Source organism: Pinus tabuliformis, chromosome 9 (assembly GCF_031772625.1).
Source record: "Pinus tabuliformis cultivar Carrire ecotype Pingquan chromosome 9, CPIR1, whole genome shotgun sequence".
Classification (NCBI taxonomy): Eukaryota; Viridiplantae; Streptophyta; class Pinopsida; order Pinales; family Pinaceae; genus Pinus; species Pinus tabuliformis.
The window spans coordinates 935,188,093-935,332,271 of NC_142307.1; the positions used below are offsets into that span (position 1 = coordinate 935,188,093).

At 37.9% G+C, this 144,179-nt stretch overlaps 1 protein-coding gene and 1 pseudogene across 1 annotated transcript; one reads left to right on the forward strand and one right to left on the reverse strand.

Moving 5' to 3' along the window:
- Window positions 1–43,162: 43,162 nt before the first annotated feature.
- LOC149151828 (putative receptor-like protein kinase At4g39110) lies at window positions 43,163–44,033 on the forward strand. Its single transcript, XM_089443287.1, has 2 exons — window positions 43,163–43,365; window positions 43,652–44,033. Exons 1-2 carry the CDS (start codon window positions 43,163–43,165, stop codon window positions 44,031–44,033), a joined length of 585 nt encoding a protein of 194 aa, XP_089299413.1.
- Window positions 44,034–50,537: 6,504 nt separating this feature from the next.
- Window positions 50,538–115,637, reverse strand: LOC149151829 (uncharacterized; annotated as a pseudogene).
- Window positions 115,638–144,179: the final 28,542 nt, after the last annotated feature.

A 144,179-nucleotide genomic window follows, 5' to 3' on the forward strand; every position in this document is an offset into this window, starting at 1 on the left:
ATTATTATTATAAATACCACCTAATATTTCAACCAAAAACATGTAAAATCATATTAGTTTCCAAAATACAACTAAAATATGTAAAAGTGAAAATAAAATATTATATCTATTTTTTGAACATTGGAAAATTTAACACTTTTAAAAATTTAAACATTAATTTTGTTTTACAATACCCCTCCCAACCACAAACTTTTCACAGTGCAGGAAAATGACATCCCAACAAACTTTTCATAATGCCCGCGGGAAAATGACATCCCAACAAACTTTTCATAATGCCCGAAAATGACATCTGAGAGAATTGTGAATTATGGTTTTACTACTAGTAGAACCAATATCCAAAGCCACCATCAAATATTCAGTGCATTGATGGCCACAGACCCAATATCGAATGCTACAATCAAATCTTCAATCCATTGTGGCAGATGCAATATCGAATGCCACCATCGAATCTCGAATCTTCATGGGACAGAAGTGATTATGTGGAGGATACTGAGGGGATTTGTTCATATTGTACTTTATCATCTGGACCTAGCTAGCCATATATCTCCATCTCAGGTGTCTCTCTTCTCCACAGCATGGCTGCAGGTAAACATTTTTCACCTTTTTTCTATGCTACCATCCGAGTCAAACTACCATCGGAATAGGCAATTACAACGAACCCTGTGTAGAGGAGCACGATTTTTGGCCTCAGAAATCGGTGATGGAGTTCGGTCCAAGAACGATACGGGCATGTTTGTTGTATGCAGTTTGATCCAAAGTTCAGGTCACGTGATCAACTCCAAGAGAGTCTCAGTTCTATCGGCCAACTTACAGAGACTATGTTTAGTGCCAAATAACTAAACTTCCAGAGCTCTGTAGAGAAATAAGGCAGCTCTGCAGGGTTTTCCAGAGCTAGGAACCATTATCATTCAAAAACTTGGAGACATATATTCTTGTTGTCATTGGAAATATCCATCTTCCTGAAGCAGCTTTCCTCTTCTCGATATATTCAAAACCTGGTGAGTCATTCCCAGCTTTAAGTTCATCTTTAAAAGCATGAGACTACCATTCTAGTACATATTAGAGTTTGATTTATACTATAAAAACTATCCCATTATCACTTCAATACATGAAGCCACAGATAAATACCAAAGATCACTTTTATACATTCCATTTGGAGCCAAATCTGACACTCCAAATTATTTTTCTATGCAAACCAAATCCAAAAAGCTGAAATTTCCATCACATTGTGATCCCATATGGGTTTAATCCTCCTCTCTCTGATAAAATCCTCAAGCTTGTTGAATCCATTGCTAGCCTCTTCCTAGAAGAGTGAAAGTAGATCAACCCCTACCTTTGGGATAAGTTAAGGGTGCTTTGCATTCAAATTTTGTTAGTGGAGGTTGCTACAGTGATCCCTTAGGCGAGTCTAGCCTTTGGTGTAGCGGAAGCTGAGGAAACACATGATAGGATTTCCCTTTTGGTTGGGCTCTGTTACTCTTCATTTGGAAGGGCCTTCATGCCATTCCCAAGCTTTCCAAAAATGATATGGAAGATTTTCTATCGATGATAAGTGCATGCTAATTAGACAAACAAACATACATACATACATACATACATACATACATACATACATACATACATACATACATACATACATACATACATACATACATACATACATACATACATACATACATATATATATATATATATATAGTGCTCCATTGCAGGTGTCAACTGATAATGTTCTCTCATGTAGAAAAAATATTTATAGCCTTCATCAACTAAATTTGCATGGTTTCATGCAGATAAAACACTAAGGTCACATGATTCAGGTTCATCCCATAATGGTTCATTTTTTCAAAGAGTTTTAGTGACTCCTTTCCCTAGTCATGCATTATGTATCCTACAATCATTGCATTTCATGAGATTATATTTCATTGAGGCATTTTCTCAAATAATTAAACTTACTTATGAATGCACCCACATTTTCCATACATTTCTATCAAGGAATGCACCCCCATGACATCAAACATGAATCCATTTCTACTTATTTTATCATGGATCTCTGTACCTTGTTCCAAAGCTTCTAAATTGACACATACTAGAAGAATACTAATAAATGTTTTTGAGTCTGGCTTCATACCTCCCGATTGTGTTTGTTGTGTTATCGTTCTGTGATTTTGAATATCAGCAAGACAAAAGTCACAAAAGATACATCAAACCACTTATGATTCTAGGACCTAGCCTTCCTAGGCTCAGGGAGGGCTCTTTCTATATATTTATGATTTATCTTTAATTTCAATGTTTTAATGTGTTAGGCTAGATATAAAAATAAAGAGATTTGTAACTTGGTTGCTTGGTTGTTTGTTTGTTTGGTTGGGATAGGTCATTATAGAATATTTTCCATTGGGCTATGGAGTCAAAGGCGGGTGGTAACATCAATTTTCTAGAGCATTTGCAAGGCAAGCTAACTGTCTTTACTGGATCTAAAAGTAGAGTGAGAAATGAAATGATAGAAAAGTGATATCAGTCAGGATTAAAAAGAAGTTAAGTATTTTTTAATCATACTTCAGAGGAAAACATTTAGATTGTAAACACAGATAGTAGTAAGGTGCTCCAACAGCATATCTTAAACTATAATTTCTGCTTTACAATAAGAATCAAAGATGCATGAATTGATAAATAGAGATACATTCAACATAGAAAGAAAGACATCACCAGGTCAAAATAGGTCAAGTATCTTGCAAACGGTCTTTTTATTGATGCTCCAGCTCGAAATTACAATGCTCCAAAGAAAATATAGTTCAAAATAACTAGGGTCCAACCCCTAATACTCCCAATACATGGAGTATTTAAACAAAAACTACAACGATTTGCCTTGTACACTTGGAAATCTATTATTTATTACAATGAAAGGAAAAATGACTAATGTAACCACGAAGTGGCCACGCTAAGAAAATTGGGACAGGTGGTCCTCTTTTTTAGGGATGTTGTTTCCTAAAAAATTAATTTTGACTATAGAGGTTCTACTGATGTGGCTGGTGCTAACTCAGGTCTGTGCTGTCACTCTAGTCATCCTTGTCTCGTTCCTCCTAATAGTCACATAGCTCACTCCACGCTTCATCATCTGGAACTTTGATTTTAGTTAATCTTCTGTATATTTCATTAGCCTCAGTGTACTTAGAAAATGTTGGCTTAACTAGAAATACATGCTTAAGTTCATGCTCAATGTAAACTAAATTGTTGATAGCTTCCAATAATGCCTTTCCTGTTATGCTGCCTTTGATGTTGGACAGATTTGCAGCATCTGTGGCTATGCCCTGGAGTCTCTTAGCATAATCTCCTTTGTCCATGAGTTTGTCATTTATAAAAAATAGAGAGGGGAGACATTTCTGATGTAAAGGTTGCATTCTTTTAAAGAACTTGTTTACTATCAGCTCCAAGACTTGACATTTTTCTTCTAGTTGCACATTTAGGCTCTTCTTGGTCAACACCTTCTTGACTTGTAGTATAGTCTCTGTTCTATCTGCCACTCCCAACTCTTCCATCTCATACTTGTTTCTTGCATTCAAAAACTTGATTATCCTGTTAGCTGTAGTTGGCATGTCTCCCAACTCTACATTAGTAGTTGAAATGGCTTCTTTAGCCTTCTCCACTAATTCTTTCTACTCAAAGATAATTTTGACACTAGGCCAAATTTCATTCATACCACCGATTATATTGTGCCAAATAATTTCCTTAACTCTCCCTAGAGTGTTTCCAATAGATGATTCTTTCTCTAATTTTTGTAGTGCCTCAATTAATGCTTTTGCCCTTTGCATTTCCACCAAGTGATTTCTTTTAGCTCTTTTGATTTGGTCTTGCAACACACTAACTTGGGTTTCCAATATTTTAATCTCCTCAGTTTGCAGATTCATGCCTTCCACTGATCTAACCAACTAATATGTATTGCTTCCTACTCCTCTGACTGTACTTGAGGGAGTAGTTATGGGAATGGTTGTTATGGGAAGGGCCTCCATTGTTGTGTTGACCATCTGTGTTGCCTTTTCTTTCCCTTGCACCATCTTATCCATCTTTGTTTCCATTTATTTGATCTAGATAGACTGCTCTACTATTAATTTCATCATATCAGCCTTCAACTTCTATGTTTCTTCTATTTCCTTGGTCAATGGGTCATGTATAGCATGCATCTTTAGTTGCCGCTTTAGGGCTGCAATATCTAACTCTTTTTTCTTTATTACTTCTTCAGATGATTTTATATTTGAGGGATCATACCCAATCTTCAATACTAAGTCTTCCAAAGACTTGATTTTATTTTCCTTTGACTGTGATGAAATCCTTTCCATCTTCAACTGGGATTGAGCATTTGATAGTGCCACCTGCATTTTAAACAAATTCATAGAAGTGCTTGTTAGAGTAGATGAAATCATTTCCCCTGTTTGTTTGTGCATTTCTAGCTGATCTATTGGATGGACATTTTTGGCATCAAACTCAAAAGAAGTTTTCTTGTAGTCTACTGGAGTTTTAGGCTCTGCTGTCTGTGCCTCCAAAAATGCCATATGCATTTTTCCCTTTTCTGAATCAAAGGCAGAAAGAAGTCTTCCTTGTGTAGTTGCACTCTGCTTCCAAAACTGAGCATAGGTGTTCTTTTTCAATATTTCATTTCTTATTTTGATCTCTCTAAATGTATTAAAGACTATCTCTTCTTTTTCTTCAGTCACCTTTGAAGATGAGGACACTTGAAGTGACTACTGCCTTTCTGAAATTGGAGTGGTAGGAAAATATTGCCCTCCAGCTAGGGATGAATCTGGAATATCAATTATGTTGATTGTTGTTTGCTATGGTGATCCTTTGTCTATGTCCATGTGCTTTCTGGACTTTTTCCTATATTTCAACTTGAATCCCCTGATAGAAGTATCAGTTTCTGGAGACTGATCTTCTCTATTCCTTTTCCCTATTATTCCCTGCTCTTGTTCTTTTCCTTTTTCTATTCTATCTTCTGTGGTATGATTTTCCTACTGTCATGGAGTTTGTATGCTGGAAGAAGAGATCACTTTTTCCTCGACCTACTGCAATATATCAGGCATCCACTCAATCTAGTTCATGTATTTTTCAATCTCAAGCATTTTAGTGTGGATATAGGTTGTTGACTTGTTTTCTACCCTCTTTCTAGAAATGATACCCCATGGATCATAAGACCATGTGAAGCTATGGGTAAAGTTCATTTCTTTCAATATTTTATCTACCTCCTCCCCTGCTACTCTGTTGTTACAAATGAAGGGACCAATATGAGATTTGATCCTGAATTAGGACCTTTTCTTAGCTAATACAAAATGCAGTTCATCTGCATTAATCATTTGTCTAATGTATTCCAGTGCCAAGATCCTCATGGGGAGGAACTTTGGTAGCTTGTATGGGGCCAACTCATAGCCATACACTCTTATTTCAGTGTAATTTTGGTACAAGTACCAATCACCTATTCTAGCTTGGTCTGATAGCTTCATAATTCTCCTTATTTCTTCATTAATCCAAGGTTCTGCAGTCCCATTGAGGAGGCTCATTGTTGGGTGAACAAACATCTCCAAAAATGTCTTGTAGCTAAAATGTTTTGGTTCTTTCATCACCAATGTTGTCCAGAATATCATTGATTGGGGTTCACCTTCTTCATTCATTTTTCTCACTGAAAACTGAAACCTGTTTGCCTGAAAATACACAAACATATATACCAACACTGAGGAATAATGAAACACTTCATCTGTGAAGAAATTGACAAGCTGCTCATGGATGGCATATGCTAAAAATTGGCTGAAGTTAGAAAGGATAGTGGGCTTGGATTCTATTGAGAGGATAGACAACAAAGCTATGATAGCTTCATCCATCCATTGATCTAAATAATAGCCAAGTAAATAGGAAAGAACAATGACAATGTGTTTAGTTCTATTAGGGAAAACATAGGAGGAACAAGGGGGATTCTTGCTTGGCATAGGTGTGTTCTCAGTCATGAAAAGTTCTAATGTCCTGGATCTCTTAGAAAAATCAATCTTTTGATACATTTCAGTGAGGAACTCATGAGAAAAGGGAGTAGTTCCTTCAATAATCGAGGCCTGCATCATCTAGATGATGGAATTGGCATCAATTGTAAACAAAATATGTCATGTTGGGGCCATCACTTCCCTTTTTTGTGGGTTATAACATGAATGACATTTCCTGACCAGTTTTGGGCAATTGTGTGTTTTAGGATAAATATAAAAAGGTAGATTAGTGTCCTAGAGGCCTATGCCATCCATTTCCTCTACAAATTTGTCCTGCCACCAGCTATATATGTCAAACAAATCAAATTTTGATAGTGTTTCATGTATTTTAAAATCTCTGTCAGCCAATGGTAGGTGATCTAAATCCAATGGTGGGTGAACCATTGGATTAAAGACTTCTTGTTCCTTCTTCTTCGGTGCCATGGCTGTCTTCTCTGAAACTGATCTCTGTAAGCGGTCCTATCTTGAATCTGAAATAGAAAGGGGATGAGAAGAAAAGGGAATTCAGTGAGGGGGAAAGAAAAAGGGATTAATCAGAAGTGGGATTCAAGAATGGGAAATTGTGACTATTGCAGGAAAATAAGTTATCCTACACAGTACTATTGTTCTTTATCTGCACTGCGCGCTCTCTGTGTATGGTTGAATAGGAAGACTGTTGGAAATAATACTGAGAGAGGGGGGGGGTCAATTATTATTAGCAAATCAATTTTCTTTTCATGCTCAATTTTATATACGCTACTTCAATGAAGGTAACCTGTGTGTGCACGCAGCTATGTTTAAAGAAACAAGCGTATACCTAGTAAACTCATGATTTATTTAATTATCATATGTTGATCTTTAATCTGAGCATTAGGACTTTAAACATTAAACAGTAACCATGTGTAGTTAATAACAGAAAGAACCATCACGCATAGGCAACACACATGAACACCAAGATGCAAGTTGGAAACCCAATGTGGGTAAAAACCACCTGCTGCTATCGTTTGTGTCTTCTTTCAATAATAAGAAAAATTGTTTACAATAGTATACTGGCATAGACTTATACCAGTACGCAGGCTTCTACCTATAGAAGGCTACCACCTTCTCTCGTTCTCTAGCTTCTACTGGAAGGGAGCTACAACTCCGTTGCTCTTGTACTGGCTGATATGTTTACCAGTACGTAGGTGCTGGCCTATTGAAGGCTACAACCTTCTCACTTCCTCTAGGGACCGCGTTTCATAAATTTTCATATTGGATACTTTTGGAACACAACATCAAAATCTGAAGGCAACGTTTCATCCAATTTTCATACTGGACCCATCAACAACATTGAAGCACAAATCAATCACTACTGCAATACAACCATCAACTACACCTGCATTATCAATCTCTAGAACACTGCATCATCATTCAGAATCTGTTGTAACCTCAAAACCAAACTTTAGAGTGTATACGCTATTTGGAAGAATCCAACCTGTGTGTATACACAATTTCCCTGAAGCAAACCAGCGTGTATATCTGCAAACATTTTGCTGCACTTCTAGACTTCAGACATAATTACACATTGAGGATAAAACATGTGTTGGTGATCAGATCTAGCCCATCCATTATCAGATCACATAATGATAAGTCATTATGATCCTGACCCATCATTAGATTTCATCCATCAACACTGAAGCTAATCTCAATCAACCAATCTGAATATGCAGAGTACTATCACCAGAAAAACAGTCACCAAAACACAATGAAAAACCCAGATCTCTGTATCAATAGCCAGAACCAAATGCAACTTCAAAAATCATGGTTCACAAAGTATATGCTACTTCGATGTGTTGAACTTGCGTGTATACACACTTTTACCAAGGTCAACCAACATATACATCTGTAAATATTCATTCATAATTTTGCAACTATTCCAGACTTCAGTTATAACCAGATCATAATATTTACAGATCAACACATGCATCAGTATATAGATCTAGAATAAACATGATCAAACCATATAAATATTATTCATTCCAAGCCTCAAGATCGCTATCCATCATTAGATCTTATCCTCCATCAAGCGCTAAGGTTCATCCTTGGTTCAGATCCAGCTATGCACCATAACCCAATAACCTATATACTAGATCTTGCTCTTCATTAGATATACAATACTTGAGTGCCTTTGCCTAATGATCTTCTCCTCCTTTTATAGTCTTAGGCCTTACTCAATACCATGGTCCAAAACCACTTAGAATCAATACCTTGGACCAAATACCTGGGGTCAACATGTCAGACAAGATACCTTGGACCAATACCATGGATCACAATACCATGGACCAAATAGCACGGACCAAAACCAAGTTTTCCAACATGTATGCTCCTTTCCTTTCATGAAAGTGCGTGTATATGCATACTCGCCTTTTGGTCTGCGAACCCGCGTGTATACATGGTTTGGTCAAGGGGAACCTATGTATACCCTTCTTTCTTCATTCTGTGTAGCCTGAACTGTAAATCATCACATCTATAAATGCTATTTTTATGCATTCTGTCACATCTGATATGTCTTCTATAGATTCATCTAGTTATCATATACAAGAGAGTTGTTTTGCTACAAGTGGGTTGCCATCAAGTACAACACATACATCGTAATGCCAACAATCTCCCCCTTTAGCCATGGTTGGTGTTGATTACTGCAATATGTAGAAACTATTAGAGATAACAAGAAACACCAAAATACTCTCCCCCTTTGACATCAAGGGCAAAGGGCAGACTAGGATATTCTCCCCCTTTGATATCAAGGGCATAGGGTTGAATTTTCTGATTAAACTCCCCCTTTGTTCATGCTGAGATGCATTGTATCATCCATGCTCCCCCTGAGCACATGCTGAATTCTCTGATATGCTGAAGTGTACTGTCCATGCTCCCCTTGACTGTAAGCAAGTTCTGTAGAAAGATTTTCTACAAGAAGAACATGACTCTATACATCATACATGACTTTCCTATCACCAAAGACTCATACATACATCCATCTCCCAACCAAGTGGGGATATACCAAGATTGACTCATCCACCCAACCAAATGGGCATATACCAAAAGTTTATACATGATAATAAAAACATTACATCATCGATCCCATGCACAGTGGGAATAGGTCGTTTCATGACCTTGACATTAAAAATATATACATGACATAGAGACCAATTATCTAAAAAAAAACCATGATAGTCTTCAAAAACTATCATACATCATGTATGATATGCTCCATACGCATTTGTCAACAGCATCCAGACCAACAACCTGTATATGTCCATCATTAGTTCCCTGTGACAAAGAATGTCTGCATATAGATATCAACTCATCTTCTTGATCTCATCAAGATCAACTTACTTTGTTTTCATAACCTTAAGCAAATGTCATATCTCCAAGCGGTAGCACCAAGTCATTCACATCATATCATATGTATGTGAAAATACCATAGTCATCATCCATGATCATAACATCATTATCAAGAATCATGTATCATCACTAGAGATCATCCCACATCTGATATACATCAACCATGATAATCAACATATGTGAGTATCAACCTATCATCATAAGGTAAGAACTCATCATCATTAAGTGATTAAGTAAGCCATGTCTTCGAATAGCTATGTCTACACCATTCTCTTGGCCAACCAACAATATGCAACTTAAGTAATTATCTATGTATCCATCATACTGTATATCCATCAAAGAGATATCAATATGTATCTATCAAGTCATGATCTTATGGTCATTTGTCAAGATTTCTTGATATCATCAATAGCAACAATCCTCAACCATGTGAGAACCAAGAACCATAGGAATCCTGTATCATAACTGTACCATATGATCTTTAGAAGGCATGATGACAGCAACATGAAAGAAATGAGTGGCTCATCATTAAATAATGAAGATGTGTACTCAATATTTGTACTTCTCCTTGTCCTTATGAGGATCATCATGTAAGAAATATATATGACTATATGCATGATCAACGAATCATCCACAACCATCCATGGATCTGATCTGAAACCCAACTATGTGACACCCAAGTATCATATGAGATTTTATTATCATAAACATCATCATCATTGAAGGTACCAAAGAATTCTAAACATAATGCCAACAATGCTTTATTAGAAGCATAGCATGTTCTCCCCCTGAACCTGTTCCATACGTTCACTATTAGATCTAATCATGCACATATCAACAAGAAGTATCAAGGCATCATCAACAATCAGATATACATCAAGTTGACTTGTGAGGATCAAAAACAAAATCTTATGAGTATCAATATATTTCCACACATTATCAGCAGATTGTAACCATCATCAAACAGAGAAATAATTGACTGAACCATATCAGATCCTTTTTCCTGAGTCTGTCCCACAGCTTTTCCTCAAACTAACATATACGCGATTGTGCAGTGTCTAACTCGCATATATACACGACATATCTTCATGAAACTTGCGTATGAGATTTAGAACACTGAAGTTTCACACTTTCAGCTCCCTCTAAGTCTATAATGTCTGTACATTGTGCTGTGCCACATCTTTCTAACTGTACATCCTTCTTCTTCCATATCTTTGAGTGTGATGATGTTTTCTCCTTTCAATATGGTGCCCGTACTTTGTTCCTGCATTCCTTATCTATATGTCCAAGCTTGTTACATGCATAACATCTCATATATTTCATATTCCTTGTATAGCAGTCAATGGATTTGTGACCAAACATATTGCAAGCAAAACAATATCCCTTAAAGTACTTGGAATATGATGATCTTTCTGTGTTGCGGTCTTGAACCATTCTACTTCTGCATCTGGCTGCAACATGTCCAAAATTATGACATACATAACATTCAACATTATTCATTTGAGAAAATAAGTGACTATCACTTCCATAGTTAGGAGTAATAGATTTTTTCTTAAGAATTTCTTTCCTTGGTTGTTGATGGGATCGACCTCTCATCTCCTTGTTGAGCAATTCATATTTTGTATTAGAGTTCCTTGTCTTACTAGATTCACATTCAACATATTCATGAAAACCAAGACCAGTTTTGGTAGCAGGAGACCATTGACTACTAAGAATATCATCCAAGATCTTAGTACTATCTTGAAATCATAAGAGCTTATCCTTTTCTTCTAATTTATCTTTTAGAACGTTTACCTCAACCTGATGTTGCTCTTTCTTTTCAAGATACTGCTTCTTCATGATTCCTTCAGATTTTCTTCTTTCTTCCATCTGATGTCTTAATTCAAGAACTTCGTTTTCTTGTTTTTCAAGAGCTTGGAGTAGTTCTTTATTTTGCTTATTTTATTCTTCAAGATCTTGTTTTAGCGAGAGGATCTTAGCTTCAAGACTTTCATAGTAACTGGATCTATCTCTAAGTTTCTTGATTGTTGTGCTCCTTTCATTTACTTCATTTCTTAATGATGTCACTTCATCCTGTAGCTTTTGACATTGATCTTCCTTTTCCTTGAATTGCTTCGTTGACTTGTTTCCTTCCTCTAGTTGAGCTTTTAGTTTGGTAGCTTCTTCTTTGAAGGCACATTCCCTTTGGCTAATAGATCTTGTTGATCTCTAATTTTTTCCTTAAGCCTTTTAAATTCTACCTCTATTTGATAGCTTTCTTCCTCACCCATGAGAGAAAATTCATTTGTTTCACTATCACTTTCATCATCTTCAAATGGATGGAGAAATGTATCACCAGAATTCATACCTGATAGTTCTTTTCTTGTTCATCTTCATTCTTAGGTGATTCTAAATCTGAAGAGTTGCTTCCACATATTCCCCAATCAATTCTCCCACCGTCATAATTCCTTTGACATGTCTTCTTCTTCTGAGGCTCTTTATTGTTTAGCTTCTTTCCCATTTTTCTGCGGATCTCCTTCAAGCGATCAAGCTTCTACCAAAGTACCTGCTCTGATTCCAATTGATGGAAATAATACTGAGGGGGGGGGGGGGGGGGGGTGAATCAGTATTAGAAAATCAATAATATTTTTCTTTTCATACTCAATTTTATATACGCTACTTCAATGAAGGTAACCTGTGTGTGCAGGTAGCTGTGTTTAAAGAAACAAGCGTATACCCAGTAAACTCATGATTCAGTTAATTATCATATGTTGATATTTAATCTGAGCATCAAGGCTTTAAACATTAAACAATAACCATGTGTAGTTAATAACAGAAAGAACCATCACACATAAGCAACACACATGAACACCAAGATGTAAGGTGGAAACCCAATGTGGGTAAAAACCACCTGTTGCTGTCATCTCTGTCTTCTTTTAATAATAAGAAAAACTATTTACAATATTGTATTGGCGCAGACTTATACCAGTACACAGGCTTCTACCTGTAGAAGGCTACCACCTTCTCTCATTCTCTAGCTTCTACTGGAAGGGAGCTACAACCCCCCTTGCTCTTGTACTAGCTGATATGTTTACCAGTACGTAGGTGCCGACCTACTGAAGGCTACAACCTTCTCACTTCCTCCAGGGACCGCGTTTCATAAATTTTCATACTGGATACTCCTGGAACACAACATCAAAATCTGAAGGCCACGTTTCATCCAATTTTCATACTGGACCCATCAACAACATTGAAGCACAAATCAATCACTACTGCAATACAACCATCAACTACACCTGCATCATCAATCTCCATAACACTACATCATCATTCAGAATCTGCTGTAACCTCAAAACCAAACTTCAGAGTGTATACGCTATTTGGAAGAATCCAACCTGTGTGTATATGCAGTTTCCCTGAAGAAAACCAGCGTGTATATCTGCAAACATTTTGCTACACTTTTAGACATCAGACATAATTACACATTGAGGATAAAACGTGTTGGTGATCAGATCTAGCCCATCCATTATCAGATCACATAATGGTAAGTCATTATGATCTTGACCCATCATTAGATTTCATCCATCAACACTGAAGCTAATCTCAATCAACCAATTTGAATATGCAGAGTACTGTCACCAAAAAAACAGTCACCAAAACACAATGAAAAACCCAGATCTTTGTATCAATAGCTAGAACCAAATGCAACTTCAAAAATCATGGTTCACAAAGTATATGCTACTTCGATGTGTTGAACCTACATGTATACGCGCTTTTACCAAGGTCAACCAGTGTATACATCTGTAAATATTCATTCATAATTTTGCAACTATTCCAGACTTCAGTTATAACTAGATCATAATATTTACAAATCAACACATGCATCAGTATACAGATCTAGAATAAACATGATCAAACCATATAAATATTATTCATTCCAAGCCTTAAGATCCCGATCCATCATTAGATCTTATCCTCCATCAAGTGCTAAGGTTCATCCTTGGTTCAGATCCAGCTATGCACCATAACCTAAAAACTTGTATACTAGATCTTGCTCTTTATTAGATATAAAATACTTGAGTACCTTTTCCTAATGATCTTCTCCTCCTTCTATAGTCTTAGGCCTTACTCAATACCATGGTCCAAAACCACTTAGAATCAATACCATGGACCAAATACCTGGGGTCAACACGTCGGACAAGATACCTTGGACCAATACCATGGATCACAATACAATGGACCAAATACCACGGACCAAAACCAAGTTTTCCAACATGTATGTGCCTTTCCTTTCGTGAAAGTGCGTTTATACACATACTCACCTTTTGGTCTGCGAACCTGCGTGTATACATGGTTTGGTCAAGGGTAACCTATGTATACCCTTATTTCTTCATTCTGTGTAGCTTGATCTGTAAATAATCACATCTATAAATGTTATTTTTATGCATTCTGTCACATCTGATATGTCTTCTGTAGATTCAACTAGTTATCATATACAAGAGAGTTGTTCTGCTACAAGTGGGTTGCCATCAAGTGCAACACATACATCATAATGCCAACAAAGATGCCTGCAAGTGAAGATAGCAATTACATTTTGAAATTAGCGTGAACTAGTGGTTTTATGACTTTGGAATGATGCCGTTGGGTTGGTTTGAATTGCCACAGGCCCATTGGCTAATGGTCCAACCCATTGATTGCTCAATAGTGGGAAAGGAGATGATTGGGCAGATAGGATGGGTTGGCGTCGTGAGGTGGCAGAAGTATCCAATGGTCATATTGGTGAGCGGTTCTATTAGTTGTCGTAAACAAATTTTTGGGGGGCCTGCGGAGTGGTAGGTGGTATGTGAGGGGGGTGTGAACTTGTGAGGAAGCGACACGTAAGAGGGTGGAAAATGCTCACTTCGGACCCCCCTCGAGATTAACATTCGGAGGGTGAGGGGGGGCCGGAAAGGGATGAGGGTCATCGGATCAGATGGAGTGTGTGGGGATGGAGTGATAGATGATGGGTAGATTAGATATGACTTCATGGATGAATACATCATGTGGTAGGGAATAAATGAGGGGCACAGACTATAGGTTAAGAGGGTATGGGGTAAGGTTTGGAGAAATAATATTGGAAAGTAACATAAGACCTTTCCTTTGCTTTTGATTTTTTCTCCCTACCTTAGGACAACATTAGAATATGTCTTTCAACCTTTTTAAAAAGGTTTTTTTTTTATGTCTTTTCTCTTTCCTTGAATTTTCTTCAATCTACCTACCCTTATTCTCTAATCTAGCATTTTCTTTCTCATTTTCTTGTGCAGGGTGTACTTGGACTAGCAAACCCTTTCCTTTTTATCTCTTTTTATTTCTTCTAAATTATAACCTACTCTATCACTTATTTCTCCCTTGGTCCAGATTAAATAGTTGAACCAATTTTATTTCTACCTAGCTACTGATTTGCCAAGATTAAACTGTTTGGCAGATCTTTATTTTCTAACCTATCAACAGAAATTGAAATTTGTTCAATCATGCTTAGACTGTATGATTTGAACAAATTTTTGGGGTTTTTTTTTTCTTCTTTTTGTTTTCTTTTGTTCTTTTTCTTCTTTTTTCATATACCCTCTTTTCATTTATTGTCTTTTCTTTCTTTTTTTGTGAAATCAATTGAATATTGAAATCTATGAACAACTTGAAACCTGCAAATTGTGAAATGCTCAATCACCTTGAGATCCTATAAATTATAGGACCCTAACATGTTGAAAAAGCTCCAAGGATTCTACACCATAACCATTCTATGGAAATCCTGTTGTTAATGCATTATATGAGACTACATTCACATCAGGCATTTCCTTAAAGAGTTCCAGGGCTTCCTAAACAAGTCCATTCTGTGTATAACCTGTAATCATTGCATTTCATGACATGAGGTCTCTATGATGCATTTTTCCAAATAATTACCATGACTTGCCTATCATACATATCAAAAAGTGCAGTCATCACCACAACATTAAAATTGAAATCCACTTTGAATTATTTCTTGATGGATTTCCATACCCTGCTCCAAGCCAGCACAAGCTGGAAGAAGACTAACAATTTTTTTTGAATTAGCTCTTATGCCCATCAATTTCATTTCAAAAAATAGCTTTAGGGCTTCATTACAATTCCCATTATGTGTAAATCTTGCAATCATGGCATTCCATGAGACCACATTCCGTTAAGGCATTTCCTTAAAGAACTTTAGGGATTCATCAATGAGTCGATTATGTGCATATCCTACAAGCATGGTTGTTTGTGAGACAACATTTTGTTGATGCATTTTGTTAAATAATTCACGTGCCTTCCATATACTACCACATTTTGCATACATGTATCTGAGGGGATTTGCTACAACCACATCATACAGAAACCCATTTCTAATTATTTCTTAATAGATCTCCACACCTAGTTCTAGGGCTTCCATGTTACTGCAAGATGGAAGAATGTTGGCAAAGGAAAAGGTCTCTGGCATTTTTCAATGCCATTAAGGTTGTCTCGGCCCCTGATGGGTTGATACCAACGAGGTTTCTTTCTATTCAATCTCTTGTGGATGGCTATGCACTCTATGGCATAGCTCTGGAGACAGTCTATATAATTAATATGGGAGGAACTAAGATCGATTCTAGGAATGATACTTTGTGAAGAGTTTGGGAGACTGTTCAGAAGTATTTGAAGATAAAATCTACTGCTAAGAGTGCTTCTATTAATCCCAACTTTATCAAATACAATGTTGTTGTTAGTGACGTTATTTATCCTAACATGGTCTATGCAACAACACAGGAAATGGTTGTGAGTGCATCCAGTATTTTAAACCCAAAATTTCATCATTTCTTGGACTTTTAGTGTGGACTCTATTCTCACATATTTTGTTTGGATGCATTTCTATGATATTGGTAGCTGAGCTATATATTTATTGATTTTCAGTGCCTATATCAATGGCCAATCTGCATTACTGGACTTTGATATGTCTAACAAGGCAAGGGGGTTGGATGTGTATTTCTATCGAGACATTGTTGCCAACACTTCAGTTGGGGTGACGCTGGTCTAGATCCAAGTTGGGTCGATAAGTCCTCTATATGATAATACCAATGTTAATGCTATACTAAATGGCTTGGAAATATTGAAGATATGAAGTCCTGTTGGAAGTCTCGACGAGCCCTATCCTGTTCATGGAAATAGTCCTCTAAACTCCAAAGGAAAAAATGGGAAGATGGGACCTATTATTGGATTAATTGTTGGAGCTTTTGCTGCACTGAGACAACTAGAAATAGGGTCTTACATGTATATCTACTCAAAATCAAAGTGAAAGAACTCCCCTCCAACATGATTGCCTCTTCCTTTGCATGGTGGGAATTCAGAAGCTATGGCCAACAAAATTTCCAAAAGTTCCCACAAGAGTGGTATTGGTAGTTATGTTTCTTCTGCACCTTCAAGTATGGTCCAGTTCTTCACATTTGTAGAGATACAATAATCCGCCAACAACTTTGATGAAAATTTTATACTTGGCATGAGAACTTTTTGTGAAGCTTATAAAGGTGAACTAGAAGATGGGACAATTTTTTGCTAAGGGATTTTGTCAAACATATCACTTGCAATTTATATGCTTCCCCATTTCACATACATGCTTACAAAGGCATTCCATACAAACATATTCATCTCAAAACCACTCCCTTGATTCGTTCATGAATCTCCATCCCCTGTTCTAGAGTTGCCAAAGTGGCACACATGAAGAGCCGTATAAAATCCTTTGGATTCTAGCCCAATACCATTATGTTGTATCTTTTCATAGTTTTAGAGCCTCAAGAGCATGTCAATTATGTGCATATCAAGCAGTGATAGTGTTCCATCAAACCACGTTTTGTAAAACAATTACCATGCCTTCTCTATAGTTCCACATTTCACATGCATGTCTATGAGGACACTTTCCACAAATCCATACAACTAAAATCTACTTATAATTATCTTCAAACCACCTTCTAAAGCTTTCAATTTGGCACCCAATTAGAGAAATTAAATGCACCTTTTTCATTTTAATTATGTTTTGGAGTTATGTTTTATGCTAGTTATCAAAGTTTTATCTTAGTCATAAGGTATATGATATTAAGTTGTAGTTGGTGGACTTGGTCAATGGTGGTTAGAGGTAGCTGGTGAATTTTTAGGCCCTATAGTTCAATGAATGGTGTGGTATTTTTTGTGATCTGACAATAGTCCAAGAGGTCTTAAAATCCCATACTTTAGTTCCTCCATAGAATCATATATCTTGGAAAATAATGGACTTCTACAGCTAGCTCTGATTTTCTCCCCTTCATTGCCAAGGAAGGTATTAATTTTGCATCATTTGTTGGAAATAATATTGAGAGGGGTGGGTGAATTAGTATTAGCAAGTCAATAATTTTCATTTCCATAATCAGATTCATATACGCTACTTCAGTTAATGGAACTAACGTGTATACGCAACTGTGTTTAAGGCAACTAGCATATATCCTGCAGACTTATGATTTAGTTAATTCATCATATGTTGATCTTTAATCAGTGCATCAGAACCATATAAACAGTAACCAGGTGCAGTAAAAACAGAACAGACAATCATACACAAGAACACAAGATATAAGCTGGAAACCCAATGTGGGTGAAAACCACCTGCTGCAGTCGTCTCTATCTTCTTTTAAATTAGAAAATTCTTTTTACAATTTTTGTACTGGTGCAGTCTTGTACCAGTATGCAGGCTTCTACCTGTAGAAGGCTACAACCTTCTCTTTTCTTCCAGGGACCACGCTTCATAAATTTTTAGACTGGATCCATCAATAACATCAATCAAACATCAAATATATATTCATTAACCAATCTCCTTTGCACCAATCACAACTGAATCAATCAATCACTTTTCAAAATGCTGTAACCAAAATACAGTAACCAGAGCATAGTAACTAGAACTCAGAACACTGCAACAGAAAACAGAAGCAGCTAAAACATATTTTATGAGGTATATGCTACTTCAATGTGTCGAACCTACGTCCATACGCTATTTTCCCAAGGCTAACCTACGTACAGATATGCAAATCAAATTTAAGATGTATATGCTATTTTGATATGCAAAACTAGTGTGTATACATGCCTTTTCTAAAGTGAACCTATGTACAGATCTGTAAATGATGATTTAAACTTTACAACAATTTCAGACTTCAGTTATACCCAGATCATCATATTTACAGACTACAACATGCGCTAGTTATTCAGATAAATGATCAAAAACCACATAAAGATACTTCACTTCAAGCCTTAAGATCATGACCCATCATTAGATCTTATCCTTCATCAAGCGCTAAGTTTCATCCTTGGTTCAGATCTAGCTATGCACCATAACCCAATAACTTGTATGCTAGATCTTGCTCTTCATCAGATATTCAATACTTGAGTGCCTTTGCCTAATGAACTTCTCCTCCTTTTATAGTCTTAGGCCTTACTCAATACCATGGACCAAAACCACTTAGGACCAATACCTTGGACCAAATACCTGGGGTCAACACTCTGGACCAGATACCTTGGACCAATACCATGGATCAAAATACAATGGACCAATACCATGGATCGAAATACCATGGACCAAATACCACCGACCAAAACTTAGTTTTCCATCATGTACGCGCCTTTCCTTCTGTGAAAGTGCATGTGTATGCTATACGCTCATTTTGGTCTGCTAAACCGCGTGTACACGTGGCTTGGGCAATGGGGAACCTACATATACCTTTCATTCTTCATTCTGTGAGTCTGAACTGTGATCTGTCATCAGAGTGAGTTGCCATCAAGGACAAAACCTATGTCATAGTGCCAAATCTATGTCATAATGCCAACAATCTCCCCTTTTAGACTTGATGGCAACCCAAGTCACTCTCCCCCTTTTTCATCAAGGGCAATGGGTTATGCTCCCCTTGAGTTCATGCAGATTTCTCTGATATGCTGAAGTGTGTTGATTGAGCTCCATGCTCCCCCTGAATATTTGCAAAAAGATGTTCTAAAAGAAGAACATGACTCTATACATACATCATAAATGACCTTCCTATCACCAATGACTCATACATACATCCATCTCCCAACCAAGTGGGGATATACCAATTGTTTATACATGTCAAAACATGAACATTACATCATCCATCCCATGCATAGTGGGGTAACAAAATAGGTCGTTTCATGACCTTGACATTAAAAAAAATATACATGACATAGAGACCAAATATCTGAAACAAGACCATGATAGTCATCAGCAACTATCATCAGCAGCATCTATTAATCAGCATCTAGACCAACAACCATGATCTCCCTCTGACCCTGTTCCACCTGAATAAAAAACAACTATGACTTTATACCAAGATCTTCTAAGATAATGCCAACAATTCATTATTAGAAGTATATGCTCCCCCTGAACCTATGCCAAATGATCACTGTCAGACCCATATCAAACTCCTTTTATTCTGAGTCTGGCCCACTGCTTTTCTTCAAACCAACATATACACGACTGTATCTACAGAAACCTGCATATGTACACAGCTACGCTTCATGAAACTCACGTATAACCACTTTTCTCTGAAACAGATAAGTTTTAACAGTAGGATGATGCATCAAATACTCCTAGCTTCTATCTGAGATATTCAAATGTCTCTCTGGGCAGTGGTCTAGTGAATATATCAGCAACCTGTTCTTTGGAGGGAACATACTCCAATTTGACGTTTTGTTCAAGCACTTGTTCATGTAGAAAATGATATTTGATGGGTATGTGCTTGGTCTTGCAATGCATGACTGGATTCTTTGAAATACTGATGGCACTTGTATTGTCACATAGAATGGAGATGGGTGGAGTACATGTGATCTGAATGTCTTGCAATGTTTGAATTTGTTAAGCCAGGCAGTAACTCCACAAAACAAAAACTGATTCGTCTATCTATTCCATCAGGTAGGTTTGTTATATACATGAGGGAGAGACTGTTCAGTTCATCTCCCGATGATTGTTCATATTTCTCATTTATTTATTTACATATATTTACCCAATCACAAGGATTAGGTGTCAACCTTCCCCCCCTTAATCTGAAAGGATGTTGGTGAGTCCAAGCATCATTTTGAATCGTTCAAGCTTTTCTCTTCCAAGCGCTTTGGTGAAGATGTCTGCGATTTGCTCATCTGTGGAACAATGACGGAGATGGATTGTTTTGGCCTCAACATGATGTCGAATCAGATGATATTTAGTATTGATGTGCTTCGTTCGATCATGGAACTTTGGGTTCTTGGCCAACTTTATTGCAGAGGTATTGTCAATCATGAGTGGAGTTGATTGTACTTGTTTTACCTGCAAATCTTCAAGAATTTTCCTGAGCCACACAATTTCTTTTGTTGCTTCAGCTGCTGCCATGTATTCTGCTTCTGTTGTGGAATCTTCTGGAACTGATTGTTTGCGTGATCTCCAGGAGACAACTCCTGATCCAAGACTCATAGCATATCCTGAAGTTGATACTCCAGTTTCCTTGTCTCCATCGAAGTCTGAATCAGAGTATCCAATCAAGCTGAAGTCGTCTACCTGTGTATACTTGATTCCAAAGTCTTGAGTTCCCTTCAAGTACCTTAGAACCTTTTTTGTAGCAGACCAATGTCCCTCACAAGGCTTTTGCATAAACCTGGAGAGGATTCCAATAGCAAACGAAATGTCTGGTCTGGTAGTAGTTAGGTAGTTGAGACTCCCTACAAGATGTCTATACTTTGTTGCATCCTCAAATTCTTTTCCTTCAATAGATGTGAGCTTTAAGTTTTGTTCCATTGGAGTAGTAAGAGGATTTCACTTTTTCATGCCAAACCTGTTCAAAAAATCTCCAATGTATTTTTTTTGAGAAAGAAATATGGACTTTGGATGTTGGGTTACTTCAATGCCAAGATAGTAATGAACATAGCCCAAATCAGTCATTTCAAAACTTTTCCCCAATTCCTTCTTTATGGATGCAATGTAGCTTTCATTGCTCCCTGCCATCAAAAGATCATCTACATATACCACAAGATATACAACTGTTTTTCCAACTTTCTTGACAAATAGAGTTGCATCATCAAGATCAAAATGTTTGAAATTGAGTTTCAGAAGATGCTCAGTTAGTTTTTCATACCAGGCTCGCGGTGCTTGTTTGAGGCCATACAAGGACTTCACAAGTTTGCATGCTTTATGTTCATGTCCTTTCATAGCAAATCCTTCAGGTTGGGACAAAAAAACATTCTCTTTTAGATCTCCATTCAAGAAAGCAGTTTTTACATCCATTTGATGGACTTTCCAACTGTTCTGAGCTGCTAGTGCAAAGAGTGTTCGGATGGTAGCCCATTTTGCTGCGGGGGAAAAGTATCCTCATAATCAACCCCTTCCTTATATGTAAAACCTTTTGCCATAAGCCTAGCTTTGTGCTTGTCAAGTGAGCCATTAGCTTTATACTTGTTCTTGTAGACCCACTTGCAGCCAATTGGTTTGGTTCCAAATGGAGGATCAACCAGCTTCCAAGTGTCTTTCTTTATGAGGGCATCATACTCCTTTTGCATAAGTTCTTTCCATTCATCATGAGAAGCGGCTTCTTTGAAGGAAGTTGGTTCAAAATCTGTAGACAAGTTCAATTCACAATCATAAGAAACATCCATATCAACAGGTGAATTAGAGTCATCTACATCAACTCCATTTTGCTGGTTTCAATTACTGGTTCTTGTATTTCCAACTTCATCAGGATGAACACTTTCACGTGTATTTGTCAGCCACTTTGGGGGACCTTTCTGAGATGGTCCAGGCTGCTCCGTTGATTGAGTTGGGACTAAATCAAGATTGAGTCTCCCAATTCTATCAATTAGATCACTTAAAGCATCATCCGTTGTTGTAGTTTCATGCGAGGGAGAGTGTTCTTCAGAAGAAGATTCCACATGTTGATCTAGTATAGGAATCCCCCCTTCAAGATGTGGAATCTGATTATCAAATTCTTGAAATGATTTTGTTTTTGCGAATCTATCCAAGCAATCAAGTTGTCACTCAACAACATTGTCAGTTTTGGATGATTCAAGAAAAACTACATCTCCAGATACAAAAAACATCTTATTTACTTCATCATAGAGACGGTATGCTTTGGAGGTGTTTGAATATCCCAGGAAGATACACTTACGACTTCTAGCACCAAGTTTTTTTCTATGTACCTTTGGTATCAAAGCATAACAGGTGGAACCAAAGAACCTGAGATGTTTTACTGAAGGAACATGTCCATACCAAATTTCATAAGGGGTCTTGTTTCTTATAGCATTAGATGGACATCTATTCTTTATATATGTAGCACATAGAATAGCATCAGCCCAAAACATTATCTTTACATTTTTGAAGAAAAGCATGGATCGTACCATATTTAAGATTGTCCTATTCATTCTTTCAGCTACACCATTCTGTTGGGGATTATAAGGCACAGTTATTCGATGTTTGATCCCATGTTGGCAAAGATAGTTTTCAAATTCATTTGATGTGTATTCTTTTCCATTATCAGTGCGAATAGACCCAATATGAGATTGTGCATCATTTTCAATCCATTTATGAAAATTCTTGAATGTTTGAAAAGCATCGGATTTGTTCTTCAATAAATAAACCCAACACACTTTGGTGTAGTCATCAATAAATGTCATGATATATTTATTTCCATTTGCAGAAGGAATAGGCATTGGACCACATAAATCTGAATGAATGAGTTCAAGTTTCCTATGTGCTCTTGAATGTGAATCATGAAAAGACTGTTTGCTATGCTTTCCTAGAATGCAAGCATCACATTGCTTAAGTTTCCTAGGAATTGTAGGCAAACCAACAACACCATTTTTCTTCAATGAGCGGAGACTGTCATAGTTCAAATGTCCAAATCTAGCATGCCATAATAAAATTGATGGAAGTGTACCTTCTTCATGATGAGAATTGTATGAGAAATGTTGTGCATGAGCAAATGTTCCTTGCAGTTTGAGAAGCCTTTCTTATTCTATTCCCCTCATGACAATTGAGTGGTCAGATGCTTTTCTTACCTCAAGCTTGCCATCAAACATATGAATGGAGTCACCTTGCTGGTGGATGTGGACCAAGGACAACAAGTTTCTCTTGAGCTGTGGGAGATATAGAACATGATCTAGAAGAACGTCTGGAAGACCAGGCAGTTTAAGCCTGATTGTGCCAAGCACTGATGGCTTGATTTTTGATTGATCTGCAAAATATACTGCTCCATCAACATTGTCAGTGAAATCTTCAAAAAAATCTTTTCTATGAGTCATGTGGTAGGTTGCTCCTAAATTAAGCAACCAATCATTTTTCCAAGAATTAAGTGAAGCATTAAATAGATCTTCATTACTCCAATGTTACATTGTGCCACAACATAGTGAGCGGATTCAGGTGCTTTACCTTTGTTTGTGTCATCAGTTTTATCTTTCTGTTGGTTTCTTTTCTGCTCAATTTTGTCCCATGCTAGCTTGCATGTAGAGGCATCATGTGATCCATTTCTTTTGCAGTGAATGCAGTGAAAATCTGCCTTTTCTCCTTGAGAATGTCTGCCCCCCCTACCTCTGAAATATCTTCCTCTTCCTCTTCATCCACCTCTTCCTCTTGTATAATCTTGAGCAGGATGCTTTTCTTTATGAACAAGGCACACAACCTATTTAGAAGATTCAGGGGATGTCTTCTTTCCAAAATCTTTCTCTCTTTCAGCAAACTTTTTCACAAGAGAGTCAAAGGTTATATCTTTGAGATTTCCATTTGCTTGCAATGACTCAAGATAATTGGAGTAAGTAGGATAAAGTGCCTTGAGAAAAGTGATAAGAGGAATATCCAATTCAACTTTAGTGGATTTAATATCATGCATTATAGATTTTACTTCAGATGCAAGAGAAAGAGGATCATTATTTTGCAGTTCAAAGTGAAGAGTTTAATCATGAGTTGGACAACTTCAAGTGTAGAATGTGAGTCATAGAGTTCTTTCAGATTTTGTAAGGCTTCAAAGGTAGTTGAATATGAAGAAATATGGTGACTCACCTCTTCATTTATAGATGTTGCGATTAATGAATAAGCTTTGTTGTTCTTGTTTTCCCAAATGACAAGCTCTTTGTCTGAGGTAGGCTGCACTAGGTCATTGTCGCCTTCTCCGACACACACTCCTTTCCACAACTCATTGAAAATGAGGGTGTGTTTTATCATCCGAGACCATTCAGGATAGTTCTCCTTGCTAGTGAGAACTATTCCAACCATGGATATGATTGAATGCATTCTGTAAAAAAATTATTTCTACTGATAGAAAAATACTTCTGCTAGTAAAAAAATCTGTGTACTGTAAAAAAATACTTCTTCTAGCAATGAGAAAAACTATATTTTATCCATATAGAATATCACCATTTGTATTTTCAACCTTATTTCGTATGATATATCAAGCATCCATGCCTTTGACAAAAAGGAACCGCTCACTGCACCATTATCAATATATTGTATTCCTTAAATCCAGAATGAAAAATAAGGAAAACATCTTCACAGTCTCAACATTTAGCACACAAAGATAAACTATTACTCCTTTAACCTTAATGCCTCTGCGCTGATACAATCATAAAAAACTGTGGTGAAAATTACAGAAATATGGCCAAAACAAAGCGCGTGTCCCGTCCATACCCACGCATAGCCATGTTGTCTCCCCACCTGTTGCCAACCAACAAATCACACAGCGTATTCCGCAAAATTAATATTATTCAACCAAAAGGGCGCAGAGGATTATTGATAGGCACAACTCTCAACATTTCATAAAAATATGAACCAATTTTTTTTGTTTAGGAGTTCAATACGTAGGAGCGGCAGAAAATACGGAGGCTTTCAAGCAATAACCTATCAAGCATCTCCCCTTTGACCTCAAATCACACCATTTCCACAGGCCCTCATTGAAAAACTATATGCGTATTAACAATAACTGTAACATCATTCAACGGAGCAGTGTACCTTTCCATCGGAGCAACGTATTTTTCCACTGGAGCAACGTTCTTCATGTGACAGTGTTCTTTTCCTTCAACGTTCAACGGAGCAGTATTTTTTTCCATCGGAGTAACGTTCTTCAATGTGACAGTGAACCTTGAAGAAAAGTGGCATCGAAGGACAGGTATGTCTTTGCCACAATCGAGGGGATAAGGAGATAAACTTGAAACTAAGACTTGAAACCTGTGCAGTTGAAGCTCAACAGATTTCCCAAAAATGGCACCAGAGGGGATAGCGAGTAATCAGAATAGGTTCATGTGAGAGGCACAGGTTTTGCTACATTGCATGTCCACCAGAAGAAGCAATTCATTCAATGGAGGCGGTAGGTGCAATCAGATGGATATGGGAAGCTGTATAAATGCCCTCTTTACAGGAGACAAAGAAAAAATACACCATTTCAAAAAATTTAACGCACAGGACAGTGCTTATTTTATGTCAGCACAACGCCCTTTTTGTTGAAACGTTTATGGACAGTCAGACATGATGGACAACGCTGGATAGTGGAGCAGTATGGATAGTATGGGCAGTATGGATAGTGGGGCAGCTACCATGTCAGGAGCAACTAATTTTATGGAGGAGCTGCTCAGCTATATGGAGAGAAGACAGGGAGTTACAAGGGACACAAAGACTAAAAAGAGCTGTCTCTGATACCATGTCAAGCCAGGCAGTAACTCCACAAAAAAAATTGATTCGTCTATCTATTCCATCAGGTAGGTCTATTATATACATGAGGGAGAGACTGTTCAGTTCATCTCCCGATGACTGTTCATATTTCTCATTTATTTATTTACATATATTTACCCAATCACATGGATTAGGTGTCAACAACATCATCCAAAGGAGTTGTGTGCAGCAAGATGCAACAACCACGTATTCTTCTTCAACTGTAGATAATGCAATTGAACTTTGTTTCTTGCTGAACCAAGATACTAATCTGGAACCCATATAGAATGCACCACCACTAGTGCTTTTTCTATCATCAATGCTTCCTACCCAATCTGCATCTGTATATGCATGAAGTGTAAGATCTGTATCTCTAGGATACCATAAACCAAAATTCTGTGTTCCTTGAAGATATTTGAAAATCTCTCTAACTGCCTGAAGGTGTGATTCCTTTGGATTTTCTTGGAATCTTCCAACTATTCCCACTGCATGCATGATGTCTGGTAGAGTACCTGTTAGATAAAGTAGACTGCCAATCATGGATGTGTAGGTTGGTTGATGTACTGCTGCTAATTCATCATTTGATCTGAGACTGCATCCTGTTATCATTGGGGTACATACTAGTCTTGAATCTTCCATGCCGTATTTTTTCAAGATCTTCTTGAGATATTTGGTTTGTGACAAAAAAATACCATCTTTATTCTATTGAACTTGTAGACTGAGAAAATATGTAAGCTCACCAAGTAGGGACATTTTGAATTCTTGCTGCATTACCGAAGAAATTTTTTGACTCATGGCTTCTTCATTGCTACCAAAAATGGTATCATCAATAAACACAACAAGTATTAACAATTTATTATTGTTAATCTTTGTATATAGATTGCTATAAGCTGATCCTTTTGAAAAACCCCTTTGATGGAGGTATTTGTCAAGACGATAATACCAGGCCCTTAGAGCTTGTTTTAGACCATAGAGAGCCTTTCTAAGTCTGCATACAAGTTTTGCATCATTTCCAAGAATGAATCCATTTGGCTGCACAATATATACTTCTTCTTCTAAGTCTCCATTAAGAAAGGCAGATTTTACATCCATTTGGTATACTTTGAATTTCTGAAAACTAGAAAGAGCAAGGAACATTCTTATGGCTTCAAGTCTAGCAATAGGTTCAAAAGTTTCTTCAAAATCTATACCTTCTTGTTGAGCATATCCTTTACAAACAAGTCTGGCCTTGTTTCTAATAACTTCTCCATTTTCATTCAGATTGTTTTTGAATATCTATTTGGTTCCTATGATATTCTTATCATGAGGTCTAGGAAATAATTCCAATGTATTATTCTTTTCAATTTTCTCAAGTTCTTCATTCATGGCCTTGACCCAACATTCATCTTTGCATTCTTCATTTACATTTTGAGGTTCGATGGAGGAAAGCAATGCTAGATAGCTTGAAGCTTCTGTAATAGTTCTTCTTATCTGCACACCTGCCTCTTTCTGTCCCAAAATTTGAGTCTCTGAATGATTTTTCTAAACATACTTGGATGGAGTCTTTTCTTTTGCCATTATTTGTTCTTCTGGTGCTTCATTGGTTTCTTCTTCAGAATTAGTCTGATTTGATGTGTGAGGATAATCCTCATCTTCTCCACAATATTTGGTTTTTACCTGCTTTTGATTTTTGCATGTTTCATCAACCATAACATCAATACTTTCAATAATTTTTCCAAGCCTTTTATTATAAAACTTATATCCTTTACTTCGGGAAGAGTAACTAAGGAGAATGCCTTCATCTGCTCTAGGTTCAAACTTGCCAAGTTTTCATCAGTCCTTTTAATGTAACATTTGATTCCAAAAACTTTGAAGTATTTTATAGTAGGAGTCTTACCATACCAAAGTTCATGTGGAGTTTGAGTGTTGTTTAACCTAACATTTGCTTGGTTGAGAATGGTGACCGCAGTGAATGCAACTTCACCCCAGAAGGTTGTAGGAGTTCCGGACTCATCTAGCATAGCACGAGCCATTTGTTGAACAGTTCTATTCATCCTTTCTACCACTCCATTTTGCTGAGGAGTCCTTGTAGTGGAGAATTTCCTTTTTATTCCATGTTCTTCACAAAAGACAAAGAATTCATCTGAGGTAAATTACCCTCCTCGAATAGATATGAGGCATTTGATTTTGCGATCTGAATAATTTTCAACCAAGGCTTTGAAGGATTTGAAATTTTCAAATGCTTCATCTTTATGCTTTAGAAGCCCTATCCAACACATTCTGGAAAAATCATCAATGAACAATATAAAGTATTCCTCTCCATGAGGTGACTTTTTCCTTGATGGTCCACATAAATTAGTATGAACAAGTTCAAGAGGCTTACTAGCTGATCCTTCCTTTTCAGGGAAGTATGCTCTGGTTTGCTTACCAAATTGACATGATTTGCATATTGTATTTTCTGGAATGCTGATATCAAGAAGATCATGAACAACCTGGAATCTGCATGCTTTTCTTATTTTAGAGAATCTTAGATGCCCCAATCTTCTGTGCCATTGCCAGTGTTCATCATTTTTTCTTAGATAGCACTGTTGTTGTCCTCCCTTGAGTATGTATAAGTTGTTTGGAGTTCTTATACCTTTGATCACGGTTTCTCCTATATCAAGCTCACGAACAGCACATCCATTTGATCGAAATACTACCTCGTTTCCTTGATCACACATTTGACTGACACTCAATAGGTTATGCTTTAGACCATCAACATACATAACATTCCTAGATTTAACTTTTTCTTTTAAGAGAAAAAAACCTTTAATTTTTATGACAGCAGGAGTGTCATTTCCAAAAGAGACCTTCCTTTCCTTTTCTAAGGCATTATATGACTGAAGTTTTTCTTTATCACCTATCATGTGTTTCGAGCATCCACTGTCGATGTACCACTAATTTTCTTGTACTTCTACATACAAGGCTATACCACATCTTTTTGTTTGTGGTTCTTTCTTTCTCCATATTTTGGGATTTAATGAAGTTTGCTCCTTTTGATATGTTTGCTGAAATTTTCTCCTGCATTCAGATTCTTCATGACCAAAGTTGTTGCAGATAGAGCATTCTATTTCATTTTCAAGAAGAGAAAAGTTATTGTAGGTCCATTTCATGATCCCCGTCACATTCCTTTGATTTCGTGCTTCTCTAGTCATGATGGTCTTGTAAGCAACACATTGAGCAGCTTTGTGTCCAAAGTTATGACATGAAAAACATTGGCCATTAAAGAAGTTCCTGCGATTATCAAATCTACTAAACTGGTGTTTGTAGTTGCTATTGATATTCATTCTTGAAATAGATTGAGTATTATTTACCTGAGGTTGGTTGTAGCTTTTGTTCATCCTTGAAGTAAATTGAGCCTAATTTACCTGGTGATTTGCTTTATGCCTTTGTTGTCGATTGTCAAACTGTTCATTGCTCTTTGAAACATCAAGAAAGATTTTAGTGGAGGTTGATGGCTTCTGTGCTTAGGATGCTTCTTCAGTATATCCAAGACCTATATTTATCAGAGGAGAACGTTGCACTTTGATAATTTCATTTTAGGTTCCTGATCCTTTAGCAAATATAAGATTGAGAGCTTTTGTTTTCTCAATATCCTTTCTTAGACCCACAATTTCACATTCTAGTTTTTCATTGTGTTTTTCTCTTTCAACAAGTTGGAATGTGAGAGTATCTATAATCATATTCTTTTCTTCTAAAAAGATTTTGAGTTTAGAGATTTCTTCATAAAGGTAATCTTCATCTAAAGCATCCAGGAAAACATCATCTTCAAAATCCATCAGAAGTCTATAGTCATTACTATTTTCATCTTCATCACTATTTGATAAACCATCACTATCTTCATGCGAATATTAGCTCTTCTTACTTATACTTTGTTTTCTATTCCATTTTGTTGATTCCTTACCTTTATCAAGCTTATCTTTATGAGGACATTTGGTAGCATAATGACGGAATCTTCCACAAGCAAAACATTTGAAGGGTAGTTTACCTCTGAATCTTCCAAAACCCCGTTGAAGGTTCTTGACAAAGTTTGATTCTTCATCTCCTTCTGAAATATGTCCTGATTCATTGAGTTATTCTCTTCCTGAAGCTTTGAATGTGACTTCTCTCATATCTGATGGACCTTCTTTTCTCATTTCGAAAGCAGTTAAGATTCCATGCAGCTGTGTCATAGTATTAGTTTAAAGATCCTGCTTTTCTTCTATGGCAGATACTTTTGATTCAAACTTAGTAGACAAGGATCTTAAAACCTTTTCAACTAAAGTAACTTATTTTATCTCTTCACCAAAGTTCTTCATGCAATTAACAATCTCATCTATACGTAAGAAGTAACTAGCTATATTTTCATCATTATGCATTTTGAGAGTTTCATATTAAATTCTGAGAGTTTGTAGTTTTGCACGTTTTACTTGATTGTCTCCTTCATAGCTTAGAATGATCTTGTCCCATATTTCTTTGGCAGCTTTGAGCTGCATAACTTTGAAAAATTCTGATTGTGATGGACTTCCCAATAATGTATTGACAGCCTTGGCATTGGTTTCATATTGCTTTTTATCTGCCGTATTTGTAGGAATTGTTGATGGAAATGTATATCCTCCTTCCACAAATTCCCAGACATCTATTCCAAGAGATTGAAGATAGGTTTTGGTTCTTACCTTCCAATAAACGAAGTTTCTCCAATCAAAGATTGGTGGTCTAATGGATCCCTCTCTTTCGTAGTTGCTCATGATGAGAGATCTTCCTTCAAGCGATCAAGCTTCTTCTGAAGGACCTGCTCTGATACCAATTCTTGGAAATAATACTGAGAGGGGGGGTGAATCAGTATTAGCAAGTCAATAATTTTTCATTTCCATAATCAGATTCATATACACTACTTCAGTTAATGGAACTCACGTGTATACGCAACTGTGTTTAAGGTAACTAGCGTATATCCTACAGACTTATGATTCAGTTAATTCATCATATGTTGATCTTTAATCAGTGCATCAAAACCATATAGACAGTAACCAGGTGCAGTAAAAACAGAACAGATAATCACATGCAAGAACACAAGATATAAGGTGGAAACCCAATGTGGGTGAAAACCACCTGCTGCAGTCGTCTCTATCTTCTTTTAAACTAGAAACTTCTTTTTCCAATTTTTGTACTGGTGCAGTCTTATACCAGTACGTAGGCTTCTACCTACAGAAGGCTACAACCTTCTCTCATTCTCCAGCTTCTCCTGGAAGGGAGCTACAACCCCCTAGCTCTTGTACTAGTTGATCTATGTACTAGTATGTAGGTGCCGGCCTATAGAAGGCTACAACCTTCTCTTTTCTTCCAGGGACCACGTTTCATAAATTTTTAGACTAGATCCATCAATAACATCAATCAAATATATCTGCATCAACCAATATCCTTTGCACCAATCACAACTGAATCAATCAATCACTTTTCAAAATGCTGTAACTAGAATATAGTAACTAGAGCACAATAACCAGAACTCAGAACACTGCAACAGCAAATAGAAGTAGCTAAAACATATTTTATGAGGTATACGCTACTTCAATGTGTCAAACCTGTGTGCATACACTCTTTTCTCAAGGCTAGCCTACGTACAGATCTACAAATCAAATTTAAAATGTATACGATGTTTTGATATGAAAAACCAGCGTGTATATGCGCCTTTTCTAAAGTGAACCTTCGTACAGATCTTTAAATGATGTTTTAAACTTTACAACAATTTCCGACTTCAGTTATACCCAGATCATCATATTTACAGACTATAACATGCACCAGTTATTCAGATAAATGATCAAAAACCACATAAAGATACTTCACTTCAAGCCTTAAGATCATGACCCATCATTAGATCTTATCCTTCATCAAGCGCTAAGGTTCATCCTTGGTTTAGATCTAGCTATGCACCATAACCCAATAACCTGTATGCTAGATCTTGCTCTTCATCAGATATTCAATACTTGAGTGCCTTTGCCTAATGAACTTCTCCTCCTTTTATAGTCTTAGGCCTTACTCAATACCATGGACCAAAACCACTTAGGACCAATACCTTGGACCAAATACCTAGGGTCAACACTCCAGACCATATACCTTGGACCAATACCATGGATCAAAATACCATGGACCAAATACCACGGACCAAAACTTAGTTTTCCATCATGTACACGCCTTTCCTTCTGTGAAAGTGCATGTGTACGTTATACGCTCATTTTGGTCTACTAAACTGCGTGTACACACGGCTTGGTCAATGGGGAACCTGCATATACCTTTCTTTCTTCATTCTGTGAGTCTGAACTATGATCTATCATCAGAGTGAGTTGCCATCAAGGACAACACCTATGTCATAGTGCCAAATCTATGTCTTAATGCCAACATCATTGACATTAACTTTTGTTGCAAGAATTGGAGTCTTCATGCCTTCACCAATTTTGCAGAGTTTGTTGCTAGTTTTCTCAAACAAGAAGAATGAACGAATATGTTTTTCCTATCAATGCAATCTACACCAATATGAAAAACATTCTTTCACAAAATCCTATCTCTAGTTAATAAAAATTTACCATTTTGAGATGCTTCTATATCATCAAAAGCTGTTACCATGGTAACGTATTATGGTAGCAATCCTAGGATATCTACATAAGAATCTCTGCAAAAAAATGTACTTGTAGTGAATAGATGAAGGGATTTTATACAGACATTGATGCTAGTGCCACCATTGCATTCAAATCTAGCAATGCTGACTGCATGGTGCATGCTAATGTACATTGTGGAATGATATTAAGAGGACTTGTGCATGAAGTCCTATGTTCCTATTTAGTATTGTTACACACTACTACTAAATGAACAAGTCCTTAACTTTCACTGTCGTACTACAAATAGTTGCAACAACGCATAAACAAATGACTCTACTAGTTCCAAATTTCTGGTCACAATTTGTAGATCCCTTCTTTGACTTCTTAACATTAATTGTATGAATTATTATCTTTTCAATAGGCATGGATTTAGTTTTAGCTCCATTCAAGCCAAAATTATAGTTCTAGAGTATTTCTTTTGTATTAGTGATTGAAATATGTCGCTTAACAACATCATTTCCAATGTCCAATATAATAATCCTTGATTATTCAACAGAAACCTCTTCTCCATCCTTACCATTCAAAAATTCTGGAGAAGCATTGAGAAGACAATTTAAATTTTTTAGAGCACATGAGCTATGAACTAGGGTGTTGCCTTCATGTTTACAATTCTCATGATGACCTATATGTTCCTCATCACCTACTAATTCCACTTCTGTAGAATTTTCAAGTTCATAGCATCTCTTTTGAGCTTCTTTGTAAAGCATTTTCAAATTCTAGAGCAGTTGACTTGTGAACTAGGGTGTTCAACTCATTTTTACAGTCCTAAACAACACCTACATGCTCCTCATAACCTCAATATTTCCTTTCAGTATAATATTCTAAGTTCTTAGAGTCATATCTGCTGATCTTCTTCATAATGTTGAATATATTTTGAGAAACCTTGTAGAGTAGATTATTTAATATCAGATTTAGATAAGCCTAATAATTCATTGATGAGGGCTAATAAGTAGTCTTCCTCTCCTATTATAATTTCTTTGTATCTAGAAAAGCTACCATTCACGGCGTGCACCTATGAGCCAAGAATGGTTCGAATTTTCTCAGGTGGCAAGTAAGCAACATAAATTCTCTTTGGATATTGATTAGGTAGAAAATATCCCCATTAATGAGTATTTTAATTCTATCATCAATCTAGCACAAATTTTCTCCTTCTGCAAGAATTGCGGTGGAAGGATTGCCACTAAATAGACTAGAAACAAAGTTGTTATCTGATTGCATTCCATTTGATTTCTCTTGTCTTTTATGAAAGGTTATCTAGTCCATTGGACTATTTGTAGTTGTAGAAGAACTAGGAGATAATGAACAAGGAAAAATCATTATCAAGTAAGTAGAAAGGAGAATGCACCATTATCGAGCGTTTAGTGAGCAAGCACAAACATGCGAGATGGCTCCTACATGTTGGCATTATGACACAGGTTTGGTGCTATGACACAGGTGTTGTCCTTGATGGCAGCTCACTCAGATGATAGATCATAGTTCAGGCTCTTAGAATGAAGGAAAATAGATATGCGAAGCTTCCCCTTGACTAAGCCACGTATACACGCGAGTTAGTAGTCCAGAAGACGCATATGTGTATACACACACTTTCACGTAAGGAAAAGCACGTACATGTTGGAAAACTTGGTTTTGGTCTGTGGCATTTGGTCCCTAGTATTTTGACCCGTGGTGTTGATCCAAGGTATCCTGACTGAAGTGTTGACCCCAGGTATTTGGTCCAAGGTATTGCTTCTAAGTGGTTTTGGACCATAGTATTGAGTAAGGCCTAAGACTATAAAAGGAGGAGGAGATCATTAGGCAAAAGCACTCAAGCATTGAATATCTAATGAAGAGTAAGATCTAGAATATTGGTGATTGGGTTATGGTGCATAGCTGGATCTGAATCAAGGAGGAACCTAGGCGCTAGAAGAAGGATAAGTTCTATTGATGGGTCAAGATTTTAAGGCTTGAAGAGAAGTATCTTTGTGTGATTTTGATCTTTTATATTTGGCGCACGCCTTGATCTGTAAATCTGATGATCTGGGTATAATTGATGTCTGAATAGTTGAAAAGGGTAAATCATCTTTTACAGATCTATATGCAGGTTTAGTATAGCAAAGTCGCGTATCCATGCTAGTTCGGCAATTTAAAATGGCGTATACGTAGGTTTGCCTTCATATAGCAGCGTATGCACGTAGGTTCTACATATTGAAGTAGCGTACGTCTCATAAAATATGTTTTAGCTACTTCTGTTTACTGTTGTAGTGTTCTAGGTTCTGGTTGGGTTCTAGTACTATCTCTGTATTCTAGTTACAAAATTCAGAGAAGTGATTGTTTTGATTCAGTTTTGGTTAGTGCAAGGGAGATTGATTGATGCAGATATATTTTGATGTTTGATTGATGCTATTGATGGATCTAGTCTGAAAATTTATGAAACGTGGTTCGTGGAAGAAAAGAGAAGGTTGTAGCCTTCTATAGGTCAGCACCTACGTACTAGTACATCAGCTAGTACAAGAGCTAAGGGGGTTGTAGCTCCCTTCCAGGAGAAGCTAGAGAACGAGAGAAGGTTGTAGCCTTCTATAGGTAGAAGCCTGTGTACTAGTATAAGACTACACCAGTATAGAAATATTGTAAAAAGAAGTTTCTTATTAAAAGAAGATAGAGACAAATTGCAGTAGGTGGTTTTCACCCACATTGGGTTTCCACCTTATATCTTGTGTTCTTGTGTGTGATTGTTTGCTCTGTTTTTTACTGTACCTGTTACTGCTTATATGGTTCTGATACACAGATTAAATATCAACTGACTAAATTATAAGTTTACAAGGTGTACGTTGGATAGTTGCGTATATACGCAAGTTTCATTAACCGAAGTAGCGTATATAAATCTGTTTATGGAAATGAAATATTATTAAATTGATAATACTGATTCACCCCCCCCTCAGTATTACTTCCAACAATTGGTATCAGAGCCAAGTCCTTCAGAAGAAGCTTGATCACTTGAAGGAAGATCTATCATCATGAGCAACTACGAAAAAGAGGCATCCATCAGGGCACCAATTTTTGATGGGAGCAACTTCGTCTATTGGAAGGTAAGAACCATAATCTATCTTCAATCTCTTGGAACAGAATTTTGGGATATCATGGAAGGAGGATACACATTTCCATTAGCAACTCCTACAAATACAGCAGGTAGAAAGCAGTATGAAACAAATGTAAAGGTTGTCAATACTCTATTGGGGAGTCTATCACAATCAGAATTCGTCAAGGTTATGCATCTCACAACCACCAAAGAAATATGGGACAAGATCATTCTAAGCTATGAAGGAGAGGATCAGGAAAAACGTGAAAAACTACAATCTCTTGGAATTCAATATGAAACTCTCAGAATGCAAAATGATGAAAGTGTACCTAATTATTTCCTACATATAGGTGAGATTGTTAATTGCATGAAAAACTTGGGTGAAGAGATAAAAGAAGTTACTTTAGTTGAAAAGGTTCTAAGATCTTTGTCTTCTAAGTTTGAATCAAAAGTTTCTGCCATAGAAGAAAAGCAGAATCTTTAGAGTATTACTATGTCACAGCTGCATAGAATCCTAACTGCTTTCGAAATGAGAAAAAGGGGTCCATCAGATATGAGAGAAGCCACATTCAAAGCTTCAAGAAAAGGAGAACTCAATGAGTCAAGACATACGTCAGAAGGAGAGGAAGAATCAAACTTTGTCAAGAACCTTCAACAGGGTTTTGGAAGATTCAGAGGTAAACTACCTTTCAAATGTTTTGCTTATGGAAGAGTAGGTCATTATGCTGCCAAATGTCCTCACAAAGATAAGCTTGATAAAGGTAAGAAATCAGAAAAATGGAATAGAAAACAAAGTGTAAATAAGAAGAGCTACTATATGCATGAAGATAGTGATGGTTTATCAAATAGTGATGAAGATGAAAATAGTAATGATTATAGACTTCTGATGGCTTTTGAAGATGATGATTTCTTGGATGCTTTAGATGAAGATGGTCTCTATGAAGAAATTTCTAAACTTAAAATTTGTTTAGAAGAAAAGAGTATGATTATAGATACTCTTATATTCCAACTTACTGAAAGGGAAAAACACAATGAAAAGTTAGAATGTGAAATTGTGGGTCTAAGAAAATAAATTGAGAAAACAAAAGCTCTCAACCTTAAGTTTGCTAAAGGATCAGAAACTTTAGATGAAATTATAAAAGTGTGGCGTTCTCCTCTGATAAAGACAAGTCTTGGATATAGTAAAGAACCATCTCAAGCACAGAAGCCATCAACCTCCAAAAGCTATCTTGATGCAGCAAGGAGAAATGAATAGGTTGACAATCATCAGCAGAGGCTTAAAGCAGATCACCAGGTAAATCGAGTTCAATCTACTTCAAGGATGAACATAATCTATAACCAACCACAGGTAAATCATTCTCAATTTGCTTCAAGAATGAATTTCAATGGAAACTACAATCATTAGGTCAGTATATTTGATAATCGCAGGAATTTCTTTAATGGTCAATGTTTTTCATGTCATAACTTTGGACACAAAGCTGCTCAATGTGTTGCTTACAAAACCATCATGACTAGAGAAGCACGAAATCAAAGGAATGTGACTGGGATCATAAAAAGGACCTACAATAACTTTTCTGTTCTTGACAATGAAATAGAATGCTCTATCTGTAACAACTTCGGTCATGAAGACTCTAAATGCAGGAGTAAATTTCGACAAACATCTCAGAAGGAGCAAGATTCATTGGGTCCCAAAACTTGGAAAAATAAAGAACCACAAATCAAAAGATGTGGTATAGCCTTATATGTAGAAGGATAAGAAAATCAATGGTACATCAACATTGGATGCTCGAAACACATGACAGGTGATAAAGAAAATCTTCAGCCATATAGTGCCTTAGAAGAGGAAAGGAAGGTCTCATTTGGAAAAGACACCCCTGCAGTCATAAAAGGTAAAGTCTCTGTTCTCTTAAAAGAAAAGGTCAAAGCTGGGAATGTTATGTATGTTGATGGTTTAAAGCATAATCCATTGAGTGTTAGTCAAATGTGTGATCAAGGAAATGAGGTAGTATTTCGATCAAATGGATGTGTTGTTCGTGAGCTTGATACAAGAGAAACAATGATCAAAGGCATAAGAACTCCAAATAATTTATACATACTCAAGGGAGAAAATCAACAATGTTATCTAAGAAAAAATGATGAACACTGGCTATGGCATAGAAGATTGGGGCATCTAAGCTTCCCTCAGATAAGGAAAGAAAGCAAATTCCAGGCTGTAAGCGATCTTCCTGACATCAGAATTCTAGAAAATACAATATGCAAATAATGTCAATTTGGTAAGCAAACTAGAACACATTTCCCGGAGAAAGAAGGATCAGCTAGTAAGTCGGTTGAACTTGTCCATACTGATTTATGTGGTCCATCAAGGAAAAACTCACCTCGTGGAGAAGAATAATTTATATTGTTCATTGAAGACTTTTCTAGAATGTGCTAGATAGGACTTCTAAAGCATAAAGATGAAGCATTTGAAAAGTTCAAAGCCTTCAAAGCTTTGGTTGAAAATGAATCAGATCACAAAATCAAATGTCTCAGATCTAATCAAGGAGGGAAATTTACCTCGGATGAATTCTTTGACTTCTGTGAAGAACATGTAATAAGAAGGGAATTCTCTACCACAAGGACTCCTCAGAAAAATGGAGTGGTAGAAAGGATGAATAGAACCATTCAACAAATGGCTCATGTTATGCTAGATGAGTCTGGAACTCCTGCAACCTTCTAGGGTGAAGCTACATTTGCTGCCATCACTATTCTCAACAAAATGAATGTTCGGGTAAAAAACACTCAAACTCCTCATGAACTTTGGTATGGTAAGACTCCTACTGTAAAATACTTCAAAGTTTTTGGAAGAAAATGTTATATCAAAAGGACTGATGAAAAACTTGGCAAGTTTGAATCTAGAGCAGATGAAGGCATTCTCCTTGGTTACTCTTCCCGGAGTAAAGCATACACGTGTTATAATAAAAGACTAGGAAAAATTGTTGAGAGTATTGTTGTTGTGGTTGATGAAGGAGGCGAAAATCCAAAGCAGGTAAAAATTGAAGAGTGGGAAGATGATGAGGATTATCCTTCCACATCAAATCAGACTAATTCTGAAGAAGAAGTAATCAATAAAGCACCATAAGAGTAGATAAAAGTAGAAGAAAAGACTCCATATAGATATGTTTAGAAAAATCATCCAGAGACTCAAATTTTGGGACAGAAAGAGGCAGGTGTGCATACAAGAAGAACTATTACAGAAGCTTCAAGATATCTAGAATTTCTCTCTTCCATAGAACTGCAAAATGTACATGAAGCATGCTAAGATGAATGCTGGGTCAAGGCCATGAATGAAGAGCTTGAGAAAATTGAAAAGAATAATACTTGGGAATTAGTTCCTAGACCTCATGATAAGAATGTCATAGGAACCAAATGGATATTCAAAAACAAGCTGAATGAAAATGGAGAAGTTATTAGAAACAAGGCCAGACTTGTTTGTAAAGGGTATGCTCAACAAAAAGGTATAGAATTTGAAGAAACTTTTGCACCTGTTGCTAGACTTGAAGCCATAAGAATGTTCCTTTCTCTTTCTAGCTTTTAGAAGTTCAAAGTATATCAAATGGATGTGAAATTTGCCTTTCTTAATGGAGACCTAGAAGAAGAAGTATATATTGAGCAACCAGATGGATTCATCCTTGGAAATGATCCAAAACTTGTATGCAGACTCAGAAAGGCTCTCTATGGTCTAAAATAATCTCCAAGGGCCTGGTATTATCGTCTTGACAAATACCTTCATCAACAAGGGTTTTCAAAAGGATCGGCTGATAGCAATATATATATATATATATATATATATAAAAGTTGACAATGATAAATTGCTAATACTTGTTGTGTATGTTGATGATATCATTTTTGGGAGTAATGAAGAAGCCACGAGTCAAAACTTTGCTTTGGTAATGCAAAAAGAATTTGAAATGTCCCTTCTTGGTGAGCTCACATATTTTCTTTGTTTACAAGTTCAACAAAATAAAGATGGTATTTTTCTATCACAAACCAAGTACCTCAAGCAGATCTTGAAGAAATATGGAATGGAAGATTCTAAACCAGTATGTATCCCTATGGTAATAGGATACAACCTCAGTGCAAATGATGAATCAACAATAGTACATCAATCAACCTACAGATCCATGATTGGTAGTCTGCTCTATCTAACAGGTACCCAACCGGAAATCATGCATGCAGTGGGAATAGTTGGAAGTTTCCAAGAAAATCCAAAGGAATGACACCTGCAGGCAGTCAAAAGGATCTTCAAATATATTCAAGGAACTCATAATTTTGGCTTATGGTATCCTAGGGACACAGATCTTACACTTCATGCATACATAGATGTAGATTGGGCAGGAAGCATGGATGATAGAAAAAGCACTAGTGGTGGTGCATTCTATATGGGTTCCAGATTAGTGTCTTGGTTCAACAAGAAACAAAGTTCAATTGCATTATCTACAGCTGAAGCAGAATATGTGGCTGCTGCATCTTGGTACACACAACTCCTTTGGATGATGTAAACATTGTAAGATATTCAGATCACATGTACTCCACCCATCTCCATTCTATGTGATAATACAAGTGCAATCAATATTTCAAGAATCCAGTCATGCATTCCAAGACCAAGCACATACCTATCAAATATAATTTTCTCCAGGAACAAGTGCTTGAACAAAAGGTCAAATTGGAGTATGTTCCCTCCAAGGAACAAGTTGCTGATATATTCACAAAACCACTGCCTTGAGAGACATTTGAATACCTCAGACAGGAGTTGGGAGTAGTTGATGCATCATCTTGCTATTGACACTTATCTGTTTCAGATAAAAGTGGTTGTACGCGAGTTTCATGAAGCGTATCCACGTACATATGCCGGTTTCTATGGATACAGCCGTGTATATGTTGGTTTGAAGAATATTAGTGGGCCAAACTCAAGATGAAAAGAGTCTGATATGGGTCTGACAGTGATCATCTGGCACAGGTTTAGGGGGAGCATATACTTCTAATAATGCATTGTTGGCATTATCTTAGAAGATCTTGGTATAATTTCATAGTTGTTTTTGATTCAGGTGGAACAGGTGCAGAGGGAGATCATGGTTGCTGGTCTAGATGGTGATTGACAGATGCTGCTGATGATAGTTGTTGATGACTATCATAGTCTTGTTTTAGATATTTCGTCTCTATGTCATGTATATATTTTATTATCAAGGTCATGTAACGACCTATTTTGTTTCCCCACTATGCCTAGGATGGATGATGTAAGGTTCTTGGTGTATCCCCACTTGGTTGGGTGGATGAGTCAATATTGGTATATCCCCACTTAGTTGCAAGATGGATATATGTATGAGCCTTTGGTGATAGGAAGGTCATTTATGATGTATAGAGTCATGTTATTCTTATAGAACATCTTTTTGCAGACCTTGGCTTCATTCAGGGGGAGCATGAATAGTACACTTCAGCATATCCAAAAAGTTCAATATGTACTCAGTGGGAGCATAACCCTTTGCCCTCGATGACAAAGGGGGAGAATGACTTTGAGTGACTTGGGGTTTCCATCAAGTCCAAAGGGGGAGATTGTTGGAATTGTGACATAGGTGTTGTCCTTGATGGCAACTCACTCAAATGAGAGATCACAGTTCAGGCTCTCAGAATGAAGGAAAAGAGATATACGCAGGTTCCCCTTGACCAATCCATGTATACACGTGGGTTAGTAGTCCAGAAGACGCATATGCATATACACGCACTTTCACGCAAGGAAAAGCACGTACATGTTGGAAAACTTGGTTTTGGTCTGTGGTATTTGGTCCCTAGTATTTTGACCCATGGTATTGATCCAAGGTATCCTGACCGAAGTGTTGACCCCAGGTATTTGGTCCAAGGTATTGCTTCTAAGTGGTTTTGGACCATGGTATTGAGTAAGGCCTAAGACTATAAAAGGAGGAGGAGATCATTAGGCAAAAGCACTCAAGCATTGAATATCTAATGAAGAGTAAGATCTAGAATACTAGTGATTGGGTTATGGTGCATAGCTGGATCTGAATCAAGGAGGAACCTGAGCTCTAGAAGAAGGATAATTTATATTGATGGGTCAAGATATTAAAGCTTGAAGAGAAGTATCTTTGTATGATTTTGATCTTTTATATTTGGTGCATGTCTTGATTTGTAAATCTAATGATCTAGGCATAACTGATGTCTGAATAGTTGAAAAGGGTAAATCATCTTTTACAGATTTGTATGCAGGTTCAGTATAGCAAAGGTGCGTATACACGCTGGATCGGAAATTCAAAACAGTGTATACACAGGTTTGCCTTCATATAGTAGCATATGCACGTAGGTTCTACATATTGAAGTAGCGTATGTCTCATAAAATATGTTTTAGCTACTTCTGTTTACTGTTGTAGTGTTTTGGGTTCTGGTACTGTTACTGTATTCTGGTTATAGCATTTAGAGAAGTGATTGTTTTGATTCAGTTTTGGTTAGTGCAAGGGAGATTGATCGATGCAGATATATTTGATGTTTGATTGATGCTATTGATGGACCCAGTCTGAAAATTTATGGAACGTGGTCCCTAGAAGAAAAGAGAAGGTTGTAGCCTTCTGTAGGTCTGCACCTACGTACTAGTACATCAGCTAGTACAAGAGCTAAGGGGATTGTATCTCCCTTCCAGGAGAAGCTGGAGAACGAGAGAAGGTTGTAGCCTTTTGTAGGTAGAAGCCTGCATACTGGTATAAGACTACACCAGTACAGAAATATTGTAAAAGAAGTTTCTTATTAAAAGAAGATAGAGATGAATTGTAGTAGGTGGTTTACACCCACATTGGGTTTCCACCTTATATCTTGTGTTCTTGTGTGTGATTGTCTACTCTGTTTTTTACTGTACCTGTTATATGTGGTTTGGATACACAGATTAAAGATCAATTGACTAAATTATAAGTTTACAAGGTGTACGCTGGTTGCTCTAAACATAGTTGCGTATATACGCAAGTTTCATTAACCGAAGTAGCGTATATAAATTTGTTTATGGAAATAAAATATTATTAAATTGATAATACTAATTCACCTCCCCTCTCAGTATTATTTCCAACACTACATTGGTTATGGTAGTCTGGAAGACTTGTCACTTGCACACATGCTTCCTTAAAGAACTTTAGGGCTTCATCAATGAGTCAATTATGTGCATATCCTGCAAGCATGGTTGTTTGTGAGACAACATTTTGTTGATGCATTTTGTTAAACAATTCACGTTCCTTCCATATACTTCCACATTTTGCATACATGTCTCTGAGGGAATTTGCTACAACCACATCATATAGAAACCCATTTCTAATTATTTCTTCATGGATCTCCACACCTAGTTCTAGGGCTTCCATGTTACTACAAGATGGAAGAATGTTGGCAAAGGAAAAAGTCTCTGGCATTTGTCAATGCCATTGAGGTTGTCTTGGCCCCTGATGGGTTGATACCAACGAGGGTTCTGTCTATTCAACCTCTTGTGGATGGCTATGCACTCTATGGCATAGCTCTGGAGACAGTTTATATGATTAATATGGGAGGAACTAAGATCGATTCTAGGAATGATACTTTGTGAAGAGTTTGGGAGACTGTTCAGAAGTATTTGAAGATAAAAACTACTACTAAGAGTGCTTCTATTAATCCCAGCTTTATCAAATACAATTCTCTTGTTAGTGATGTTATTTATGCTAACATGGTCTATGCAACAACACAGGAAATGGTTGTGAGTGCATCCAGTACTGTAAACCCAAAATTTCAACATTTCTTGGACTTTTAGTGTGGACTCTATTCTCACATATTTTGTTCGGATGCATTTTTGTGATATTGGTAGCTAAGCTATATATCTATTGATTTTCAGTGCCTATATCAATGGACAATCTGCATTAGCGGACTTTGATATGTCTAGCAAGGAAAGGGGGTTGGATGTGTCTTTCTATCGAGACTTTGTTGCCAACACTTCAGTTGGGGCGAAGCTGGTCCAGATCCAAGTTGGGTCGACAAGTCCTCTATATGATAATACCAATGTTAATGCTATACTAAATGGGTTGGAAATAATGAAGATAAGCAGTCCTACTGGAAGTCTGGATGAGCCCTATCATGTTCATGGCAATAGTCCTATGAACTCCAAAGGAAAAAATGGGAAGATGGGACCTATTATTGGATCAATTGTTGGAGATTTTGCTGCATTGAGACTACTAGCAATAGGGTATTTCATGTATATCCACCCAAAATTGAAGTGAAAGAACTCCCCTCCAACCTGGTTGCCTCTTCCTTTGCATGGTGGGAATTCAAAAACTATGGCCAGTAAAGTTTCCCCAAGTTCCTACAAGAGTGGTACTAGTAGCTATGTTTTGTCTGCTCCAAGTATGGGCCAGTCCTTTACATTTGTAGAGATACAATAATCCACCAACAACTTTGATGAAAATTTTAGACTCAGCATGAGAAGTTTTTGTGAAGTTTATAAAGGTGAACTAGAAGATGGGACACTGTTTTTCTAAGGGATTTTTTCAAACATATCACTTGCAATTTTTATGCTTCCCCATTTCACATACATGCTTACAAAGGCATTCCATACAAACATATTCATCTCAAAACTACTCCCTTGATTCATTCATGAATCTCCATGCCTTGTTCTAGAGTTGCCAAAGTGGCACACATGAAGAACCGTATAAAATATTTTGGATTCTATTCCAATATCTTTATGTTGTATCTTTTCAGAGTTTCAGGGCCTCAAGAGCATATCAATTATGTGGATATCAAGCAAATGATAGTGTTCCATCAGACCACATTTTGTAAAACAATTACCATGCCTTCTCTATAGTTCCACATTTCACATGCATGTCTATGAGGACATTTTCCACAAAGCCATCTAGCTAAAATCTACCTATAATTATCTTCACACCACCTTCTAAATATTTCAATTTGGCACACAATGAGAGCAATAAAATGCACCTTTTTCATTTTAATTATGTTTTGGAGTTACGTATTATGCTAGTTATCAAAGTTTTATCTTAGTCATAGGGTATATGATATTAAGTTGTAGTTGGTGGACTTGGTCAATGGTGGTTAGAGGTAGCTGGTGAATTTTCAGGCCCTAGTTCAATGAATGGTGTGGTCTCTTTTGTGATCCGACAATAGTCCAAGAGGTCTTAAAATCCCATACTTTAGTTCCTCCATAGAATCATCTATCTTGGAAAATAATGGACTGCTACAACCTGCTCTATTTTTCTCCCCTTCATTGCCAAGGAAGGTATTAATTTTGCATCATTGACATTAACTTTTGTTGCAAGACTTGGAGTCTTCATGCCTTCACCAATTTTGTAGAGTTTGTTGCTAGTTTTCTCGAACAAGAAGAATGAACGAATATGTTTTTCCTATCAATGCAATCTACACCAATATGGAAAACATTCTTTCACAAAATCCTATCTCTACTTAATAAAAATGTATTGTTTTGAGATGCTTCTATACCATCAAAAATTGTTACCATGATCATGTATTATTGTAGAAATCCTTGAATAGGAGATCTACATAAGAATCTATGCAAAAAATTGTACTTGCAGTGAATAGATGAAGGACTTTTATATAGACATTGATGCTAGTGCTACCATTGCATTCGAACCTAGTAATGCTGACTGCATGGTCCATTGATGGTCGTACTACAAATAGTTGCAACAAGGCATGAACAAATGACTCTACGAGTACCAAATTTTTGGTCACAACTTGTAGATCCCTTCTTTGACTTCTTAATATTAATTGTATGAATTATTATCTTTTCACTAGGAAATGACTTTTTAGCTCCATTCAAGCCAAAATTACAGTTCTAGAGTATTGATTTTGTATTAGTGATTGAAAGATTTCGCTTAACAAAATCATTTCCAATGTGCAATACAATAATCCTTGATTATTCAACAGAATCCTCTTCTCCATCCTTACCATTAAAAAATTCTGAAAAAGCATTGAGAAAACACTTTCAACTTTTTATAGCACACGATCTGTGAACTAGGGTGTTGAATTCATCTTTGCAATTCTCAAGATGACCTACATGTTCCTCATCACCTACCAATTCCACTTTTGCAGAATTTTCAAGTTCATAGCATCTCTTATGAGTTTCTTTGTAAAGCATTGTCAAATTCTAGAGCATTTGACTTGTGAACTAGGGTGTTCAACTCATTTTTACAGTCCTAAACAATAGCTACATGTTCCTCATAACTTGAATATTTCCTTTATGTATAATATTCTAAGTTCTTAGAGTCATATCTTTTGATCTTCTTCATAATGCTAAATATATTTTAAGAAACTTTGTTGAGTATATTCTTTAATATAAGATTTAGATAAGCCTAATAATTCATTGATGAGGGCTAATAAGCAGTCTTCCTCTCCTATTATAATTTCTTTGCATCTAGAAAAGATATCATTGATGGTGTGCACCTATGAGCCAAGAATGGTTTGAAGGTTCTCAGGTGGCAAGTAAGCAACATCCATTCTCCTTGGATACTAATTAGGTAGACAATGGCCCCATTAACGAGTATTTTAATTCTATCATCAATCTAGCACCAATTTTCTCCTTCTGCAAGAATTGTGGCGGAAGGATTGCCACTAAATAGACTAGAAACAAAGTTTTTATCTGACTGCATTCCATTTGATTTATTTGTATTTTATGAAAGGTTATCTGGTCCATTGGGCTATTTGTAGTTGTATAAGAACTTGGAGATGATGAACAAGGAAAATTCATTATCAAGTAAGTTGAAAGGAGAATGCACCATTATTGAGCATTTGGTGAGCAAGCGCAAGCATGCCAGATGGCTCCTACATTGGTTATGATAGTCTGGAAGACTTGTCACTTGCACACCTGCTTCCATTTCTATTGAAACTAGAACACTAATTGGGTCCCAGATATCCAATAGCAAGGGCACACTTCTCGTTGGTTAGTATTCATTCCCCCCTCTACCTCCCCTTTCTCTCTATAATTCTACTTGTAGGGATTTGATTTTCACAAGGAAATTAAGGCATGATTTCTCAAAAAGCCTAGCTTGTATTTGACATGTGTTTGAATAGTGAAGATAATGAAAAAATATTTTATTCAATATGACATCTTATTGTAAATCGAGTCTGTCACTAGGCTCACATGGTTCAAATGTTATTGTTTTGTCAGCATCATGGGAAATTTATGTCTATCTTGCATACCAGAGGACTTGGAAATGTTTTAACCATATTCTTGGGGAAACTTATGAAATGGTCAATCATGGAGGGATAACATTTATCACAGAGTAGGTGTTTGGGGCTTTATTTGTTCTCAAAGGTGTTAGTTATCTAGAAAAGACTTCTAGGTTGGTCTGGATGATTAGGTATCTCTTGATGTAGTATACAATTCTCTTTTTTTCAAATCTCATTGCTTCCTAGAATTTGTTAATTCAAGAGATACAAATTTTCTTCTGGTTAAATAGGCTAGCCACCATCCTCCAATGGGCCTAGCCTATGCAGAAAACATACATTTTTCATACATTCTGTCCTCAAGTAAAAACAAAGTTTCTTGGAAACTTTGTGGTATTTATCCACCTGGAAGGTCACTTCTCAGAAATATTTTTCTCTCTTTTCTGATTAGATAATCATCCTTTCAGATATATGTATCATGCATGTTTGTAAATTGGTTGTTTCTGTTGACTAGCAGTGGTATTTCTTTTGTTTAATTTTAATTTTTAATTTTTATTCTGTAATGCATTTCTTGGGAAAATCCATTGGCTACTTCCCCCCATTCTGAGGATGATGCCTAGGGTAAGCCAGATTCTATAAAAGCTTGGAGCTTTGTTGTGTCACTTAGGAGAAGAGAACCTAGGTGGGAAGTATAACCTTCTACCATGCAACCACTTGGGCTAGACCCAATCTACAATTGGAAGTGGTATTTTTCTTTATTTTTGGTTATTAATAAATACAATACCTTGGTTCTAGCTTTATTTTCCATTTTTGTATTCAGCTACGAAATTGTCCTTGAGGTTGTTGCTTGGATGAAATTCAAAAATGGTATTTTTTTTTAAAAAGTTCTAAAAGTCTTGGAAATACATGATAGAGTTATTAAGTCCACTAAGCCTATTTCTTTGCAAAGAACTTTATAGATTTTCTTGAGTATGGCTTGAATTGTCTGAAGGATAGCATAACCATATAGAAGGATAATTTTCATGTATACAAGCTTGAGTTTGATTATATTATTCAAGGCATAGTCAGTTACAAGAAATGCTCTATGTACTTCTCTTGATCTCAAGTTCCATCATTCTAGAATATCTCTTGTCATTTGCAAATCATATAAGAGGACTTGTTTGACCAATGAAAAAGTCAAACCAACATTTCTTTGTTTCACTGCAATATTAAAAAGGTGATATTCTCATGAAAATTGATATTTGCAATCTCTTTTAGTTATAAAAAATGCATGAGTTGTATTTTCAAGCCAACTATTTTGTTCTAGAAGGGAAAAATTTAATCATAAGTTGAGTTTCTCTCTGCAATGTTAACTATAATGACATTCATTTAAAAACAGAATCATAATATTGCTTTAGATTGGAGATAACCTCCAAAGGGCTATGCAGCACTCCAAGAGGCCATTTAATGGATAACTTTTGCATTACACTTTGGAGGCAATGAATATCTTATCTGAATTGACTTGGAAAATTGGTGTTTGTTTGCAACCTGTGATTTTTATGGTGATAGAACTTGCTAATTTGTGTATGCATGGGTTTTTCAGGATGTTTGGTGCTAAAGAAATCTAGAGAGGTTCTAGATTTGGTGCTACCTCCATCTAAAGTTCATAACCTAATTTTTGGACGAACTTGGATTGATTGACCAGGTGAGATGGTGTTACAAATTTGACTATAGGAGATAAAGTGTTGCTGTACTTTCAACCTTGTGGTTGGTTTGGGCATGAAAATCGATCCTCTTTATTTTTCACTTTCTTTATCTATAAAGAATTGAAAGTAAGAAGCGATGTTTAATATTTTCTACATATTGGTGTTGTCCTATTGCAATGGTATTTACTATTTATTGATTATGCAAAAGGTATTCCAAGTCTATAATACTTCTAGAGCTCTGTACATTTGTTAGTCTTGATATGATATTATTGAATCTACTTAGTTATCAAAGGACTTGTTGGGAAGATACCTACTTGTTGTAATCTATATTTAGTATTTATTTTTCAGAGCCTAGGTGGGAACATAAGTATTTTCCATGCTAAAATTATCTTTCCTATCATAATATATAAGTTTTGGGGATTTGGAACATGCCCTAATATTATCTTTATTATCTTTCTTATCCTACACTTAGTTTCAGGGATTTGGAACATGCCCTAACACGCATGGACACCTAATAAGTGTAATAAGTGTGGAGCTATGTTTGAACCTAAAGTCAGACGAGGTAAAAACAATATCAAATTCACACCCTAAAATGAGGCATATGTTACAATGGCCCAGTGCTAGAGGCCTCCACAAATAAACACTATGACTACAACATAAAATGGAAACAAATATTATGTTACAAGTTGTACATATGAGATGCTCATTCTCAATGGACTAGATCACAAACCACCTCTTCAATCAACTCATTGAAGATTAAACTATCAACTTCAATGCCCACTATTTCAATATCATCCTGCATTCTCGCCATGTCAATTCTATTGAGATCCTTTGCTACAAGGTTCTCAAATGTACACTGAAATTCTGATTGTAGGTAAAGATAATAGGAAATTTTCCTCCATGTCTCTTCCAACAGCTTCTTACCAACAGGCATGTGACAAACATTCTTTTTTTATTGTCTCACCCATGGAGTGACATTAATGAATGGAGCTAGCATTTCCAACAACACTTCATTTATGCAGCAAAAAAGGAGACATTTTTCTAATTTTCTCTCATGAATTCCACTTTCATAGATGGAACATAAGTGGCTCAGTTCAGTATCAAGTTCCTTTGTTTAAAATTACATGTCATCATTGTAACATTCTTCTATTTTCTCATATAGAGAGGGGTCCAATGGATGAGTTGACGAGTACCATTGTGCAAAAATCATGTCAGCATTCCCAAAGAAACCACTAGCCACGAGTACTTTGTGAGGTACAACAAATCAACACCTCTCTCTTGGACATGAAATCTCATTTAATAGCACAAATCCTATATCTACATTCTTATTTATAGAAACTGGAAATCCTAACAAAGGTGAACCTTTAGTCTCAGATTGTAAGTTGCATTGCTTTTCATCATCAATGTTAGTTTTTTCAGTATTGAGGTCCTCCAACTCTAATATTTGCCGCAATAAAACATCTCTAGATGCATGACTTGGTTTTCTAGGGCCATGAAACTTGAGAAGGTCAAGGCATAAATGCAATTCTAAAAAATAACATGCAAATAAAAAATATTGTGTCAATTCAAAAAACATTATGCCCATATCGAAAAAGAATAGCAGATGAACATGTGATCTAAACTAATTGGACCCCTAAATCTCAACCCCTGATTGTGAAGAGCAGCATCCTCAACCACCGAACTTCATATTTGAACTTATTTCTTTGAAACCCCTGTGGCTAGGAGTTTCTTCTTTGATAGGAAAGTCCATATCTGATACTGGACTTGGACATCCACCTTTTGTTTTGGTTTTTTCTGAGTCACATGATTCATTTAATTCATTTCCAGGAACTTCATCTATTGCACAACAAGATGGAACACCCAACAACTCTCTAGGTAAAATTTCCTAGAATACATATACCAGTCAGATCATTCAAGAAAATAAGCCTGATAGTTCAAGTGGAAATCATAAAATGCATAGACAATGTGTAGAGTCAAATAGAACAATGGAATGCTTCTTACACCTATCATGCAGTCAACACCAATACCAGACAATGTTTCATTCTCTATTGTTGTAGGGACCAAAATTGATGCTTCAAGAACACATTCTTCAAATCCTTTCTCATCTACAGGTGAGACTTTATGTATGTTGCATGTGCTCTGCAATTGTTCTGTTGCCATGTTTGGAACATCTCTTGATTGTGGAGGAGTTTTCTACTGTGATACAACTGAGAGATTAGATAATATCTCCTTGAGAATTCTTGATTCAAAATGATCTTTGGGCACTAAATCATATCCCTTATCCAAGTGAATTTCAAGATAATTGTTTGATTGCAAGGTACACAAAGAATCCATTTTCTTGTTGCTTGACCTCCACTTTCTCAGCAGAAATCTACCTTTCAAATTTAAAACTTTAGCTTTAAACCTAGATATTTTTCTCCTATATTTTATTTATTCCATAGGTAGGGTGTCACCTCGTATGTCACAGTCAATTCCATTTTCAGTTGCCCTGTTATCACAAGAAGCATTACCATTCTTCCCAACACTACCCCTCTCAAAACTTGTGGCAGATACTGGAAGAGACTGGGATCTCAGCAGGCTACTAGGTGAAATATCTGTTTTATTATCCATATTTTTGTTGTCTAATTATATCCATCCCACTCTACATGCATGTCCCATCTACTAGGCCTTTTAATCTTGCTACTTGGTTCATGCATATCACAAAAGAATTCATAACATTCCTCATCACTCACGTTAGCTCTATTATTTTGTTGGTATCTTTTTTACCGATACACTTGTTTATTTTCATCAAGAAAAGCAAGGAGTTTCCCTAAGGAATCTTGAATTTGTTTGTTGTGTTGCTTCTCTTCATGCCCTTGAGCAGCTCTCGACCTTTTTGAAATTGTCTTCGCAACTGCTTTGTTTCCATATTTAGGTGAATCAGAAGGTTTGCAAGGGGAAGATGACAAGGATGAGCCTAACTTGGTTTTGTAATCCCATGAAGATTTGGTACTAGAGGTGGAAGATTCCAGGGAAGTATTAATGCACACATATGGAGAAGTATCTGTCAACCTGTTTGGTGAACAATTTTTTTTTCAGAAAAACCCATCAGAGTTGGAACTTAAACCAAACTAGATGAATCGTTTTTCATATCTCTCGTCGCATTTTCATTGCCTTTACTTGTAATCTGTCAGGCGATTTTCCTTGGATGCTTAGGAACATCAGGAATTTCATCCAAGACAACTTCTTTATTAATCCTTGACTCATCTTTTCTCTTCTCCACAAAACCCATTTTAAGCCATGACTCCTTGAAGAAAATCTTGAGTGTTATCCCTCACTTCTTCTGGATACCTGAATCCAATTTGAGATCTGGGGAGCAGCTTGGTGATGGACTGGGACTAAAATTTTTGACACCTTTCTAGAGTAGGCTTTGAGACAACTATCCTTGTTGGTACAAAGCCTATGGTACAAAACTTTGCATTTTTCAAAGCCTATGTTGTCACCGTGTTTGTTGCATTTTCTTTTGTGACTATTTTGTGATATATTATCATTTGATCAAGGTCAATCTTTTTCTCATGTTAGATATGTGACATGGTTACAATTATCTCAATGTGACTGTGGTTGTCCCAAAGCTAGACAAGGCTTCATTTTAGGCAAATCCCAAGTGTTTAACTTTAGTATTCCTCCTATCTGTTAACAGATGTTCAGTATTTTTTATTGATTCATTTCAGCATTGGGTATTGCATGGAATTATTTACTTGTAGGGGTGGTTTATCCTTCATGTTTCCTTTTGCAAAAATCAATCTTTAATTTTATGTGAACAATGAATTTGAAGACATTTTTTATGTGGATCAGTGTATCACATCTCTCAAAGGAAAGTTTCAGATAGTAAAGAATATTCCTTCAAAGATGAAGGCAAAGGGAGAAGATGGGAGGCAAAGGCAGAAGATGGGGCAGTCTTCACCATGCCTCCTGTGAGCTGGTCAAACATGTCCTATTACCTGCATCAGGTTGTGTATCAAAGAATATCATTTAATACTTTGGGCTTTGCACAAAAGGATACTAACAAAGTTTCCTACTATGATACAAATCATTCCCCTTATAAGAAAGCACAAAGTTTTGCATTTGAATAATACATATGCACATATGGCAAATAATAGCCTGCCACTTGAGGTTTAAAAGCTATGTTTTCATGTGAATTACAACACTCTTCTTTTCACTTCAAAAATTGTTGAATTGGGTCAATTTGTTTTTAAAATATTGCAACAACATGGTCCTTTTGTGGCTCTTTATCTTTGTTATGAAATGGATATATTGGTTTTTTCTGGTTGCACTCTTGGCTGTACCGATGAATAAGTTGAGGAACTGTTGGAGGGAAATGTTCCCCTAGGGATTTTTGGGTTGAAACCCTAGCAGACTGAAAGTTATCTATTCAAAGAAACACACATTCACACAGCCATTATGCTATTATAAGCAAATTCTATTGTAAAGGGGATGTACCTTAGGTCCTACGTTTGAGAAGGCCCTTAGGGTCCAAACCCTTCTTTGAGTTCCCTTCTTCTCTTTTGTCATGCAAAACAACCAATTCCAAAGAACACAGCAGTGTATGGACAAAACCTTATAAATAAACCATATTCATGTTATAAATAAAGGTAGTTAGTTATGAAATCCAAACAACCATTTACATATGAATTCTAAACATGAATATCATAAACATAAAGAAGATTCATATCAGGAACCAAGACATGTGTTTCTTTTATTATAGACAAATAAAGTACATAAAAAGGAATAATTTCACCTGAGTCACCTTCAGCAGGCTCCAAGCAAAGCTTCCTTCCAGATCCATTCCAGCCTCAAGCCTTTAACAAACTCCTTCCATGACTCACTCCATGATGTCATAAATGGTGGATGAACATCAACACACAAGGAAACAAGGGTTTCCTGTACAAATGGGGGGAGTGCAGAAGGCACAAGGGACTTCAGACCTGGTCAGGGGAAAAATCTCAGCATAATAACCTTTCTCTCTCTTCTCTCCTCTCCCTTAGGCCTTCCCTTTGAGGTCTTTTTATACCTCACCCAAAGTAGTTTTTTAGTTGGAAGTTGGTTGGGAACAATTGGGCCATGGGCACTAACAGGTGATCAGCATGTAAAACTCGTGATATCCACCCGAAAATAAGGAGTTTTATATTTTTTAAAGTGTTTTAATACATATACAAGGGTTGGGTATACACAGACCCACGTATACACGTGTTTAACTCAGGGCAATGTCGCGTATAAGGGATAAAACACTGTTTTTTAAATTTTAGGACCAGGTCTGGAAGGAGGGGTTGCCCTAGGCCATGAGTGCAGCATCACAACCCATAAGAGTGAGATTTGGAGCTATAATAGATGCCCCCTAATATATGAGGTCAGAAGGGGTACATGATGGCCGAAATGTATTATGAAAGTACATGGAAAGGAAATCTGTCAAAAACTGAGGAGGACTTCACCAGAATTCAGCCTGTCAAGCCACCAAAGGAGATCAGAAAGAAACAATGTCTCAGGCGAGCACACCCATGCTCAGAAAAAGTAAAGCATGTCCGCATATCAAGTACAAGCGGATCCACTAAGTATACAAGTATAAATGACTGGAAAATACATAATGGATCACCTGATCACGATGAACAAGTACATGTCTGAATATCACATATAAGACTGTCAATGATGCTGAAAGATGCAACGGATCACTGATATCAAAGACTGATCCCAAAAGGTACCAACTGAACATGATGGAATAGGATGGTACTACACTGCAAACTCAGGTGCCAGCATATAGAATGTCTCCATGAATGACTACAACATATAAGGTGGAGTGGTATCAACTAGCAGCAACAAAAGCAACTGTCAAGTGAACCAATGAATGCTGATACAACCTGAGGTCTTCACCGACCGCTGTGGTACATTTCTACACCATGGGAATAAATGATCTGAAGTCGACCATGTGAGAAATCATTTGATTACCGGTCATTGATGTATACCGTTAACAAACGCAAGACTACTCACCGATAATGATAATGAGTGTCAAGGTACCCAGTACAATCTAACATGTGTGAATAGATGAGCTGGAGTCGAACACCAGTAAGAATCTATCGATCAGGAGACAATGATGGTTTCGCACTGTCGATAGCGAAGGATCTGCCACTAATGACTGCAAACCCCAAGGTACTGCCAAATGGACTCTAGATCTTTGCCCCAGAGCAATGAGTCAGAGTCGATAGGGAAAGATCCGCTAGAAGGAAGGCATTAAGGCATCCTCCATTGATCTAGCACGAGTGTAACCCGTAGGCCAATAATGTGGAAGGAATCAGACGAAATAGATGTAGTAACCGAACCAAAGTACGTTTTCGGCATACACAATATGTGGCTAGTGCACGACAAAAACCCTCTGAACCAACCAATAATGAAAGTTGACACAGAGGTGAGGTATCCACCAATAGGGTCAAATGGAAACCAAGGTACTGCATGAATCCCAATGTGTGATAATGTAAGTTGATGTCGAACACAAGGGAAACCACTCAGTCAAAGACCCATGATACTGATCGATGCTGAGCACAAGGTGACCTATCAATAATGAAAATAGGGCCAGGGTGCAGCTCTAGGCCTATCCTCAAAGCAAGGTGTCATCGTCGATAAGGACAAGACCCGCCAGTAAGAAGTCAATGGGGACCTTCTCAAACCGGCACGAGTAAAGGACCAGTATAGCTGATGTGATGATAGACATGATACTGACAACCAGGGATGGCCGACTGAAAAATGAGTCAAGAGACATCGCAGAAAGGCCGACTCAGGCTAACTTCCCTTGAACAAAAGCACGACTCAATGTGACTATGTGGCAGCATATGATGACTCTGTATAAGTTCGTCATGCAGGAGGCACGAACGAACCCTCCATATGATTGGAAGAGATAACCAATCGGGGGAGAACTGACTTAATAACAAGGTTAAGGCGTACCTAAGTCAAACTAAATCCCGCCCAAATGGAGGAGACTTTGTTTTGAGTGCTTTGTTCAAGGGCGACACGACTGACTCTAGCTACCAACAATAAATGGAAATAATGTCCCGTTCCCGCTCTTTTTTGGAATATTTAATTTTTTTTGTCTTTTTCTATTAAGCTTGAAAAAGAATAAAAGAATGCTATGGTATAGTGGAAAGAAAAAGTGTCAGTGAAACAAATGATCTAGTTCCTGGGAATGGAACGTTCCTATGCTCAATGCAGGGAGGTGAAAACTAGTTAGTGACACTCAAAGGTGTGTTCCTTCCACGGGTCAAGGTGTGTCAAATTGCAGAAGTCAAAGGTATGTAAGGTTGATTTTGCAGTCGTCATGGTCAAAAGTTGGCTTAAACACGAGTCCAAGTGAATACGGCTCTAGGCCAAAAGGTGCAATTGGTCAACATGCAATGCAGTAGTACAACTCAACACAAAGGAGCCTCTAGGGTATAAGGCCAGAATGAAGCGAAGAAGCAAAGAGGAATGAGTCTTCAACGCATAAGTCATGGCGGGACTACAGAGGACTCCCGAGCCTACTCAAATCAGAGCAGCATGGGCAACAAATGTCAGTGAGGTGCTAACCACGATGCCCATGTAAAGGATGGCTCTACCATCATGTCATGATTTAAAGAATCGGTGAGTGAAGATGGCTTACGAACCATAACACGATGGGGTCGACCCTATGGAAAATGTATCAGCAAATGGAGGCTAGTATGCATAATGCAACGGAAAAATGGTGTCCCTAACCTATATGCCGGTGAGAAAATGATACCTGCCATGATGGGTCAACAGTCATGGAACTGTCTCGAAACTGTCAGAAAATGTCCAAAATGTCCTGAAAAACAAACCAATCTCGACATTCCAAGCTCCCAAGTTAAAAGTCACATGAGGCCAAACAAAATAAAATTTTGAAAAAAAATTTGCATTTTCAAAACTTATAAAAAGAATTTTGGACTCACCATTTTTACCATTTGAGTTTGAGAGCAAAGGATTTGGAGCAAAAGGAGCAAACTTCCCATAGCCAGATTCAACCGTTCAAATTCGTCAAAAACCTCCAGGTAACTCTTATACTTAGCTTGCAATTGATTGTGACTGGTTTTAAGGTTTTTGATTAATGTTTCACCGTTAAATTTTTTGCCCAAAATTTCTCCGCGGCGTATACGCGGGTTGGTAACATGAAACCCGTGTACACGCGGGCCCTATACCTGACTACGTGCACAGGGACCCGCGTATACGCCGCGAACAATTTTTAAACAAAAACTAATGGTTACAAATCATTTTTTTCTCAGAATTCCTGTCACGTGGCATGAAAGAGAGCACGCAGCAGTGGATAATGAAGTTATGAACAGTCCAGAAGCTTTAGATGCCCTACGGGGATGTGGTTTGCTTAAATTTTTCAAACTGCCAAATATGAAAGAAAACACATGTCTGCTTGAGATGCTCATTGATTATTGGGACGTCGAGGAGGAAGCCTTTATGATCAATCAGATTCCACTTAGGGTAGAAGTGGAGGATATCTATTTCATCACGGGGCTTTCCCAAAGGGGAGAGGTAGTACATTCCCGGGGCAAGACACGGAGTAGTCTCATGATAGAGGACTATGTACAGATATATTGCTCGGGACATCCCAAGAAGGTTGGGAGCTAGATTTCCATTACACATGTGGCGAGTTTATCGCTGAGGATAATCCTGTTCACCGTAGCTCGAGTGAATGGATCATCCTCTCTGCATCAGGCATCACGGCTGACCATGAGCATGGCAGTTGACTATCTCACTACTGTGTTCGACTGGTGTACTCCTCTTATGGCCAACATGAAGAGCCAGCTCACTTCTATCAGGAGGGGACAGACCAAAAACTTTGGATATGGGACTATCCTGTGTACTTTCTTTTTCGAGAAGGTTCCCACACTCCGCCCCAGGGTAGCAGTTTCCATCAGCACCCCACGCGATCCACGCATGGGCCGGTGGGCTGATCTGATGAAACGTTTGGGGGGTGGGGAGGTCCCAAGGACTACCTTTGACGATGAATTCTTCACCTGGTGGGATCAGCAGATCATCGCCGTGGATTATGCTGGGCTGGATTTCCGAGGAGATCCTGATCTAGCGTTACCACCAAACGCAGCATGGGGTGAGATTGGTAAGAATTTTTTGATTTTATGATTTTTTTGGATTTTTCAAATATAATGATGAATTTTGAAAAATATTTTTGATGAGATTCAAATGACTGATATGATGATCATGTTCCAGACATTGGGTCGGTACGACCAGATGGGTTCCCGCGGCATGGACGGCGCGGCCGAGGAGCCGAAGAGGCGGCTGCTGATACAGAACGGACTCTACACAACGTCCAGCGACACTTGGCGAGACTGAGCTGCTGAGTACCGATGGCTGCCATAGAGGACCTTCCTGAGGATATGCAGCGTCATGTGGTTGGCATGCCACGTGACTGGGTTCGCACTTTTTGGCGTGTGGCCAATGTGATAGTTACATACTTAGCCGCTTATCCTGAGACGGGGCATTAGATATGCCGGACATGATTATGGGCATTTGAGTCCCAATTTTGTATATTTTTGGGCACACATATGTAAAATCAAGACGCTTTATGATATATATATATATATATATACAGTTCGACTTTTTGATGCTTGATTTTATTGTGATGAATGATTGATGTGCCAGTCTAATGCTTGATTAGCGATAGAATCAGCTAACCAATTATGAGATCTTGGAATGTGCAAATAATTAATATAAGTAAATGATCTTTGCAACAACCTCACCCTTAAATACTGGCGATATAAACATGGATCCCTTACCCGATAAATGTTATTTAATTGAGACACTATCAATTAGAATCAAGATACACTAAGTCGATCCCATGAGAGATTGCCTCGGATAATAAATTAATAACGGCAGTATACTCAGCCATATTGTTTGAAGCAGGACCGATGCATACGCCTCTTGATACCATCAATTGACCAGTTGGATAATAGAGTACCCAAGCTGCGGAAGCGAGATTCCGAGTGTGCTGACTAGCATCATCGGCGAACCCAAAATAGACCATGTCATCCATCAACACCTGCCACAGCAGACCAAAAAGTGCTGATATCAAAAAACTCTCGATGATATATGTACAAATATACATAAAGTACAAAAGAAGCCATTTCTTGGCCAAAACTAAGGAAAGTACTTCTTGAGGTAGAGCCCGTCGGGGGGCTCCGCCAACTTGCTCCTAGGGATGTTTATAGGTACTATGATCGAACCAATCAATGTACTTCCTTCAGCGAATAACTGTGTTGGAGCCAAAGGAGCCGTACAAACATCGCTAGTCAGACTGGAGGACCTAGATTTGACTTCATGCACAGGGGAATAAAAGTGTGACCGATGATATAAATCTTCCAAAGGTAGATCTATAGCCGTCATTGCTTCGAATATTACTTCATCCGATGGAAAAACAATATCCGAGTAATCCAATGCAGAGGTGGAATCACGGGTCTGAAAATGAGCCACATCACCATCTATCTCTTTCCCAGAGGAAGGAGTAGAATGGTTATCTGCAGAGTTATCGATAGACTCACATATAAGCTCTACTACAGACATAAGAGATTCTATTCCACCCACCTTGTCGTCATCTGATGTGGTCACAGATGAAGCTAAGGTTCCAGGATCCGAAGAATAAGGAGTTTCAACAAACTCTCTCTGTAAAGGGTCCCTGGAGGATGAAATTGTATCTATTCCTGCTGTAGGAGGGGGAAGATTAAACATACCCATCAATGAAGAGTACATCCCGACTCCTAGATTCTCAGTAGGTGGACGGGGGTTACCCACTAAAGGAATAGTAGAGTCAGAGCTTGCTTGAGGATCAACTAGACAATAATCCAATTGATCAAACTTAATGATTTTCCCCTCATGAGGAAAGCAAATGACACGAAACAGAGTTGAAACAACGGTGTCCATTTCGTATACCCAGTTCCTTCCTAAGAGGAGATTGTAGTCTAGGTTAGCATCTATGACCTCTACTTTAATACTAACGACCTTTCCTCCAACACATATAGGAAAGGCCGGGATAATCCCGTATGGCCTATGAGAATGACCATCAAACACTGTCAAGAGGGTAGGTGAAGGAACAACCGACGATGATCCAATGGCCTTCCATCATGACATAGACATGACACACGTGGAAGCTCCCTCATTTATAACCATCTTAAAAATATTCATTTTCTGGTAGGTAGAATTTATCTGGAAAGCCATGTGATGAGGAAGTCTCTTTTTGACATTATTCATATCAAAAGTGAGAGATAAGGAATTACTTGGATCCACTGCCCCCATTGCCGATAGCAAGGCACTTCTTTGAGTAGGAAATGACTGGAGAACCTTTAAATCAGACATAGCACATGGACTCTGAGCCATATCCTCAACAATGGAGTAATTCTGGGCTGCCCTAATATTAGGGTTGATAGTCGCGCATTTAGCAGAACCTTTCGGTGCTTGTGGTATAGTCTCAACAGAAGGTCGCTCAATATGAAGTGGGTTGTTAGTTTCGGGAACTGATTTACCCTTGGAAGTTTCACCTTCACCATAATCGCGTGACCATGTGGTCACATTAGCGTGAGAACCCATCATGAAAACATTTGATGACTTGTCCCCTTCTTGGTTGCCCCCTGCGGAGGTACCAGGGTTTGAACTCGCGCCAGCAAGCATTTGCTGCCCTTGGGGAAAAGGGTTGGTTAACACAGCTTGGGAACTAGAAGTCCCTTGCTGCCCTAACAAGCGCTGAGCGTCTTGAATCTTGGGGCAGAGATGAGTTAAATGGTCTCGACTCCATAACTTGCATGGAAACTTGACTTTCTTTCTAGACTCATTTCTGCCACCACTAGCGTTGTTGCTGGATTTATTTGCATCAGGCTTCCCATCCTGGTTCTTTTTCTTACCTCGTCCTTTATTTTTCCTTTGGAATTTTGATTTCCTTTGGGGTTATCAGATTGGACGGCATTAATTGAAGAAGTTTGGGAAGCCAGGGGATTAGACGATGTGACTTGGTTGTTAGAAGTAGTTTGTAAGGACAAATGCTGCAATTGGTTCAACAAGTTCACGGTAGTTGTGTCTATCGCCCCAATGATACCATCTGCTTGGGGACCTGGCTTCGACTTAGCTATGTCAACCTTAGACCCAGGAGCATCTGGCAAGTATTTTTATAGGATCCCAGACTGAGAGTAGATCAGTTCTAATTGCTAGGCCCTAAAAATGGATTGCTCCTCAGAATAGACTCCAGACATGAAGACATCCTTGGAGATCTCGGGTTGTAAAGGTTTCAAAAACCATTCGAGACGGTACTCCGGAGGGATTTCAGCTTTAATGAGCCTCTTTCTCCGTCTCCATTCCTGAATATGGTCAGAAATGTGAGTTTCCTTATCCTCACGAAAAGTGGCTAGAAGTTCAGTTTCGCATCATAACGGACAGGCAACTAGAAATGATTTAAGAAAATATTGGCTAAGTCAACGAAAGATGTAAAGCTGCCCCCTGGCAACTCTATATACCATTTGGCCACGTTACCAGTCAAGGTGCATTGAAAAAGTCTCAACCTGATTGAGTCATCGATAAGGGAGTTAGATGAGCACCACAAATGGAATGTGGTTACATGGTCGACTGGGTCCTCACCACTCTTCCCTTCGAATTTTGGAATGTCTGAAGGGAGTTTGGTTGGGACTGGAGGCCAGGCCGGATTGTACTTGATTGGATCGCTTGTTAACTTAGTGAGATCTGGCAAGTTCAAAGTTTCCAAAAATGGAAGCCTAGGAGGATCTTGGGGATTCCACCCAGACTGGGCGGAACTCCCAAAGTTCTGAAAAGATTGGCCTGGATTTTGGAAGGCACTAGGCTGCCCGAAGTAAACAGTAGAACCAACTGAACCAAAAGGCAAGCCTTGTGATCTAGCAAAATTCAGAGTTTGACCAACTCCGGCCGCAAAGCCTCCATAACCAACAAAGTTTCCTCCTAAAGGATTATAAGGAGTTGATAACCCCTGATACGGATTCCAAGCCGAATCTAAGGGAGGAATACTTTGAAACGAACTAACCGTGGAGTACGGCCTATTCCCTTGTTGGCCGATAAACAGATTCCCAGTTCCCGCACCACTAATCCCAGGGTTAGTCCAACCTTGGAAAGGATTACTGCTTTGTCCTATAGAAGAAAAAGGCATGGATCCTATTGTCGGGTTGGAATGTGGTATATGACCACTTCCGAAAGGAAAAACCTAGAATGAAGCTGATCCGCCCATCATGGACGTAGCGGCACTAAACGGAACCGATGGATTACCCTGTGACTGGGTGCCAAATGGGAAGAATCTAGTACCAAAAGCATTGGTTTGGGCATTTCCACTCGTGGACGGAATGGAGGTAGACCCAACTAAAGATGTGCTAGCAAAAGATCCAAACAAGGAAGCAGAGGAGATGGAAATCGTTCCTCCCCCTTGCATCGACGTTGGAGTTTGCATAGTCGTAGCACTTGTAGAAGCCATGCTTCCAGTAGTGGTCATCGATGGTAAGCGTGTAGCATAACTTGGACTTGACGGTCTATGCGTCGGAGTCCCAACGTATTGTAATACGTCTAGATGACTAGATGGTAGTGGAGAATTCAGAGCCGCTAATGACTCTGAGAGTTCTTCTACCTCTATGTTATTCTCCGCTTGAAAGAGAACTCGAGAAAGGACTGGAGTGTCCCTCTCTTGTTCGGAAGTGCTAGGCCTTGCTTGAACACTAATGCCCCCAAGAGGAGGATCAATCCTTGATGTGTCAACTGTCGTGGGACGAAACCCACCAGTAGTATTACCTCTGCACCTTCTAGGAGAAGGCTCTAAACTTGGTGGTGAAAGACCACGAAGTCTTCGAGATCGTCTGGGAGATCAGTAAGCCACTTTGAATTTTTTGTTATGATCTAACTAAAGACTCAAAAAATTGAAAGCTAGGCCAACTAAGAGCACAGAGCACACACTATAAAGTCCCTAAAGATAACAGCCAGTCAAACAACTTCCAAGTATTTCCACTCCGGGTGATTAGGACCAGACACCAAAATACAAGAAAGTGAATTAAGGGGCCTTCCGAAGATAGTCTGGGATGATGAGGGCCCAGTCCTATCAGCGAAGGTATCAGAGGAAGTTACGCTGACCTCCTAACAACAGCCTACACCAGTGCAAGCCCCCAAGCTTCGCAAGGGTGCCCTCCAGTAGTACTGTCGAGAGTGATGCAATGTTGACCTCAGGTGCCATGGGATTCCCCTCTCCAACCACCTGTGTAGATCCCTAGGAGTGGCAACTATGGATACCAACTTGTCGCAGAAGCCAGGCGGAACAGTCGTGAGGTAAGTTTGGACAAGTAGGAGAGGGGGTATCTCTCTTCCCTGTCTTCATAGACACTCATGCTTAACTCCCAGATCTAGAGCTTTCCTGGTCTTCCTAATGCTATTGGATTTTCACTCGCTATTCAGACTCCTATGTTTGACGTTTATATGGCCTTGGAGAGTTAACTCTCCACTCGCCTAATCCAAGGCCCTAAAATCCTAAACTTGTTGGTGTAACTGACTTAAACAAAACGTTTTAGTGAATTTTAGTTAGCGCTTGATTTTAAAATAGGATGTTCTTTAAGTCACAGGGTAACGGAAGTGAAACTAGTGGTGTTTTTTGACGCAAAAGAAATTAATAAAAACTTAACTACATGCACATGCACTTTTTTTGTTTTTCAATGAAAAGCAATTTCTATAGGGTTCAGAGGAACTTCTAATAAAACAAATTTTTCTTTTCTTTTCGTTAATTCACGCTTCACACTCACAAAAGCTAACAAAGCTATGTATGCCTAAAAAGGTACGCAAATCTATCCTAATGCAACAAATATATGTCGATGCAAGATCCGAAACTACTCTAAAACAAAAAATGAAAGTTTCTTGCTTATCAATCTTTATCTTGCCACTTAAAATGTCTAGATGGAACATGAGATGCTACCATTCATTTCGTCTAAACACTAAAAACAAGTTCTAAGACAAACATAAAGCACTTTCATTCACTAAAAGGAAACCAAATGAAAACCAAGTTCAAGAAAGCAAAACTAAGTTTTTCAAAAATATTTTCTTCGAACGCAACAACAAAAAAATGCTTTCAACAACACTGAAACTTGTGACTGAAGAATAGGCAACAAACACTTTCGCAAATTGACACCACACAATGGATGAAAACTCAACAAAAAGAGATGTGTTTAAGGATGCTCTTAACAATCAAAAGCAGCAATGAAAGCTTTGGCAACAATAACCAAAAAGATCAAAAAGACAAATTTCAAGAAAGTGTCAATCAACAACTTTCATGAAACAAAGAAGCGGATGGTCACAAAAGCGGTTTTGTCAAGCAAACAAAAAGTCACCAAAAGAAAGATTTGACACGAAGATTGAGATCAATCTCCCTACCCTGATGAATCAGAGCAGCCAAGATTCCAAACAAGAAATCTTGCGTGCTTGAACAAGAAAAGATGACGCTTGCAATAACAAAAAACAAGACCAATACTCCTTATAATCAGAGAGAATTCGGAACAAGATGCTCGCTATAAAAAGAACAACTGATACTGGAAAATGATTGTTTCAGACTGACTCAAACTACCAAACAAACCTTCAGAGACAAAAAGATTTACCAATCTTGAAAATTGCAAGATATACGCGACTGCATTTATGTACAGATTGCGTGTATACGCTAAGGAAACCTGCGTATACGTGGGTTTAATTAAAGAAACATGCGTACATACGCCTCCGTAACTAAGAAAAACAACATATATAAAAGGTTTCAAGAAAAATAAAAAAACAAACTGAAGAAACTGGCAAAACTTAAAGTTCAAAAACAGACCAGACAGCAACAGCAAGCAGACAGGTATTTGAGCCCTAATTGGCTTGAAAACACCCAAACTAGGAACAACAAGAGTGTTGTCCCCAATGGAGTCGCTAATTCTGTTGGAGGGAAATGTTCCCCTAGGGCTTTTTGGGTTGAAACCCTAGCAGACTGAAAGTTATCTATTCAAAGAAACACACATTCACACAGCCATTATGCTAGTATAAGAAAATTCTATTGTAAAGGGGACGTACCTTAGGTAAATTCTATTAAATTCCAAGCAAAGCTTCCTTCCGGATCCGTTCCAGCCTCAAGCCTTTAACAAACTCCTTCCATGACTCACTCCATGATGTCATAAGTGGTGGATGAACATCAACACACAAGGAAAAAAGGGTTTCCTGTACAAATGGGGGAAGTGCAGAAGGCACAAGGGACTTTAGACCTGGTCAGGGGAAAAATCTCAGCATAATAACCTTTCTCTCTCTTCTCTCCTCTTCCTTAGGCCTTCCCTTTGAGGTCTTTTTATACCTCTCCCAAAGTAGTTTTTTAGTTGGGAGTTGGTAGGGAACAGTTGGGCCACGGGCACTAACAGGTGATCAGCAGGTAAAACCCGCGATCTCCACCTGAAAATAAGGAGTTTTATATTCTTTTAAGTGTTTTAATACATATACATGGGTTGGGTATACACAAACCAGCGTATACACGTGTTTAACTCAGGGCAATGTCGCGTATAAGGGATAAAACACTGTTTTTTAAATTTTAGGACCAGGTTTGGAAGGAGGGGTTGCCCTAGGCCATGAGTGCAGCATCACAAACCATAAGAGTGAGATTTGGAGCTATAATAGGAACTCACTAGACTGAGGTATATTACATGTTTGGAAATGATAATATTTTCCTAGTCAAGTCAAAATATTTATCTTTAACAATGTTGATCCTATTATCTTGTTGTATTTCTTTCACATGAATGCCCACCCTTGGTGGAAGGAGCTCATAATTTCTTAAATGAAGAGGAAGGACAGATTGTGTCCCTTAACACCAGAGGAAACTCCATTAGTACTGAAATCTTTTGATTTTGATAGAAATAATCAAATATATATTGTTGTTGAAGAAATATATGGGGGAGAAAGAAGGATGCATTCCCTCTTTTCAACTTATCCAAATATTGTAAGTTGACCGATTCACTCACTTGAACTCATTTTCCTTTGAAGTTGGATTTTATTATGTCATGCACACATGTTGATCAACAAAAATCTACAAGTGAGGAAGGAGACTATTCTTAGTCCTATGGATTTAAAGCCATTCCAAAATAATTCATCTGAAATGGTTTCACCGGATTACATGGTGTCTTTGGCCAGCGATGTGTTTATTCCTACATATGATGACAACATGGAAAAAGTTATGGAAGGGAAACATGACAAATTTAGTTCTCTTAGAACAGACCTTTGTAAGTAGCGTTAAGAAGCCTTGGGAATCAGGTCACAGGTATTATTAGTAATTTTCCAGTCAGTTGTCTACATTATTTATTATATATTTCCTTTTTCTTTCTTGATTTTGTTGGATACTTTCTTGATTGAGTTTCAGTTCAATGTAAATTGTGGAAACGCTTTGGATGTGTTAATCTTGTTATCCTAGTGATGCATCAACATTATTAGAATTATTTTTATGTTAATATTTTAGAATAAAGATCCCTAGTTGTGAAATCCTTAAATGAACCTCTTAGAAGCCCATTTCTAATCAACCCTGAAGGGCCTCAATTTTAACTTAAAAAGTCACTCTAAGTTGGAATTATTTTTTGAAGTGTGACAAATGCCTTGGAGATTGATTGAGGGCTCTCTTAGAAAGCCTTTGAGTCTCCATCTCAAAAATCCTTGGAAGCGAAGTTGCATGGTATTGGGAGAGGGGTACATGCTGGAAACATGATCACTATCTCATCCCCCATCAAAAAATTAAAAAGGAAAAAAAAAATGAAACAGGGAAAAAATATATGTTTGTCTATCTATAAATATAAAATATAGCAAGAAGAAAGGATAATTGAGTAAGAAAATTTAAATGTTCCCTCCAATAATATCCATGTTGTCCAAAATACATAGAGCATGCTTGTTGTAGCTGTAGAAAACACTTTTGCCTAAAAGTTGTCGAAGAAATTGTGAAGAAATTAATTGTGGAAGAATGTTGTTGCTCACAACTGTCTTTTGGTTGTGACTACTGTTACACTAAAAAATGTCACCTTGACTACTTACAGTTAGTATGGCTCAAATCAACAGTCATGCTACCCTCTTAGGCAAGTCTCATGCCTCTGTTATCCATCTCAAACTCAAAGAAGAGAGAAAGTCTTGTAAAAACTATGTTTATCTCTGGGGTCGCAGGTTCTCTCTAGCCTTACCTGCGGGGACGCTGACCATGTTCACAAAATCTGCGTCCATGGACGCTCTGTATGTTAAGGGACAGGTGCGTCCCTCTGTAAAAGGCAAAATGCGCGAGTTTTATCTTGAAAAAGTTACTTGTGGTTACTTCTAGAACATTCTAGAGGTCGGTTTGATGAAATGGATGCGCCTCCAGTTGGTTCATGTATCTCTATTAAGGGGGAACTTATCCCATCAATAAGGGAGCTATCCCACCCATAGAGGGGGATGATCCCATTGATAGTGGACCTGAATAACCTCTTTACAGCACTATAAATAAAGGCATTGAGCCAGAAGGAGAAGAGGTTGGAGCTATACATTTTCTTTGGGTAAATGCTGCAGGATTTAGGTCTTCCATTAGAGCCTTTGTGAGGAGAGATTGTCTTCACTTGATTCTACTTGGGAGAGGGTGAGCTTTGTCAAAGTAGAGGAAAACCCTTGATGGACCCTGGGAGGAACTTGCACAACACCAAGGCCAGGTTGTAAGAGTTTCTTTGTTTCGTTATTAATACAAACTGGTTTATTTTTCTCAATAGCTTGTGTTAATGAGTTATTTCATGTGTTCCTTGGTCTGCATGTTGAATATATGTTTTATTATATGAAATGCAAGTGCTTGGTAATTGTTTGATTGTTTGTGGTTGCAGGAATTGACTTGAAGGAGGAGCTCATCCGGATCGTCAAGAACGGACTTCAACAACAGCGTTTTGGAATAAGGTAAGCCTAAACACTTGTAGTTTTCATGTTGTAAAAGGTGTATTTAGAGAAAGATCACTCCATTTTGTCTTGTTTGTCATTAGAATGTCTTAGACTTCTAGGAAGGTCAGTCGTGTCCGCACCCTTGACAGATTCCGTGTGACAAATTGGCGACTCCACTGGGGAATCCATTAATGAGAGAGTCTTTTCCTTTATATGAACTTTGCTTTGAGAAAATCATTTTTATTTTCTGGTTTTTGACTGTGAGAATTAGTATTTGGGTGGCTTAGCTTTAGATTTAGTTAGATTTGGTTTTTCTTCATTTTCCAGAAGGACGCACCCTCTTAGTACTGCACAGTGCGTCTTTGGACGCGCTGTTGCCGTCTGCACAGAGCGGGGCCGCACCTGTGACAACGGGTTGCCTGCGTCTTCCTGTAAAACTTAAGAAAATTCCATTTTTGCTTTAAATTGCTTTTAGATTTTGTTTTTCCTTAGTGTTTTCTGCCCAGATCCTTTAGTACCCTGTCAAGAATTTTCACCTGAACTAGTTTTGTGAGCTTTGAGTGTTTTAGTGGTTTTCAACGAAGTTTAGACCTAGGGTTTGATTTTTGGAAAGGCTTTGTAGTGACTTTGATAGTAGAAAGTTGTCCAGCCTTAGATCTCTCTGGTTAGTCAACCTTCTTAGAAGTCGGGCCTGTCGTAAAGTCTCCTTTTGTGAGCAACTTGCCATTTGAGTTGTTTTGGGTCAAATTTCGAATTACTTGTTTATAAAGTATTGATTTCCATTTTACAAAAAGAACAAAAAGATTAGAGTTTTGTTTTGGCTAGTTTTTGATTCTGCAATAAGCTAGTCCTTGATTTGATTGTGATCAAGTAAAACACCTTAGAAATAATCATTGTTAGTTTTGGCCTCGTTAAGATTGCTTAGAGTAAATTTGCCTTTAGTTTGCTTATGAGTGCATTTTCATAGATTTTAAGAGTTGTTAAGATTGATTTTTGGTTATATTAGATTTATTTGCTTTATTAAAAGAAAAATACAAAAACATCTTCTTAAAAAGTCTTGTTTCAAGTAGCTTTTTGTTTTCAAAAGAAGAAAAGAGTTTTTTCGTGCATGTAAAGAGAGGTTATGTTTTTATGCTTGGAAAAGAAAAACGAATTGTTTCTTTGATTGTCTTCAATTAAGAAGTTGCTTTTATAAAGATTGCATTCTCTCAACTTTTTAGTTAAGCAATTCATCGAAAAAGTAAAGTAGTGGATAAATCATTCTAGGTGCATTTTGTAGTGGTTTCGAGTCGAGTCAACACACCACTAGTTTCACTTCCATCACCTTTTGACTTAAGAAACAACCTTAAAAGTAACGCTTAAATTAAAATCAATCTAGTAATCTTTATTTTTCTAGGGCTCTGAAGCACCAACATAGCTTAGGCTAGGGTCTTGGAGTAGGTGAGTACTTAACTCTCCAAGACTACAAAACCAAACAGATAGTCTATCTTGAGTAGAACAAATCCAATTGTTTCAGTTACATTCTGGGAAAGCTCCTCTTAAAGGAGAAGCACGAGCTCGTGTCCGAACCAGTGAGGGGATCATTCCTCCCTCGTTGGGAACGACGCCAGGCAGTACGTATTACAAACGGTAAACCTCGGATTAACCATTGTCGAGGAGCCAGGGGTCACTTATCGGTAAACCTTGGATTGTTGTCAAGGAGCCGGTAAGGGGATTGGAGCTTGCTACTCTGCCCTTGCGTGCTGTCGGAGTTTAGACTGTTCCCCCAGGTGTAATTGTTGTGATTGGTAACCTTAGTGGCCATAATATCTAGGATTCTACCCAAGGTGACGGTGGAGGGAAGGTCCCACTGTACCTGGAGCAGACGTCGGTTATACTCACTTGGATTTTCTGGGGGGTTCGCTTCACTTCGAGACGGTTAAAGTGGAGGAACTTGGTCCAGTCTATTCATTAAGCAGGTTGCCGGGGTAACTGTTCCACCCACTATTTCTGTACTGAATCCTGCGAGGTTGGGCCTAATCACCAACTAGCGCTTTTGGTCCGGAAGACTACTGTTTGTGTGTGGTTTGACGCTCTAGATTATTTAGGCGTGTGCTTCAAATTTGATTGGTTCTTTAGAAGACTTTAGGTGGTTTGATTTGAAATTTTTTACTTTGTTTTCGTGTGTTGTAGTTAAAATCTTTAATTGTGGCGGAATTACCGAGAAGGTCCCGTCGAATTGCGGGCCAGTCTCCTGAAGTTGTTTCTGTGGCCGAATTGTTGAGAAGATCCCGTAACTTAGGGGATCCCCTCCTCGAGACGACCCAGGTAATTTAGAAGGGTTAAAGGTCCTTGTAACTCCTCCTAGTGGCAGTAGAGTAGGATCACCTGAAGAAGGAGAATCTTCCTTGGTAGTCCATCCAGATTACCAAAGTTTAGAAACAGGTTACAATCCCGAAGCTGTTACAGTTTCCGAGCTTGCTGGTAGTTTTTCATCTGCCAGTGAAACAGGCGAAGAACCTGAAATTTCAGAACCTGTTACTCCAACTCCTAGTGTTCCTGATTCACCAAGAATAGAAAGAATTATCACCGAAAATCTTCCTGTTGGATTAATTGCTATAGAAGAACTTGTTCCAGAGGAAGAAATAGGCGTTTCTGATTCTGAAGATCTAATTACCCTTGATCTAAGGGAGCGTGAATCCATCTTTTACAGTCCTCCTAGAAGTGAATCTTGGTACCTTGCATTAACCAATTTTTTAGACAACTCAGTAGGTTTTTCTACACCTCGTACTCCGGTTCCACCTAGAGGAATTCATTCTCCTGTAAATATGTCTGGTCAGTCATCTGTGTTTTCACAAAGTCCTGAATCATTTTTACATGGCGGTCCTTCTGTTCCTACTGGGTATCAATCACTTTCTGGTACCTTTGCGGGAGCATCTCCTCAACCCATTGATCATGGGTTATTAGTTGGAAACAGTGGTAATGTACCATTGAGTATAGGTGAAGTTTATATGATGTCAGGTTCAACTCCCATTAACCAACCTCAAGGTGGCCAATTACCGCCTGGGGGGCAACCTCAAGGTACTTCATTTGTGACTGGGGGGCAACCTCAAGGGTATCAACCCCAGCCTCAATATGTACCCCAAAGTCAACCTCAGTATCAGTATCAACCTCAAGGATGGCAACCTCAAGGATGGCAACCCCAAGGGTATCAACCCCAAGGGTATCAACCTCAAGGATACCAACCTCAAGGTCAAGGTCAACCCCAGTATTCGTATTTACCTCAAGGTTATCAACCTACGGGTCAATACCCTGGTCAAGGTTATCAACCACCTCAAGGGCAATCATATGGGACTGCACCTTACAGTTATCAACCCTATCCTCAATACGGCTATGGATCTCAGTATCCTCAACCTGTTACGAGTCAATACCCTGGAATGTTAACATGGGATCCGTCACAGGGTCAACAGATGTCGCAACCAAGTATACAGTCGGTACCTCAAGCAGGACAACCTGCAGTTCCTGGTCCACCCCAGCAACCGCAACCTGTCCAGTCAAGTGTTCAGACCCCTGTAACTTCTGTAGTTACTCAGCCGCCAATTGCACCTGGTACTCCACCTCACACGGCTGCAGCAACTACCGCTTCATCTACCATGCTTACTTCTGGAGTATCGGCAGCTCCGGTTTCTACTGTCCCTGTAACCACTCCTCAGACATCTGTACCGTTGTCTGGACCCACGGTTCAAACCACAGTCCAGATGCCTGCAGGCCAACCTGGTACAAGTACGGTTGTTACTACTCAACCTCAATTTGTTCAACCTCCGTACCAGGGACAGTATCAACCTGGGCAAGCTGCCCAACAACCGGTTTACCAGTATCAACCGTATCCTGGGTACACTTATCAACCACCTCAGCAACCCCAGTACGGTCCGGTTAATCCTGGTTTTCCAGGAGGATATAATATCCCCAATGCGACTCCTGTTCCTAGTTATCCTGGATATCCTCCTCCTGGGGCTGGTATTGTGACTCAGAGTTTTAGAGATCCTAACCGGCAGTTACCGTTTATTGCGACTTTAGATTTACCCGACTTGACGCGCCTAACGAACGATCCAATTCAATATCTTCAGTTCTGGCCGCCAATGCCAAATAAGTTGCCCAGCGATATACCCAAGTTCGAAGGTAAGTCTGGAGAGGATCCGTCTAATCACGTGATGACTTACCACCTCTGGTGTGCATCAAATTCCATCTCAGATGATTCCATCCGCTTACGTCTTTTCCAGCGTACACTCATTGGTCTCGCAGCCAAGTGGTACATTGAGTTACCACGGGCCTCTTTTTACAACTTTAGCCAGTTAGCTACCTCGTTCTTAACTCATTTTCAGTTACCAGTCAGATACGATAATGGTACAGAATTATTAACTTCGCTAAAACAATCGACATCCACGTACATTTCTGATCACATCCATGAGTGGAGACGTCGAAGAAGATTAGTGAAAGTTTTTATCCCGGACCAAATCTTAGCTGAATGGTTTGTCAAATCATTATTACCAAGAATTACTGAAGATGTAGCTAAGGCCGGAGTAGTTACTGAGGAGCAAGTCATTGCTCAGGCACAATACCTTGACTTAGTTTACACTCAGTCGGGTACGTTACACGAGAAAATTCCGGATCTTCCAAAGTCAAACCAAATCGCTGCTGCTCCTTCGGGATCTCATGCCGCTGATGGTATGATTGGTATCGTGACTACGAAGAGTAAGAAGAAGTCTTCCAAGACCTCCAATACTCCAATTATCACTTTGCCTGATTCTCCGACAGGAGAGTCTTCTCCTCCTGAACTTACCGCCGACATTCACGCTGTAGAGTCATCTACGGCCAAATCCAAAAACGGTGGAAAGAAGAAAGGAAAGAAGAAGGCTAAAGCAGACAAGGCTCCAAAGGAGAAAACGGAAAAGTCGGAAACCAATGACGAAAAGCGCAAACCTCGATATCCTTGTCTTATTTGTGAAGAAGATCATTTTACGAGAGACTGCCCTCATCGGGCCGAGGTAGTGAAAATAGTCAAAGGTTCTCCCACTCCTGCTGTGTTAAAAAATCCATTTCCAGAGCAGGAGAATAAGATGATAGGTTCTTCTTCGAATGCCAGTGAAGAACCCATTTTGATGATGTCTCATGTCAGGATTGCGACTCGATCGCAAGATTATGGTAGTAAGGCTCCTGTTGATGGTAAGGAAGCAGAATCTTCTCACTCTAACCCATCAACCTCAGCTCCTGGTTCCGATCCACTACAGATCGAAAAACCTAACCCAGACTTAGTGATTAAGCCGCCCGCCAAGGGTGTACTTCGAAGGTCTGCTTTCAATCCACATGCGAGAGCAGCCCAGAATTACAACATTGTTGAAGACTTAGCTGTTTCACCTTCAGCAATGTCGGCACTCGAAGTGCTGCAATCATGTCCAGCGCAACGAAAATTGCTTTTGTCGGCTATTGGAGCTGTCGATGTTCAGGACCCGAACCTAATGATCTTTGATCTAGAAAGTAGTACACCGCGTCTCCCCCATCAAATGGCTTTCCAAATTCCAGTGATAGTCAAAAACAGGCCTATTCATCGGACTGTGATTGATGAGGGAGCTTCTACGTGTATTATGTCGATTCAATGTTGGAGATCGCTTGGTTCTCCTTCGTTGAACCAATCCCCCACCATCCTTAAGGCCTTTGATGGCCGTGGGTTCCGTCCGTTTGGTATTCTACAAGAATTGCCTATAGGGGTCGAAGGTAAAACCGTTAGTCTGGATGTGGAAGTGGTTGATGCCCCTCTAGACTACAACCTTCTTTTGGGTCGAAGTTGGTCATATGCTATGACAGCGGTCGTTTCATCGGTCTTCAGAGTCATTAAGTTTCCACATAACGGTAAGATCGTGACTATTGATCAGCTGACATACTTTTCATCCGACCCAACCTCTTCAGAAACTATCCAGCATGTTGGTAAAACGACAATCCCTTATAGGGACATTGGTGTAGGTTTAGTTAAGGATTCCGGTTTACTGGGAACTTTTCCTCTCCCTCCACTCAATGCAGACCCTTCGTTCGCAACAATTCATATGATCACGTCAGAAAACATTATTTATGATGATCCTTGGTATGTTCCCTCTGACTCTGAGCTAGACTCACTCGGTGATGTTATGCCGTTGAGTCCGTATGAGATTGCTTATGAAGCTCTTATGTCTTTTACCGACTTTCATTCAACCGACCAAATGAATGTGGTCAGTGAAGAGTCACTTTTCACCTCACCCTTAGAACGGATAACGTTTCCCGAAGAAGTGTCATCTGACGAACAACTTCGCGAAATCCTAAGTGTAGATGATCTACCATGGGAAGATCTCCATCACAGATCTTCGTTTTTACCTAAGGATGATGCATTTGAAAATGATTTTTCATCTATCTTTACCGCTGAATATGTCAAAGACGCTCAGGATCCAACGAAACATTCTGATTCAGAGCTGAATTTAGGGAATATTTCTCGTACTATTCCCATTGATATTTCAGTGAAGCCCGGAATCGAGGAGAACATTCATATAGGTGCCGCATGTACTGAAGAAGAAATCCAAACTTACAAGGCCCTATTCCAAGAATTCCGCGACGTGTTTGCCTGGTCTTACGAGGAAATGCCGGGAATTGATCCTGCCATTGTTGTTCATGAAATCAAAACCTACCCGGATGCTAAACCCATTCGGCAACGGTTGCGTCAGATTCACCCTCGAAAAGCGGCTGCGATTAAAGCAGAAGTCGAAAAGCTGTTGAAAGCAGGTTTCATTTATCCGATCCCGTTAACGGATTGGGTATCGAATATTGTTCCCGTCAATAAAAAACAAGGAACAATAAGAATCTGTATCGACTATAGGGATATCAATCGAGCTTGTCCAAAAGACAACTATCCTACGCCTTATATCGATCAAATTATTGATGATTGTGCCGGAAGTGAGATGTTTTCCTTCATGGATGGTTTCTCAGGCTATAATCAAATCAATATTCTACCTGCCGATCAACCAAAAACGGCATTCATTTGTCCATGGGGGACATTTGCTTATTGCAAATTACCTTTTGGACTTAAGAATGCCGGGGCCACTTTTCAACGGGCGATGTCTTATGCATTTCATGACATCAAGCACATTGTGCAACCCTATCTCGATGATTTGCCTGCTCATTCTTTACAACGAGCTGATCACCTTGTCCACCTACGAGCAATCTTTATGAGGTGTAGGCATTATCGAATTCGGTTGAATCCCCACAAGTGTGTTTTCTGTATAGAAACAGGTCGATTGCTGGGATTTGTTGTTTCAAAAGCCGGCATTCGCGTCGATCCCTCGAAAGTCGAGGCTATCATCAAATTGCCTCCTCCTTCGAGTTTGCGCCAACTCCAAAGTTTGCAAGGGAAAGCGAACTTTTTACGCCGATTCATCCCAAACTACGCCGAGGTCACTAAAGGTTTTACACGGTTGTTGAAACAGAACGCACAATTCTTTTGGGACGAGATTGCCCAACAATCTTTTGATGCACTGAAACACGCGTTGACCCATGCACCGTTATTGCATCCTCCCAACTACAACCAGGACTACTTCTTATACCTCGCAGCTTCGCATTCCACCATTGGAATGGTGTTAGTTCAAGAAGATGAATTCAAAGCAGAGCATGTGATATATTATCTTAGTAGAACCTTAAATCCCACTGAGTTAAAATATTCGCATGTGGAGAAATTGGCCCTGGCAGCCGTTCAAGCTGTCCAGCGTTTTCGTCACTACATTCTTCTCCGCAAGACTACAGTTATTTCGGATTGCAACCCTATGATTTATATTTTGACAAAACAACTGCTAGGGGGCAAGTACTCTAAATGGATTGTTATCCTGCAAGAGTTCGACTTGGAGTTCGAGAAGTCCAAGTCTAAGAAATCTTTAGTTTTTGCGGAATTGATGTGTGATTTCCCGAGTGCTGACACAGAGACTGTGGCAGAGGAGTCCATTGCGGACGAATCTTTGTTTCTTATTAGCACTTTAGATCCGTGGTATGGGGATATAATCATCTATCTCCAAACCCAAACCTTTCGGCCTGAAGCTTCCAAGGAAGACCGTCGAAAAATTCGGTTTCGATCCCAGCAATACAGAATTATTGGAGATACACTTTATCGCCGGGGGGCAGACTTAGTTTTTCGACGTTGTTTAACTCACGAAGAGGCTGAGAGAGTTTTGAATGATTGTCACTCTGGAGCATGTGGCGGTCATATGTCTGGGTATGCCACAGCTCAGAAGGTGTTGCGCGCTGGCTATTTCTGGCCGTCTATGTTTAAAGATTGTATCCTTGCTGTCAGAACATGCCACAACTGTCAAGTGTTTGATCGAAAGATGCGCGCTCCACCTGCTCCTCTCCACCCTATAATTGCCGCTGGTCCATTCGCCAAATGGGGCATTGACTTTATTACTTGTAACCCTCACTCGGCCGGGGGGCATGCGTATATCATCCTCGCGGTTGATTATTTTACAAAATGGGCCGAGGCGATGCCTACATTCGACGCAAGCGGCAAGACAGCTGCAGTTTTCGTATTCAATCATATCATAACTAGGTTTGGTGTCCCACAAGCAATCATTACTGACCATGGGAGCCATTTTCGAAACGTCATGATGACTGAGCTTACAAGCCAGCTTGGTTTGCGCCACGATAGCTCTACTCCTTATTATCCGCAAGCCAACGGTTTGGTTGAGTCAATCAACAAAGTTCTAGTCATCATGATTCGACGGATCATTGGTATCCATCGAACGAATTGGCATAACATGTTATTTTCGGCGCTATGGGCATATCGAACTTCAGTGAAAAATTCAACAGGTTTCACCCCTTTCCAGCTAGTTTATGGCTTAGAAGCTGTGTTACCTATTGAATGCGAAATCCCATCACTTCAAATGGCTGTCGAATTACTTCCAGCTACTTCCGAAGAGGAGAAACGGTTATTATACTTGGCTAAATTAGATGAGACTCGACGTGACGCTACTTTAGCTATCGAGACTCACGCGAAACGAATGAAAGCTCAGTACGATAAAAATGTAACCCCTCGAAGTTTTTCGGAAGGAGACCTAGTACTATTATATGATCAAGCTAACGATAAGCTAGGTGCCGGAAAATTCGTTCCCATGTGGCATGGGCCCTACATTGTAAAGCGAAAGCTAGCAAAAGGGGCTTATGAGTTAGTTGATTTTGATGGGGACTCTTTGGGTAAACCCAGAAATGGACTTTACCTAAAGAGGTATTATGCTTAAAATGATGGGTATGGAGAAATTTTTAGATAGGTTAGATTTTCTTTCTAGCTAGCAAGTGTGTTAGTTTAGTCAGTGTGCTTAGCTTAGCAAGTGTGGTTTTTCGTCATTATTCTGGCTTATCTTGGTTTTACTCTTGATATTGTAGATGTCGACGCCTCTCCAAACATACATTGGATTTGCTGATGGTGCTTGTCGTAATACACGGAATATCTCTTCCGCAGCTTGGGTTATCTATTCGCCCTCTGACGAGTTAGTTTCTATGCATGGGGTAAGCCTCGGTCAAACAACGAATAACATTGCAGAATACAGTGCAGTGGTTGAATTATTATCCGAATCTATTTCATTTGGAATTCGACGTTTGATAGTGAGGTTAGATTCTGAACTTGTTGTATTACAGCTTAATAGAGTTTATGCCATTAGAAATCCTGTGTTATTAAGGTTGTTTTTGAGAGTGCGTCTCTTGGAACGTGAATTTGATTACATTGAATATCAACATATTCCAAGGTCTTTGAATACATTAGCAGATGCAATTGCTTCTCGAATGTTGGACAGACATTTACGATAATCATGCAAGTAAATTTAAAAACATTTCATCACATATGTTAAACAAGATAAGCCGGTAATAGTGATATATATAGATAGAAGTGTGTCAAAAAATATATACATCGTCTTCGATCATAGGTTTAAAACACCTTATGATCGGCAAAATGATAGTACAAAAAGTCAAAAATGTCACATGTGACTACAAAAGTGACTAGTCAATCACTGGTGGTGCTCTCTGTACGACACCACTGCGCGGGCTACCTTACGCAAAAATCTCCTAAACGGTCCAGGGACCGCGACTACGAAGCGCTGAAGCCTGATAGGAATGTCGTCCATAGTAGTCTCAGGTATATCTGCCGTGAGACGCTCTAGATCATGCTCCAACTCAGCTAGTACTTCTGCTGTCGCATCCTGTGGGGCCGGTACCGGTGCAGCTGGATGTAGTCTATCATAAGGCCGGAGGTTGGCTGGACGCTGTGGACCAACATCTGCATTTTGAAAGATTTACTATTAGTTTTGAGACGATATATATAAAAAATACAAAAAATACATAACTAGAAAACTTGTGAAAATAAAAAGTACCTCTGTCGTCCCATTGTTCTCCCTGTGGAAGAACCATGTCCGGATCACCTCTGAAATCCATTCCGGCATACGGAAAGTCCTGTATCACAAAAAGCTGGCCCTCTAACCAGTCAAAATAACTATCTGAGAATCGAACTACTGTCGCGCCCTCGTCAGGATGCCGGGCCATCACCGCAACCCATCGTATCAGCTTTGGCTGCTGGGGACCCAAGATATCAACAGTGAGTTGCTGAGGGATCAGCATTGGAATTCTCTCCAAGGCAAAGCTCACGACTATAGGCCCATATCCAAAAGTCTTTAGTCGTCCGTTCTTTGCCTTGGTCAGTTGGCTCTTCATATGAGCCGACACAGCTTCACACCAGTTGAAAATGGTGCCTTGGTAACAGTCAATTGCCATCCGCATTTGGGATCCGGAAGCAATGTGTAAAGCGGCCGCGCCGCAAATTCTGGTAACCGTGAACGCTATGACTTTGAGTTCCGGCAGAGTGATGTGTTTTATCTCTATGCCTTTTGAATGGTGAGCCCCAGGTGTGCACCAATTCTCGCGGAGACTATCAAGGGATTGGCCACCCGGCCTAGTCCCCGCAAGACTGAGTTGCTCACCTCTGTTTGGCAAGCCAGTGAGAAAGTATACATCCGAGGGCTCTATCTCGAGCTGGTGCCCTCCTATGTAAAAGCATTGTTCTTGTACGTTCCATCGCTCAACCAGCCATTCCAAGAATCTTACCTGGCCCCTCATGCCCGGTATGGTCCAATATTTGTATAATCCGCATGCTCTTAGGGCATCCAGGGAAGGTTGATGATTTATTGCAGCTTCATCTTCCTCTACATGCTCTCTTTCTCTCCAGTCTAACATGATTAATGCCCTGCATATCAAAAATAGCAATTAGAAATTAATTTGGGAATTTTTGGTGGTTTTTTGAGAGAGTTGGGGTTTTGAAATGCGCGTTTCTCGGAGGACGCACCCCGGCTTTGTAGCACAGGGCGCCCGGACGCAGCTGGCCTGAAGGCGGGCTGCGTCTTCCGACCGTTTTCCCGTATGAGAAAAAGTCGGGGGACGCAGGTCACCCGAAGGGCACCTGCGTCCGCCGAGAGGCGCATTCCAAAACCAAAACCCCCCCAAAAAATGAAACTAAAACCTAAAAATTGATTCTAAACGGATAGAAATGCAGAGTAGGATGTGTAAAATACCTGGATGAGACGGCGTTCGATTCCGACGGTCAGATTTTCCGCAGCAACCACGGGAAGTTTCTTGTCAAAAGCTCCTTTTTCAACCTCAACAGTGAAACGGTAAAAATGACATGGTAAAAGGTCTTTTTATAGGTTTTTTGGATGAATTAGTTCATTTTTTACCATGAAAAGATGTTTTTGAATGTATTTTTGCCTATTTTAAACAGGTATGAGTAATGTGTCGCTTTTGTGCAGGACAAAGGGATTTCGAGGGAAATTGTAATTTTTCACAAACAAAATTTCAGAGTCATCTTTTAAGCCCTTTTCTGACTCCTAAAACATGAAAAGATCGCCGAGTGTTTCTTTTTCACTCGTTAAAACGGAATTAAAAGACGGTCCCCTTTTAGCTCTTTTCTGACCGCAAAATCAGGAAAAGATTGCCGGGTTTTTGTCGTTTCGAACTCGATAAGGAAATAAAACGACGTGTCCTTGATCGCTTTTTACTTTTCAGGTTAACGACACTATTATGAAAGTACTCCTTGGTCGCAAGATCAAGCGGTTCCCCCAGGTATTATTTTATACTTTTTCGGGCTTGAGGGACACAAATATACGAAAAAGTTCAACGTGGAGTCTCCTTTAGTTTTTTCAGACTCTCTAAAAATGAAAAACGCCGAGTTTCTCCTATACTGGGCTCGTTAAACTTTTACAGTAGAGGACCTGTTCAATTACAAACAGGAACGAACCACTCCTTCCTAGGGTTCGAATTTAAACTAGGTTGGACTCGTCCGAAGGATGAGCTTATAATCAAGCATATGTTATCCTCCTCAAGCTTGTTAAAAATAAAGAGGTACTTGCCAGAAATGGTGGGGGAAAAAAGAGAAGAATGAACCTATTTGTCACCTTTTGTCTCAGAAGAAACTTTATTACCGCTCTTGAACACGACACTTTTCATTCACCTGGGTTGGGAAATCTTTTACCTCACAGTTGACCAAATCACTTTGAAAGTCTTTAACCGGGTTCCAGGGGTTAACTTTGAGTTATTCGTCACCAAGCCATCTGTTGTGTCGTTATGTGTTCAAGAGGTCTGCAAGCAAAAACTTTCATCTGCAAAATACTTGTCATCCATTTGACCATCCCTGAGTCAGTCCTTACAGCAACATTTCTTCAACTTGAACAATGATTTCGTGTTGCGGGCTTGCCTGCAACGGGTCGCTTTCTATCGACATCGACACATTATCTAGAAAGATGACTTAGGAATCGACAGTACCTTGAAGTCTGCATGCATCAATGGCAGGTTTCTCGCCTTTGACGTCAGTTTACATCATTGACTTTCGATCAGAGGATTCCGTGAAGTGTTCGACATCAAAACATCTATTCACATTTCACGGGTTGTGCTTGGTACTTTGAGAACCATTGACATTACTGGTGGTTTCTCTCACGCTTGTTAACAGTTTACATCATTGACTGGTAATCAAGTGGTTTCTACCATGTTCGACATCGAATCATTTAATCACATGGCTAGAATCGTACCAATTCGGGAAGTAGAAGTGAAGACCCTGGATCTAGTTTCTACCATCCAGGCTGCGAGGAGTTTTGTATTCATTATCTATGTAGACTAATCATAAACAGATGGCTGCGTCCATACTGTGTCTACAAAAGTCTATAAAAATGATGTACTGCAAGATCATTCCTGTATCAGAATAGTTAGTCCATTAGTTAAAGTTTTGAATCTGAGTATGGGAATGCCTACCTCAGTGATGATATAATCTTATCCATGTATTTTGTGTTGAAAATTGCAGGTTCCAACCAGGCCATCCACAAGGCAATCCTTGAAATGATAAAGCGCTTCACCCTTCCTAGAATTACAAAACCCTATTCTATTCCAGGCTTCGCACTTTAGGGGGCAATCTGTTACACTAAAAAATGTCACCTTGACTACTTACAGTTAGTATGGCTCAAATCAACAGTCATGCTACCCTCTTAGGCAAGTCTCATGCCTCTGTTATCCATCTCAAACTCAAAGAAGAGAGAAAGTCTTGTAAAAACTATGTTTATCTCTGGGGTCGCAGGTTCTCTCTAGCCTTACCTGCGGGGACGCTGACCATGTTCACAAAATCTGCGTCCATGGACGCTCTGTATGTTAAGGGACAGGTGCGTCCCTCTGTAAAAGGCAAAATGCGCGAGTTTTATCTTGAAAAAGTTACTTGTGGTTACTTCTAGAACATTCTAGAGGTCGGTTTGATGAAATGGATGCGCCTCCAGTTGGTTCATGTATCTCTATTAAGGGGGAACTTATCCCATCAATAAGGGAGCTATCCCACCCATAGAGGGGGATGATCCCATTGATAGTGGACCTGAATAACCTCTTTACAGCACTATAAATAAAGGCATTGAGCCAGAAGGAGAAGAGGTTGGAGCTATACATTTTCTTTGGGTAAATGCTGCAGGATTTAGGTCTTCCATTAGAGCCTTTGTGAGGAGAGATTGTCTTCACTTGATTCTACTTGGGAGAGGGTGAGCTTTGTCAAAGTAGAGGAAAACCCTTGATGGACCCTGGGAGGAACTTGCACAACACCAAGGCCAGGTTGTAAGAGTTTCTTTGTTTCGTTATTAATACAAACTGGTTTATTTTTCTCAATAGCTTGTGTTAATGAGTTATTTCATGTGTTCCTTGGTCTGCATGTTGAATATATGTTTTATTATATGAAATGCAAGTGCTTGGTAATTGTTTGATTGTTTGTGGTTGCAGGAATTGACTTGAAGGAGGAGCTCATCCGGATCGTCAAGAACGGACTTCAACAACAGCGTTTTGGAATAAGGTAAGCCTAAACACTTGTAGTTTTCATGTTGTAAAAGGTGTATTTAGAGAAAGATCACTCCATTTTGTCTTGTTTGTCATTAGAACGTCTCAGACTTCTAGGAAGGTCAGTCGTGTCCGCACCCTTGACAGATTCCGTGTGACAACTACAAAACCAGATCACAATGCTTCACACACAACAAAAGTGCTTCTTGTTTGTGTAGGATATACCTTTGCTCAAACATTCTGGAAGAAAGTGTGAGGAAATAATAAGTGGTAGTTTTTATTTAGAACAAAGATAGGGTGTAAGGGTTTTCTAGAAGCTTATTCAATGTGAAATTAGTGTCAAAATTTATGGTAATGCCAATTTAAAGAACTTGGGCAGATTACTATGGTCAATTACCTTGTCAAACACAGTTAAACCAGATTAAGATGTGCCCATTTTGCCTTGAAATGCCACTTTCCATTTTAGATGGAATTTCAGAATTGTGAAACATTATTTGAAATGTTTTATGGCATTTCAAAGGCATAAATTCTTAATATTTGTGCTAACAACTAAAAAAGGTTACAATCATCCTTATATTCAGGGAATTCCTTAAAAAACTCCAATCATATATTAATATTAAATTACCCTTGTATCCCTTAGGCATGGAGCACTTTACTTCTTATTGACTCTTTGACCTTGGAGAATATGCCAGCTGCCTTGTATCCCTTAAAGCTTGGGTATTCTTCTTCATGTTAACCAACTCCTCATAAAAAGGATCTCAAGTGCAAGCTACAACTTCCTCAAAATGTGGCCACCTCCAGGCTCCAAAAGAGGTGCATTAAAGTAGTGATCCATGTGCACAGGATGGAGTGCTCCTCTAATGTGGTCCTTCAGGCTTTTTAACCAACCAACCTTCAAAAATAAGAAACTTTCAAAAATGAGTTATGCCTTTGCAACCTGATGAAAATGTTCTTTTCAAATCTGGGTATAGAAATCAGATCTGAACCAGTGTTCTGATATAACTGTTGGCTGAAAACAATATCTCTACAATATCATCATATCGAGGCAATGATAAGGTTTGCTTAACACCTCTGCATATTGTCACCAATATCCAAAGAAGGTAACTGCTTTAACTTTGTAAGTCATTTTTGTAGGCTGTAAGCACCCCTAAATCATGATTATAGACCTGACAGGGGTCACAACCCTTCTAAAGAAGGGTTTTTCCTTGTTACTATATGCTGGCTTGGTTAATATCTCATAGAATTCATTTGCCATATGCTAGATGAAAAAATAGGAGTGTTGGCATAAACTAGAAATTTGTACTGTATGTAAAGGTCCACAAGGTCCACTTTTGTATTTGCTCTTATTGATGTGAAAGAGATGCCAGAAGATGGTACAAAGTGAACAATTTCCAACAAAGTGTATCCATGTGGATGTATTTCACATCATTATAAAAGCTACAACAATAAGGTCAGCTCAGGAAGAAATCTTGGACATTATTTCAGTTCAACAATCATTCTGCAAATGACCACCCCCCCCCCCCACTCCTTAGCCAATGATGTTCCTTGGTCAAGCTTTCTAGAGTAAGGTAAAACAGAACTTCCCTAAGTGATAGTCATGGCCACTTGCACACCCAATCATAGAATAGTCGGGCCTAAAATCAACTATGGAAAGTTTTGGATGGAATCGTTAGAAGAGGATGGTATAAGTGATGCAATTATGTACATACAGTTACATTGACTTCCATATTCTGGTGCTTTTTATACCTTGAAGCCTGGAAAATGGGACATCCTTTACAAGGAATGAAAAATAACTAGTGTAAAGACCTCAAAACCCTTAAGCTTCACATATTAAATTATCAAGAGTAATGCAGATATGTCGATATTTCCAATGCCTTGGAGATGGTTGTATGTTGTCTTGTAGTTGCATACAATGCTTCCTTGTGTAGCCTGTTTGCATCTTTTATTTTCATAAAGAGGAACTCTTTTACTTCTTCTCTGTGCTGGTTATTTCTCCACGCAGGAAACAATTCACTTACTGCTAGTAATATACTAGAAAATGAGACTCAACACCTGTGCCAATAACATGTTGGGAACAATTTTTTTGGTGCCCACCTCTATTTTTTGTTGAAATGTAACATTTTCTTAATTCTTGCATTCAAGTGGAGAATGTCTAAACCCAGAAAGGCACAAAAAGTTGAACTCATTGTGAAAATCAAGGAAGAGATGAATCAAGACCAAACAATTGATTAATAATTGTCATTCTAAACTTGATCAATGATTACTCATGCATAAAAAGTTAGGCATTATTTAGTGACAACCATCAAATTAAAATTCTCTTGGGCTGGTGCATTATTGACAATGGTGGCATAAAAAATTTGACTTATAGGACCTATTTCAGCAATAATGCTTGCCCCAAATTTCCATCCACAACCATATACACCAAGACCAATTATATAATGCATGCCAGAAACATCGAATCATATTTTTAATTTGAGGAAATGGGAGGCTGAACCTTAGGCCTCCATGACCATTTTAGAGGGAACCAATTGAAAATGGCTTCAATTATGGAGTCTCTATAAATGATGTTTGGGTGCACGTTGGTTCACTTCAACCTCCACCTAGAGGTTAAGCGATCTCCCACTCTCCACTTAAGAAACAACTTTGTTGACTCTACCTCCTCTGGCCCAACTCATTCTATGGATACACCCTAAATGGTCATATCTTAAAGCTACTAGAAAGCCCTGTTGAAGATAGTTATGTGGCTATCTACATTGATATTGGATCCACAATTGTGAAATATGAAGCCCTAGCATGTCATGTGGACCAAGTAACTAAAGCCCAAAACGGGCATTACATTTTTACCTTTTTTTTAGTAACCTAGTATGTTTTGTTGAGTACTGTTTTTATTATGCCAGTATGTTAAGCAGTATACCTGTGGAATTCTAAGAAGCAGATATAGGTAGGCCTCCATAGTATTTTGACTGGTTCATCCTTAACTAGGGATTCCAGGTTATACTTTCCCAGGACTATATATTTTTAGTAAACTTAAGTTGTATCGTATGGCCACAACTTTTTTAATATAAGCTCTACTGACCCCCACCCCCCTCACCTTGAAAAAAAACATAAAAAAATAACTAACCTAGCAAAACTTGAAATTTATGATATCCCTTAACAATGAACAGGGATAGTGTTTTTTGTTTCTGTTGGGGGGGTAGGGTTTAGGTTTAGGGTTTTGAACAGTGCCCTTAACTAATACAAACTGCACCCAACCCATTATATGGACTACAAGCTTGCCTAGTTAACCATGAGTTTCCAACAATGACAACTTCAAGTAAAGGTCAATATATACTTCAAAGGAATCCAAAAGTAATGGAATGTATCAATTGCTATACTTACTACCTAGAAACAATTGCAAAAAGGATTCCAATCAAGTCAAAATGTTTACATCATATTACTTCATATTCAAGAATTGGATATTCTATGAATGCATCCAGATAAAACCTTTATGCTGTCATTGTTACTCTATTTTATTCATTTGTAATGATGAGTGCCAAATTGATTTTTAACCTAGAGATCTATTTTTTTTTAAATGATTGTGTGTGATCCTAAGAACAATTGTACTTTTATTTCTGTTTGTTTTTATCTCTGTTCGGCAAGCAATGTGCCAAAATATTCATAATAGGATTTGTGCTTCTATTTCTTTACACCAAACACTTTATCAACAAACTCTATTGTTGTCTCTTAGTGAATGGATTGATTCCAAGATGAATTTTCTCAACAAGAATTTTTTTAATGGTAGTAGTAGCATAATTTTCATTGAATTTTTGTAGTATGCAATGTCAGTGGCAATATGTAATTCACAATAAGAGCATAAGATGGTAGGCTTTGTAACATAAGCAGCTACAAAGCTTATATGCAATCATATTTTGTGATCATTTTTCATACCCTCTATTTTGGTAACATTATTAAAAACTTGAAACTTTGCAACAATTTTTTGTATGATCCATAGAACACCAAACTAATTGCGATAGGTCCAGAGGCAAGTATTTTCCATCATTTTGTACTTGGCACTAAATCAAGCATCAAGTAAGTATTACTCATAGCAGTGATGGTGTATGATACATAGTAGAAATCATTTTTTACAATAATTGCTAACTATTGTTCCCTTAGCAACCTTTCACCTTCCTCCATCTTTCTTATGAATGCCCCATAAGTAGTACAACTCAGAAACAAACCCCTATTCAAAATTTATTTCAATTGGTTGTTTTCATCTTGAATTTGGCTAGCCTTGGAGAGGTCATAGATCATAGAAAAAAAGATAAATGAAAATAACAATCTTTAAGAGCAATATTCCATCACATTATTAGAATGAAATTTCCTCTAGCAAATCAGGAAACCTTCTTGACATGAAATTTTTGTACTTGGACTTCAATTCATGTATTGTAGTTTTTGAAGGCTTTTGCCCTTTACTTGATGGAAATTTGTCCAAAAGATTTTCTTCCATCAATTTCAAGATCTCCTCACTTGATAGATACTTCTCCTCGACATTGACATTGGTGAGAAAGGAAGAAATATTATTTTTTGTTAACTGAGAGGAAAGCTCCTTGGTAACTATGATAGGACCAAGAGACACTGGACCTGACTCATATGCAGGTACAAAGTTTCCATTTTGGTATCCAACCAAAAAGTGATAGGAAACTTGACCAGGTGTGAGGGCGTTAGCTTGAATATGTCATTTTATTATTTTGAGTGCTTTATGTAGCTAAGTGACTCTTATTGTTAGGCCTATCTATACTAATAGAGATTGGATGCACAACCTTAGGATTCCCCTTGGTTCATTCAGAGTGGGCTCCCACTAGCTTTGGTTTGAGATAGCTCACGACATCACACACCTCAAAGGGAATTTTCAGCTATGTGACTTACAAGAGATCAAGTTGGGGGAGCACATTGTCTTCAAATGTTCCATCTAGTAGGAGATAGCATTGTTACATATTTATTGGATCTATTCTTGACTGATAACACTTGTTGTTTGGTTGTTTTGTCATGACTCACATATTATTCATCAATTTTAAAGTTTTGTTTGTTGCTTAGAGTCTATAGCCCAGGGACCAAGCACTATGTCTTGCCTAGCTTTCCATTTCAAATCTTAAAAGACAAAAACAATATCATTTTGAAAATATGTTTTTTTAGTGTTTGAAGGACAAGTTTGTAGGCTTATCATGGATTCCTCCCTTATGTTTGAGAAGATCTAGCCTTATGTGAGAAGGATGATCACCAAGGTGACAATGGGTGATGTTGTCAAGTAACTTTGGGGTTTATAGTTGATAATTGAATCTATATTTCAAAGCACAGATTTTAGAGGTAACAATGAAGTGCTTTTATCCTTGGATTGATGGAATGAATTTAAGCACTTATACCATTTCTTAGCAAACCAGGTTGATGTTATGGCTCTTTTTCTTTTGAGAAAGAAGCTGCCAGAAGATATTTGAAAGCTTTTGTGGCTACCTCAAAGGCTAGATCAAAGGAGGAGAGGGAGCCACCCCTCCTTAGGGAAGTCATGGCTACCCCTAAGAATAGAGAACTTGAGAGAGAAAACCTAGTTGTGCAAGATGTTGTCTCTATTAATTGTAGGATTTGAACAATCAAATCTATCTTTGACATCATATTTAGATTTGAACAATTTTCATTCTTAATCCAGGTGTTTTTCTGTAAAGTAACAACCTGTAGTACTTTGTATTAATTGGGACATTGCTACATTCTATAAGTTAAAAAATTCTTTCAGTTATTGTGGCATTCATTTTTACCATTTAGAAAGACATGACAATTAAGGTGATTAGACATTTGTGTCAATTGTGCCATTTTCCTGAATGCATATATTTGAAATATGTTGTAGTTTTCATCTATAGTGTGCTCTTCCACTCAGTGTCACCTAAGAAGGGATCAAATTACCAGTTTTGCAGTTTGAAATAACCCATTTGGAAGGATAGGAAATATAATAATTGATTTTATATGTGAGAACCATTGCAATAAAACATCTTGTTCTTGTTTCTATCTGGAGTCTTTTCTTTGTAATATTGTAGACATTTACTCAGACATTCGTATTAGTTAGGCTTCAGCGTGCCCCCTAATTTTGATCATCAATAGTCACAAGGTTATCTACATTGTAAAATTTCATGCTGGTATGTTGTGATAAACACAATGCTTAACAACATTCTTCATGTTTTATAGTGATAAAAATACTTTGTAATTTTTTTGTGACACAGATTACACTTTAACTTTGCTTACATTATATATTGTAAATTTGACAAGTTGAGCTTCAATATATGCATGATTATGTAGGGGTTAGTACAAGCTCCAATAACACATTTCTCAGGAGTAATTGGAAACGATAATCTTTCTGTAGGGGGTGAAGTTGCTTTCTACATTGCATTAGGAAACTTCAAATATGATGAAGACTTGAGTATTTCAAAGCTTGATTTTGTTTCTTCTTTAACCTTGTAAGAATTGATCCTTGCCATTCTTGTAAACTAAAATAGTGAATTTTAGTGGGATTTTTGGTTAAGTTTAGGGGCAATTGCAAACTTTTTTATGAAGCATTGCATAGAAATTGTTTTGGTGTCATACTGAAAATGAATCATGCTTTGCAAAACTGGTAAGGGTGATACCTTGAAGGCTTCTTACTTGGACAATGTTAGTCTTTTAAAAAATACTGTTGTTGGAGTAGAGATATCACATAGCTTTTCAAGGAACAAGAATATGTTCACCATAGGCACTCAACATGATTTGGACCCACCAACAACAATTAAGGGGTGCCTCAATAATTATGGAACGACAACTACACTACTTCAGCATGAGTAGAGGCCTAAAATTTTTGTTACTATTTCTGGTGAGGTGGACACCAAAGCCTTTCACAACCATGCGAAGGTGGGGTTATCTCTAGTTTTGAAGACTTGAAGGATCTGTCATGGATATGCACTATTTGGTATAGATTTAAGTGAAGGTTTGTGCCAAATTTTGATTGGAATTTTTGAGTTTTTCCTTTCAGAATAATTATTTCAGTTCATGTGTTTTCTTTTGAGGCACAAAGCAGCTCAACACCTTGACTTAATTAGCAATGTAGTTTTTTGAAGTCAGATGTTGTAAATTTTATAAGGCATATGCTCTTGAAAATGGGTGTTTCCAAACATGGTTGGCCAGAGCTTCAATCTGGTTGAAAAGTTGTGAAATTTTTTTGGTTTTAGGTAATGGTAAGATTATTAACTGAGCTCTTCATTATTTGATATGGGTGTGGATTTATTCAGGCCCTTCATTTCATATTGTTTTAGCATTTGGATGAGGGCTTAGACCTTCCCATTTTGATTGAATTAATAATTTGAGGGTTTTTTGGCTTGCCAAAATTTTTCATGGACATCAGTTAGCATCAGTGCTCAACCTTCAACTGAACCAATTGGTTGTCTTTTTCTGCAAGAAAAAGAGCCGGCACTATTGTGTGTGTAACACATTCATTTTTAGCCAATAAAATTTTTTTGTTGGGAATGATATTAACACCATAGTTGGTATTTCTAATTTATTTCCATATGATGTTCAAAGTTGATTTAATGTACTTTTGCATAGGTGTATGTAAGTGCCATAGAAAATTATGAAGAAGCATCTTTCTTTGAATCATACGAGGCCACACATTCCATGCATGACTTAACGACTATAATAGCAAAGGTATTTTTCCATCTAGTTCAGGATCTTGTGATATTCCTTTTTGCAGTTGGAAAAATGGAAATTTGTTAATGAATTGGGCTCTACCTTTTCTTAGAGGCCATGGCCAAGGGTATCTCTTCCATTAAATTCGTCCAAGATTGCATCATTCCTCGTCTATTGAGATATGTCATAACCATGGGCCATCAAGGTTGCTAAGACTTCCACCCACTTTTTGATGGGGTAGATAACTCCGTTGACAACATTAAATTCATCCAATACTTGCATCTTTCCTTGTTTGTTGAGACAAACCACAACCATGGTCCATCAAGATTGTAAAGACTTCCACCCACTTTTGGATGAGGTAGATAACTTTGTTGGCCATATTAATTCAGTAACATGCCTTCGAGTAGCTTTGAACCCAGTTTTATGCACTGAAAGTGCTTTGATTTAACCACTTGACCACAACCCACCTAGGAGAATTTTTAGCAGTTTGCTTCGATTTGTTTTAATATACAATTTAACTGTTTATTTACTGGATAAATTGTGAGACTCTTGTGAAAATATCCTTTATAGACCCTGGGTGAGGACCAGATCCAGGTTTACCATGTCAGAACCTAGGTTCATTAAGATGATGACCTTGGTTTGAAGATATCCACCATACAATCTAGGACCACCCATATTTATCGTTGCCATATCTCTTTCATCATCAAGACTAACATACTAAGGAGCTGTAACCTGTGGAGGCCCATGGTAGTCATTGTAATGCAATTTATTAGAATGCATGCCATGTCCACAAGTTTTTATATTTAATCTCTGCATCCAATGTGGCCATTTCTTATTATGAGATTTACCACATTCGAAAATGGCATCATTCACATCATTTTGAAGAAGTCTACAAAGGTCAACATAATTTTTTTCACATTTACAACTTCCCTCACATTTGTTGGTTCCTAAAGCTTGAGCACTTTCATAACAAAAATAGGCAAAGTCAAGTGGAAAAAATGGTCCACTCTCTTTTCATCTGCTGATATTAGAATGAAGTTTTATTAGAGGCACTGTTTGTTTGTTTGTTTGTTTTGGTTAGAAAAGGGTTTTCTCTTGGTTTTATGTGACTTTTAATTTATCATATGTAGCATGTTGAGAAATGGGAAAGAATAATGTGTGACATTTATCTTGCAGAAATTGATGTTGAATGAAAGGATACAGAGTTTAACCAAACTACAATTTTCTTTGGTAAAGGTAGAGGAACATCTTAAAAAGTTTCCTAAGAATACACCATATATAGAGTTTGAACATAAGTAATATATGGATTTTTCTTTTGCAGATATGTTCTTTTTTATACCCAAGATATCATAGCAAGAAAAATATATTGTAGAAATTGTTAGAGGACCTCATTGAGGTCAATTTTTCTGATGTCATGCTTGATTGGTACTTTCTCATATGTCAGGAAGACTTTAAATATGAGTTAATCTGTTCTCGAAACAATTAGATTCAGATTTTATAGATAGAAAAGATAAAAACAAATGTCAATTTATTTGTTTGATTGTTACTTGACTCTGTTGTAGACATGTTATAGGAAATGTGATTGGAAAAAGGACGGGGAGACAATGCAGAGCATGTATTGGATATGATTGTTGTTAGAGGCCCTCGAGGCACCTTAGCCATTGATTTTGGAAATGTTTCTAGTAGGGATTCCTATGGTTTTTAATCTTGTGATTCTTTCACCTCATGGTTATTTTGGAAAAGAAAATGTTTTAAGAATGCCGGTGAAGACATCGGTGGATAGGTAAACAATTTTTTTATAATTGCAATGTCCATTCCATGATATCCTCTCTTTATTGTTTGATTGTATTTTGAATGTTTCTTATGATTTTGTTTTGTATTTTAACTATGAAATTGAAAATACTTGGTATCATGTCAATTTAAACAACAGCCAAAGCTTGAAGATGAAATTAGTATTACACAATATTGATTGGAATCCTTATAACTATTTTGTGTTAAAATATTTTTATGACTATCAGAAAATTTTACATTGATGTTGTTAATTGAGCACATGTCGTTTATATACTTGACCAAGTTCATGCATTAGAAAATGAAATGTTGTTGCGAATAAAATGACAAGGATTAAACATCACATCTTAGATTATTTTTTTTCACAAGTTACCTACAGCTTGAACTTTTTAGCATGTAACTTAGTTGGCATGATTGTGCTTAAGATTTCCCTGAAGGTTGAATACTAAGTTACTAAGGTGTTATTTTATATGGTGACATTTTATTTTCTTTGTTTATACAGGTCATCTAGCCACATTATAGTGGCCACTATCGCCCAACTAAAGAAAACTTGTTCGAGTTTCTTGCTTGTATGGGGAAAATGGATTTGACATTACTGATGTTGAGGTATATGTCATATAAAATCTTTATAGTCTACTTTAGTTTATATTTTACTATTCATTGTATTTCATGTCTTACACTCTGCATTGTATCTTCTTTTGTTTTCAGAAAATGAACTTAGTATTGATGCTAAGAAGCAGGAATTGAAGAAAGAGGTTGAGAGCAATAACACTGGAGCGACAAATGCAAAAAGAGAGAGAGAAGATAATTAGTCTAGTGATATTCTTAGATTCAATATCCCACATAAGACACACATATAGAGATCGATGGTCAAGTCTTCAGAGTTGGTGAATTCACCTATAATGCCTTGGCAACACAATGATAATTTTTTAAGCGATGAAACATCATTTCATGTGTAAATTGTAGTTCAAACAATATTAAGTTGGAAACTCATATTGTAATACTTTAACATTTCATATAATATAATTTATGTGATTGAAATTATTTATAGATGCACTTGATATTGCTTAATATTATAATTAATGTATGAAACTTTGTGTTCTCATATTAAATGAACATGCACATTGTATGACAATTTTTAAATTTAGTTGCAAAATCATACTAATTAATTTATGTTGATTAATAATGAACACATAAAATCAATTTAAAACTAGTAAATTAGTAGTTTATATTGATTAATGATGAACACAAATAAAATGAATATACAACTAAATTAGTCATTTATATAATAAATATAGAACTACAAAAAAAATGACTACCGCAAATGGTAAATTTGTGATTCCAAAGGATGACTAAATTTGGCATATATATGACTATTAGTAGCTAATTTACAGTATCTTATAACATGACCAAAATTTAGACATATTTCTTTGGTCATTAATTGGTTTTCTCGGGTGACAATATATTAATATATTTTGTTGTATATTTGGTCATTAATTGTGGCAATTAATGACTAAATCAATGACTAAATGAATGACCAAATTTATGATTAAATATACTACTAGACGATAAAATTGAGACAACTATTAATGAATAAGCTAAAAAACGACTAAAAGTTGGTCACGTTATAAGATACTGTAAATTAGCTACTACTAGTCATCGACTGAAAAATAGTCGTTTATATGCAAATTCTAGTCAGTTTTTTAGTAATTAATTAGCCATTTTGTACTAGTGAAGAGAATGTTTAGATTCCATATATAGAATATTTCTCTCCTGAATATTTAAATGAGTTTTAGGAAGACTCAATTCTTGACAGGAGGATAAGGACTTCACACAAAGGCAATGTGGAGTATCTTTGAGTGGGGATCAAAGGTGTCAATCCAAGCAAAGCAAGGTGGATATAGATTGTGAAAGTGACGGACTTGTACCCTTGCTTACTTTTTGAGTAAAAAGAGACTTATGGTGGTCCAAAAACTTTGAGTAGGGACGAATGATCTAGGGGATTGAAAATATGTTTAAAACTAAAAGTACCTAAAATCTCTGGAAGCTAACACTAAATCGTATATCTCGTCATTTTGAATCCAACAATGTTTGAATTTCCTGAATTTGACATCGTATGAGGAAGTTATCATGTTTTAAACCTTTTGACAAATAGCTAAAAAGTCAACTAGCAAGTTTGACTAGAGAGTGTATGGTTGCCACATGGAATTTTGTACAATGACATCATGTTGATTTCATGTTGAAGTTAGCAGGCTAACTGAGTAGTACAATGGTCTGATGGGCCAATCCCACGCTGACATGTGGAAGATAATAATTGGATGATGGTGGGTGAATATAGTTTCGACACTTGGGCCAATGACTAGGTGACATGTGGCCCAATCACGAGGCGTCACGTGGAACTCTGAGTTGGGCCAAAATTGGTTAGGTTTGACTAATTAAACCTCCACAGGAATTAACCCAATAACCTCTCAGCTACGAAATAGGTGCCCTACCACTACACCACTAGTGGTGCTTATTATAACAAGGTGGCCAACATTTATTTAAAGAGTTAGTGTTTGGAGGATTGGGGGGGGAGCGAGATGGTGGGTGTGCCCAACCAGCCTAGCCCCAAGTCATATTTTCTATGGTGATCATGGCATGAGGAGGAGAGGGCAGTACACATGGAACCTGGCCCACGCCCCATCTCATGGTCTTATCACACTCCATGATCGTCGACAAATGAGTCGGGAGGGGCGGGTGCATGGCACCCTGCCCACACCCAACCCGCGGTTCCATTGAACTTTGTATGACTAGGATCAGGGGTTGGCAGAGCGTATGGCCTATATCCCATTACCCATGGCCATATTACTACCACATGACTGAACGAAGGGTGGAAATATAATGATGTGGCCCATTTTGTTTTCCTAACCAATCGTCAAATTTCACCCAACACAACGGGTTTCGTGGGTCAAACCCACCACCTGGAATTGTGAAATTTTTGCCTTGCAAAGCTACCAAAAATGATTTTTGTTGCCAATTTTAATAGAGGGATGAATTTTCATAAAAATTAGCAAAAGAATGAATTTGCAAAACAATTAGCAAAGAAATGAAGAAGGATGACTAACTTGGCCATTTTTTAGGCTTCTTGAGCCCAAGAAGAGCCTACACAGGGGTTTTTGGGTATTCTAGAAACAATGACAATGTTATTTTTGCGATTTGAGCATTTTATATTGATATAATTTCACATTTGAGAATGCAATATAAAGGACCACCATTGGAAGCTGGACCCAGAGATGTAGCCTAGGAGGGGTGAACTCCATCATCAAATTGTTGTTTTGTGATGTTGCTTGTTGTCTATTTTTCACTGATGAAATCTGAAAAAATTAACTTAGTTTGTGTGTTTTTGAAATATCAATCAATTACTTATAAGTATAAATGAGCTTGCAAAAATTTATATGAAACCTTCAATTTTAATTCTAGATCAGCTGAGGGGTTGTAAATCATAATCATAATTTAACATATATATAATTAACAAACTAGAAGCATAATAACATATACATTAATTTCAAACACATCATTTGAATACAATTTAGAAATTATTGACAATTTCAAGACATAAATGCAAAGTTTAAAAATGATTTAAAAATGTAGGAGGCGTCCCTGATTGGGATGTGAGATAGCCCCAATGGGCACGCCTTGGCCCATAGTTTAATGCAGATCTCCAAGATATCTATGACCACCCTCCTCATGCATGCAACACTTGGAGAGTGGTGATGTGCATGAGAATTTTTATTGCCAACCTTAAAGGTGGCAGAGTCATTACGATGGGCGTTAAGGTGATTTTTCCCTCCAGTTAGCTCGGTAAGCTATTTTGTGTCCTTCATTTGTTGTGGATCTGGTCCAGTTTGTTTGTGTTAGGGAAATAACAGTCTTTGTCTTCTTCTAGTTTTGGACAAGACCACTGGTCTGTAGAGCCAGAGAGACCCCTGGCAGCATTGTGATTCTGTTCGAGTTGACCTCCAAATTTCAACACAGGTCAGCATTTGCTTATTAGGAGCTGAAACATGGTACAGGCTGCTCGTAAATGAAGGAATGATCATGGAGGTCATCGCCAAGAGAAACAGAGGAAATCCTCCCCATCTAAGACCATTCAACCTAGTTCATCTGATGGGACTGTATGTGGGCGTAAATCAACGTCTCGTATTATTCAGAAAGCTTCTCAAGCTTATCATTCAAGTAGTCCAAATATGGTCAAGTAGCTTATCGCATATTCAGAAGAAGAGATTCGATAGACCGAGGAGGCATTTGAAATTGATTTAGAAGATTGGAAAACTTTGATTTCATACCCTCGTCACACATGTTATCACTCAAAATTGTCCCTAGAAGTTATCAAAAGAAGGAAAATATCGAGGTAACTACAAACCAATCTTTTCAATATAGGCTCTAGCCAACCTATGACTCAGAGAGGGCTCTCTCTATATGTTTTAGCTTTGTTTGTTGAGATTTTAGGCTAGTTTTTAAAGTTCAGGGAGGTTTTGGATTTGCATTGAAAGTTGGATGGTGGAATCCTTAAGCAAATGGATAGAATGGTGTCTTTAGCTATTAGGATATGGAGTCAAAGAAGGGTAGTAGGACTGGGATTAAATAATTAAAGGGAGTGTTCAATGGGAAATCTAACAGAGTGAAACACAGGTTTTCAGGTCGAATGGATGAAATGATCTTAACCAAGGTGAGAGGGCACTCAAGAATCATCAAACCGAGCCTAAAATGAGGAACATAGGATGATCATGAGCAAAGGGCAATTAAGAATCCTTTATTATAGACTAGAGGGAAACTACCTGAACTAAGGAGCACTCAAGAATTCCTTAATTTAGATAATTTTAGTAGAAAACATACAAAATGCCTAATAGTCAAAACAAAGTGCAATGAAGCAAGTTCTGAGATATCATTCCATATTAAGCATTTAGATTTCAGATACATTTAATATTATGGAAAAACTTTTAAAGAGAATTGACAACACAAAAGAAGCTACTTGTCTTTATTTCGCACTACACATGAATCCAGTGAAATGTCTTTGCTTTATTGAATAATCCAGCTTGCTGGTCCAATAGTGATACAATAGTTTACAATCTTTGATCAAGAAAACTATAGAAATGTCTAAGAATCCACCCTACATACTTCAAATTTTGAAGTATATATACAAAAAAAATGATTACAAAATATCTCCAAACAACTTGAGATTTATTTTAGGAAATAAAAATATCTTCTTCCAAGAAGATAGAGACAGCTAATGAACTGTTTCTTGTTGTCCCTTTTATTATGGTTGTGTTGGCCTTTATGGTTGAGGTGTAGCCCTTTATGCTAGCTTACAATTGTGGAGTTTCACGCTAGAGTCTTCTTTACTTTCATCTTTCAACTGATACTCTTTAACCCTGATACTCTTTGACCCTGTTGTGTTGTTTTTACCTATTTCACCCTGCTGCCTTCATTTTTACTGTGTAGTAACTTTCAATTGTTTATTTATCACAATAAATCTGTCATTTTCTCCCACCATTCTGCATCTGGTAATTTCACATTCACCATTCTCCTGTAGATTTCATCAGCCTCAGTATACTTTGAAAAATTGGGCTTGGTGAGGAACAAATGTTTTACCTCATGCTCAAGGAAAAACAAGTTCTCAAATGTGTCATATAATACTTTTCTTGTTGGCAGGGCTTTAATGGATGAAGAACTGGCTTGTTCCTTAGCCAATTTTCTAAGTCTATCACCATAGTCCAACTGTGTCATGAGTTTGTCATTGATGACCATAGGACTGGGCAAACCTTTCTCCCTCAAAATCTGAAATTTAGCCATGAACCTATCAATGGCTACTTGCATATTGTGGCACTTTTCTTCCAAATTAAGCATAAGGTTCCTTTTGGGAAGGACCTTATTTCTAAAATAGAAACAATCCTGTGTTCTATATTTAGCTCTTGGAGCTCATATCTATTCTTGCTATTGAGGAAGTGGATGAGTTTATTTGCATCCTCTGGCTTATTTCTTAACTCCTCCTTTACTTTCTGGATAGCTTTAGTAGCTACCTTTACTAGATCTGTTTGCTCAAAAATAACTTGGATTGATGGCCAAATATCATTGACAGAGTCAATGATATTGGCCCACAACATTTCCTTGGTTTGTCCAAGTGGTTTTTCTAGTGTTAAATCCTTCTCTAGGATTTTGATTCTCTCACCCATTCTCTATCCCTTTTGTGTTTCTTTTTTTGCTTGAGTTGGGCTAGTTTTCAATCAGTTTCCAAATTTTCCACCTTTTCCTTTAGCTTTTTCATCTCTATAGCCTGGATGGTTATTTCTTCCATGGCTTTCACAAGTTCTGTTGCTTTCTCTCCTGATGCACTTGCTGCTGATGTAGACTCTGTTGTTGCTGGCAAGGCTATTGCAAGTGGAGCTGTAGGTGCCAAATAAGTTGCTAATGTGGATGGAACTGTTGTAGAGACTGTGGAGATAACATTTGTTGAAGAGGTGGCCATGTCTGCTTGTTTTAATTGGATCAAAACATTCAATTCCTTTTCAGTCTCTTTAAGTTGGTCATTTAATTTGAAGACCAAGTGCATTAGTTCTTCATGCCCCTACTGGGCTTTTAGGACTTCCATTGTTTGTGGATGTTGTAGCTGAGGTATTTTTAGCTATTTCTTTAATGCAACTATGTCATCGTTCTTCTCTTTGATAAGTTGTTTTGTAGCTTTTATATCCTTGGGATCGTGTCCCAAGTCAATTACTAAGTCCTCTAAGGACTTGATCCTGGTATCGTTGGGCTGTGAGGAGGCCTTCTCCAACTGGAATTGTGCTGAGATGTTGTTCAAAGAGTTTTGTAGCTAGTGGGCCACTATGGCTTTACTTATCAGGGTGGTGTATATCATCTCTCCAGCCTGTTTATGCAATTCAATTTGGTCTATGGGATGAATATCCCTTGCCAGCACTTCAAAATCTACCGTTTTGAAATCTGATGTTGTCTTTGGCTACTGGGCTATAGGCTTCACAAAGGTCATCTACAGCTTCCCTTCTTTAATTTCCAAAGGTTGACATTAGCCTTGTTTGATTGGTAGGAGTCAGCTTCAGATATTATGCATACGTTTGGGCCTTAAGCCTCTCATTCCTAGCCTTGATTTCTTTATACCTTTCCTTGATATCTTGGTATTTATCAGATGGAATTCTAAAAGAAGACACTTCAACACTGAGCTACCTTTCCAACATCTGAGTTTGTGATGTGGAAGGCTCTCGCATGCCTCCATATGGAGTGGCAGGCCTACTTCTTTATGCTCCCGTATTAGTGACCTCAGCTGAGTCTTCAATATACTCTTTCTCGGAGGCTGGACTTATCTTTTGCCTCTTGTTTGATTCCTACTGCAAATCAAAGGTGGCTCTTCCTGAAGTGGAAGCCCCTTCTCTATTTCCTTTTGGGATCTTATTCTCATTCTGAGGAGTCCGCATGATTGGAGGAGTACTCATAGTAGTCTATAGTTCTTTTGGTACTTGCAGAAAAGAGTTGTCATCAAGCTGCTTTTCTAAATCAATGAGAGCATTCTCTACATCTATTATGGTATCGTCCTGGTCTACTAGGGTACCTTCCACCCATTCTGTATGGTTTGCATATGCTTCTATTTTAGGTATGGGATGGTGGATGAAAGGTCCTAGCTTGAACTTTTGTCTCTTCTTTGTGATAAAATCCAAAGGATCATATCTCCAAACAAAACTTCTATGGAATTTCATATTCTGTAGTATCAAATCTTCCTCTTTTCTAGCCTCTCTAGAGTTGCATATTAAGGGGCCTAGTTGGTCTTTTATTTTGAAATTGGCCTTCTTCTTGGCATTGACAAAGTTTACCTCATCTGCATTGATAATTTGCCTATAGCATTCTAATGCAAACAAACCCATGGGGGGGTATCTTGGCAACTTATATGGTGCAAGAATGCAACCATATATCCTAATTTATGTGTGGTTCGGGTAAAGGTACCTGTCACCCACTTTGGTCTGCTTTGATAGTTGAAGGACTCTCTTTATTTCTGGACTGATTCTTGGAGGAGGGTTTCCAGTCAACATTGTCATAACCAAATGTACAAATAAGTCAATGAATTCTGAATAACAGTATGGATACTGATACTCGTGGACTAATGGGGTCCAAAAAATGACTGACCTACGTTGATGCTTGGTGTCCATTTTTTGGACGGTGAATGGGAATTTCTCTAATTGATAATATAAGAACATATGGTATAATACTGAGGAGTATTTGAAAACCTTTTCATTTCCCATTCTTGTGAATTTATCATGCATTCCGTCAACTATGAATGTGGCAAAGTCATAAATGGTTGCAGGACGCTGTCCTCGGGTATAGATGGACATAAAAGCCAGGATAATTTCATCAATGTACTCACTTGTGGAGTAACCAAAAACACAATATATCATGGCTACAATATTTCAGCCCCATGGGGAAAAAATAGTTGCCACATATGGAGGGGGGTCGTTAGGGATGTGATTCTCTTCTCTGATGAAGGTTTCAAGCAATTGGGCCAATTTCATAGAGTTGAGTTTGGGATATAAGTCCAACAGATCTCTAATTGAGAGGGGAGTTAGGTTTGGCCCTAGTTGGAGCCGCAACATTTCATTTATAGACTCAGTAGTGATGGTGAAAAGGACCTTCTACTCATGATACATGATAGTTTTGTGACTTGGGATGTAACAAGCATAGCACATATACAAAATTTCAGGAAAAATGTGGACTTGGGGGAACTAGTGCTTGGGAAAATTTGACTCCCAAAGGCCAATTTCATCAGCATGGTTCAGGAAGTTGTCCCTACCTTGGGAATGTACTTTGAGCAAGAGCTCTATGACAGTGGTACCTTTTATCTAGAAATCTTTATCAGCTAGAGGAAGGTGGTCCAGGTCTAAACGGGGTGTAGAGATGGGTCTCACATCCATAGCAATTGGAGCAGCCATACTTAGTTCTTGTGGATTTGAGTATGGGGGGTAATTTTAAGTTTTCTATGGCAACTGTGTTCTTGCAGATGGTTTTGGTCTAAAGTGTAAAAACAAAAATAAATCTAATTATTTTCCACTTAATTTAAAGTGTTATGAGGGAAATTTACTGGAATTAGATGACTAAGTGGGTTTTCCACAGTTAAATACTTGGAATTGGGTAAATTTGACTATAACTTGTAGTTTATGGAGGTTCGTAGGGGTTTGTACAACTCTGGTATGGATGGATGACTGTGTCGGACTGTCTGTAGCTTCTGTGGAGCAATCGTGGAGGTTCATGAGCTATTTCAGTAGTTTGCGAGAGTTGCGACGATGCTCTGAGTTCTCAAAGGCAAACGTGTGAAAAGAGCAAAAAGAGGGGTAATTAGGCTTTTATAGGAAAATGGTTAATTTTGGCAGGTTTTCACTAATGTATGAATAGTGGCATTTTTCGGTTGGAAAGGGGAAGCAGTTTGGGAGCTCATCGCTGCTTTTGTGGTGTGGGCGCTATTCGGGATGGGCTGCCTGATTCCATTCAGCACTTGACACGTAGCATTGGGGGCCAAGGGGAAAACCACCTCATCGGGCAGGTAAAGGGTGGACATCGGGTCGGCCCGATATAGATGATAGGCATTGGATGTAAAGGAGGGACAATCAGTAGTGGTTGAGAGATGGGAGTTGCACAGTGATTTAACCATAAAGTTTTCGGGGGGGGGACCCATGGGCCTAATCACAGCGGTATGAGATTATCTTAACCTTTAATCTCATCAGGGTGCTCTAATGTGAGATTAAGGGCTAAGGTGGGGTTATTAATATATTTTTGCGGGATATGGGTAATAATATAGTTTATAATTAACCTAAGGGGTGGGGTTAATTTACACCACAAGAATTAAATATATATGGCAAATTGGGTTTTTCGGGGATTTTTTATATATTAATAAATGTTAATATGAAGTGAAATGAGTTGGGGGGGTGGGGGTGCTTGACTTAGGATAAATGTTACATCATGGGTTTCTTATCATAGAACATGTTTGTTATGGGTTTTCCCTAGGCAAAAGACTTAGCCTTTAGGAAAAGGACTTTTGTGGGAGGGGGAGGAGGGATGAATGAATTGTAAGGGGTTTTTAACACCTTTGTTTCTTTTCTTAAGTCATCAAGCCAAGGGTCCGGTCCCTCCAGAAGTCAGAGAAATGCTCTAAGCCTCTTTGACTTAAGGAGCTAAAGATATTAATCTTTTATTATGAAGGGGAAGTTAATGACTGATGTAGGGGTTAAAATGAAAGATAGGGATGTTAAATGAATCATGTTGTGAACCATTGTCTTTGCTTTATGTACTGCTTATGCATATTTAAAAGATGCATTTGGAAAAATATCACAAGTTCTTTTCATGTAATCACAAGACATTTCTACGACCTTTCTACTACTTACCCATCTACTTATCCTACTATTTTTTCTTCACTTTATTTGGGTGCAATTAGGCTAGCAAACCCTTATCAATCTTCTCTTTTCTTTACAAAATAAACTATCTAAGTCTAAACTTATATCATCCAAGGACTCATATTAAACTGATGAGCTCCTTTTATTTACTCTACCTATCTAATGATTTTCCAGGATTACACTGTTTGGTCAGATTTATTCACTACCTGTAAACATAAAATTCAAATCATGAAATAGCCAAGTTTAAACATTTTGACTATTCATGGATTGTGGCATAAGTAACAAGCTGCACACAATCATTTATTAAGCATAAAAAGTAAATAGTAGTGGCATTTTGACTTGCACACTTTCCATGGTCTCTTTTTTCTTTTGGGGTTCATATATTTCATTTTTTTTTTACCTATCTTCATTCTTTTTATCCTTTGATTATTCTTTTAGGACATACCCTCTTTACATTTTTTAATTTTTTAATATGGAAAACATTTGTAGAAAGCAAAGGTTTGTACAATATTACAAGGCTTAACCTTTAGTCATTCAAAATTATGTCTCCTATTGGTATATGAACCTAACAGTGGCTCCACTTGGGGATGGCATTTCCTAGTGAAATGTCAAGAACATTGTAGATCAGTAGCCTTTGAATTGTTATTGATATTACCTTGCTAAATGTTCATCTATGCTTCTGTATTATTAATACTTATGACAGTGAATCTTTCAAAACTTAGGGCCTTCTCTTCGGGCTTCAACTTCAATGACCACCATCCAATCCAAACTAAACTTTTTGAAGAAAAATGGAATATGTACAATGGAAAGTAAAAATCAGTAGTTAGGTTCAAAATAGTGTTTGAGCATTCGACCATTCACTGGTCCACCTTTTGCTTTTGTACCATCCATTTCTATTAGGAAGAAATCATTATTACCTTTGAAAGCATAAATGACATATGGGCCTTTCCATAGGAACTCAAATTTCCCACGTTTACGTTTAGCTTCCCTCCTTGAAACCCATTTTAGGACTTTGTCACCAAGGTAGAAATCTTCAGCCTTGGTTCTCTTGTCAAAAATCTTTTTAATTCTTTCCTGCACAACCTAAGATCCAATATAAATTTCCTCCCTGGTTTTTTGAAGGTGAATGGTTTGGTTGATTCTCCTTTGGATACTATTTGGTTCAACCTACAACTCTTGAAGAAGCTTCATCACTGGTGTTCCCGAGGAGGATGGAAAGACAACTTCCATCCCATAAAATAGCTGGTAGGGTGAAGTACAAATTGATTTCTTTGTTGTTAGTCTGTCTGCCCATAAGGCATTGAACAACTTTTTGTTCCATGTTTTCTTATTGTCCTCCAACAACTTTTTTATGATGTTCACTAGGCTTTTGTTTGAGGATTATACCAGTCCATTTCCTTGAGGATAATAGGTTGTGGAATGGAATAGGGTTATATGGTACTTATTGCAGAACTCTATCATTCTTTTTTATTTAAAGGCTGTTGCATTATCAGTAATGAGCTTAGTTGGACATCCAAATCATGACAGAATGTTATTTTCAAGGAAGGTTATGATAACAGTGTCAGTGGCTTGCCTTGAAGGTATGGCCTCTATCCGTTTTGTGAAGTAGTTTGTGGCAGTGAGGATCCATTTGTGTTGGGCAGAGGAAGGTGGGTGAATTTCACCAATGAATTCTAAACCCCATTGTTGGAAAGGTGTTTCAGCAGAGATTGTCTTGAGGGGTAATGGTAGAAGCTTTTTCTTTCCCTCAAAAACTTGACATTTGTGATAGGAGGTCACATATTTCTTTACATCAGAAAACAAGGTAGGCCAGTAGAAATCGGCTCTAAGAATTTTACTAGCGGTTGATTTCTAATAAAGGTGTCCTCCAGAGTCACCTACATGAAACTCTTGAAATACTTTGTCATATTCATCTTTTAATAAACACTTGAGAAGAATACCTTCCTGATTTCTCCAAAACAAAGCATTATCAAATATACAAAATTTTAAGGACTTCATCTTCAAAAATATGCTTTTGGTCTTATATAATTCAGGAGGAGCTTGTAAATTTTGTAAAACATAAATGATATCATCTTACCATGGTGATTCAATAAAGGCCTGGTTGATTAGTGGAGTCACGATCTACTCTTCATTATCTATTTGTGCAATAAAGTTTATATCTAGGGCCTAACAGTTTGATTTAGCCATGAGCTTGGCTAAACCTTGGCCCTTGATTAACTTAGTTGGTTTGATTTCTATGTCATATTCTAAAATAGTAGCAATCCATTTTCCCCTCTTTCCATCTGGACCACCTTGAGTTAGGATGTCTTTGACTACTGAATTGGGAACATAGGCTACTATATGAGAATATAAAATGTATACCCTAAAGTCCTTGATAGCTTTGACCAAAGCAAAAGCTTGTTTTTCCATTATGTTGTATTTTAAGGGGGCATCTCTCAGGACCTTGCTAAAGAAAGCAATAGTTTGTTCATAGCCCTGGTCATTTTTCTGCAATAAAACTGCAGCAATTGTGTGCTCAGAAGCAAAGGAAAATAAGATGAAATCTCTGTCAAATTTTGGATTGATCAAAACTTGTGTTCTAGTTAAGGCTAGTTTAATTTATTCAAAGGATTTCTTAGCCTCAACAGTCCATTTTATGGTTGAATCTTTTCTTAACATATTGTTCAGTGATCTAATTAATTCTTCTAGATTAGAAATAAATCTCCAAAGAAAGTTAATTTTCCCTAAGAAAGTTTGTAATTCTCCGATGTTCCTTAGATGTTGTATCTATAAGATGGCTTTTATTCTTGCCAGGTCTATTCGGATACCATCTTTTGAAATTATATGATCTAGTAACTTTCCTTCTTCTAACCCAAACAAAGACTTCTTAGGGTTTAACGAAATTCCATATTTCCTGCATTTGATAAAAACCTGCCTTAGATGATCCAAATGTTGGCTATTAGATTTTGAAAATACAGTAATGTCGTCTAGTTATATTACAAGAAAATCATGAATTCCTTTGGCAAAGGCTATATCCATAGCCCTTTGGAAAGTGGCTCCTGCATTCATTAGTCCAAAAGTCATTTTCAGATACATGAAGGTGCCCCAAGGAGTAGTGAAGTCAGTCTTGGCTTGATCATCATGATGAACTAAGATCTAATTGTAACCAGAAAACCCATCCAATAATGAGATTCTAGTTGATCCAACTACCCTTTGCAAAATATGATCCATTTTGGGGAGAGGGTAATTGTCTTTGAGTGATACTTTGTTGAGGTTCCTAAGGTCCACACAGAGTCTTATCTCACCAATTTTCTTCCTAGTTGGAACCAAGTTTGAAACCCAATCAAAAAATCTGATTAGCGTGATTATATTAGCATCATACATTCTCTGAATTTCCTTTTCAATTGAAGGTAATAGGACCGGATTTATCCTTTTAATTTTTTGTCTGAAAGGTTTTTGATTTTTTTGATTTTCTTTTATAGGGATTGTGTGTTGTATGATGTTGGTGTCATAGGATTTGAGGTCCTCATAACTCCAAGCAAAGACATCCTGAAATTATTTTAATAACTCAATGTATTTTACTCTTTCAGTGGGAGGTAATGATTTAGAAAGTTTGATCAATTTTGGATTTTCATCAGTGCCTATATTACACTCCTCCATATCATATTTCAAAGGTTCCATTTTAGGCTTTCTAGGAACATCATTTGAATCAAACAAGTCTTCCAAAGGGGTTAATCCTTTAGGCAAGAAATTGTCTTTGAGATTGATTACTTCAGTGTCTTTGTTAATTATCTCATCAATCTCAACTTGCTCTAGGTTTTCTACATCTGATTTTGTAAATTTAGTGGGATGAAATCTATCTATCTCTTCACCTTCTATCTCATTTATTTCTATTTTATCTTTAGTGTTAGGATATATTGATGTGTCAATATCTATATTGCTATTTAAAAATTCTTGTTCTGAGACCAAAAATTTGTTTATTTGTTTGTCATCAACAAATATTTTCTAGTTCTTCAAATTATCTGGAATTGCAGGCTTGTGCCTTACTTCAGCAGTGTACTGATAGTTAGGATGAAAGGGTAACTTGCAGGTGCTGGCGAATATTGCTAAACTATGAGCTTGCATATTATGTTTTCTAGGAATGACAACAACTTTGGTTTCTAAAAAAGTGTTTAATATTTCTACAATGGTTCCTTTGTAACAACTTAATCTAGGGTATTTAGTCATATATACAACATTAATTTTTTTATCACTAATTCAGAGTCTCCCATGATAGAAACTCTTATAGCTCCTAGCTTCCTAACTAATTTGAGACCTAAAATTAGTTCTTCATACTCGGCCATATTGTTAGTACAATTAAAATTTAGTATGTATGCATGGCCTTCTGAGTAATCATTCTCTAGATTGTATATCCAAACTCCTACTCTTGCTCCAAACTTATTGATTGACCCATCAAACTCAAGATGCCACAATGTCTCATGTTCATAATTAGCATCATTTGTTTCCACTAACTTTTCCTCATCTTGACTACCTTGTTTAGTTGAAAGTTTTAAAGTTCGGACAATTTCCTCTTGTTTTGAAACTACAATTTCTTTTGGTTATGTATCAACACTGTCTAAAAAAGTTTCTTGTGTTTGACCAATATTATACAGAATAAAAGAGTCAATATATGAATGTACAGAGTAGATAGGAAAGTTTTGAGGCCGATCCCGGCTACTCACCATGTAATTTCATTAAATTTTCTCGATACAATTTCTTGGGTTGTCCAAAAACAGAAATTGTTGCATATGACATATCAAGTTGTAGAGATCCCTGAAGTTTGGCTCCCCATGACCTGGATAATAGCATGCCATACTTCGATGGGATGTCAGCAACCACAATATCCATAAGGATTCTCTTGGAAGGATATTGAACTAAGGTGACACAGAGGTCCTTAATCAACCCTAGACACTTTACTTGACTTGAGTTAAGTCCTTGTAAGGTCTTGTAATGTCTAGGTTCAATTTTTCCATTACTGATTTGGGCATTAAGTTGTGGAAAGCTCCAGAATCCAACATTGCATTATGAAGAATTTTGTCATGGATGCCAAGGCTAATAAGAAAGGTGGTATTCCTCCTTCTATTGGTTTTCCATTGACATATAGACCAAATATAAGTTCAGGTTGGTCATCAAACAGGTTAACAGAATCCTCATTTTCAGGAAGGTTTAGGGTCTGGTTTATCTGTGTTTTGTAGGTTTCATTCTTGATTAACTCTGTCAAAGGGACTGAAACCTTTAGCTTAGCTACCTCTGCTCCCAAATTAAAAGGTAAAGGGTTTTCTCTATTTGAGGGTTTGGACTTTTGACAGTAGGGATTTGGGTGGGATGGTCTTCTTTTCCTTATTGGGGGACCTCTTTCTGTGAATTTTCCAATCTAGTATTTTGAGGTGTGTCCACTAGTTTTTTGGGGGGAATTGAAGTAGAGGGTTGATCATCAGAAGGTTGATTAGGGGTTATATCTTCAATAGTAGGGCCAGAAGAGTTCTGGTTTTGTCTGGGGAGAATCTGGAGGATTTTAGAAACCAGGGCTTCTTTGATTTTCTTAGGTTGATTTGGCTTTGTTGATTTGGTTAGGGATATCAGAATTCTTTTTACTCCTTAGGTTGTACTGCTTATGTACTTAAAACATGGAAGAATCATAGCCTTGTTTATAATCAAATGACTCTATAGACTGGATTTGCAATTGTTGCAGCATATGCAATTCCTGATCATCTTGGGTCAGAAGAACAACACCTTCATCATCTAATCCCATCAGGTTAATCTTTATATCTTACTCTGGGTCTTCGGGATGGGATTTTTCTGCATAATTTTCTTGGAAAGGAGGTCTGATATTCTGATTAGGTCCATTTGTTCCAGTGTTTTGGTTTTGGTTTTTCCTAAAGTTCGGATTTCTAACCAAGGGTGCCTGTTGATTATCCCACTGGGGTTTCCTCTCTATATTCTCTATTCTATCCATTAACTTTTCCATGCCTTTTGCTAAACTATCTATCTTAATGTCAGAGGGTGAAGGCTTGTCTTTAGCTGAGCTTCTTCTTTCATTCCTAACTCTAGCTCTTTTAGCTAATAAATTAGCCTCAACGCTTACTACTACACTTTGCATATCTTCTAGGGTTGGGGGGTTTCTTTCCTTGAGCTGGAATGCCATGTCTGTGTCAAAACCATCAGGGAAATTTATCAAATCTAAGTCAGGTGGAGGTCTAAGATTAACTAGAATTGCATTATATATATTGTTAAATCTGGTGCAATAATCTTGAACAATCTCATTGGGTCCTCTCCTTATATTTTCATATTCTGAAAGGATCTGTAGAGGATTCTTTTTATTTTCCCATCTATTCAAAAATTGTTATTGAAATACTTATAAACTATCAATACTATTATTAGACAGTGATCTAAACCATTTCCTAACATCACCAGCTAAAGTCTGAGCAAATAATCTCATTTGGACATCCACAATATCAATTTCATGAAGTTCAAAGTAGTTTGTCATTTTATTAACATGGTGCTATATAGTGTAGTGTCATATGCCATCAAATTGGACGATTTTACTCTGGTATTCTGCTGGCATGGCATGAAGTGGAGCAGGTAAGACAAGGGGAGCATATCTATTTGCCATGGCTATAAGCTGGGAAGGGCTAAAATGTGGGGTTGAGGCACTGGAAGATGATACAGTGTGGAGGGTGAACTAGGACCAGTAGGTGGTACTTGGGATATGATAGGTTGTTAAGGGAGTGAGGGCATGAATGGAGGTGGGGAATGGGCTTCAGATGTTGAAGGGAATAATGGTGAACTGAGAGTAGTGGACAATTGTTCAGAAAGCTCAGGGATCTTGGAAGTACTAAGGGATGATTGTGGTGAATTTAGAAGGTATGCATCAATTGATTTGTTGTCTTTTTAGACTTCGAGGTTTGCAATAAACTCTGGATCTATGACAGTGTCACAAATTTCACTTTCAGACTTTGATCTAAATAATGACAGATCAAATTGCTCATAAAAGGGAAGATCTTCTAAAAACAACCATTCATTTGAGCATGAATTAGGTTTAACTAAGGGTGTGTGATTGGCTGAACTTTATTCTACTTTGGATTTTCTTCAAATCAGGTTGGGATTATCAAATACTGGGGGAGGGTTTGGATCTGAGTTGGCCCTAGTATAATATGTTTTCCTCGAAGCCAGAATTTCAGATTTTTTTTTTTTAAATTGTTTTCTTTTCATGATAAATAACTTCTAATAAATTACTTTAAGAGGCTCTAAATATAGAATGTTATGAAGCCAGCTCACAAAAAGATAGAAAAGATAGATCAACGCCTTAGAATTTAGCCTCTTCGAGGGGGCAACCTCCTTTACATTACACAAATGAATGATTCTTTGATGATTCAAATGAAAATCCCTCCTTTCTATATATAGGAGTCTAAGGAGTCACAATATAACCCAGCCGACCTAACAATAATAATATAAAGGCACTAAAATAACAATATGGGGACAATAGGGGCACAACAATATTAAAAAAGGATACAACTACAATATTAATGGGGTAATCACTAGTATTATAGGGACCTAACATGCCCCTCTCCTTTAAAAAAGTGTTGTCCTCAATGCTTGAGTAGTTCTGGATGCTTCTATATAAAATTCTCATCCTCCCATGTGGAATCTTCAGCGGATAAGTTCTTCCACTTGATGAGATACTCTGAAATTGATCGATTTAGCAGCTGTCGAGTTCTTGTTTCTGTGACTACTTCCGGTTCCAATATAATTTTTCCTTCCTTGTAAAATTCTAGCAATATTGTTTGAACTGGGAGCTTGTCGCCTATAACCATCTTTAAACATGAAACATGGAAAATTGGGTGCACTCAAGAACCTGTAGGAAGCTCCAATTTGTATGCCATAGTACCAATCTTTTGCAACACCTTGTACGGACCATAATACTTTGGTGATAATTTATTATCCTTCTTACCTTGCTTGAGGGACATTTGTTTATATGGTTATAGCTGTAGGAATACCCAATCACCTACATCAAAACTTCTTTCACTGCAATGTTGATCTGCCTGTTGTTTCATTCTATTCTGCACCAACACGAGGTTATCCTTTAAGAGTTGGAGGACTTGTTGTTGATGCTTGATGTGATGTTCCACTGCTTGAACCTTAGAATTTTCTCTTAAATATGATGTGATGGATGGTGGCTGATATCTATAAAGTGCCATAAATGGGGTCATTTTTGTTGCTATATGGAAGGAAGTGTTATAACACCATTCAGCCAGAGGCAACCATTTGACCCATTGTGTCTGTTTATCAGATACAAAGCAACGAAGATATCCTTCCAAACAATTTGTTTACTATCTTAGTTTGCCTATCATATTGAGGATGATAAGATGAGCTATGAGCTAACTGCGTATCGAGACAAGAAAATAATTCTATCCAAAAATTTATAGTGAAAATGGGATCTCTGTCACTTACAATAATATTTGGGTTTCCATATAGCTTTTGAATTGTTTCCATAAATGCAGTAGAAACTGTATTGGCTTTAAATGGATGTGATAATGCATAAAAGTGTGCATACTTGGTAAGTCTGTCAACTACCACCATGATGACATTCTTTACCTCAGACTTGTGTAAACCTGTGATAAAATCCATTGAAACCTCCTCCCAACATTGGCTTGGAATGGATAAAGGTTGTAATAGACCCGAGGTCTTAATTGTTTCAACTTTATTTTGTTGGCAAACCAAACATTCCACCACAACAATTGGAAGAAAAAAGAGCAAAAGGGCTTTGTTACAATTGTGATAGCAAATACACTAAAGGTCATAAGTATGCTGAGAAGAAATTATTCTACATAGATTGTTAAGAGGAAGAAGAAAAAGAGAAAGAAAGGTCAAAAGAAGAGGATATACTCCAAGAACAAAGCCTAGATAAAGAAGAAATGAATTTGACCATATCTTGTAATTCATTGGTTGGAATTAGCACTCCTCAAACCATCAAGATAGAAGGACAAATCAAGAAGAAAAAGGTAATAGTGTTGATTGATTCAGGAAGTACCCACAATTTTATTCATTGTAAGGTAGCAAAAGAATTGAATTGCTTCCTATATCCAGCACCATAGTGTCAAGTGATGGTTGCAAATGGAGGAACAATAAATTACTTTGGAAAGTGCCATAATATCAAGCTATCCATGGGAGAATATGTATTGACTAGCCCAATGCTTTCCATTCCAATGGGAGGTGTTGATGTTGTACTAGGAGTCTAATGGCTACAATCCTTGGGTACAATAGTTTTTAATTTTCAAGAACTTTTCATGAAATTTTCTGTGGAAGGAAAGGAAGTTGAATTAAGGGGTATTGTAGGGAAACAGAGAAAGATAATCAGCTCTAACAGTATGATAAAGGTTCTAAAAAAGGAACAAAGAGGTGTAATTGCATAATTATGTTTGCTAGATGTTTCCACATCGAAATCATCTATTTACCCATATCTCTAAAAAGTCTTGGACAATCATTCCAAGGTATTTGTGACTCCCAAAGGTCTCCCACCTATTCGTGATCATGATCATGCTATTCATCTGATTCCAGGAAGTGTTCCTCCAAACATCAAGCCGTACAAATATCCCTATGCCCAAAAGAGTGAAATTGAACGTATGGTTGCAGAAATGCTAGAGGCTGGTATAACTCAACCTAGTCAAAGTTCTTTCTTTGCTCTAGTAGTATTGGTGCACAATAAGGATGGATCATGGCGCATGTGTCCAGATTATAGGGAGCTCAACAAGCTCACTATTAAAGATAAGTTTCCCATTCCTGTCATTGATGAATTACTGGATGAATTTCATGGATCAATTTACTTCACCAAGTTGGATCTTCGTTCAGGATATCATCAAATCAGAATGAAGACTGAAGACATTCCGAAAACAACATTTAGAACTCATGAGGGTCATTATGAATTTTTGGTCATGCCTTTTGGCCTTACCAATGCACCTTCTACATTTCAAGGTTTGATGAATTCCATTTTCAAACCCTTCCTTAGAAAATTTGTGTTAGCATCTTTTGATGATATACTAATCTACAACAAGTCTTGGAAGGATCATGTTGAACATGTTGACAGGGTGCTACAACTATTGGACGAGAAACAATTATATGCAGAAAGATCCAAATGTTTCTTTGGAGTACAAGAGGTGGAATTATTGGGTCATATTGTATCTCATGAAGGAGTTAAGGTAGACCCTAGAAAAATTAAAGCCATTAAGGAATGGAAAATCCCTACATCCGTAAAGCATCTACGAGGATTTCTCAGGTTGACAGGGTATTATCGTAAGTTTGTTAAGAATTATGGGAGAATAGCAGCACCTCTAACAACATAATTGAAGAAAGATGCATTTACATGGACTCTAGAAGCAACAAAGGCCTTCGAACATCTTAAAGAGGCAATGTGCCAAACACTGGTCTTAGCTACACTGGACTTCACAAAAACCTTTATTGTGGAATGTGATGCTTCAGGAAATGGAATTGGTGCTATTTTAATGCAAGATGAAAGACCCATTACTTTTGAAATTCATCCAATCAAGGGAAAGTTTTTACACAAAGCTATTTATGAGAAGGAAATGTTGGCAATACTACATGCACTTAAGAAATCATGACCCTACCTAATGGGAAGACACTTCAAGGTAAAAATGGATCATGATAGCCTTAAATACTTTTTAGAACAAAGATTATCCTCTGAAAAGAAAAAAAAGTGGGTCACAAATATGTTGGGTTATGACTTTGAAATCATCTACAAAAAAGGGAAGCAAAATGTGGTGGCAGATGCACTCTCAAGAAAGGATGAGGATGTGGAAGCATTTTTGTGCGCCATTTCTATTATCCAACCAGATTGGATAAACGAAGCAAGGGAGGAATGGAAGAATGATGAAGAAGTGTGGACAATTATTCGAAAGTTACAAAAAGATTCCAGTACATCTGATACATTTAGCTAGCAAAATGATTCGTTACGGTACAAAGATTGCTTATACCTCTGTAAGAATTCCCAACTCAAACAAAAGATTCTTATGGAATTGCACACTTCTCCCTTAGGAGGCACTCAGGATTTTAAAAACTTACCACAGGGTTAAGAAGGAATTTTTTTGGGAGGGCCTTAAATTGGATATTCAGAAGTAACTGATGCCCCAAGGAAAGAAAATGCAAACACCTAGTAAGCAACCTGAAAGCTCTGATATCGAATGTTATGAAACCAGCTCACAAAAAGATAGAAAAGATAGATCAACGCCTTAGAATTCAGCCTCTTCAAGGGGGAAAGCTCCTTCACATTACACAAATGAATGATTCTTTGATGTTTCAAATGACAAAACCTCCTTTCTATATATAGGAGTCTAAGGAGTCACAATATAACCCAACTGACCTAACAATAATAATATAAAGGCACAAAAATAACAATAGAGGGATTCTATGGGGCAAAGTAATAACAACATGGGGACAGTAGGGCACAACAATATTAATAAGGGATAAAACTACAATAGTAATGGGGTAATCACTAGTATTATAGGGACCTAACACAGAATTAAAAATTTCTTAAAGATTTATTAGGACTGAGGGTTCTCCCCAGTATGGTCGCCACTATGTTATCACTCAGAATTTTCCCTAGAAGTTATCAGAAGAAGGAAAATACTGAGGTAACTACAAACAAATCTTTTAAGTATAGGCTCTATCCAACTTATGACTCAGAGAGGGCTCTCTCTATATGTTTTAGATTTTTTCTGAGATTTTAGGCTAGTTTTTAAAGTTCAGGGAGGTTTTGGATTTGTATTGAAAGTTAGATGGTAGAATCCTTAAGCAAATGGATAGACTGGTGTCTCTGGCTATTGGGCTATGGAGTCAAAGAAGGGCAGTACGACTGGGATTAAATCATTAAAGGGAGTGTTCAGTGGGCAAGCTAGCAGAGTGAAACATAGATTTTCAAGTCGAATAGATGAAATGATCTTAACCAGGGTGAGAGGGCACTCAAGAATCCTCAAACCGGGACTAAAAGGAGGAATAGAGGATGATCATGAGCAAAGGGTAGGTCAGAATCCTTTACTATAGACCAAAGGGATTCTACTTGAACTAAGGAGCACTCAAGAATTCCTTAATTTAGATAATTTTAGAAGAAAACATACAAAATGCATAATAGTCAAAACAAAGTGCAATGAAGCAAGTTCTCAGATATCATTCCATATTAAGCATTTAGATTTCAGATACATTTAATATTATGGAAAAACTTTTAAAGAAAATTGACAACACAAAATAAGATACTTGTCTGTATTTCACACTACACATGAATCCAGTGAAATGTCTTTGCTTTATTCAATAATCCAACTTGCTAGTCCAATAGTGATACAATAGCTTACAATCTTTGATCAAGAAAACTATAGAAATGTCTAAGAATCCACCCTACATACTTCTAATTGTGAAGTATATATACAAAAAAAAATGATTACGAAATATCTCCAAACAACTTGATATTTATTTTAGTAAATACAAATATCTTCTTCCAAGAAGATAGAGACAGCTAATGAACTGTTTCTTGTTGTCCCTTTTATTATGGTTGTGCTGGCCTTTATGGTTGAAGTGTAGCCCTTTATGTTGGCTTACAGTTGTGGAGTTTCATGCTGGAGTCTTCTTTACTTTCATCTTTCAACTAATACTCTTTAACCCTGATACTCTTTGACCCTGTTGTGTTGTTTTTCACCTGTTTGACCCTGCTGCTTTCATTTTTACTGTGTAGTAACTTTTAGTTGTTTATTTATCATAGTAAATCTATCATTTTCTCCCACCCTTCTGAATCTAGTAATTTCACATTCACCATTATCCTGTAGATTTCATCAGCCTCAATATACTTTGCAAAATTGGGCTTGGTGAGGAACAAATGTTTTACCTCATGCTCAAGGAAAAACAAGTTCTCAAATGTGTCATATAATACTTTGCTTGTTGGCAGGGCTTTAATGGTTGAAGAATTGGCTTGTTCCTTAGCCAATTTTCTAAGTATATCACCATAGTCCAACTGTGTCATGAGTTTTTCATTGATGACCATAGGACTGGGTAGACCTTTCTCCCTCAAAATCTGAAATTTAGCCATGAACCTACCAATGGATACCTGCATATTGTGGCACTTTTCTTCCAAATTAAGCATAAGGCTCCTTTCGGAAAGGACCTTCCTTATCTCTAAAATGGCAGCAATCATGTCTTCTATATTTAGCTCTTGGAGCTCATATCTATTCTTGCTATTGAGGAAGTGGATGAGTCTATTTGCATCCTCTGGCTTATTTCCCAACTCCTCCTTTACTTTCTAGATAGCTTTAGTAGCTACCTTAACTATATCTGTTTGCTAAAAAATAACTTGGATTGATGGCCAAATATTATTGACAGAGTCAATGATATTGGCCCACAACATTTCCTTGGTTTGTCCAAGTGGTTTTTCTAGTGTTAAATCCTTCTCTAGGATTTTGATTCTCTCACCCATTCTCTGTGCCTTTTGTGTTTCTTCTTTTTGCTTGAGTTGGGCTAGTTTGCAATCAGTTTCCAACTTTGCCACCTTTTCCTTTATCTTTTTCATCTTTGTAGCATAGATGGTCATTTCTTCCATGGCTTTCACAAGTTCTATTGCTTTCTCTCTTGATGCACCTGCTGCTGATGTAGACTCTGTTGTTGCTTGCAAGGTTGTTGCAATTGGAACTGTAGGTGCCAAAGATGCTGCTAATGTGGATGACACTGTTGTAGAGACTTTGGGGATAACATTTATTGAAGCGGTGGCCATTTCTGCTTGTTTTAATTGGATCAAAGCATCCAATTCCTTTTCAGTCTCTTTATGTTGGTCATTCAATTTCAAGACCAAGTCCATTAGTTCTTCATGCCCCTGCTGGGCTTCTAGGACTTCTAGTGTTTGTGGATGCTGTAGATGAGGTATTTTTAGTTGTTTCTTTAATGCAACTATGTCATCATTCTTCTTTTTGATAATTTGTTCTGTGGCTTTTATATCCTTGGGATCATGTCCCAATTCAATTACTAAGTCCTCTAAGGACTTGATCCTGGTATCCTTGGCCTGTGAGGAGGCCTTCTCCAACTGGAATTGTGTTGAGATGTTGTTCAAATAGTTTTGTAGCTGATGGGCGACTCTAGCTTTACCTGTCAGGGTGGAGTATATCATCTCTCCAGCCTATTTATGCAATTCAATATGGTTTATGGGACGAATATCCCTTGCCAACACTTCAAAATCTACCCCTTTGAAATCTGATGTTGTCTTTGGCTGTTGGGTTGTAGGCTTCACAAAGGTCATCTAAAACTTCCCCTCTTTAATGTCAAAGTTTGATATTAGCCTTGTTTGATTGGTAGAAGTTAGCTTCAGATATTTTGCATATGTTTGGGACTTAAGCCTGTCATTCCTAGCCTTGATTTCTTTATGGCTTTCCTTGATATCTTGGTCTTTATTAGATGGCATTCTAAAATAAAACACTTCAACACTGAGCTGCCTTTCCAACATCTGAGTTTGTGATGTGGAAGCCTCTTGCATGCCTCTAGATGGAGTGGTAGGCCTACTTTTTTCTACTCCCATATTAGTGACCTTAGCTGAGTCTTCAGAATACTCTTTCTTGGATGCTGGATTTAGCTTTTGCCTCCTGTTTTATTCCAGCTGCAAATCAGAGGTGGCTCTTCCTGAAGTGGAAACCCCTTCTCTGTTTCTTTTTGGGATCTTCTCCTCATTCCAAGGAGTCTGCATAATTGGAGGAGTACTCATACCAATCTCTAGTTCTTCTGGTACCTGTAAAAAAGAGTTTTCATCACGTTGGTTTTCTAAATCAATGAGAGCATTCTCTACATCTATTCCAGTGTTGTCCAGGTCTACTAGGTTACCTTCCACCCATTCTGTTTGGTTTTCATATGCTTCTATTTCAGGTATGGGATGGTGGATGAAAGGTCCTAGCTTGACCTTTTATCTCTTCTTTGTGATAAATTCCAAAGGATAATATCTCGAGACAAAACTTCTCTGGAACTTCATATTCTGTAGTATCAAATCTGCCTCTTTTCAAGCCTCTTTTGAGTTGCATATGAAGAGGCCTAGTTGGTCTTTTATTTTGAAATTGGCCTTCTTCTTGGCATTGATGAAGTTTACCTCATCTGCATTGATAATTTGCCTATAGTATTCTAATACAAACAACCTCATAGGGAGGTATCTTGGCAACTTATATGGTGCAAGCATGCAACCATATATCCTGATTTCTGTGTGGTTCTAGTAAAGGTACCAGTCACGCACTTTGGTTTGCTTTGACAGTTGAAGGACTCTCTTTATTTCTAGACTGATTCTTGGAGGAGGGTTTCCAGTCAACATTGTCATAACTGGATGTACAAATAAGTCAATGAAGTCTGAATAAGAGTATGGAGACTGATACTTGTGGACTAATGGGATCCAAAAAATGACTGACTTGGGTTGACCCTTGGTGTCTAGTTTTTGGAGGGTGAATGGTAATTTCTCTGATTAATAATATAAGAACATATGGTATAAAACTGAGGAGTATTTCAAAACCCTTTCATTTCCCATTCTTGTGAACTGCCCATGCATTGTGTCAGCTATGAATGTGGCAAAGTCATAAATGGTTGAAGAAGGCTATCCTGGGGTACAGATGGACATGAAAGTTGGGATAATTTCATCAATGTACTCACTCGTGGAGTAACCCAAAACATAAGATATCATGGCTACAATATTTCAGCACAAGGGGAAAAAATAGTTGCTACATATGGAGGGGGGTCGTTAGGGATGTGCTTCTCTTCTCTGATGAAGGTTTGGAGCAATTGGGTCAATTTTGCAGAGCTGAGTTTGGGATATAAGTCCAATAGATCTCCAATTGAGAGGGGAGTTATGTTTCGCCCTAGTTGGACCTGCAACATTTCATTTATAGACTTAGCAGTGATGGTGAAAAAGACCTTCTAGTCATGAGACATGATGGTTCTGTGACTTGGGATGTAACAAGCATAGCACATATGCACAATTTCAGCAAAAATGTGGACTTGGGGGAACTGTTGCTTGGGCAAATTTGACTCCCAAAGGCCAATTTCATCAGCATGGTTCAGGAACTTGTTCCTACTTTGGCAATGTACTTTGAGCATGAGCTCTATGACAATGGTATCTTTTATCTAGAAATCTTTATCAGCTAGGGGAAGGTGGTCCAGGTCTAAATGGGGTGTAGAGATGGGTCTCATATCCATAGCAATTGGAGCATCCATACTCAGTTCTTGTGGATTTGAGTATGGGGGATAATTTTAAGTTTTTTATGGCAACAATGTTCTTACAGATGGTTTTGGTATAAAGTGTAAAAACCAAAATAAATCTAATTATTTTCCACTTAATTTAAAGTGTTATGAGGGCAATTTACTGGAATTGGAGGACTGAGTGGTTTTTCCACAGTTAAATACCTGGAATTGGGCGAATTTGACTATAACTGGTAGTTTACGGAGGTTCGCAGGGGTCTGTATTACTCTGGTATGGATGGATGACTATGTTAGACTGTCTGCAGCTTCTATGGAGCAATTGCGGAGGTTCATGAGCTATTTCAGCAGTTTGCGGGAGTTGCAATGATGCTATAAGTTCTCAAAGGCAAATGTGCGAAAAGGCGAAAAGAGGGGTAATCAGGCTTTTATAGGAAAACGGTTAATTTATGCAATTTTTCACTAATGGATGAATAGTGGCGGTTCTCGATTGGAAAGGGGAAGCGGTTTGGGAGGTCCATCGCACTGCTTTTGTGGTGCAGGCAGTATTCGGGAGGGGCTGCCTGATTCCATTTAGCACTTGACACGTAGCGTTGGCGGCCAAGGGGAAAACCGCCTCATCAGGCGGGTAAAGGGTGGACATTAGGTTGGCTTGACATAGATGATAGGCGTTGGATGTAAAGGAGGGACACTTAACGGTGGTCGGGAGATGGGAGTTGTGCGGTGATTTAACCAAAAAGTTTTTTGGGGAGACCCATGGGCCTAATCACAGTGATATGAGATTATTTTAACCTTTAATCTCATCGGGGCACTCTAATGCGGGATTAAGGGCTAAGGCAATGTTATTAATATATTTTTGAGGGATATGGGTAATAATATAGTTTATAATTAAGCTAAGGGGTGGGGTTAATTTACACATAGGAATTAAATATATACAGGAAATTGGGTTTTTCGGGGATTTTGTATATATTAATAAAAGTTAATATGAAGTGAAATGAGCCGGGGGGGGGTGCTTGACTTAGAATAAATGTTACATGGTGGGTTTTTTATCATAGAACATGTTTGCTATGGGTTTTCCCTAGGCAAAAGACTTAGATTTTAGGAAAATTGTTTTTTTGGGGTGGGGATGAATGAATTGTAAGGGGTTTTTAACACCTTTGTTTATTAAGTCATCAAGCTGAGGGTCCAGTCCCTCCAGAAGTCAGAGAAATGCTCTGAGCCTCTTTGACTTAAGGAGCTAAAGATATTAATCTTTTATTATGAAGGGGAAGTTAATGAGTGATGTAGGGGTTAAAATGAAAGATAGGGATGTTAAATAAATCATGTTATGAACCATTGTCTTTGCTTTATGTACCACTTATGCATATTTAAAAGATGAATTTGGAAAAATATCATAAGTGCTTTTCATGTAATCACAAGACATTTCTATGACCTTTCTACTACTTACCCATCTACTTATTCTACCATTTTTTTCTTCACTTTATTTGGGTGCATTTAGGCTAGCAAACCCTTATCAATCTTCTCTTTTCTTTACAAAATAAACTATCTAAGTCTAACCTTATATCATCTAAGGGCTCAAATTAAACTAACAGGATCCTTTTATTTATTCTACCTATCTAATGATCTGCCAAGATTAAATGGTTTGGTCAGATTTATTCACTACCTATAAACATAAAATTCAAATCATGAAATAGCCAAGTTTAAAATTTTTGACTATTCATGGATTGTGGCATAAGTAACAAGCTGCACACAATGATTTATTAAGCATAAAAAGTAAATAGAAGTGGCATTTTGACTTGCACACTTTCCATGGTCTCTTTTGTTTTTTGGGGGTCATGTATTTCATTTTTTTTTACCTATCTTCATTCTTTTTGTCCTTTGATTATTCTTTTAGGACATACCCTCTTTACATTTTTTTATTTTTAAATACGGAAAACATTTGTAGAAAGCAAAGGTATTTTTATAGACATATTTTGGCACTTCAACCCCAATCATATATGTCGATAAACCAAGGGCTCTTTAAACCCTAAAAGTGTTGTTTCATACCCTAAATGATCATGGTCAAATAATTACATCATTTCCCATAAGTTCCACCTGAAAAACCACTCAGAACCGGCCAAAACTGGACCATACTCACTGCTCCTTGGTGAAGGTGCGATGCATACTAACTCCTACACTATCCAGGTGCGATGCATACTGAAGAAACCTTCTATGGGGTGCGATGAGTGAGAATGGACAAATGTCTGAGACAGTTTGCTAAGTGGATGCTCATGGAATCTTCTAGAAACTTCCTCTACGACACTTGCCTCTCTGAATTCATCCAGGGATGAGTAAGAGATCTAAGAAATCTCCAAGTGGAACCAAGAACTAGAAGTGGAATGACACTAATCAAAAACTCAAAGATGACTCACACCTCTACAAACATCTATAAATGGATCCCTCATCTGAGAGATCTGGAGGCTGGAACTTTGTAATTTGTAAAGAAGTGATGTTAGTTTGTCTTTGAGAAGAAGCATTGTATTTTTGGGTGATATTTCTTTTCATGAGGTGAAGAGGGTTTTGATGCTGGGAGGATGATGTTGGATTAGACAGCTGGGTTTTAATCCTCTCTTCTACTATTAATAAAGTTCTTTGAGTTTTCCTCCATATAATCATGTATTTGTGAATCTTGTTATTTGTGAATGCAATTATATGGTCTATGTATTTCTGATTCTGCATTGTTTATGATATTATAGATCGAGATGCTTTGATGGTGTTTTGTTACTTTGTCTCTACAGGTATTCTTTAAAATGGGACAAGTAGGAGAAGAGTCGCAAACTCTATCAAGGGGGAGAGAAATAAATCAAGGAGTCAAGTAGAAGATCTAGGTTGGTCTCTTTGCTTCTCTCTTATCTATCATACATAAAGGAAGTCACAAATTGCTTTCATCGTTTGTTTCTAAGATAGCTACCAATCTTAGTGGGACTAGTAGATCGAAAAGACACTAGTTTTCCCGAAAACAAAATGGCGACTCCACTGGGGATTGAATAGTTTGTTTGTTTGTTATGGTTGTTTGCTTTATAAACTACAGACAGAGCCTAAAGTTAGCCAGATAGCCTTCAAACTGCTCTTGCTATGCAATTGCAAAGTAGATGAATGTTGCTTCAGTCAACTTCTACGTTGGTTTATGAACTGAGCATCTCACTTACGAGGATTCTAAATGCCCTTGTGGTAGATCAATAGCCTCCCAAGATCATACCCCTATACTTTTTTTTTACTGTCCATTATAGCTCAGCTTAAACCACTGAACTTAGCTGCAAATTTTGAGCAAAAACCCAACTCAGTTTCGCTCCCTGGCCCATTGCACTGTCTGTAACTGGAAACTAGTATGCATCGCACCTCCCGTGTGTAGTAGGTGAGATGCATCCCTATTTCTGTGAAGCACAGGTGCGATGACTGAGTAATCCTATTTCCATCTTTGAAATTTGGTCTGGCGGCGAAATGGTACATTGAATTGCCTAGAGCTTCATTCGATAACTTCAGTGCCCTTGCCACTACTTTTTTAACCCACTTTTAGTTACCCATAAGGTACGAAATGGGAATGGAACTCCTTACCATCTTTAAATAGACAACAACCACTCACATATCTGATCATATTCATGAATGGTGACATCGCTGTCTAATGGTAAAGACGTATGTTCCTGATTAGCTTCTAGCTGAGTGGTTTATTAAGTCATTATTACCTTCTATTACTGAAGATGTGGTGAAAGGAGGAGTTGTCACTAAAGAGTAGGTCATTTCTCGTGCACAATATTTAGACTTGATCTATACTCAGTCTGGTATGCTCTATGACAAAATTCCTGACGCCCCTAGACTAGAATTTTCCATTCCTCACCCTCCTAAATCAAACAGGGACTCTCATGCCAATGATGGCGTGATCGGTATGTCAATCACGCAAACTGCAAAGTCTCCATCTGGTAAATCCCTTGTAGATTCTAGTAAAAAATAAAATGACAAACTTCTTACCTTGGAGGTTAATGCCATGTCATCTGACAAGGGAAAAGAACCTAAGCAACCAAGGGGCAAGAAGAAAGGGAAAAACAAAAAGAAGAAACAGGAGGATTCGACTCCTGAGAAACCTTCTAGAAACCCTACTGGGTGAAAGAAACCTAATCAGCCATGTTTCATATGTAATGAGGACCATTATATGAAATATTGTCCACATCGAGTTGAGGTCAAGAAATTTTTAAAAACTTCAAGTACCTCAGTAGTATTGACTGATCCGTTTCCAAACCCAGAAACTAATCTGGTTGCTATCGATCATGCTTCCCCATCCCAAGTACTTATGTTATCCATCTCGAAACAGAAAAATGATGCTTTGATATTGACAAGGAATAAAGATTATGGGAATCCATAGATGTCAAACAACAAGGCTACAGATCAACCCAGTAGTTCAACAACAACTTCATCAGAAGTTGTGCCGCCCATCATTCCTGAATTAACTATAAAGCTGCCAAAGGGAGTAGTACATAAATCATCATTTAATCCTCGTGCCTGAGTGGCACATAATTATAATATAGTAGAGGATCTAGCTCAATCGCCATCCGTTATGTCGACACTTGAAGTACTATAGAATTGTCCCTCCCAAAAGCAGGCTTTATTATCAGCAATAGGTGGGATTGACCCAACGGATTCCAATCTTGTGGCCTTTAACCATAAAGGATATGAACCTCAGTTGTCAGCCCAACTCACTTTCCTTATACAGGTAAAAACCCTCAACAAAACTGTTCATCGAAAAATCATCAATGATGGGGCATCTACCTGTATCATGTCAATGAGTTGCTGGAAAACTTTAGGCTCACCACCCTTGTCACAATCATCAACAACATTAAAAGTGTTCGATGGAAGAAAATACACGTTGTATGGGATATTAAGTAACTTGCAAGTTGAACTGGGGGGCAAGACAGTAGAAATTGAAGTCGAGGTCATTGATGGAAACCTTGATTATAATATCTTACTAGAAAGGCCCTGGATTTATGCTATGGTTGTTGTTGTGTCAACATATTTTAGAAAGATTGCATTTCCCTTCCAAGGCATAATTACAAATGTTGACCAACTAACCTTTTTCCCCAACAATTCACAAGCTACTGGAAGCATTCCAATGATCCATGGAAGCTCTCAATCGCTTCAAAATGTCAGAGTAGGTCTCCTAAAAGACCTTGCCTTAATGGGTACTTTTGCCCTCCCGCTTCCGAGTAATCTGGCGGAAGTGGCCACAGTGGAAACCTATCATATGATATCTTCTAAATCATCAAAGATTAAGAAGAATTCTGAACATTTTGATAATATGGATCAACACCAGGTGTTACCCCCAAGCACCATAGAAATTTTGTAGCAATCAATTTTCTGGGTCTGGGTGGAAAACCCAAATCAACACTCAACGAGTGTTTGGATAGACAGGTCTCTAGAGTATGGCATCTCTTTCGATCCTTGGTCTCGTATACATTCTACAGACGAAGGAATCATTCAGTCAATGATGTTAGAAGAGGCACCATGGAAAGATTACCACCATTGTTCCCACCTTCAAGATAACAATGAAGATTATTCTAGCGACCTTAATCATCCTTCAGTTTTTGATTTTCTATCAAATACTGTAAATATGGTGGATTCCGAGCGAAATCTGTCCAATATTGAGGAAACTATTGCCATTAATATCTCAACCAAACCTAATGTTGTAGAGAATATTCATGTTGGCAAATCTCGTTCTCCTTCAGAACTGGAAACATATTGTGCTCTCTTTCATGAATTTAGAGATGTCTTTGCATGGTCATATGAAGAAATTCCGTGCATTGACTTGAGCATCGTTGAACTTGAAATCAAGATGTATCCAGATGTCAAACCAACATGACAACGGCTTCGACCGGTTCACCCAAAGAAAGTCACTGCCATTAAGGCAAAAGTTGAAAAACTTTTACATGTTGGTTTCATTTACCTTGTTCCTCTCACTGATTGGGTATTGAATATTATTCATGTGATGAAAAAACAAGGAACAATTAGAGTGTGCGTCGATTATAGGGATGTAAATCAAGCGTGTCCAAAGGACAACTGCCTTACGCCCTTCATCGACCAAATAATTGATGAATGTGCCGGATGCAAAATATTTTCATTCATGGATGGATTTTCTGGATATAACCAAATCAATATCCGCCCACAGGACCAGTCAAAGACTGCATTCATATGTCCATGGGGCACATTCGCATACCACAAACTACCTTTCGGTTTGAAGAATGCAGGGGCTACTTTTCAGAGGGCAATGAACTATGCCTTCCATGACATCAAACACATCATTCAACTGTATCTCGATGATATACCAGCTCATTCACGAAATCAGACTGATCATCTACAACATTTGAGAGCCATATTTCTACGTTGCCGACACTACAAGATATGACTCAATCCGCACGTGTGTGTTTTGTGTTGGTTTTGGTTGATTACTTGGTTTCGTAGTTTCTAAGGATGGAATTCAACTCGACCCATGTAAGGTTCAGGCAATCATTGACATGCCTCCACCTTCAAATTTGCTTTAGATTCAAAAACTCCAAGGGAAAGCAAACTTTCTAAGGAGGTTCATTCCAAATTATGCAGAACTTGCTAAAGGTTATACACGTCTTTTGACAAAAGAAGTACCCTTAAACTAGGATCAGGTTACGCAAGCTTCCTTTGATGCTTTAAAAGGTTTCCTAGTAAAAGCATCATTAATGTATGCTCCTCACTATCAAAAATACTTTAACCTATATCTCGCCACTACAGATACAACCATCGCCATGCTTTTAGTACAAGAATACAAAGGAATAGAACATCCTGCGTATTATTTAAGCTGCAACTTAAATGATACAGAAAGCAAGTACTCCTACATTGAAAAGCTGGCTTTAGCGGCTATTCAAGTAGTACAGAGATTTCGACACTATATACTCTTTCGCAAAACTACCATTGTGTCAAATTGCAACCCTATGACCTACATTTTGTCGCGTCAATTACTAGGGGGGAAATATTCCAAATGGATAGCCATTTTTCAAGAGTTTGATCTGGAATTCACCAAATCCAAATCAAAGAAATCTCTCATCTTTGTGGAGTTACTTTGTGACCTCCCATCATCATCCAACAATTTAACATCTAAAGCATCAATCGTGGATGAGACTTTGTTTCTGATATCGTTGAGCGATCCATGGTACGAAGATATACTGGTCTATCTCCAAACCTAAACATTTAGGCCTAACACCTCTCACACTGAACAACAACATATTCGATACCAAGAAAAATACTACATGATCATAGGTGATACACTTTACCATTGTGGTGTCGATACAGTTCTGGGAAGGTGCCTCACGCATGAGGAGGCCAAAAAAATCCTGAATGACTATCATTCAGGTGCGCGTGGGGGGCATCTATCTGGCTACGCTATTGCACAAAAGATCTTATGAGTTGGTTACTTCTAGCCAACTATATTCAAATATAGCATAATTGCAGACAAAAGTTTCCATGCTTGTCATATTTTTTCACAAAACCAAATTACCACCTACACTGCTGCATCCAGTAGTTGTGGTTGGGCCATTCGCTAAATGGGGCATACATTTCATGACATGTAACCCCACCGTGACCGGGGGGCATGGGTGTATTATAGTTGTTGTCGACTATTTTACCAAATGGTCCGAGGCCATGCCTACATTAAACAACAATGGCGAAACGGCTGCTCTTTTTTTTTTCAATCATGTAGTCTCTAGATTCGGTGTTCCACAGGCTATAGTCACAGATCATGGATCGTACTTTCGCAATCACATGATGGTTGAATTGACTTCCAAATTAGGATTGTCCCACGATATTTCTACTCCATATTATCCGCAGGCTAATGGACAGGTTGAGGCAATCAAAAAAGTTCTTAAGCACATACTGCAGAGAATGATTGGAGTCCACAAATGGAAATGACATTTAATCTTGTACTCAGCTCTGTGGGCATATAGGACATCAGTGAGAAATGCGACCAGATTTACACCCTTTCAATTGGTGTATGGCTTGGAAGCTATCTTACTAATTCAATGTGAAATTTCATCTCTCAAGCTCGCAATCGATCTACTCCCCGAAACTTTGGAGGAAGAGGCTCATTTCGTGGAACTAATCCACTTGAATGAAACCCGTCATGATGCCACATTGGCTAACAAAGCTCGTAAGAAACATGTCAAGGCACAATTTGACAAGAATTTCAAGCCTTGTGTCTTCTCAGAAGGTAACTTGGTCTTGCTTTATGATCAGGACTCTGATAAATTGGGAACAGGTAAGTTCGAACCATTATGGATGGGCCCCTACATTGTTAAATGAGTATTGACAAAAGGAGACTATGAGCTAGTAGATTATGATGGGATTCCACTGTCACAGCCCTGAAACGGGTTGTATCTTAAGCGTTACTATGCTTAATTAAGTGTAGTAATCTGTTTATAAATATGCTTTTGTTACATTTTTGTTTTGAACGTTAAGAGTTGTCATTTTCGTTAGGTAATCCACTTTGCATTTGTTGCAGATGTCGGACTTTTTGGAAACATTCATTGGGTACGCCGATGGAGCTAGTCGTAGTACGCGGAACCTATCTTCTGCAGCCTGGGCCATTTTTGCTCCAAGCGGTGAGTTAGTGAGTTTCAGAGGGATATGTATTGGTCGATCAACGAACAACATTGTTGAATATAGCGCATTGATGGATCTCCTCTCTGATGCCATTTCACATGGCATACGCCGACTTGTTGTCAAGCTAGATTCGCAACTCATCATTCTACAGCTTACTGGCATCTATTCCATTCAGAACCCAACTATCTATCGTATGTTCCTAAGAGTTAGGATTTTGGAAAGGCAGTTTGATTCCATTCAATATCAACACATTTCCAGAAACTTAAACACATTAACTGATTCATTAGCAAATTATGTGTTAGATAGACATTTGTAGCATTTGTAAAGAAAATCATTTCACATTAACATTTGCATCAGGATCGCATAACTTAACCAAAATAAAACTTTGAAAATAAAAAATATATAACTTTTTATAGTTTTTACAAAAAAATTTGTGTCCAAGGCAAAATCGGTCATACGACCCAAAAACTCAAAAATGCAGAAAGCATCCTAGACTAATGATGCTAGTGATAACATGTCACCGCCTATGCGATCATACACAAGAGCCTAGTCCAGCGACTCAGCATACCAGCAGTATGGTGCTGTAACCTCAAAGGTAACTCGTCGATCCTCACATCCTAAATACCAAGAGTGAGACCCTCAATCTGATCCTGCAGCACTTCCAAGGTCTTCGCTATGTCCAGATCACGAAGGACAACCCTCCCTACAGCCTCTCCTATTGGAATGTCAGCTGCTGCCCTGGGGCGTGCCGTTGGCCGCACTGGCCCAACATCTGCACACATATACGAGTTTGATTAGTCTTGATAACATTAAAAACACAAAAAAATTATAAAAATGATAAACAAAGACATGGTCAAAACATTTTACTCATAACACTCCATTACTCGCCAACCGGTAATGCCAAATCTGGTCACCTCAGAAATCCATCCCAACGTATGGATACTTTGCGAAGACCATCTCCTGACGGTCCAACCACTCAAAGAAGGCATCAGAGAAAGAAATCTGTGACTGACCAACATGTCTGGCCATGACATCAACCCACCTCTGCATCCGTGGTTCCCTCGGTGCTGGCAATCCTAGTGAAATGTACTTAGGCTGCACCAGTGGAATCCTCTCTAAGGAAAAAGCAGTCAAGATGGAACCATAGCCAAAATTCTTGGATTTTCCATTCTTTACCTTGGAGAGCTGTTCTTTTATGACCAGAAGTACCCCCTCACACCATTTGAACACCTTTGGTTCTAGGCATTCCAGGGCATACTGCATGTAAGATCTGTTTGCCAAATGAAGAGTTGCGCTACTAGCCAATCTAGCAAAGCTGAATAAAATGGTCCTCAAGGGCCTATCAGTGACATCCTAGATATTGATCTTGCCATCCTTGCTAGGATGAGATCCATCTCTACAAAACTGGCAAATATAATCTCTCACGGATTCACCCTCACGGGTGGATCCTGACAATGAGAGAGGGGCACCACGCCTCGATAACCTCATCAGAAAGTAGATATCCTCAACTGTCAATGGAATAGATTTGCCTCGGATCTGAAATACCTAGTTAATCGGATCCCAAGCATTGAGAAAATACTGCAACAAACCGATTTGTTGCCTCATGCTGGATATGCAGAAGAATTTTAGCAAACCACATTTTCGCAATGTAGTAACTATACCCTGATCATGCAAGGAAATCATGTCCTCTTCTTCATGCTCACGTTCACGCCATGTGATGATGATCTTGATCCAACAAAAATCTGAAACACAAACAAAAGATGAATTAGGATCCCGATTTGAGTAAAAACAGGCAAAAATTTCATAAAAAATTACTATCTAAAGTTTCCCTTCTACGCCCATCGCACCCTGCCTTTGAGCAAGGTGAGATGCATACTGACTGGCCAGTGTACAGCTTAGTATGCATCGCACCTTTCAGTATAAGCCAGGTGCGATGGATGGAGAACAAATTCTTCAAACCCTAAGGGCCCAAAAAAAGGTAAAACCTTGCTCAAAATCAAGAAAGGATGGAATGAAAATGAAGAGCTAAGGGTTAGCTCCTACCTGGTCCTGACGGCGTGGAAAATGGTCCACCGGATCTCCCGAAATCAGCTAGTGAAATTTGAGGGGGGAAAACCACTCCAGAGCTCAAAAATACCAAATTTAAAATGAAATGGTAAAGATGAGGGGTAAAACTACTTTGTATGTTACTATTCACTTAATTCAAGTAAAATGTTAGTTTTTAATTCATTTTTAGGGCATACATATGTATTTCTAATAAATTTGATGGAGCAATTGAGCAGGTTGTACGACCGACAAAAGAATCTAACATGTTAAATGGTGATTGAACATATTTGACTACTGTTATGAGCAATGTTTCCGAAAGGTTCAAGGTTGTTAAAAAATAAACCTGCCACTGAACATATGTTAATGCAAGGTTTAAGCTCACTAAAAAATAACCCCACCTTCAATAAACAGCCTCTATGATTGCCATGCTATTAGCATTTTCAGCCTTGGTTATGTTCCTACCATCACCTCCATTATTTTGGCCGATCATACGCTCCCACTTGATTATTTACCCTTCTGAGGAACAGCTATGATGAGTGATTCTGTTAGCCACCCTCTTCACATTGCCATGTTTTGAGAAGTTCAAAACTTACCTAGAACCAGTTGCTACCCGAAAACATCACTCGTTCCTCAAAAAACGAGTCTCTTTTGAGCTATTTTTAGACTCGTTAAATATGAAAAGATTGCCGAGCTATTGGCCTTTCCAGCTCGTTAAAGTAAAGGAAAGCACCATCCCTCCTGTACATTTTAATATTTTTTGGACCTGAGGGATTATCCCTCAAAAAGATCGAGCGCTTGTTTTTTCGGCTCGCTAAAACAATCAAAAAGTCATTCCTTTCGTATTATTTTATACCTTTTCGGACTTAAGGGATTATGCCACGAAAAATGACTGTTGGAGTTTCCTTTTCATCCCTTTTCAAACTCTCTAAACATGAAAAGGACTGAGTTATCTTTTTTGATAAACACATTAAAACAATAGCGACAAACTTGTCCACCCGGACAACAACGAGTTTCAATGTCGCTAAGCTTGCTAAAACATAGCGACAGGTTTGCCCGAAGGGTAAATTATAGAACAAGCATATCTTATCCTCCTCAAGCTTGACAAAAATAAAGAGGTACTGGTCAACAATGACTGGGGAAAAAGGGAAGAAAACTTGAAGAACTTTATTGGTAGCAGGTCACTCTTGAACATGACACTTTCACTCCATCACCATGATTGAGTCGGGTTGGGTTATTCCATTCACTGGTCATATCACCATGGGTCCTCCATACCATCCATATTTTGGGGTTGACGCTACCAATCCATCTCAGTGTTGCCAACATGTTCAAAAGAAGTCATTCAGAGAATTTACCATCCAGCTAATTCCTCATCCACTACAACACCTTCACCCGCCATTTTTCATGACCGCCATTCCTGAACCTTGTATCATCAGATCATTTTCACCTCCAGAAAATTATTTGCTTCATTTCGTTTCATGTTGTAGATGTGGGATGCATCAAGGCCCTCCTACGACGGGTCACTTCTTGTCGACGTCAGCTCATTATCCAAGAAGTTGACTTAGAAACACCCCTTTCAGTACTTTGAATCCTGCATGCCTCAATGGCAAGTTTCTCACTTCCGACGACAAGTTCACATCAACGGCCTTCAACCGAAAGATTTTTCGCGGTGTTCGATATCGAGTCATATATTCACACCACGTGAATTGTATTGTAGTACCTTGAGGGTCATTATCATTATCGATGATTACTCTCATGCCTATTAACAGCTTATATTATCAGCTGGTAATCAGGCGATGTCTTTCCATGTTCGACTTCAGGACATCTTTTCACATGGATCGACTTGTACACCGGGAAAAGATTGAACGAGTTTGAAGACCTCGGATCTAGTTTCATCCATCTAGGCTGCGATATATTCAGGAATATAAAGACATCAAATGTACACAGAAGCTACACAGATGGTCATCTAAGCCAGGGATGATGACTCTCCAGTCTACAACTGCAGACGATTATCTGTCCTATGTACATGAAAATGAATTTATAAAGTTGAGCATGGGAATGCCTGCCTCAGCTAGATCATGAAAATAATATGATGATAATGTATTGTATTGTATCTTATACATGTCAACTTCCAGTTTGAATACCTTGAATCCTCATGATAAAGCATTTCACCCGAGATTAGAAGATTTACGACCTCATGCTTTAGGGGGCAACTGTTATAGACATATTTGGGCACTTCAACCCCAATCATATATGTCGATAAACCAAGGGCTCTTTAAACCATAAAAGTGTTGTTTCATACCCTAAAGGACCATGGTCAACTGATTACATCATTTCCCAGAAGTTCCACCTGAAAAACCACTCAGAACTGGCCAAAACTGGACCATATTGACTGCTCCTTGGTCAAGGTGCAATGCATATTGACTCCTACGCTAGCCAGGTGTGATGCATACTGAAGAAGCCTTCTGTGGGGTGCGATGAGAGAGAATGGACAAATGTCTGAGACAGTTTTCTAAGTGGATGCTCATGGAATCTTTTAGAAACTTCCTCTATGACACTTGCCTCTCTGAATTCGCCTAGGGATGAGTAAGAGAACCAAGAAATTTCCAAGTGGAACCAAGAAACACAAGTGGAATGACACTAATCAAAACCCCAGAGATGACTCACACCTCTACAAACATCTATAAATGGATCCCTCATCTGAGAGATTTGGAGGCTGGAACTTTGTAATTTGTAAAGAAGTGTTGTTAGTTTGTCTTTGAGAAGAAGCATTGTATTGCTGGGTGATCTTGCTTTTCATGAGATGAAGAGGGCTTTGATGCTGGGAGGATGATGCTGGATCAGAAAGCTGGGTTGTAATCCTCTCTTCTACTATTAATAAAGTTCTTTGAGTTTTCCTCCATGTAATCGTGTATTTGTGAATCTTGTTATTTGTGAATGCAATTGTATGGTCAATGTATTTCTGATTCTACATTGTTTATGATATTATCAATTGAGATGCTTTGATGGTGTTTTGTTACTTTGTCTCTACAAGTATTCTTTAAAATGGGACAAGTAGGAGAAGATTCGCAAACTCTATCAAGGGGGAGAGAAATCAAGCAAGGAGTCAAGCGGAAGATCCACGTTGGTCTCTTTGCTTCTCTCTTATCTACCATACATAAAGGAAATCACAAATTGCTTTGATTGTTTGCTTCTAAGATAGCTGCCAATCTTAGTGGGACTAACAGATCGAAAAGACACTAGTTTTCCTAGAAACAAGTATGTACAATATTACAAGGCTTAACCTTTAGTCATTCAAAATTATGACTCGTATTGATATAGGAACCTAACAGTGGCTCCACTTGGGATGGAATTTCCTAGTGAAATGTCAAGAACTTTGTAGATCAGTAGCCTTTGAATTGTTGTTGATATTACCTTGCCAAATGTTCATCTACGCTTCTGTATTATTGATACTTATGATAGTGAATCTTTCAAATCTTAGGGCCTTCTCTTCAAGCTTCAACTTCAATGACCACCATCCAATCCAATCTAAACTTTTTGAAGAAAAATGGAATATGTACAATGGAAAGTAAAAATCAATAGTTAGGTTCAAAATAGTGTTTGAGCATTCTACCATTCACTAGTCCACCTTCTGCTTCTGTACCATCCATTTCTCTTAGGAAGAAAGAATTATTACCTCTAAAAGCATAAATGACATATGGGCCTTTCCATAGGAAATCAAATTTCCTATGTTTACCTTTATCTTCCCTCCTTGAAACCCATTTGAGGACTTTGTCACCAAGGTAGAAATCTTCAGCCCTAGTTCTCTTGTCAAAAATAATTTTAATTCTTTCCTGCACAACCTGAGATCTAATATAAACTTCCTCCCTGGTTTGTTCAAGTTGAATGGTTTGGTTTATTCTCCTTTGGATACTATTTGGTTCAACCTGCAACTATTGAAGCAGCTTCATCACTGGTGTTCCCAAGGAGGATGGAAAGACAATTTCCATGTCATAAACTAGTTGATAGGGAGAAGTACCAATTGATTTCTTTGTGGTTAGTCTGTCTGCCCATAAGGCATTGACTAAATTTTTGTTCCATGTTTTCTTATTTTCCTCCAACAACTTTTTTATGATGTTCACCAGGCTTTTGTTTGAGGATTCTACCAGTCCATTTCCTTGAGGATAATAGGTTGTGGAATGGCCCAGGGTTATATGGTACTTGTTGCAGAACTCTATCATTCTTTTGGATTTAAAGGCTACTACATTATCAGTAATGAGCTTAGTTGGACATCCAAATCATGACAGAATGTTATTTTCAAGGAAGGTTATGATAACAGTGTCAGTGGATTTCCTTGAAGGTATGGCCTCTATCCATTTTGTGAAGTAGTCTATGGCAGTGAGGATCCAATTGTGTTGGGCAGAGGAGGGTGGGTGAATTTCACCAATGAAGTCTAGACCCCATTGTTGGAAAGGTGTTTCAGTGAATATTGGCTTGAGGGGTAATGGTAGAAGCTTTTTCTTTTCCTAAAAAACATGACATTTGTGACAGGGGGTCACATATTTCTTTACATCAGAAAACAAGGTAGGCTAGTAGAAACTGGCTCTAAGAATTTTATCAATGGTGGTTTTCCAGTAAAGGCATCCTCCACAGTCACCCGCATGAAATTCTTGCAATACTTTTTCAGATTCATCTTTTAATAAACAATTAAGAAGAATACCTTCATAATTTCTCCAAAACAAAGCATTGTCAAATATCCAAAATTTTAAGGACTTCATCTTCAAAAATCTTCTTTTGGTCTTAGATAATTCAAGAGGAGCTTGTAAATTTTGTAAAACATAAATGATATAAAAATACCATGGTGATTCAATAAAGGCCCGGCTGATTAGTGGAGTGACCATCTCCTCTTCATATCTATACATAATCATTCATTACACTACTAGATATTTAATTATATCCCTTGAAGGTGGGCCCACAGATCCGAAGGCCCAAAACAATGCCATAATTGACCCAAGCACCATCCTTAACTTTGGGTTAACTATCGAACCCGATGACCATGCAATCCTGCCCTCGAAGATCTAACGTCCCTGATTTGATTTCGGGCCTAAACCTCACCCACACTTTAACCTTTCTTGCGGACCCGAAGAGAATATAAGCCGCCGCACTAACCTTTTTCAGGTCCGAATGACAAATTAACCGTAGATCATTTTCTCCACCTGAAATCCATAGGATGGGGGAGTTCCAAAGTGGTCATGCCAACAAGCCCACATTTTAACCTGTCTTATGGACCCGAAGAGATTATGAGCTACCCCACAATAATTTTTCAGGTCTGTTTGGAGAATTATTTCTCGTGCAACTTTCCGCCCGAAATCCTTGGGATGAAGGATTTCTTACGAGATCTCATCAACTTGCCCACTCTTTACCATTTCTTACGGCCCCAAAAATTAAATAGGCCACTGCTTTATAATAATTCGGGTCTGTTTGGAAGATTAACCTTCATGCATTTTTCCGCCCGAAATCCATAGGATGAAGGATTTCAGGGAAATCTTTGGTTAGTTGTCTACCAACCTGCCCGTAATTTATCACTTGGTTCTACCCTGTGATTGGTCCACTACCTACTATTTCCATTGGTCTTCCCTCTATTCATTTCTCATTCTTTGAAAGTGCTCCCTATCTTCGATAGTTTGCCTATGACAGTGCTCATGCAATTGCCCTAATGGCATCGTCATCTAGGCATATCTTCTATTGCTTTCTGAACAGAGTACTCCTTCATTCACCAGACGATCTGCTAACCTGTTAGCTGTTCTACGAATGTGAACAAATTGGAGTGTTCTTAGGGCTCTCAGGTGGGATTGAATGCGTTAATAGTCCTGCAATAACTACCAATGTTTTGACACTTTTTCTAGTGCTGTACCATTGCATATCTTCTTAACTAAGTTAATTATCAGTTCAAAGTTTGCTTCTACAATAGAATTGTGTAAATCTAACTCAATCAATATCTCTAGGCATTGCTCTAAGGCCATGAGTTCCGCCATATTGTTAGTGGCATTCCCAAAATGATTGTGAAAGATGATTTGTATGTATCCCTTCTCATCTCTTATGACTCCACCATAGCTAGCCACTCTAGGGTTTTCTTTAGAGACTCCATCTACATTGAATTTCAGAAAACCATGTGGAGGAGGTTGCTATAAATCCTTACCTACTATTGTATAGCTTGTGTTCTTGCTTATGCCCTAGGGGATCAGCAACTGGAGACCCAATTGCAGAAGTATATGTGCATCATGGTTTAGAGGAGGGTTTTCGGGGGGTTGCTTAAGACAGGTACTTACAGTTTCTTTGAGTTGTCTTATAATTTGACCTATGATGCTCTGTGTCAAGCCAATTCTATTCTTGAAAATCCTATTATCCCGTTCTTTCCAGACATCCTAGATCAAAAAACCTAGAATTAGAGTCCATGCTTTGTTAACCGTTTCATTTTCTAAGAAACCTTTCTGCCAATTCTTTAAAGTGCCAGTAATGTTAGATGCATCTGTGTCAGTTTTCCTGATGATTGAGGCTACCCAATTGCACAAGGTAGAGGTGAATGGGTAGAGGTTGAGTAGGTGATCCATCGTTTCTTCTTATAGACCACACAATTGGCATCTAGATGGACCAACTAGACCTCTTTTCCGAAGATTCTCCCAAGTAAGAATCTTTTTATGATGCACCAACCACATGAATAGATTAATTTTCATCCAGTGTGAGTTCTGCCATAGGTCCTTCCATATCTTATCAGGGTTTGGAAATTCAAGCCCAATTGCAATTCTTGTGGATTCTTTGAGGTTGAAGTTACCTTCATTGTTTCTTCCCCATCTTAGTTGGTCAGACAATGTAGATGTTAATATCTTTCTTTGTTCCAAGATGACTGCAAGAGCTTCTGCTTGGGCCTTCAAAGGGGTTTCTTCACTGTATCCCAGGTTCTTCCATGTTCTCCATTTATCCTTGTGTCTTGCTTGATCCCAGAAATCACTTACCCTGAAAAAACCTTTATTTTCAATGTCATCCTTAAGATTTGCTACTTATTCTCTACGTAAGTTAGGTTCCTATTGCTAATTATCCTCCCAAAACCATGCTAGGTTTCCATCTTTGATCTCCCAGAAACTGTGCTTCTGAACTATGGCTCTATTCTCCCAAGCACGGTTCCAAATGTGGGAGCCTTTGATGTGCCCAGACATCCGAATATGATCCCTTTCTTGCCAATTTTTTGCATACTTCTATTTCCAAAGCTTGGCCCATGGAGTTGCTCATTCCTTTAGCCATCTCCACCAAAGCTTTTCCCCCAAGACTTTGCTAAGGGTTTCGAGGTCATGAAGTCCCATACCCCCATGGTTCTTAGGTTTACAGAGCTTATCCCAAGCTACCAAAGCCCATTTATTTTTCTCTTTCCCTTTGCCCCAAAGAAAATCTCTTTGAATATTTCTGATGAGTTGCAAAACTCCTTTAGGAGCAGGAAGAGATGAAAACATGAAGGTGGGAATAGTTTGCAGGATAGCCTTTGTAAGCACTAGTCGTCCAGCTAAATTCAAAGACTTACTTGTCCATTTCTTGATTTTGTCCTGCAGTCTATTAGTCACTGGCTCCGAAACTTCCTTGGTCAAATGTTTATCAGTGAGAGGTATTCCCAGATATTTCGATGGTAATTGATCTCTTTGAAAGCTAAGAATTCTGGAGAGGTTTCTCTAAATAGCAAAGTCAGTATTGAAAAAGAAAATGTTTGATTTGTTGAGGCTTACCTCTGTACCAGCGGCCATAGAAAAGTCATTCAGGATTTGTTGGAACACTTTAGCTTCCTTGAGCATGGGTGTGCCTTGTAGCATAGTGTCATCCACAAATTGTTGATGAGTCCAGGCATCCCCATTCGGGGTGAGTTTGAGACCCTGGATTCTTCCTTCTATGTTGGCAGATATAATGGCTCTTCCTAATCCTTCCATCATGAGAATAAAGAGGAAGGGGGAGAGCAGATCTCCTTGTCGGGGGCCTCTCAAAGGCCTAAAGGTTATGGATGGAGAGCCATTAAGCAAGATTGAAAAATTAGCTATAATAACTAGGGCCATTATCCATCTTATCCAGTTGTGGTCGAAGCCGTATGCTATTAGTACTTCCCTTATGTATGACTAGTTGAGCTTGTCATAAGCTTTCGCTAGGTCAAGCTGTATGATCATCCCTGCTTGCTTATTGCTCTTAAGAGAATGAACCACCTCGTGAGCTTGAATTATGTTGTTTAGAATCTGCCTTCCTTCCACATAACCAGTTTGCTCCTGAGACATAAGCGTTGGAAGTAGGGGCTTGAGTTTGTTTGCAATTACTTTGGAAATAATTTTGTACACCACATTGCATAAAGCTATGGGTCTAAATCTGTCTGGAGTCATGGCTTTTTCCTCCTTTGGAATCAAAGCTATGAAAGAAGTATTAAGCGCCCTCAAAACGGTTTTGGATCTTCTCGAGTCCTCCACAACTTCAAGGATATCTTGTTTGACTATTTCCCAGCATGCTTTGAAGAAGTCAACATTGAACCCATCCGGTCCTGGAAATTCCCATTTTTCATTTCTTTAATAACTTTAGTAACTTCCTCTTTAGTCACTGGCCTGTTAAGATTTTAATTGTCTTCCCTGGTTACAAGCTTTGGAATATACTTTGTGAATTTGTTGAAAAATTGTGATCTGTCTATGAGAGGCTCCTCTGCTATGCTTTGGAAATGTTGTACTAGAGCACATTCCATTTCTTTGTGGGTGTTGAGCTCTTTCCCTTGAGTGTCTCTGAGTTTTGAAATCCTGTTATGTGCCCTATTATCCATGGTTCACTTGTGAAAAAACATTGATTAAAGATCAACATATGATTAATTAACTGAATCATAAGTTCATTAGATATAAGTGGACCCTGGTTACCTCAAGAACAGTGACGTGCACACACAAGTTCCCTTCTCTGAAGTAGCGTATATAAATATGATTATAAAATGAAAAAGTTATTATTTTGTTAATATTGATTCACCCAACCCCCCGCCCTCTCAGTATTATTCCCAACAGGACCAATCCTGGTGTCTCTATGTGTGTGCATGATTTTCTTCTACTATTCCATTTATGTTCAGTTGCAATGATGATGTTGTTTATTTCTATGTAATTGCATATGCTGATGTATAATGGTGTAGATCTGAATAATGCAATGATGATATGAGGTGAACTTAATGAATTAATGACTGAATGCAATTATCAAAGAAAAGAACAAAGTCGCTCTATGAAAATTTAACATGTACTAGGGTACGGGCCTCAGATCTACAATGCTCAGGAGGTGGAAATAGTTGGTATGTTGGCCATAACTTGGTGTTTCGGTCCCCTTCTTTAAGCCATTGCACTCTCAATTTTTTCCTCCAAAAGATCTCCTCTTGCTGGCATCTGTTATCCCATTCTCGTTGAAGAGTGTCAGCTTGCATTTTTCTTTCCTTGGTGAAGCCATCTGTGATAAGGATCTAATTGATTCCTTGTAGTTTCTGTTCAACCTCTCTTTTAGCTTTGAAAATATTACCAAACTTCTTTTTGCTCCATTCTATAAGCCTGAGTTTGATGTGTTTCATTCTCTGTTGTAGGAGAAACATATTAGTGCCTTGAATGGGAAAATCTTCCACCCACCATTTACCAATATTACCGATGAAGTTAGGGTGAGTGAGCTAGACATTTTCAAACCTGAAAGGTCTATTCCTCGGAGTACTTATAAAAGAATCATCAAGTTGAATAGGTCAATGATCTGAGCCTCCAAAAGGAAGGATTGATGTAGTCAAGTCAGGGCTAGTGAGAAAGAGGTCCTCCGAGATTATAAACTATCTAGTTTAGACGCAACTTGAGAAGCCCCTCCCCTCTTATTGCTCCATGTGAAAGTACCATTTATTGTCTTCGTGTCCACTAGCCTCATGTCGATTAGGAAGTTCTGGAAGGAAATGGAGTCTCTACCTAGTGTTCTGGTCCCACCTTTTTTTTCTATAAGAGATTGGATCATATTAAAATCCCCTCCTAGAATCCAGGGCATAACAGGATGTCTCCCTCTCAACTCCTCCAGTGAGGTGAGAAGCCTGAGTTTGTCTTCTAGTTTTTGAGGACCATATACATTAGTGATCATATATATTTCCTTATCACCCAAAGGTTGGATCACCATTGAAAGGTAGTTCCTGGATGCCTCAGCTTCTAGGATTCCATGTTTCTGGGGATTCCAGAGAGTGAGAATCCCACCTACTGTGTTGTCCTCTTTAACTTCTAGATACTCATACTTAGTGAGCCATTTGCTATGTATCTCTCTGATTTTATCCATTGAACATTTTGTCTCTTGGATAAACACCATGTCTGGTTTTTCTTCTTTTATTCTATTACTAATATTTCTTTGCTTCCTTTTGCTTCCTAGACCCCTAATGTTCCAGGTTGTGAGCTTCATTATGAAATATTTGTAAATGAGTAACTAGTAAGATCTTTCATCTTACTTGAGTTAATCATGAGTGTCCCACACTTTGTCAGCAACTCATTCTGTCTTTTCCTTGCTCTTTTCCTGCCTGGGTTCTTGGAAGAGTGTCCTGATATTGCCTCCATCATTTTAACCCCTCTATTTTCCTAGTTGTCATGGTTTCTTTTGATTCCAGAAACCTTTGCTTGAGATCTTGAGAGGAAGAGCTATTGCACTCTGTCAAACTCCTCTTGTGGTAGAGAATCAACCCCTTTGGTGGTTCCCTACTCCAAGAAATTTTCTAGATCAAGATTCTCCCTCTCAACAATCTCCTGTAGTTCGTGGTCCTCTGTTCCAACTTCACTTGGGGTCATCTCATGGTCCCTGCCAAGTTCCATGATGTTTAGCATATCTTCCTTTAGTTTGTTGTTCTCAGGTACATCCTCCATGCTAGCATCTTTTTCCTTCTCTGCAGGATTATCCTCCAATGCTTCATTCATCGCATTGTTCCCATCTTCTTCTTCTAAAATATTGAAACTATTATATCTTGGGTGTTTATCCTTGCTAGTTTTCCTTTGGTACTTTTTTCCTCCTTTCCCTTTGCCTCCCGTCTTGGTAAATTCTTCGAGGTCTTTGCCTTTTTTGGTTTTCATATTGTCCTCCTGTTTGCTTAAAGGGCAATCTCTGATGAGGTACCCATGCTCATGACATTTGTGGCATCTGAATGGGACATGTTCATAGTCCACCGCCTGCACCCATTCTTCATCATAAACTTCTAGAATGATTTCATCCAGAAGTGCTCCTGATAGGTCCATTTCTACACATATGCATGCAAAGGAGGTGTATTTTCCTCACAGAGTCACCTCTGATATTTTTAAAAAATGACCTAATTTATTGCCTATGGCCTTTAAGGATTTAGGCAGCCAATAATCTAAAGGTAGGGAGTAGAGTCGTATCCATACCGGTACTGATGTGAATGTTTCTCGTTCCGGGACAAAATTCATCACCCATGGTCGCATGTAGAGGCCAGCCGCAGCATAGAAGTATGGTCCTCCTTCGAACACTCTATCTTTGTCCTCTAGGTTTGTGAATACCACTGTGAAGAAACCCTTGGACCCAAGGTGGAGGGTTATTTCCCCCTTAGGTTTCCATTGGTTTCTTATCCACACCTACAAAGCCTTCTTCGTTGGCCATATCCCCATAAATTTAGATATAACTGCGTATGCCACCATGTGATCCATGTGCTCCCGTAGCACTGGATTATTTAAAACAACCCGAGGTTTAATGCCTGACCTGGGTTTGCAGAGTCCTATCACAATCCTATTCTCCGCTTTCTAATTGCTGCTTTCTATTCTCTTCTCTCCTCTAACTTCCTCATGATTCTTTTCTTGCTCATGAGAACTGAAGTTTTCCAGCTTTTCTGTGCTGATCCTCTCCATTCCTGCCTCCATTGGCTTTTTGAAGCGATTCGAACCCGCTTCCTTGTTTCTGTTCGCCACTACATGGCTATAGGAGGGAGTAGAACTCCCCCCTCCTTTCCCTTCCATGGTTACCAGCAATCCGCTATTGGTCCAAACCCTCATTCTGCGCTTTCCCCTACAGCGCCATCCATCCATCGATATCGATCAAGTTTTTTTTGGATATAGTGAAGTTCGGTTACACTGGAAATATCATTTCACTTGGATTCTTTACTTTCAAAGTATCATAGGGTATATTTAGGACTAGAGTAGCTTTTGTTTGATTTTATTATTATTATTATTATTATTATTATTAATTAATAAAAATTAAATCTTTTTTATTTATTATTAGTAAATAAATATTTAATTATTGTTAAATAGTTTTAAAAATTTATACCTGAAAATAGATTATAACATAATCAAATTTAAAAGGATGTTTAAGGATATTATATTCAGTCATCTAATAATAAGAAAAGTGTGAAAAACATCCAACATAGTTGTAAAGAGTGCTTGGTTCAATAAATCTTTAATTTTTTTTTTATTTGGATTGACTTTTCCATTTCCATTACCATAATATCCACTCTTTGTTGTTGAATAATGTATCCCTATTTATTTCTCAAGGAACCCATTAATAAATTAACCATTAAAGTTTTATATTTGAATAGATAACTATATCAATCGATATGTTCTTAAGTGCATTCCATTGTGCTTATAATTCAATGATTTACATCTTTTATTGCTAGACAATTTCCCAGCAAACAAGATTCAATGTTCACCGAATATGACAAATATTGTCTCAATATGAAATAAACCATGCTCAACCATGGTTCAACGTCGCATTATGAAAAGGATTGTATAAATATGGAAATCAAGCATGATGAACCATGGTCACGTTGTGATAAATATTTTCACTTGGTCCAATGTTAGATTATGATAACCATGGTCATCCATGGTCAATCATGGTCCAACTTTGCATTGTACAAAGATTATATCAATATGAAAATCAACCATTCTCCAATGTCTCATTGTGAGAAATATTGTCTTAGTATGAAAATTAATCATGTTCAGCGATGGTCCAACGTCGCATTGTGACAAATATTGTGTCGACATGAAAATCAACCATTGTCAATCATGTTTATTTTAGGGTTTATGATATTTATCTTACGGTTTATATACACTGGGATTATAATATTCATCCCTTGGGTTTAATATTATTCCCTTGGGTTTTTAGTATTAATCCCTTAGGTTTATTAGTCCCTTGGGTTTATAATCATAGCCAACCATTGTCAACCATGTTCCAACATCACATTGTGACAAATATGGTCTCAATATGAAAATAAACCATCATAAACCATGGTCAATCTTGGTCAACCATGTTCCATAGTTACATTGTGACAAATATTGTCTCAATATGAAAATCAACCATGGTCAACCATGGTCCAATGTCACATTGTGACAAAGATTGTCTCAATATGAAAATCAATCATGGTCAATCATGGTCATTCATGGTTCACCATGGTCATCCATGGTCAACCATGGTCCAGGGTCACATTGTGACCAAGATTGTTTCTATATGAAAATCAACCATGGTCAATCATCATCAACCATGGTCTCATGTCACATTGTGACAAAGATTGTCTCAATACAAAAATTAACCATGCTCAGTCATGGACAATAACCATGGTCACATTGTGACAACCATGTTCGTCCATGGTCAACCATGGTCCAATGTCATATTATGACAAATATTGTCTTAGTATGTAAATCAACCTTGATCAACCATGGTCCAACATCGTTTTGCGACAAAGATTCTCTAAATATGAAAATCAACCATGGTACAATGTCGCATTGTGACAAAGATTGTCTCAATATGGAAATCAACCATGGTAAGCCATGTTTGTTTTAAGGTTTATAATATTTATCTTAGGGTTTATATTCCTTGGGTTTACAATATTATTCCCTTGGGTTTAATATTATTCCCTTCAATTTTAGTTTTAATCTCTTGGGTTTATTAGTGCCTTGGGTTTATAATATCAATCCATTGGGTTTATTAATCTAAGGGTTCATATTCCTTAGGTATAATATTATTGATAGGTTTTATCATATTTATCCAAGGGTTCAATATAGATTCCTTGGGTTTATAATCCATCGGGTATATAATATAAATTCCAACCATGCTCGAATGTCGCATTGTGACAATGATTGTCTCAATATTAAAATCAACCATGGTCAACCATGTTTATTTTGGGGTTTACACTATTTATCTTATGGTTTATATACCTTGGGTTTATAATATTAATACCTTGTGTTTAATGTTATTCTCTTGGGTTTATAATCCCTTGACATTTTCGTATTAATTTCTTGGGTTTATAATATCAATCTCTACAGTTTATTAATCTAAGGGTTCATATTCCTATGGTATAATATTATTCATATGGTTTATCATATTATTACTAGGGTTTATCATATTATTCCTAGGGTTTAATATAAATCCCTAGGGTTTATAATGATGGTCAACCATGGTCCAATATCACATTGTGACAAAGATTATATCAATATGAAAATTAGCCATGGTCAACCTTATTGACCATCGTCAACGATGGTCAATCATGGTCAACCATAGTCTAATTTCACATTGTGACGAACATTGTCTCAAAATGAAAATCCACCATGGTCCAATGTCACATAGTGACAAATATTATCTCAATATGAAAATCAATCATGGTCAATCATTGTCCATTCATGGTCAACCATGGTCAATCATGGTCAATACAAAAATCAAACATGGTCAATCATGGTCAACCATGTTTTTTTAGGGTTTAAAATATTTATCTTACGGTTTTTATACCTTAGGTTTACATATTTATTAATCCAATGGGTTTAATATTATTCCCTTCGATTTTTAGTATTGATCCCTTGGATTTATTAGTTTCTTTGGCTTATAATGTCAATCCTTGGGGTTTGATATTAGTGATAGGCTTTATAATATTAATACTTGGGTTTAATATAAATCACTTGGGTTTGTAATCCATTAGGTTTATAATATAAATTCCAATCATGGTCAACCATAGTCCAACATCCTAATGTGACAAGGATTGTCTCAATATGAAAATCAACCATCATCAACCATGTTCATTTTAGGGTTTATTATATTTATCTTACGCTTTATATGCCTTGGAGATATAATGTTAATCCCTTGGGTTTAATATTATTCCCTCATGTTTATAATCCTTTGGGGTTCTAGTATTTATCCCTTGGTTTTATTATTCTAAGGGTTCATATTACTAACGTATAATATTTATCATAGTGTTTATCATATTGATCCTAATGGTTAATATAAATTCCTAGGGTTTATAATCATGGGCAACCATTGCCAACGTCACATTGTAACAAAGAGTGTTTCAATATGAAAATCAACCATGGTTAACCATTGTCAACCATCGTCGACCATGGTTAATCATGGTAAACCATGGTCTATCATGGTAAACCATGGTCCAATGTCACAT

What these genes read in the sequence shown, in the direction of transcription:
- LOC149151828 (XM_089443287.1), top strand. Translation starts at nt 43,163, where the DNA reads ATGGAAGAATGTTGGCAAAGGAAAAAGTCTCTGGCATTTGTCAATGCC. An exon ending in GATTCTAGGAATGATACTTT is followed by an intron (nt 43,366 to 43,651) that starts GTGAAGAGTTTG and finishes ATTGATTTTCAG; the next exon opens with TGCCTATATCAATGGACAAT.